General features: G+C 38.4%; 6 protein-coding genes across 11 annotated transcripts in view; 2 read left to right on the forward strand and 4 right to left on the reverse strand.

Moving 5' to 3' along the window:
- Positions 1-1,722: 1,722 nt before the first annotated feature.
- Positions 1,723-26,854, reverse strand: LOC139132181 (uncharacterized). The gene is made up of 18 exons (XM_070698571.1): positions 26,698-26,854; positions 17,579-17,655; positions 16,693-16,768; positions 15,400-15,711; positions 13,295-13,423; positions 11,563-11,701; positions 10,990-11,126; positions 10,431-10,556; positions 9,843-9,965; positions 9,164-9,327; positions 8,515-8,710; positions 5,182-5,292; positions 4,595-4,779; positions 4,138-4,343; positions 3,664-3,704; positions 3,297-3,393; positions 1,955-2,054; positions 1,723-1,833 (listed from the first exon to the last, which is right to left on the reverse strand). Exons 1-18 carry the CDS (start codon positions 26,813-26,815, stop codon positions 1,723-1,725), a joined length of 2,448 nt encoding a protein of 815 aa, XP_070554672.1. The 5' UTR covers positions 26,816-26,854.
- Positions 26,855-33,164: 6,310 nt separating this feature from the next.
- Positions 33,165-79,566, reverse strand: LOC139131257 (uncharacterized). 3 transcript variants are annotated; one of them, XR_011552089.1, is made up of 18 exons: positions 79,297-79,566; positions 61,309-61,385; positions 60,376-60,451; positions 59,118-59,429; positions 56,132-56,260; positions 55,572-55,710; positions 53,356-53,492; positions 52,820-52,945; positions 52,189-52,311; positions 51,529-51,692; positions 50,901-51,096; positions 48,358-48,468; positions 47,740-47,924; positions 43,654-43,862; positions 43,129-43,169; positions 42,751-42,847; positions 35,473-35,580; positions 33,165-35,352 (listed from the first exon to the last, which is right to left on the reverse strand). XR_011552089.1 is itself a non-coding variant. In XM_070697244.1 (18 exons), the coding sequence occupies exons 1-18, from the start codon at positions 79,412-79,414 to the stop codon at positions 35,314-35,316; spliced, it is 2,379 nt and encodes a 792-aa protein (XP_070553345.1). In that variant the 5' UTR covers positions 79,415-79,566; the 3' UTR covers positions 33,165-35,313. The 3 variants fall into 3 exon arrangements, 2 of the variants coding, with proteins under 2 accessions (XP_070553345.1, XP_070553346.1); XM_070697244.1 differs by having other exon boundaries at positions 35,473-35,572; XM_070697245.1 differs by lacking the exon at positions 79,297-79,566 and adding an exon at positions 78,760-78,908 and having other exon boundaries at positions 35,473-35,572.
- Positions 79,567-85,908: 6,342 nt separating this feature from the next.
- Positions 85,909-108,541, reverse strand: LOC139130467 (fibroblast growth factor receptor 1-A-like). 2 transcript variants are annotated; one of them, XM_070696251.1, is made up of 19 exons: positions 108,444-108,541; positions 107,009-107,150; positions 103,155-103,231; positions 102,345-102,420; positions 100,770-101,087; positions 95,963-96,091; positions 95,408-95,546; positions 94,882-95,018; positions 94,321-94,446; positions 93,699-93,821; positions 93,037-93,200; positions 92,475-92,670; positions 91,118-91,228; positions 90,507-90,691; positions 89,998-90,203; positions 89,500-89,540; positions 89,044-89,140; positions 87,812-87,911; positions 85,909-87,685 (listed from the first exon to the last, which is right to left on the reverse strand). In XM_070696251.1, exons 4-19 carry the CDS (start codon positions 102,370-102,372, stop codon positions 87,626-87,628), a joined length of 2,160 nt encoding a protein of 719 aa, XP_070552352.1. In that variant the 5' UTR covers positions 102,373-102,420; positions 103,155-103,231; positions 107,009-107,150; positions 108,444-108,541; the 3' UTR covers positions 85,909-87,625. The 2 variants fall into 2 exon arrangements, with proteins under 2 accessions (XP_070552352.1, XP_070552351.1); XM_070696250.1 differs by having other exon boundaries at positions 107,055-107,150; positions 108,444-108,524.
- Positions 108,542-120,246: 11,705 nt separating this feature from the next.
- LOC139131258 (cyclic AMP-dependent transcription factor ATF-3-like) lies at positions 120,247-126,105 on the forward strand. The gene is made up of 4 exons (XM_070697247.1): positions 120,247-120,451; positions 120,989-121,306; positions 123,621-123,728; positions 124,925-126,105. Exons 2-4 carry the CDS (start codon positions 121,031-121,033, stop codon positions 125,048-125,050), a joined length of 510 nt encoding a protein of 169 aa, XP_070553348.1. The 5' UTR covers positions 120,247-120,451; positions 120,989-121,030; the 3' UTR covers positions 125,051-126,105.
- Positions 126,106-131,421: 5,316 nt separating this feature from the next.
- On the forward strand, positions 131,422-132,429 carry LOC139132182 (allatostatin-A receptor-like). Its single transcript, XM_070698572.1, has one exon. It carries the CDS (start codon positions 131,422-131,424, stop codon positions 132,427-132,429), a length of 1,008 nt encoding a protein of 335 aa, XP_070554673.1.
- A 5,123-nt stretch (positions 132,430-137,552) lies between these two features.
- Positions 137,553-144,179, reverse strand: part of LOC139131259 (basic leucine zipper transcriptional factor ATF-like) — an 8,991-nt gene continuing 2,364 nt past the window's right edge. The window contains exons 1-4 of one of the 3 annotated variants that reach the window (XM_070697248.1): positions 143,846-144,017; positions 141,708-142,028; positions 140,272-140,379; positions 137,553-139,595 (exon numbers count right to left, since the gene is read on the reverse strand). In XM_070697248.1, coding sequence (XP_070553349.1) covers positions 139,428-139,595; positions 140,272-140,379; positions 141,708-141,989 — 558 coding nt within the window. In that variant the 5' untranslated portion in view covers positions 141,990-142,028; positions 143,846-144,017 and the 3' untranslated portion in view covers positions 137,553-139,427. Of the gene's footprint in view, positions 139,596-140,271; positions 140,380-141,707; positions 142,029-142,645; positions 142,763-143,845; positions 144,018-144,179 lie in introns of those variants that run through there. The other 2 variants (XM_070697250.1, XM_070697249.1) reach the window with 2 other exon arrangements.

Genomic DNA, 144,179 nt, shown 5'->3' on the forward strand with positions numbered 1-144,179 from the left:
TTATATAAAATCGGAGTCAAAGTAATTTCTGCAGGCTAGACAACACGGCACTTGGAATGGTTACTTTGTTAGTTTACATCAAAGGAAGCCATGATGGACCACACCAAACATGTCAAACCTGTATATCGTATTACTTGGGCCCTTATAACATAATATACAAATGAAATCCGCCTCCTAGATGAATTATCTTAACGAGGTAATTTTCTCGATTGTTCTGAAAGTAATAAGCGGGTGCTCGCTCAGAGTCCTTGACGGACAATCAGACAAATTAATTCATTGATTGGATAAGTGATTATGTCAAAATTAATACAACCGCAGAAGAAAAAACATATCATAGAATTCTATTTTGTAACTATTGGCCAAAGTCTTCAATAATAAGTAAGTGTTTACGTTGGTTATATGATTATGTCAAAATCGATACAACTGTAGAATAAAAAATTCATAGAATTCTGTTTTAATACTATTGGTTGAATTCTTGAATAATTGATATCAGTGTTTACATATGAATAACTGCACAGTATAATATATGTCCATTTTAAAAACATACAGATTATCGATTCGTTCAATATAAAAACAAATTATTGAAATATGGTCCAGAAATAATACTAGTAGTCTTTGCTAGATCTTACTGAGAGTTCATCGGGAGTTTTCGTCGGCAATTACTGTTGATACAGTCCTATGATATTCACGGATGGCTTCACTGAAGCGATGGATGGTGTACAAACCTCACTGCATCGACCTTCGTTGTATGGTGTCTTTTCCCGTGCGGCAGATAATATTGAACTCCATTTTCACTCGAAAGCATAACGATCAGCCTACAGTTTCGACGCTATTATACTAGCTAAGTTCACATTATACAGTTTGATAAACACATTTTCAATATCACATGAATCATTGTGTCGTATTCTGTTGTTATTTTCGCCGTTGTGGCAGGTTATTGGTCCTGCTTCTTTGTGACCTTGCTCAGTGCCACCCGGATTCCTCCACCATGATAAGCCTACATGGAGAGGGTTTTAATGATTTTCTTCTGTATCATTTCTTCTAATCTCAGCAGCTCAACTCGAGGATATTCAGATTGGCTGTGTGTAGAAATACCACGGGTATTTTCTCCGATTATTGGCTAGCAAAGACACCTGAGTCCGAAATCTTCTATAACCTTATCGACGTTATTTCTTGCAGACAGGCTTGCGTTCCAATTAACTTTTTTTCTTGTGTGGGACTTAATATACCATGTAATCGACACTAGCCTGACGTTTTCATTAATGATATCGCATTTGATGTCTTGTATTCAACGGTCGCTAATATATAGTAAGCTTATTGTGAAATATCTTTAAAGTCTTAAAGGAATGACTTGGCGCCGTAAAATTTTATTTGTAACTAGTCTAAATGGTTATGAAATGGAAGTTGTCAAAGGAAGAATGTCCGGGTAGTTTAAGGCTCATAAGTTATGCTTTTTCCACAAATGGTTGAAGCGGCTGTACTTTATGGCCGTTGCATATTTTCGCTGTTACGCAAACAAACCCAAGCACTACGTACTCAATAAGGCAAAACTTAGACCTTAACTCATCTCGAAGTCCTACACTAATGGACAACGAATTTAGCACAAGCTTCCATGCTAGTAATGCATCGTCTGTATAGGTTGTTTAATGGGAAAAACAATGCGCTGAAAATGTTTTTCAGTGACGAATCATCTACATTGCCTAGTTCGGTCAATTCTTCCTGCTACTCCTCGATATCTAACGTCAGTACAGGCATGGGATCAAGTATCATATGGGAGTCGTTGTGGACGCTGTTGGTGTTCGGATTAGCATTCATTGGTTCGGTGAAGAATCCCTGGAAAATTCAAATAAACTGCTTTGATTGTTTCTGGTAACAATTTGGGAACAAGTCTTTCTTGTTTTGAAAAGAAAATGAATATGTTTTTCATTACTAAAATAAGAGATGGAACACTGACCTTTTGCTGGCGTTTCAGAGTGATCAAACGTTGAACTAGGTCACCGGCACTTGGTCTGCTGTGCGTTTCGCTGTTCCAGCAGTCTTTCATAACTTCGTACCTGTAAGTTTGAAAAGACATTGTATAAGAACTAACTGGTTTAGTAGGGGAAAATAGGTAATTTTAGTGCCAACTTTCTCTAAATATATGACGCCAGAGGCTATTTTTCGAAGAACTATTTCCCCAGGAAAATAGTCTGTGCAAAATTACCCGGTCACATGACTATAACCGAGGTGTCGTCTGCACATTGACTTTCTGAACGATGGTGAGAGCGACAAGCGAGATTTTGAATCACAAGCACGCGCGTGAACAGCTAATTATACTCAAAAAGTCATTACGCTTTTTTGCGAAGAAACTGACACCACAATTGCCGCTGTGCCCGGTGAACTATGTTCGTTCGTGGGAATGTTCTGTGCGATGGTTTGGCTGAATAACGGACAGCTGTATTCTAGAAAGTAAATGATAACCTTACAGTATGTCCTACAAAGATACTCTAGTTTGTCGTCGACATACTTCTTGCAATGCTGGTGAAACTTAAAGCTGAGAGAAAAAGAGCGACTCAACACAAAGAACCAGTCTGTTGATCATTCAGCGTCAAGGAGAAAAGATGTCAATTGCAATGAGGGTAAAACGTATCAGCAACTAGGGTAAACTGAATCTTGGTAACATTTCATAATATTTTAATGCACAGAATCCATTAAAACACACAAAAAACAATAAGAACAGCATGAGCATGTAGAGTGCCGCAAAACACTCTTATACTGGTCTTAATTCGAGGCCATAGCACCCGTTTTATTTGCCCTCGTAGTCGTGCCTTCAGCCTAGGAGAATAGCTATGTATTTCTTGTTACACACGGGCCATTTGGGAAATAAATCCACGCTATAGCCCTCGTAATCAGGTAAGAGGAGTTTACTTAGAATCACCCTGCTGCTGTTGTTTTTTGATGATTATGATGATCATCCCCATCACCACTGACACTACCACCACCACCACCACCACCACCAGCACCACCACCACCGCCAGCACCACCACCACCACCACCACCACATCATCATCATCATCATCATCATCATCATCATCATCATCATCATCATTATCATCATCATCATCACAATCATCACAATCATCACCATGACTATCACCACAATTACCATCATCAAAATCTAATCTTCATCGTCATCACGACAGAAAATGAATCGTAAAGAGTTAAGAGACAAGAGAGATACATTTGCCATGATTGTGCTCCTCTTAAGTTCTAAAACGCCGTGAGATGATTTGCTTCTCATGTGAAGAGAAACTTACAAATCAGTAGGACAACCTTGGCATCTTGAAAGTCTTGTTCCATGTGTTATCATATCTACGATCTGATTATTTGCCAGATGCTCATATGGGCGTCGCCCTGTGGTAAAATAAAGTGACTGAATATAAGCTACACGTAAGTGTTTTTTAATGATCAACACATAATGTAATTAAAAGTTGCTAGCTTGAGAAGAATGGAACGTTATGAATGAAAGCAAATTGATGGACTTACGGTACTTCTCTCTCATTCTTCTCTCTCTCTCTCTCTCTCTCTCTCTCTCTCTCTCTCTCTCTCTCTCTCTCTCTCTCTCTCTCTCTCTCTCTCTCTCTCTCTCATACACACACACAGACTGATTGGGAAAACACTTACCTAGTGAACTGACTTCCCATAACAAAACCCCAAAGGACCATCTGTAATCAAAGATTAATATACATATATGGAGGATTAACATTACATTCGAGCATAATAGATCGAGAGAGTCGTTACCAAGAGGACTATAATGAAGTCACGATGAGAAGGCGACTTCGAGGACGAGGACGATGAAAACATAAAGCTTTTACTTTTCAAAAGAGTTTGACTTGAACAAAGGCCTTAACCATGGTGCAGAACGTTTATCGTTTTGGTTGACAAAAATGTTTGAAGAACTGCTGATATCCCTTGCCACAGAATTATTATACACTCTTTGTGATACGCTACAGAGAAATTAAGGTTATACTTTAAAAGTTTTGGAGCCGCAGAATTATACAACATTGAGTTACAACCAATATAAACAATTCTAATTGCATTGTTTTAATCCCACAGCTGGGATAAAGACATACATATATGCAGCACTCCAAGCCTTACATGTCACTTTCCGTGGAGTATCCGTAGTCACCTTCTAGTGTCCCTGGAGCCATCCATCGGAGAGGAAGTTTGACGTCATCGTTCTCGTTAATCGGTTTCTTGTATATGTAGGAATAGACATCTCTTGCAAGACCGAAATCACACAATTTTCCGACATTATCGCCGTAAATGACAACATTTCGGGCCGCTACGTCTCTGTGGATAATCTGATGTGGGAAAGGACCGTTAAGGATATAACTATTCATTTGAAATATGGGGGAGGGAGAGAGAGAGAGAGAGAGAGAGAGAGAGAGAGAGAGAGAGAGAGAGAGAGAGAGAGGTGGATAATCTGATGTGGGAAAGGACCGTTAAGGATATAACTATTCATTTGAAATATGGGGAGAGAGAGAGAGAGAGAGGAGAGAGAGAAGAGAGAGAGAGAGAGAGAGAGAGAGAGAGAGAGAGATGTGAAACTTACGTGTTTCTGGTGAAGATGAGCAAGTCCTGTGCATGTGTCTACAGTGATGTCCGTTATGAATGAGCCCTCATGCTGCAGGGAATCCATAAAGGTCGACGTTTTGTATTTCTGTTTTGACTGCATTTCCAATAAATACTCTAAGAGGTCGCCCTTTTCTGCGTATTCCACGACTATCTTCAGTGGTCCTTGTTGATTTGGAGAACAAACAGTGTTTTAGTGACTTATTTCGGTCGTAATTCACAATTTTTTACTGGGAGATTTTACTGCCCAGAACACTTCGTGACGTCCTGCATGTTTCAATATCCTTATCACACGGTGCGAGGGGGCATGAATTCTTAAGTTTTCGTCGCCGACTTCTTACTCAAACAGAAATTACTGAACGCCAGATATTGAAATATGCAGCCTTAAAGATATAATTACATTGGCAGCCTCAAAGATAGTATTTCAAGTACGTATAGAGGGCGCCCAAAGGGAAATTCAACCCAGAACAAGTAATGAGAGACTATATGTTTCACGCAACACGTTGTTAGACGAAATGGAACTTTAGAGATTTGTCGAATGCGATTGAATAAAAAAGCAGCGCTCACCATCATCCACTACGACGCCATGGATATTAACAATGTTTCGATGAATTCCCAGTCTTATATGATGATATGCCTCGGATAGTAGCGCCTTTTCTTCCTTGTTGGAAATGTCAGCTGTTGAAATAAGAATTGAGAAGTGTTCATGGTACGATACGAAAAAGGTGTAGTGATTTTATGCTAAATCATTTTACTAAGTGACAGACTTGCTTATCTGACACAACTAACAACCCGACGATATGACACTTTGTATGTATGTATGTATGTATGTATGTATGTATGTATGTATGTATGTATGTATGTATGTATGTATGTATGTATGTATGTATGTATGTATGTATGTATGTATGTATGTATGTATGTATGTATTTTTCTGTGAAAAATACATTTTATATATATTTGTGACTTTTGTGAAATTTTAGAATGGTTCAAGTGATGAACTTTAAAGGGTAATTCACGACCGCCAGCGATTGAATAATATAGAAATAACGGTCGACGAGCTGACCATTAACGTTTATTTATGGGCAAGGGCAAAAGGAAAGCCAAAAATTAACAGGCGAGGCTTGCCTAGCCTGTTAATTTGGCTTTATCTCTCGCCCGCACCCATAAATAAACGTTAATGGTGAGCGCGGAGTCTGTTATTTCAATTATATTATCAATGAACCCCGAAAAACCCTCAAAATTTACGAAAATTTTCCGTGCGAACGACAACGGGGCCCCAGAACCTGTCAGTGAGTAGTGCAAAAATTTTGCGGTAGACGTAAAACATAGGCCGGAGTGTGTAAAATGAGCGACGAAAACAAAAGAATTCATGCCCCCTCGCACCGTGTGATAAGGATATTGAAACATGCAGGACGTCACGAAGTGTTCTGGGCAGTAAAATCTCCCAGTAAAAAATTGTGAATTACGACCGAAATAAGTCACTAAAACACTGTTTGTTCTCCAAATCAACAAGGACCACTGAAGATAGTCGTGGAATACGCAGAAAAGGGCGACCTCTTAGAGTATTTATTGGAAATGCAGTCAAAACAGAAATACAAAACGTCGACCTTTATGGATTCCCTGCAGCATGAGGGCTCATTCCTAACGGACATCACTGTAGACACATGCACAGGACTTGCTTATCTTCACCAGAAACACGTAAGTTTCACATCTCTCTCTCTCTCTCTCTCTCTCTCTCTCTCTCTCTCTCTCTCTCTCTCTCTCCTTCTCTCTCTCCCCATATTTCAAATGAATAGTTATATCCTTAACGGTCCTTTCCCACATCAGATTATCCACAGAGACGTAGCGGCCCGAAATGTTGTCATTTACGGCGATAATGTCGGAAAATTGTGTGATTTCGGTCTTGCAAGAGATGTCTTTTCCTACATATACAAGAAACCGATTAACAAGAACGATGACGTCAACATAACCGCGCTGTACATGTACGGGCAATAAGATGAGAAACTGGCTAAAAGTGACAACAAAAAATATTTTCAGCCCACTGGTACAATAACCCTTGATCCACTGCTTTCCCTTGAGTAAGCCTGTACTGATCGATTGATTAGTGAGAATTACATCGTTGTTGTTTACCCCATTACAAAGCATCGTCCCAAACTTTCGGCATATCCTATATACAAAATTTTGATCGAACTGGCGAATACGTAACAATATGCACTAATTACTTGAAATCGCAGTTGTAAATGTAATTATGTTTGGACATTATCAAATGAAACTTAGCATTTCACTAGCCCTCAATCAGCCATTCCTAATTGAACTAGCTTCAAAGATGCATTATCAAATCACAGTTTGTTTTCCTGTGCCTGTTTCAAAAAATGATGTAGCTAAGGGAGCATTTGTTGTTTACAGAGAAGAAGGGGATGGGTTGGTGGAAATCAGGGAGGGGGTTGACTTTTACAAAGCCGTTTGTTTTTTGGGGGGGGGTCATATTTTACAGTCAATGATTTAGGACTCACTTTTATTCGCGCAAGCATTTGATTTTGGAATTTCACTGAAATTGTTGATTAACTATACATAGTAATCTACGAGAAAACTATGAACAATATTTTTCCAATACGAAACCAGCCAAATTTGTATATGTTTAGACACTTGATTATACTAGGATGGTTACTAGTGCATGTGTGTAGAAGAAATTTGATTTTGGAATTTCACAGAAATGTTGATTTACTATAGATTGTTGTCTATCAGGAAACTATGAATGTTTTTTCCATACAAAATTAGATAAATCTGTGTATCTATTGACACTTGATTATTGATATTAATGTACTTGATTACACTAGGAAGATTACAAGGGCAAGAAATTTGATTTAGAATTTCACAGAAATGTTGATTGTATTCTCTGAGGTAGCTATGAATAATGTTTTCGAATACAAAACCAGTTAACTCTGTGTATTTATAGACGCTTGATTATTTATATTAATTTACCTGTTGAGAATAGGGTGTTTGAAAGAGCAGATGTGAACAACAAATATGATATTGGAATTTCACCCACGTGATTATTTGTTGAGGTTAAAAACTATTCTTTGAAAGTTCAAGGTCAAATGAGAAGTTACATGTCAATTGAGATATTATTGATACGGACTGTGACACGCAGAGGGAGGGTCACTGTATTTTGTGCATGAAAATTGGGACGGGTCAATCTATTTCTTACAAACATTTTTGAAGGGTCATTATTTTTAACCCCGGGGCCTTAGGGTGCGAATTGTTAATCAATCAATTGAGATGAAAATTTTTGGGGGTTTCACATTTTGCAATTGATGATCGTGAATTTCGAATTGTAAAAATTTAATTTGGAGGGGGTCGCTCTTTTTTTCTATTGTAGCTTAAGTTCCACAAGACTCCCCTGCCCGTAAAAAAACGAATGCTCCCTAACCAAGAGTATTTACTCCAGCAGGGACTCCCTGGAAACAACTTAGGGAAACTATGCCCCTCTGTCCTAATCAGACCTTGCAGACCGGACAATGGTTTCCAAAAGGCATTTACAACACAATTAATGGCTTCGTTGTACAATCACACCTGTATCAAAAGAGGTGAATGTGACCAAAGCAGATTCACACAACGAAGGGACGCAACCAAACTTTATTCTTCAAAACCTTTCAGTGATTGGATAACGACAAAACTGTTTAACTTTGAACATGCACCTTAACATTTGCTCTATATTCATTGCTAATATCTGGGCAGAGGCAATGTTATCAACAACAAATTGCCCAATTGTAGAGGGGATCGACCCGATACCCCTCCCTTTAAACGATACAGAAACTATCCCCACAAAGCTACGTAAAGCTGTTGAGTTGTATCAATGAAAGGTTGGTACGAAGACCAGAATAAAATTTAATTTACATTTGCATGTTTTAACTGCCACGGTCATTTCCCCATGGTCCTCTTTGTGGTATTTGGCTTTGAATACAGTGCCAAACCCTCCTTGTCCAACAAGTTCTCCCATTTTGAGCTCAGATCCTTTGATGATCCACTTTGAGATATCAGCTACCATCACATTGCTTTCTTCGTCATTTCTAGTGTCCACCTCAGCTATGTTCTGAAGAGAAGAAAATTAGGTGTTCTGATATTAATCTGCGAATATTAAGGGTAGGCTTTCTTTGTTTTTCGTTGTGACCTCTTTATGAGAGAGAGAGAGAGAGAGAGAGAGAGAGAGAGAGAGAGAGAGAGAGAGAGAGAGAGAGAGAGAGAGAGAGAGAGAGAGAGAGAGAGAGAGAGAGAGATGCGCTGGTCGGCTTGTTTTTACCCCTTACGTTATATTGACTGCCAAAACCTTATTAAACTTTCAGTTGTGCGAGAGGACTTTTGTATTCTTGTAGCGATTGTATGGTATGTTGCAATAGTTACGGACATTAATACGATCACGAGTGATACGCTTAAAAATCCGTAAGCATAAATTAATTCACCGGTCCAGCAGTATAAATCCCTAAAAAGACATTTTAGATCCGCACCAGATATCAAGAATTAGAATTAAAAGACGTCGTTTACATACCTGCAGAAGTCTGATGCGATCTGCTGTTGACGTGTTGCGTTTCCTTATATTAAGAATTCGCCGCCAGATGGCGCAGGCTGTTATAACTATCAGTAACGCCCAAAACAAAACACACAATACCACCAAAATGACGAGGTTTTGAACTTGGAGACCAGGAATTGTCTCTGCAAAGTGAGTTTGGTACTGTTGAGAAGAGTTTGTAAACCCTACAAGGGTTCTCACGCTGATATAGTTTGGTACATTAGATTGAAATCGAATGCTGGGATAGATTTTACTCTTTCCTTGATTTGGTCTGCCATAAATAACACTAAGACTCCATTAAGAAAGAGACAGTAGGCGTTAAGGAGAGACAGCATGATTCTGTAAAGACCAACAAAATTTCTGCATCTCATTTAAGGATAATGTAAACATTTTGCAATAATTTTCAATCCTCTTGATGTCTTTATTTTCAATCCTCTTGATAAAAATATTGCAATTGATAATTGACAATTTTGGTTCTGTAACTGTATCTTTTCAGGATAAGACAGGCCAACGCGTATTGAACAAACATCAAAAAGTTCAATGGACAACGTCGATTTTGATACAAACTATATGTAATCAATGTAACAGACGCTGTAATGTCTCAAACAAAACCCACTAGTCCTGGTGCAGGGAAACCCGTGGAGTCAAGGATATGTACCTTCACAGTAAACTCCTTCCCATCCATCAATACACGTGCAATTTCCTGTCACATGATCACAGTCCCCATTTTGACAAAGACACTCTTCGCTACAGTTACGTCCATAAGAGTTGGTTGGGCAAACTGAAAGTTTCACGACATAGAGACGACAAGGAGATTACACGAGTACCAAAGAGGAATATGCATTTCAGGGAGACAGAAAGAAAACTGAAGTGCAAGCAATCTGATCGTTCTCGAAAGAAAAAAAAACTGAGAAGCAATGAAATATACTATTAAATAAAAAAAGGAATCAATGAAATCTATTTTCGTTACTTATCTCTTTCATTTATTTAAACTGATGTCAAAAATGTGCTTGTGATCCCACCCAAGTTGGGACTGTAGGACATATTTTTTTCTAGTGTGTTGTCGTTTGGGCAAAACAAACCCGAATTACATCATCAGTGTATTCACGTCCTTAGTGTTTGCTAGGACATTTCATAACCAATTTCATGGGAATTAATCAAATAGGAAATATGGAGGTGGTGACCCCATCCTTTAAAGACAGCCAAAGGAGCATAAGGAAGCTTCAACGAGAACGATTGCACTTACCTTGGTCACAGTTGTTTCCAGTCAATCCAGCAAAACACAGGCAGCCGGCAAATCTCTCACAGGTAGAATTAACGGGACATGCGCAATTCATATCACAAACTGTGCCGTACATTCCTGATGGACAGTCTGTTGAGACAGAAAATTACCTAGTCCGAGATATACTAACAACTCTTGTTGGGTGAATTTCTTGGACAGCCACTTTAGAATAGCAATGGCCTGAATAAGCAAGTGTATCAAAGAATAGAAACCGTAGCCTACAGTAGATCTGACCACAGTTCCTCTGGTGGAGAGACTGTGTTCGGTAAGAACTGTGATCTAAGAAAACATTTCGTTAACACCTTGATGTGTTTGCTGTAGTCATAAGTTCACTTTGCATGCTCCCTTATCCAAACTGCAACAAACAATTGATCATCTTAAACTTTCTGTCAGCATATTGCACTTTGCACCATTGTGTAGCCTGTTCATGCAAATAATTTGTCCATTACATGTTTGTTGAACTTTTGTCTTTAATATATAATAAATATATTTTTAAAGAGGATGGATATAAGAAGTCACTGACCATGAACTTGAAGATCGAGAACAGCTTCGTATTCCCCTCCTTCTGTTGATTTAACTACGCATTTGTAGTGACCAGTAGTTCTTTTATTGTCGTTGTAATTCACGTCACTAACAAAATCAATGCTGTGAATTTCATTCCTATAATTGACAACAATCATCCTTGAATGATTTCTGCCTTTCAAATTATAGCAATTAAAAGTGTCTTCAAAATGAATATTCTTGAAAGTATGTATGTATGTATGTATGTATGTATGTATGTATGTATGTATGTATGTATGTATGTATGTATGTATGTATGTATGTATGCATGCATGCATGTGTTTTTTGTAGGTGTGTATGAATAATATGACAGCACTCTCTAATGTACGATATTCATCCTACAATATTAGACTGTCTGAATTCTTTAATGCGTATTATTTATCAGTACTATGGTCTGTGTTACAGAAGCTGAAATTATTGTTGATAATTTATGTCTGGATTGAGATGATTGTTTAAAGTCATCAAATAACTAAAAAGAAGTCGATTGTATTCTATGGACGAATGAACTTTTCTGTTAAAGGTCATTGTCACCCACCAACTTTTGAACACGTTGTTGAAATACCAGGTTGTATTGGTCGCATTGAAGTGAAAGACGCCGCAGGTCAGGTTTAACTGCTCGCTAACGTACACTTCCTCTAGGTTTTTCGACGGAATTATCACCGCTTCTTGATAAACTGGCGGAATCGAACACAGATTGTAAGAAAAACTATTAACATTACATGTGAAATGAGAACGTTGAAGATATCAATTCTTTTATATGTAATGAAAGACAAGTTATTGCGTCTGTACGAATGTTTTGAGATAAACAATCGAAGTATATCTGATGTGTTTTTCTCCATATAAATTTCGACCCTTGTTTCGCTCTCTTTACAAGTACAGCGTGAAGGTCTATAATTGGTAAATAACTGGTAAATTAAAGCTGAAAGGAGCATAGGCATGGCCCAAACGGTTGCCATGGTTGACAGCAATTGCATCGATTACACTTTGTGCAAAAGTTGTGATTAAATGGTTTTTTTGTTCTCGTAAAGAAGACTTTTGAATGTCATCCAATGGTTATTGTAGATATTTGTGAAAACCAATGCGGCCGCCAAACCACGTGACTGATCCGTATGCCTTTCCCAAACTGGAGAGTACCCACACTAAAGATGATACGAGCAAAGTTTCAGCTTAAATGGCGCATCTGTTCTGGAGGAAAAAGATTTTTGAAAAATATTCGCTGGTTAACATAGTTTTTTGCAAAAACCAATATGGCCGCCAACCTATGTGACCAATGCATACGCCTTTTGCAAACTTGATAGAACTCGCTCAAGAGGTGACATGAGTGAAATTTCAGTTGAAAATGGCAAATTGGTTCTGAAGTTTAAGATTTTTATAGATTAATAGGATTTTATGAAAGATCTAATATGGCGGCCAAACAAAGTGACCAAACCAATTGCCTTTCGCAAACTTGTAAGTACTCACACAAGTAATGACATGAGTACAATTTCAGTTCAAATGGCGTTTTGGTTCTAGAGTTTAAGATCTTCGCAGATTTAATTTCAATTTCCAAAAAAATCCAATATGGGGACAAAACCGATCGGCTTATCCAAGTGCTTTCCGCAAGCTTGGTACTACCCACATTTGCTATTACATATGTAAAATTTCAATTACAATGGTCTGTTGGTTCTAGAGTTTAGATATACAAAAATTGAATTGGTATATTTTGAAAATCCAATATGGCGGCCAAGGTCACGTGACGGCTAGCGATTTCATTTGCATATTTTAAAGAACAGAGAACATGCTTGCTACACACCAAATTTCAAACTGACAAGACCTCTAGGTCACCAGGGAAAGCCACTTATAGGTTTTTATAGAATCCAATATAGCCGCCAAGTCATGTGACTAATTAAAAGGGTTAGGTGCTTCACCTCTCATTACCCCTGATCCCTGTGCCATGTTTGGGAAGTGTCCATGCATCGGTTTTAAGATTTAGGCTGGCAAAGAATTGACGAAAGAAGAAGGAAAGAGAAAGAAAGAAAGAGAGAAAGAAAGAAAAACCCCAACGAAACCAATAGGGGCCCAGCCGATAGGCCTGGGCCCCTAAGAAGTTCATGGTAACAATAAATTGTCCCACAGATTAAAAGTATATGGAAAGACTTGAAAAACCACTTAGCAAGAGATTACGTTGTGTCCCTGAATATCTGAACCGTTGACTCGCTAACCCACTTTATTTAAAGATAGTGCCAAAGTCCAGTCTAAATTGCATGTTGAAGAGAATTCAATCTCACCTTCCCCGCAGGTTTCACCTCGCCACCCTGGGGCACAATAACACGCCCCGTTGAAACTATGACAAGACGCATCGTTGTAACATGTGCAGTTTTCACTGCAGTCTGCGCCATACAAGCCCAGAGGGCAAGCTGTGAGAGAAACCACATGATGGTTATTCTGTTCAGTTCAGATTGTTGCAAACGTGCAATGACTGGTCATTTCAGTAATCACATTGCATCTGGCCACTGTCTTTGCCGCTATTATGACCTAAACATTGTCTGAAACAAACCCATTATAAACTTTAAGACGACTTCGTCTAAATGGCGTAAAATGCTTCGGTCAGTCATGACAAAAAGATCTTTGTTCTATAAATAATGACATACAACGTTTTGCAGTTGTTATCGATCAAACAAGATGTCTATTTCAATGACACTAGACCTTTGCCGTTCCGTGTATGTTGATGTCATGAACTAGCGTTAGAGTCAGACATCAGATGATAAATTATCGCAGAGCAGTAAAGGGCAAACATTCATCGAGCTTCTTTCCAGCATTATTGCCAATTCACATGATTGTTTAAAATCAACAGCGGGTGTTTTTAGCTCAGTATCTACCAGGGAAAGTTTTTACGAATCTAAAATTGATTTTGAAAGATAACCGACATATGCAGTGCATCATGCTCGTCTTATAAAAAGACTATTGAGGAATAGTGTGTTTGGCGAAGCCTTTACGTGAATATGTGGAAAAGGAATAACCTAAGCTTATTTTTAGAGTGAGCAATGTGCTATCTGCATTACGTGGATATCAAGGTTTGTGGAAGACACCTAGTTGACGTCAAGTTGCACTCGAGAAACCCAGTATTTTCTATCTCTACAGACGACCTGATTATTCATTCTTAGGCTCCTGTAAAACTGGCAGCCTGCCGAATGTTGTTTGTTGAAGTTAAAATTACCTATAATTGGTTCTCCGTAATGCTTACTCAAATCTTAAGGATATTGGTGATATAAGGGGCAATAAATTATACTAGTATTATCATTTAAGTCTATACAGAGTCTAGAATGGTGATAGATAAATGCCTAGCACACTGTTCACACTTAATCCAAATATTGACAAAGCTATGCTATGGGTTTCATCCAGGTGAGGGGGCGTCAGCTTTAATAAGATATGACCAAACAAATAATCAATCAATGGTTATAATATTACGATTACTGTTTTTTTACTGGAGGGAGCCTTGATTATGGTGAGAAGCCGAAAAATGACCGTCATGAGTGGTAGGGAATCTTTGCGTTTGCTGTACCGTAGAGTTTTCAGTCAAATCGGTTAGAAAACAGGGTCAAGAAATATGAAAGCAGATGGTAAGTATTTAAGGTCAGATGCGCCACCAACCGGTAATGCTTCACTGCACCATTACGTGGCAGTCATCCTGCACAGTTGGGTTTGACAATCTATTGAGTTGGTACTGCTTCTTCTTTTATGGCAACATGGGAAACGATCGAAAGAACGAATAAACAAAGGGAGGAGTTAAGACATATGGTTTTTAATGATAATGACGGTCTAAAATTTTGCTGTATATCAAATAGGATAAATGCTATTTATTGATGCAGGACTCGGCAGTATAGAGCCTGACCAAAGACAAGATAAAATATTCTTAGTAAAAGTAATTTATTACAAAGTCATTTCAAGTCATAAAATACCGATTGCCCATCATCAAAGGCGAAGAAGGGCAGGGCGGAAAAGGACGGTAAACGATTGAAAGTGGACTTTTATCAAACGCATGTCATCACTAAACTAGACCTATTCTGTTTGATGACTTAACTGTGTGTATTTATCGCCCCCAGTGTTCAAGGTTTGAGCTCAGTCTACCAAGTGCTTGTGAAACCACACTTGATCGGAAATAATACATCGATTACAAAATTGAGCACTGATTGGAGAAAATGATAACGATATAGACGGGATAGAATTAAACTGGAATTTTTGCCTGAATCGGACGGTTGTCAGTTCTATTAAAGTTTGAGTTTATTCACTTTTACAGTTTTTTATCTTTAATTATTTGTGTTAAATGCACTTTCAACACCGGAAAAAAGACGGGTTGAAATTTTCGGCTTTGCTGTCAAAGCCAAACTCTTACCTTGAATCTGTATATTATACACAAGTCTCACCGTCAATGGATATTGGCTTTGCTGTATTTCAAACATACATTCGAAGCTTGAGAGGCCCTTTGGCAGCCTAGCCTCTACCACTGCAAGAATAGACGTCGATAAGCCCCACTCGGGATTGATGATAGTCAAGTTCGGCCACTTTTCCATCGGAAAGTACATTTTATTAGTTGTTAGCGCTTTGTAATCCCGTCCTGTGACGTCTGTACACATCAATTTGGGTGACTGGATACTCTGTGGCGGCAAAAGGTTATCAGGTGCCGGTGCATATATGGTCATGCAACCTGAAATAGCGAAAACAAACATTTAAGAGCGATATTCTCTAAGTTGCTTGTACATGGTAACTGATAAAATTTCGTAGATGCTGCAAGGTTAAGAAGCGCTAAAGGGCATTTTTTTATCATCACGAAATGTTGTTCTCGTTTGGTCAGATGGGAGCAACTTCGGGAAAAGCCTAGATATATGATTCGGTTTCTTTCGGAAAGATCGGAAGGGAAACACTATGTGATGGGTCTAAACTTGGATTTTTGCAATTGAAGGCTTTGTGAGAAGAGGGCTGTAAAGTTGGAGAAAACTAGTGAACTGAGGAATAATTTTTCAAGTTATAGCGGGACGCCACTTGCGAATAGCGTACACTTTCAGCACCACTTATTTTTCATTGCTCATAGAGAAATATATTTGTAAAACACCCAGGGGGCCATATATAATATCAAGAATTCTTGAATGGCAAATATATATCTCGCTATAGGAACTTGCAAAAGAATTAAGAGAAAACAGGAATCAACAAGTGTTGAAACAAAATTAATATATTATACATTCAATCTCGGATAATATCACAATTTGTATGTTCATGTGAGCATATGGTATTATGTTTAAAACAGTGATCCTACGAATAAACAGTCGCCATTATCATAACCTTTGACTTTCGCTGGCGCTACAAGGTAAAACTTTAATACAAGGTCACACGTGTTCCCAGAACAAATGTTTTTTTTTTAACAATACTATCAAATTTAACGTTGGCTATTAGCTGAGCTTAAAATACGGTCAATGCATTTGAAAGGGGAGAGACCACGTTACACTCAATATATCACTAAAGGTATTTCTTTTAAATGGAATAACATATTTGTCCTATGATTAGCACGCAATATTAGATTGCCGTATGCAAGACGAGAAACATAAATGACAGCATTGATTTTAGAGATAAACAATTGCACATCAATTGATTGAAAGAAGAAGTACAACCGGTGTAACTGTTTACAACTTACAATTGTCGTGCACTTGATAGGGGAAAAACACTCCTGATGATCCAAGTGCCTTGGTATAATCGATGGAAACGAAGTCCTGAAACAGGAAAGATATCAAAATACAAATCAAGAATCAAGCTTGGTCACTAGTTCGTCTATCGATTGAACGGTGTCGTTTACAATCGTATCAGATAATCACAGCATTGAAAGATTAACAATGAAAAGGTATGGCAAAAGCCAAACTGACGTGAGTGCTAACGACTCGTAGTCCTGGGTCTCCTTCTCAGGTTTCAACCCGGAGACCTAATCTTTTTTAACGTACAACATGAATATTAGAAAGATCGCTGAATTATTCGCTCATGTCTATACTTTCATTTCTGTCTAAAAATATGTTCGTAAACGACGATGATCAACCGAACGCACTTCGGCTGTGATTATTTGCTTCAAATGACGCTACAAAACTAAAGTGTAGCAGAATCACGGAAATAGGTCACAGCAGGAACCTGTTCATATTTCTGAAATTCAAATCTATGACTTCCAAAGTGCAAGATTCAAACTAAAATGTTTCTTGAAAATAGCTAAAAGGAACTGGCCATTTTGAATTCGAAAGTGGAAACTCAAAAGAATAATCTCAAGGCGTGAAATGAAATTTGGGTAAGGTGTACGTAGCATGAACCAATATGTGTGTCGTCATCAATTAACGATAAATTATTATCTTTCATTTACCATATCGCAAAATAATCACCCTCCCTCGATTTCATGCCCCATCATTAGTCATTAATATGATCAATAATCGTTGTAAACAAATATTTCAACAGAGATTATTGGCTGTGATTCGTTGAATTTCACTGTTAATCTACACAGACGTTTCCAGGCAGCTGTTGCCAGAGAGACCGCTCTTACTTACCTCCACATCGTTGGTGGGTTCACGGAAACAGAAAGGGTCGAAGTTTTCTGATCGACGACCTTCATCCCAAAGGACGGCTAGAAAGGACATAAATGAGCCAAATTTAGAACAAGAACACAGTCGACGTCAACAGTGGGGGGGGGGGCGGAAGAGAAATATTTCGTCATCTATCTATCTATCTATCTATCTATCTATCTATCTATCTATCTATCTATCTATCTATCTATCTATCTATCTATCTATCTATCTATCTATCTATCTATCTATCTATCTAATTATCTATCTAATTCTACTGTAACAGTTCTCGATGTTTCCCAGAAATGTTAGATCAGCCAAATGTGTGTGATCATGTCATTAAGATTCTTCATAACCTTTTCCAACTTTGTTTACTTCTGGTAGAGTGCCCTCACAGTGGGGAAAGGCAGTAATCAAACCCATCCGAAACAGTTCTCTGTCTGACCCACGTGTCTTGTAACTTACAGGGAGTCAGTTTATTGCCTAACATTAGTAAGCTTTACTCTGGTATTTTAAACAATAGATTAACGAAATATCTTGATTTAGAAAAAAAATAATTGTTGATGAACAGAATGGTTTCAGAAAGGCAAGAACTTGTCTTGACCATATTCATGTACTGAAATCTGTCATAATAAAAAGAAAAGCTCAAAATTTACCAAATTTTTCTGTTTTTGTTGACGTGAAAAAGGTTTTCGATTGGGTTGATAGGGACTTACTGTTTTATAAATTGTTGCAAAATAATATTAATGGGCGGTTCTATGAGTCTATTAGAAGTATGTATTGTAACTCTTTATCATGTATTAATGTAAACGGAAACTTTACTTCTTTGTTTGCAACAACTTATGGGGTCAGACAAAGTGATGTCCTTTTCCCAATGCTTCTTTTCTATTTTTATCAATGATTTAGCGATTGAGCTTATAGATTTAGCTTTAGGTATCCCAGTTGGTAACTCATTAATTAATATCCTGTTGTGTGCCGATGATACTGTTATGCTTGCTGAAAATGAGACAAATTTACAAAAGATGATTTTATATCTTCAAGTTTGGTGTATAAGGTGGCGTATGATGATGAACAAGTCAAAAAACAAATTGTTCATTTTTGAAATATGGGACAAATGAAAACTGACTTCCTTTTTCAATTTGGCGGTACAAATCTTGACATAGTTTCTAATATTTGGGTTTAGTTTTGGACCAGTTTTTAAATTTTGAAGCGACTGCTGAAACTCTAGCAAATGCTGCAGGTAGAGCTTTGGGATCAGTTATTTCTAAGATACACATGTTTAAGGATTTTAGATATAACACTTTTACAACTCTATTTCATTCTTGTATTACTCCAATTTTAGATTACTGTTCTACTATTTTGGGCTACCGTTTTCTTCAAAATGTGAGTCAATTCAAAACAGAGCGATTAGATATTTCCTTGGCGTCCACAAATTTGCCCCCATATTTGCTATAAATGGAGATATGGGCTGGGACCCCTGTCTATTGAGGAGTAAATTGAATATCGTAAGACCCTGGAATAGATTAGCAGATATGCCTGATGACAGAATGATTAAGCAAGTTTTTACTTGGGATATCAGTATAAAATATAAAAACTGGGCTAGAGATATGTTTGATTTATTTTCTTAAATTGGTTTGCAGGAAAAAATTGGCAATTTAGAGGCTTGTAGTATCCTGTCATTAAGGATGCATTAAAAACGCTGTATATTAGTAACTGGACATACCAACCGACTGAAAAGCCCGAATTGCGCACATATTTGATGTTTAAGAGTGAATAGGGAATGGAGAAATATTTACAACTTCCCATTTCTAGATCAAAAAGATCACTTTTAGCACAATTGAGTGTTGGTATTTTACCTCTGAAAATTGAAACTGGGCGTTACACAAATGTGCCTAAACAGGAAAGACTACATGATTGTCAAAATGTAGTAGGAGATGAGTTCCATTTTATTTTTGACTGTACACTTTACAATGTTATTATGAATCAATTGTTCTGTAAAGCCAGAAACTTGTGCACTGTATTTCATTCATTTGATGTACAACGTAAATTGAAATTTGTAATGAGTTAGATGCCATCCCAATTGGCATTCCAAGTCTCTCATGCATTTTCAATAAGACGAGAAGCTTCTTATACTTAAATTACATTTCGAGCTATTCATATCTGTTCCTTTATTTACTGTTTTAGTGTCCTGTAAGCCCTTAGGGCTGGGTGTGGCAACCAAGCTGTTTAAGTCCTCACATGACACTTTAATAAATAAATATAATATAACATAACATAACGTAACTGTAATGGTAAAGTGGATGTTCTAACCGTTTGTATAACCCCTAATCCTATGTACTGGTCAGGTAGTAATGTCAAGAAAAGTTCGTGTTTTTCTGAAGTTTGAAAGTTGATTATCGTCCAGGATTGCACCAACCCTTCGATAAAGGGTATTGGCATTGGCAGCCAAGAGGATATCAAAATGGACAGGGGACGGCCATACTGGATTTCACACAAGCGGCAATGGTATGTGCTTTGTTCTGCGATTACTCATAATGAGTATGCTGTTGAGGTCGGGAGACGTTGAGAGTAATCAAGGTCCCAATCCAGGTGGTAAACAACCAAATGAGAGAAGATCAACACGACAAACTACCCTGACTGGTTCCTTTGCCGGAGCAGAAAATGAAAATTTTGAGCTGACGGATATAATGCGTGAATTACGTAATTTGAAAGCTGACTTGGGTAGGAAGATGGACAAGATGTCAGCCGATCTACATGGAAAAATCGACGACCTCGCTAGCGACATACACGACGTACAACAAGAAGTGCAGGAAACTAGAGAAGAGGCCGCTCGGCTTGCTGAAGAGAATAAACATCTAAATGATCAAGTAAAAGAACTCTCAAGTGAGGTTGATGCGTTAAAAGGGCAGATGAAGCGGGACAATTTAATCTTCAAAGGCATTGAGCAGGAAGAGAATGAAACTTGCGACCAATCAAAATCGAAGGTAAAAGAGTTTATATCTGACAAACTTGGTTTGGAAGGAGACAATGTTGAGTTCGACCGGGTACATCGTCTCACCAATGCACGTTCCCGTCCATAACCTATCATCGCTAAATTTTCTCGCTACCAACAAGGAAAACAAGTGTTCGAGGCCGCAAAGAAGCTCAAAGGCACCGATTTCAGAATATCTGAAGATTTTACGTGCAGAGTCAGAGACACTCGAAGACAACTCGGTCGTCATCTTGAAGCCGTGCGGGCGCAAGGAAAACGAGCATTTCTTTTGTTTGACAAGTTAAAAATAAACGGTAGTGCCTACGCCTATGACAGTGTACGCGACGATATTCGCCCCTTGTCAAGAGTGGAACCCAGTGACAGATGAGAATGCGGCCAAGGCCTTGGTAATTATAGTATAACGATTGATCAAACCAATGTGCTACATCTACAGAATGGTGACTCTAGTAATCAAGTTTTGCCTTTAAAACTACATTGTATCTTTTGGAATGTATATGGTCTTGCTTCTAAAATTAATGATTTGGATGTAATGTCTTACTTTGAAAGTTTTGATATTGTTTGTTTGTCAGAGACGTGGATTAGAGATGATTCATGTTACACTATGCATGGGTTTAAATCATTTCAAAAACCAGGTGTTAAGTGGTCAAAATATGGGAGGCATCCTGGTGGAATTAGCATATTTTACAAAGAGTCAATGCCTTTGAGTGTTAAATGCATGCAAAGTAATTCAGATAATATAGTGTGGTTGTTTTTCTATGCCGATTTTACAGAAAAATCCCCTCTTGTTATTTTTGCTGTCGTGTATAATTCTCCTCAAGATGAGGAAAGAATCGCTTATGAAAGCACATTTGACATTCTCGAATAAGAATTTGCAAATTATAGTGGTATGTTTCAAAACTCCCAATTCTATATCTGTGGAGACTCTAATGCACGCACTGCGAACGATGCTGATTACCTTGATAACAGTGTAGCAAAGTTTGTGTGTCATGATGTTACAAGACTATACAATACTAGTATTTTCCTTCCAGTGCGTCAGTCCAAAGATAAATAGTAATTGTAAATAGTGCTGGAAGAACTTTTCTTGAAATTTGTAAAAATACTGAATTAAGAATTGTAAACGGCAGATTATTTATTGAAGCAGGCAGTGGAAATTTTACTTTTGTAAGTGACACTGATTGCAGTGTAATTGATTACCTACTCACAAAGCCATGTAGTTATTCAAATATTTGTGATTTTTATGTCGATAACAGGGTTGAATCAGATCACCAACCGTTAGTTTTCGATCTTAGTCTTTCTCGCCATCGAGAAACCACAAATGCTGCCTCTGTTATTTCTGGTGTTGGTGAGCCAGAGACTTTTGACAAATTTATATGGAATGTCGGTAAAAGTCCAATGTTTTTTGCTTATTGGGAATCGCTACAAGCAAGACGTCGAATTAAAGAGTTTAACTTTTACATTGATAATTTGAATATTGACAGTGCCGCTGATTGTTTGTTATCTATGATAGGATCTGCTGCTGATGTGATGAAAACAACTTTTAATTATGGTGTAAAAATCACAGAGCCCACCGATACTTCATGGTATGATGGTGAATGCAGAAGGTTTAAACGCATTGTAAATTCAAAAGTTAACAATTTCAGAAATGATCGTTCCATTGTCAATTTGAATGAGTTGAAAAAACTCAAAAGAGATTATAAAAAATTGGTGGTTCAAAAAAAGAATGATTTTAAGCAGAGTAATTTAGAAAAGTTACTGTCAGCATCTAAGCAAAACGATTGTAAGCAATTTTGATCACTTGTAAAATGTAAATCGGTTCATGTTCCTGGAACTATTCAAAGTGATGTATGGTTTAATTATTTTTCTAAGCTGTTAAATACTCCTGGTACTGTTGGTGATAATTATATGCAGTTTTATGAAGAGATTAAGGATTTTGTCGACAATATTGAAAATGACGAATTGAATATTAACAATTTAGATGTTTTGAATTCACCTATTGAGATTGATGAGGTAGTTGAATCAATGAATAAGTTAAAAAGTGGTAAGGCACCTGGTTTAGATGGTGTAACCCCTGGTATCTTCAAAGAATGTCCATTGCTTGTAAGGGAATTGTTTTGTAAACTTTTGAACTCTGTTCTTGACTCGGGTAATTTTCCTGCTGCTTGGGCAGAAGGCTTTATCTCTCCAATTTACAAGAAAGGAGATCGTAATTGTGTAACTAATTACAGAGGTATAACACTGCTACCTATAATGGGTAAATTGTTTTGCAGTATTTTAGAATGTAGACTTCAAAAGTGGCTTAAAGATAACCATCCAATTGTTGATGAGCAGGTAGGATTTCGGAAATCATATTGTACATCTTACAACATATTTATTCTACATACTATTGTAAATAACTATCTAGCTCATAAAAAAGGTAGAGTTCATATCGCTTTCATTGATTGTGAGAAAGCCTTTGATCGAATTGATCATTATAGTATGTTTTATAAACTTTTGAAATGCGGAGTAAGATGTAAATTTTATGATGTTCTTCACTCAATGTATAGAAATGTCAAAGCCTGTGTGAGAACTCCAAAGGGAATTACAGAGTTGTTTGACTGTAGTTTCGGTGTACAACAAGGCTCAGTTTTATCATCTATTTTGTTTACAATTTTTGTTAACGATATTGGCCAATCCCTGAGCAGCACTCATCGATTTTCTGGTGTTGATGTTGGGATTCTAAAAATCATATATTTACTATTTGCATATGATCTTACCCTTATGAGTTCCTCTAGAATAGGTTTGCAACGTTTACTTAACCAGCTCTCTGAATATTGTCGTAAATTGAAACTCTCTGTGAACACTGGTAAAACCAAAATTATTGTTTTCAGAAGGGGTGGTGGTTTAAAATCTTATGAAAAGTGGTTCTATAATGGCAAGAGAGTGTCTGTTACATCTTATCAAAACTATCTCGGTGTTGTACTTTCATGGACGGGCCTTTGGTTTCAAGCCCAAAAAGCTTTAAGTGAACAAGCTAGTAGGGCCTTATTTTCTCTAAATAGTTCCATCTATAAGTTTGGAACCTTACCAATTGATATTGCCCTCAAAATATTTGACGCAAAAATACTTCCAATACTACATTATGAAGCTGAAATCTGGGGTTTCAATCCAGCCAAAGATGTAGAAAAGGTACATAGTAAAATGCTCAATATTAAAACTGTACAACAATACATCAACTAGCGCAATGAGGGGTGAATTAGGCCGGGTTTCTATGAGAGTATTCAGATATCGTAAAATTATTAAATATTGGCTCAGACTTTTAAAAATAGACAAAAATAGACTACTTTACAAATGCTATGAATTTCAAATATCAAAAATCCATGTATCTCATTACGATTTTTGGGCAAGGAATGTAAAGTGTTTGCTTCAAAATTATGGTTTTGCTAAAGTCTGGGAACAACAAGGTGTGGGAAACGAAGCTGTCTTTCTTCAAATTTTTAAGCAGAGATGTATTGACATCGATATTCAGCAACGGTCAGAATCTTTGAGTAATTCTGGAAGATTGTATACTTATTCAACCTTTAAAAAGGAATTACATGTAGAACCTTACTTATTGTACGTAGATAAACCAGTGTTTAGGCTTGCTCTGTGCAAACTTAGATTGTCAGCTCATACTTTGAAAATTGAAACAGGGCGTTGGAGCAAAACTCCATGGTGTAACAGACTGTGTGAGTTATGTCATCTGAACCAAGTCGAAGACGAATTTCACTTTTTGCTTATTTGCCCAAAATACGAAGATTTAAGAATCCAATTTATTCCACTGTACTATTTCAACCCACCTGTTATGTACAAGTTTAGTACTTTGCTATCATCTGAAAATGTAAAGACTCTGAGGAAACTTAGCAGATACATTTTTTATGCTATGCAACGTAGAGACATGATTTTAGGTAATAGGCAGACTGAAGCACTCTAGCGACGTATCAAATTATTGTTATATTTTGCTGTACTTTTTTGGCCGGTGGCCAACAGTACTGAAATAAAGAAGAATTGAAAATAACGTAACTGTAATGGTAAAGTGGATGTTCTAACCGTTTGTATAACCCCTAATCCTATGTACTGGTCAGGTAGTAATGTTACACATCCTGTTGCCAATAAATAACTTCTGCAGTTACACTACGACAAAGTGTCGTTTGAGACCCCGTGGCAAGCTGTCAATGAGCTGAGCATAATTTACAGAACAATGTACTGACTTCTGTCATGCGCTGTATTTGTTTGTGCAGTGGAGGTACCATAATGCTGGCTCTGTCGCTAAGACAAGTGTCTGGGAAATCCCCATGAAGTAATCGTTTTTCGACCGGTGGCGCAACCGCAATGGCCAATACTTATCTCGACCAGTTGCTCAGTAGTTAGGAAGAGTTTACAATTTCAGAGATACCCATCTTCCAGCATACACACGCCCCGATATGGAGGCGTGAGGGAAGCCCACAATACTGCTGTATCTCGTGAAATTGCGCGAGTATCAGTGACGCCAAATCAATAGAAAGTGTGGCTCGCTGTACAATAGTACCGTAGGACATTGCTCACCACAAGAAATCTGGGTATTTGCGGTTTCTTGCGTGGAAAAAATCACAATGACAGTGAAAGAGCGAATAATAAAGAGCGACTAGGAAGTTCGGATTTCTCACTGCACCATCTCTGTCGGTTTCAGAAGCACTAAACTTGATCGTTATAACTTTTGCTAACATCCTATATACCTCGTGGCTTATAATGCAGGCTCACCATGCAATTTAATTTCATAGTTAAAAATGATTTCAATTTTTTTTTTTCGAAAATGCTGCCGGCTAAAGGTATGGGAGATACCTTCTAACCTAAGAGCCAACCTTTGACTTTTCAGGTGTATTAGTGATATGGCAGAGAGGTAAAGTAAACTTATGAATATCAATAGACGTATTCAGTAGTGACTCTTGACTCTGAGAGTCACATCTGGCCAACTTTAAGTCTTTGATCTGTGTGGAGGAAAAGCTGCAACGGGTGTAACTGAATTGAAGTTGAAGTCAAACTACTGCACCATTATAACATTTCTGTTTAGGAATTTAAAATAAGGCCTTAGTTGAGTTTTCTAGTGTGCTAAAATGTGTTTTCTGATGAAATTTCAATTATTGACATAGTATGTCTTCAATCGCGTCGGGTGGTTTATAGCTGAGGTTTTTGCTGAGTAACGTTTTGCAGTCGACGCCTTTGTCAAGTACACTGATGAACGCACCATGAGTTACACAAGACTCACCGGCCGATCTACTAGACTAAGGTGACTACATACAAATAGGTCCACGCAGAGTGTGTCAGGCGATGTTTCACTCAGCAGGAAAAAGGAAATACCAAACATGAGACAAGGAGAAACCGTTTAAGCAATCATCAATTGCGTAAAATATAAGGTATGTTCACAACCTGCTTTGCATAATAATTCGTCTCAAACTTTGAAGGGAGAAGTGCTACCTGATTTCTATCAAAGGGGCAAAATGTTTAATCTTACGATATCAGCAAAGAAACTACTGAAGCACTGTTTCCGGGATCAGTATGACAGTAGGCACTAAAAAGTGTAACTGTCCTAGTACAGGCTTTGTCAAACAATTCTAAGGGAGTGACCAACTTGCTTGTCATGCATTTGATTCTTCGCATTTAAATTGATACCACTTATATCTATTAAACAAAGGAACAAATGAACGAATGACGATTTATTATATAAGTTTATGATTGTTAGAGTTTTGGATGTAATCTTCGTCTCTGGAAAAGAATTAAAAGGAATGGCAGTAGACTGAGTTTATTCAGTGAAAAAAATATGTTTGACTATTTTGTGATGACTCAGCAACATGTTGCCTGAACACTGCGCCAATCATAAGAAACAAAATAAAACAAAAGAATCTACTGTCACACTTCATTCATCGCCTACTATTGAAAGTTATTGGATATTGGAAAGATATGATAAAAATCGGTCGCATGCAAGACTATCTTTATCGGAAAGCAGATCCCCATTGTTGTTGTTTATGGGCAACAGCCTAGTCATTAAACAAGTGTATACGTACAATGTATGAATTACTAAACCAAGACAAAACACCTGTAAGAATAAGTAAGCACCTACCTGCAGACATGCTAGATTGAGCGGCACAAAGCAAAAACACAGCTAGACTGACAACATCAACGACGGCCATCCTTCTCCATATGTGTACATCAGTTACACACTGATGAATGAAAAGCATGAACGAGTAATTAGCTCGAGGCCTACAGACTTCACGAACCTTGAAACCGGACAACCGAGGTGACAAAATTGACAGCGATGATATAAAAGAGGCGTTTATAAGCGAAACGACCATGCGTAACTTTCTCTGGTAAATTTACCCTGTCGTCATTTTTTTTATTTTTAGAGTATGCAAAGTAATCATCGCTGACCGTGCTTTGATGGAATTTTGAAGGAGGGTCTTGAGAGAACAACAGACTGATGCTAAGACTAACTGACTGACAAAATGACTGATTGATTTCTCCATTCCATGCTGTCTTTCTCATTTTCTGGTATTCATCACTCCCATGTTTAAAAAAACTCTATTTCCGTCTTGGTCTGGAAACCAACTCTGTCTGGGATACGTATTATTTCACCTGAGGCAGTGCTATAATGAGAAGTTCCTCATTGTGCGCATGCTGCATTCGTGAAGAAACTATCCTGCACCTTTCATGAACTGCTGGGTCACGGTGCTGCTTGGACCGACAGAGACGTGTAAAAGCCCCTTATGTTACAGCACACAATATCGTTCTGAGAAGCGTGCCTTCGAATTTGCCTCTAGATTGACGAAATGAAAGACCAATCGAAAGGCCCGCATAGATGTTGAAAGTATAGTCCGCTATTGGTGTACATTGTAGAGTTAAAGTAGTTTAGTCGAAAACGTGATGGCCTGGTTCGTTTGGTCTTTGCCAATAAATCGCTCTTTTTCAAGCGACGCCCAGTGAACTTATCAAAGCCAGTGATATCGCAGCATAGTTTACATGAGTGTTTTATTCTTTTAGGTCTTTCAGAAGCAGCACCACTCACATACTCTATAAGTCAGCTGTGTAAACGGAGCACAGCCCCTGAGAAACAGACAATTCAAGATTACTTCTAAAGTCTACGGACTCGGAGGTGCCACTGTATTAGAGTCTGAAAAGTTGCCAGTAGCCATGGAAACAGGGATCAGTAAAACCAACCCCTAAATAGGCCTACATGTAATGAAAATGCACTTATAGAAGGTCTATTCCCTCAAGTCGCAGAACGTTATTGACAGAGACTGTAGGGAACAAATGTCATTTCCTGACTACCACTCGATCAACGTCAATTATGTCACTTCCAATCGTACAAGGTTGTGTCGCTTCAAAAGTTAATACTTTCTAGTTCAACATACGTTGAAGCGAAGCAAAACGCAAGCATGTTGCTTGTTTTCAAGGACATCACAAAAGTCCTAGCTTCTTCAACAATGGTTTAAGTGACACAGAACCACGTTATTCTGAAATATTTCTTGACAACATATTTAACAGGTCACATCACAAGGTCAGAGCACAGGGGCTTGTGAATGGTCTATTAAAATATAAGAAAGAATAAAGAATACTGATATTAACACTAGTTTTGTTTACGAGCCTTCTTCCCCTTGTTCTCTTATACTGCCCTATGTTTCCTCGTTCTGTGCATGAAGTCATGACAGTTCAGTGACCATTCGACACGCTGTACTATACCCTGAAAGCCTCAGGATTGGAGTCAACCGAATCCTGTACAAAAAAGTTCACCAAGGTTAGGCGTACTACATGCTGCATACATAATTACCAATACACCGTCATGACTCACATGCACAGAGCAAGGAAATATAGCGCCGAAAGGAGGGAACAACTAAAAGGCTCGTACACAAAACTAGGTTTAATAGTAGTATTCTTAATACTTTCTTTTATTTTGATGAGCCATTCACGAGTTCCTGTGGTCAGCGTTAAGTTGCACGCTTTATATGATCTATGAATAACCAATATCGAATCTTACAGTACTCACTTATCTATCAAGAGACGGGTGAACAAAACCACTCGCCTACATTCCACCTCTGTCAGGGTTACGTGTGTACCAATGGCGCGTGGGTAACTACACTTTTAAAAGAAAATCCACAGCTACTTAAAATGCATTAGTAAGAAGTCGTGAATTACCGATTCAAGTTGTGTTTGCTAAAACGCCACTCAATATCAGAAATATGTAAATATATCTTACAACATTTCAGAATATAGGACAGTCGGGTGAATTAATGGTTATTAGTTCTGTTGGGTACTCTCATTTCGGAAAGTCCCTTTGATTCTCTGCATTTTGTAACAATACTTTGTTGTATGACATCATTTGACTAATGCGCAGTCTCATGTATAGGCGTACCTATCCTTTTTCGTCGTGAAACTCTCTAAACGTGCAGGGACAGCAAATGGCCAAGAACATTTCATACATACGTTACCATCTCTCCCCTAATGGCTTACCGAGCAGCAGCTAAATGACACTCCAGCAATATGAATTACGCGGTATTTCAGGCGGTCACAAAACGTTCTCTCGCAATGGTCGTACTTCGGCGAACGTTGCGTATAGGACGATGCGTTTACTTATGAAAGCCAAATCTTTTGTTGCTCAGTTGAACCTCAGACGTCTTCAACACTTGTTCTAGGTTACATATACAACATATGGAATCCATTACAACTTGAACTCCGAACGCGGATACGACACTTCATGAAAAACGACTTTGCAAAATTGAGATGCGTGGACGCGGGTGATCCTCTTGGAAGCCACGAATCAGATAGAGACAGCCTGAGCCTGAGGCAAACAGTTGGCTTTACAGTGGTCTCAAAAAGCTGCAAATTTAGCATTATTTTTCCAATGTAAAATATTCCTATTTTCCCTGTAATATTTTGAATCATCCCCATTCAGCCAAATTACTTGCATTGACATCCGTTTTTCCTTCTATTGCGACGGGTTGTGTTGTGATTGGTTTTCTGAAATGGGCAGGGAAAAACCATGCGACCCTGAAGCAGACAGAATTTACTGAAAAGTAAACAGTTCAGTGTAACAGTTCAGTGTAAGCCGTCCATTTGCGAGCAGGTAAACCATACAGTATCTCTCCAATGCAGCATGTCAACAATTAATCCATTCGACTGTCATCGCTAAACTGGACTATGGCAACGCTTTGCTATACAGCTTACCTACAGCTCAACTTGATTTGTTGCAGAGAGCCCAAAATTGTACTGCTCGTCTCATTATACCCGCACAAGGAAGTCTGATCACATTACACCTGTACTACAAAACTTGCATTGGCTTCCAGTCACCTATACATAATCCAATTTAAAATTCTGCTGATCACTTGTGAAGCACTGCATGGATTGACTCCCGCCTACATTACAGATTTAATAAAACAAAGCGACACCAATAGAATTCTCCGTTCCAGCAACAAACAACAACTCAGTACTATACCTAAGACGAGATTGAAATCATATGGTGATCGTTCATAATCATATTCAGCGCCTCCACTGTGGAACAATCTTTCAAACGACATTCGAACAGCTCACAACATCGATACCTTCAAATCAATCCAGATTGAAAACCTATCTATTTCAACGGGCTTTTCTCTGAACTGCGAGCGTCGCTGGGCATCTTCTGATGGATATCAGGTGCTATTATAAACTAGTAAAAGGAAACTTGAAGTTGGTATTTACTAAACATTTTCTCACAGGATGGGGGATATTTGAGGCATGTAATGTCATATTAAAAGTAGTTTGACGTTGAAAAAACACTTGCTGAGCTTGAAATTTGTGTCCGGTAATGGCAATCACTGGAAAGGCTGCAGATAAGTTAAAATTTGATTCATCGACTCGTTTTTCGTCAGTCAGCAAGCCAGAACTAACTAAATCATGCCATACATCACGACTTCCACAATCATCCCTTTTACACTCAACAGAAATATCCTTAGTGATTGGCATCAGTTTGTATAAGCTTAGTGCGCTCTGACGAAGAAAAGCGATAATGTGACTAAAATGTGCCCTGTAAAAGTAAAATTTAACATTCTACATATCTGTTGAAATGTCGAGGTCGCTAAATAGAGAGAGTGCGCTTCTAAAAGCCATCGATGCCTGCTTTAATTTCAGTGCATTGCATTATTTCCTCTCTACTATCTGGTCGACGCCATTAAATCCTTCTGATGTCAGAAAGCCAAGGTTTAAGACCGTTTATCACATGAACTGGCCCGTATCTTAACCTGTGTGACGTACACCAGCACAGATAAGAGATCCATATTACCCCTGTTGTACGCCATCAACCGGCACTTTTTTCCTGCTTGGCACCATTCATACCTGCACGCTGCGACGGACACAGACCGATTTGTCGTGATCGATGCCGTGTTCTCATGATATTTTTACAAAAAGGTGCCCGGATAAATCCAGACATGGAAACATATATAAGGTATATCCAACGAAAGTTCGAGCTATTCCCGAGAATCGAATTGGAATACCGTCGATGGTAGAGTTGACTTTTCAGATCCTCAGATTCAGATCCTCAGATCCTCAGATTCAGATCTTCAGATCTCAGACCTCAGATCCTATAACTTCAGACGCAGATTCATAATTAAAATTTCACAATTTTCAAAGTTTGATGTAATATACTGATAAATAAAATATAATTTAGATTTGAAAAGGCTTTAGAAATTATTTTATTTCTATCTTGAATCTTGAACTTAAAATCTTCGATCTCAGAATCAGAACATCATCTGTCGAAGACAGGGTGCGCAATGATTCCACTTGTTATGTCATCAAGTGAACGTTCCCTCATAGAGATAAACACTCCCGCGCGCGATCGAACGATCAAGACCGCGACGATCATGTAAATGCTGGCTATCGACAGTTCGTATTTTACCATCGTTCGTAATATTTATGGTGAGGGAATATAACTAATCCATGTTGGTGGCCAGTGACCCCGGGCTAAATCAGAATTCAGGAGTCGGAAGAAGCAAGTTAGCTAATCTGTAATTGTAGACCCGTGTTCGTTGAAACTTGTTGAGCGAAAACGTTTATGTAGACTTTTTTTGTTTTCATAGCTGCCTTGCACATGTCATATTCAAATTATTATTTCAAATATTGCAATCATATTGTTAATACGGGTATTGTAAAAGGCTTGTAAATTAGAATCTGCATCTGAAGTTACAGGATCTGAAGTCTGAGATCTGAGGATCTGAATCTGAGGATCTGAGGATCTGAATCTGAGGATCTGAATAGTCAACTCTACCTACCGTCGATCGTGTTTTTTTATGGCTCAGTAACGTTGCGGCTAGGCTCAAGTCGAGTCGTAAGGCAAGGCTCAATGTGGACGTCGTACCTGGCAATCCCGGCCCGTTTGGCTATAAACTTGACATCTACACCACAACGTAAGTTCAACTGAATAAACGAGTACCACATAATCTTCGGGAAAGCAACATAGGAGGCAAAAGCATAACGTCATTCGACTAACAACGACAAAATGTCCTTCATCAAACAAAAAGTTCTGTAAATTCTCGCTCAGAATCAAACCTGCAGCGAAGGCTGTAGCGAAGACATAAGCTGTTGAGCTGTAGTCTTAACTCTGCAGTGCAGTGCAGCGCTGTGGAATCCAATGTATTTCGAAAGTTGACTCACGTAACAGAGTTTCCGGCAAATAACAAATTAAGGATGTATCTACGGGCAAGATATGTGTCACTGCAAACATCAAAGTCCGTTAGACGAAAACATTGACGACCGAGATCGGGATCCGAGTTGAGACCGGCGGAGGCCGGTCACGGCAGCATTTTGGTCACAAACATGCAATGTGGCCTACTATGTGTGTCATCGAACGGAATCTTTCGCGCTCGCCAAGGTTGAAAACTTGTGTGATATTTTAAAAAGCCATGGCATCTGTAAGAATGAGAATTACAGTTTCGATCGTGTCGTTGCATTTTACTTCATAAATCTATTTGTAAATATTCTAAAGAACTATGGCTATCCGTTGCTAGCATGGTGAAAGCTATGTCCGCCAATGGCCGACTTGCCTTAGCATCGACAGCGCGAGACAATGATTGACACGTTCAAGTGACCGAATCCGTATGTCTAATTGGTAGAGATACCGTTTGATGTATTAAAATTTCAGCTTAATGGGATTAATGAATGAAAGCATCTCCTGGGTGACGGGCCGCTTTATACATTCAACGAAAGTAATCCGTGTAAATAAAACACAAATCGCGACGAAATTCATGAAATTTGTTACAATTATTTTGATCCATCTTCGTCAAATGAAAAAGAAGAAAGCTGTTCATGCTGTAAATATATATAATCCCATGGATTTTTCTCTGTTTGACGTCATCGTATACGAGTGTTTTACTCGCGGACCCGTACAACTTCGAGCTGAAGGCGAGAAGTTGCGCGGCTCCGCGAAAAACACTCGTATACGATGACGTCAAACAGAGAAAAATTCCATGGGATTATATATATTTACAGCCTCATGTATCAGTTGACACTCCTGATGGATGGGGCTGGGGGCTTGTAGACGTAAGAATATAGGTAATATTACTCGTGTACGACGCGAGAAAATGTCAAGATTTCGGTATTTTATTTGCAGAAGACTATTTTCGAAAAAAAGCCAGTCTGATGCTTTAATGAGTGCATCTTCAAAAATATTAGATGTGAAATCGTCTCGGTAACACGAAGCTTGTCAATAATTTCAGAATCATAAACGGTCATCTTTTAATCAATGTAATCATATGAAATTTTCTTAAAATCTCGTAAACAGTTGCCTTTCCAAAAAGAAAGGAAATAAAAGGAGAATGTGCAAAATACTATTCCAATATTAAATCGATTGCTCAAAATAGTAACGATACAACAATTGTAACGATTTTTATGACGGTTCATACATGAAACGGGAGTCAAAGTAATTTACATAGAATTGGAGTCAAAGTTATTTCTGCAGGCAAGACCACACGGCACTTGGAATGGTTACTTTGTTGGTTTACATCAAAGGATGCCATAATCACTTCAACTGACGGACCACAGCAAACATGTCATACCTGTATTGGTTGCTGGGGACCTAATTACATAGTATAAAAATGAAATCCGCCTCCTTGATGAATTATCTAAACGATATAATTTTCTCGATTGTTCTGAAAGTAATAAGCGGTTGCTCGCCCAGAGTCCTTGACGGACAATCAGACAAATTAATCCATTGATTGGATAAGTGATTATGTACAAATAAATACAACTGCAGAAGGAAAAACAATCATAGAATTCTATTTTGTAACTATTGGCCGAAGTCTTGAATAATTAGTCAGTGTTTACATTGGTTATACGATTATGTCAGAATCAATACAACTCCAGAAGAAAAAATGCATAGAATTCTGTTTTGTTACTATTGGTTGAATTCTTGAATAATTGATATCAGTGTTTACATATGAATAACTGCGATAGCAATAATTAAAGTCCATTTCAAAAATATACAGATTATCGACTCGTTCAATAAAAAAACACATTAATGAAATATGGTCTAGAAATAACACTAGGTATTCTTTGCTAGATCTTATTGAGAGTTCGTCAGGAGTTTTCGTCAGCAACTACTGTTCGTACAGTCCTATGATATTCACGGATTTCTTCACTAAAACGGTGGATGGTGTACGTACCTCACAGCATTGGTCTTCATTGTGTGGTGTGTTGGTATCCTAAATGTCCCGTGCGGTTGGTGATATCGAACTCCGTTTCCACACGAAAGCATAACGACCAGTCTACAGTTCCTACACTATTACAGTAAAGCTCAGTTCAAATTATACAGTTTGCTAAACACATTTTCGATATAGGATGATTCTTTGTGTCATATTCAGTTATTATTTTCGTTATTGTGGCAGATTACCGGTCCTGCTTCTTTGTGGCCTTGCTCAGGCCGCCCGGATTCCTCCACCATGTCAAGACTACACGAAAATGGTTTTGATATGATTTTCTTCTGATTTCTTCTAATCTCGCTTCAGCTCGTCTCGAGGACATTCAGATTGGCTTTGCGTTGAGATATCACTGGTACTTTCTTTGATTATTGCTCGCAAAGACGCCCAAGTCTGCAACTTCATAGACGTTATTTCTTTGCAGATAAGCTTTCGTTCCAATTAACTTCTATTGTTGTGTGCGACTCAATATACCATGTAATTGACACTAGTATGACGTTTTCATTAATAACATCGCATTTGATGTCTCGTATTCAACGAACGCTAATATATAGTAAGCTTATTATAAAATACCTTTAAAGTCTTATAGGAGTGACTTGGCGCCGTAAAATGTTATTTGTAACTAGTCTAAATGGTTATGGAATGGAAGTTGTCAAATGGAGAACGTTTGGGAGGTTTAACGCTCGTAAGTTATGCTTTCTCCGCAAATGGTTGAAGGAGCTGTACTTTATGGCTGTTGGGTAGCTTTTTCTGTCTGCATGCAGTATTAAAGGAGAAAGTTGCATATTATTTTCACTGCTCCGCAAACAAGCACTATGTACTCATTACGGCAAAAATTACATTCCCTGTAATAATATACCAGTGTACAACACTTTTCCCCCATTCTCAGAACTTGACTCATCTCCAAGTCCCACACATCATCTACGTTGCCTAGTTTGGTCACTTATTCCTGCTACTCCTCGATGTCTAACCTCTGTGGAGGCATCCTATGAGAGTTGCTATGGACTCTGTTGCAGCTCAGATTAGCTCAAATTAACATTCATTGGTTCGGTGAAGAATCCCTGGAAAATTCAAATTGACTGTCATTAATTGTTTCTGGTAACAGTTTGAGAACAAATTTTCTTACTTCGAAAAGAACATGAATAGGTTGACATGAATGAAATACAATATGGAATACTGACCTTTTCCAGGCTTTTTAGAGTGCTCAAACGTTGTCGTAGGTCACTGGCACTTGGTCTGCTGTCGGCGTTGCTGTTCCAGCAGTCTTTCATGACTTCATACCTGTAAGTTTGCAAAGACATTGGATAAGGACTAACTGCTTTTGTGAGGGAAAATAGATACTTTGAGTGTTACGTCAGAAAAAAAAACAGTGAAGTCAGCGATTTTCTTTAAAATAAAATTTATTAAAAGAATAAAACTAATCTTTAAGTCAAGGGATAAAGTATGAACTGTAAAAGTTTACAGGCTAATTATCTCAGCTTGGACGGCACAAACCTCCAGAGTTGAGTCCGAGTTGGCTTTCAGGCTTGAGGTTGATCCGTGCAAAGTCCACAGAATAAATCCAGCGTGAGAGTGAAGATCTTGAAAAGTCTTGAAATTATCACTGCTGAAGTGTTCCCAAAGTCAGACTGAAAATCTGTACCGTCCAAGTATTTATACGTAAATGATTATATAATATCACAACGATCTAGAATTTTATTGATATGCTAATTGCTGTTCTAAAAATATCTTCAGTTGTAGTAAACATGAATTTCCAGAAAATTCTGAACACAACTAATTGAATGCAAGATCATGGAGGAGAATGACCTTAAATGACCTTCAGAATGTTCTTGACTAATGAAACTCAGGTCAGAAGTAGGGGAAAATGACCTACATAACACACCCCTCTTTGAAAAATCTCCTTTATACACAAGTAATATTAAAAGTGTCAACAATAATAAGCTCTAAATACGAGAGAGACAGTCTGCAATCAAATTGTCCTTCCCCTTGATATGTCTAATGTCAAGGTTAAACTCCTGTAACATTAACCTACATCTTAACAATCTCTGACTTTAAGCATTTTATTTTCTGCGGAAATACAAAAGGGTTGTCATCAATATAAACCACTATTGGCTGATTTCAAAAAGTAACATAAACTTCAAAATGCTCTAAAGTTAATTTCAAAGATAAACACTCTTTTTTAATTATATAGGAGTTTTTATGAGATTTGATTTATTTGCGTGAAAAGTAGCAAGAAGGATGATCTATCCCATGACTATCCTCTTGCAATACAACAGCACCAGCAGCCACATCACTATCATCTAAAGGTAATTTGAGTGGCAAACTGAAATCTTGTGTGGACAAGACTGGAGCACTTTGAAGTATGGCTTTAAGTGTATAAAATGCCTGTTGGCATTGTTCTGACTAAACAAACTTTACTTTCTTAAAGTAAGTTAGTCAAAGGCTCAGTAATGGTGAAGAAATTCGGACAGAATTTCCTGTAGTAACTAGCCATACCGAGAAAGTGCATCAGTTGTCTCTTGCAGTCTGGTTTTGGAAAACTTAAAATGGCACCGACTTTGGCATCAACAGGTTTTACATCACCCTGCCCTAAAGTATGTCCAAGGTAAGTCACCCTCGCCGAACTAAACTCAGATTTGGCGAGGTTGACAGTCAACATTGCTTTGTTCAGTGTCTCAAAAACTTCCACATGAGTTTGATGTGTCCCAATGTGTACAGGACAACAACGTCGACGTAAGCTTTACATCCTTTTAATCCAGGTATGATGTCGTTACCCATCTGTGTGAATGTTGCAGGCAAGTTCTTCATGCCAAATGGCATTAACTTGTACTTGAATAATCCGTCAGGTGTAACAAACGCGGATATTTCAGTGGCACGATCTATGAGAAGGACTTGCCAGAATCCCTTGAGTAGATTAAATTTTGTGACATACTTGTTTTTTTCCACTCGATCAATGCAGTCATCAATCCTCGGGATTGTGAAAGTGTCTGTCTTTGTGAGAGGTTTCACTTTTTGTAGTCAGAATACATAAGTACCTTCCATCGGGTTTTAGCACAAGTATGCATGGTAAACTCCAGTTACTGTTACCAGGTTCAATAAAGTCATTGTCGGGCAGATATTTGAGTTCTTCCTTGAGGTATTTCGCTTTTGTTGGATTCAGTCTGTGGAGATGTTCTTTCACAGGCTTACTGTCGCCGAAATCAACATCATGATGAATGATGTTCATCTTCGTTGGAACATCTCGGACCAAGTATTTGTATTCCTGGACCATTTCCTTCATCTGTCGTTGTTGTGGAGTCTGGAGATATGCCAACTTAGAGTGAAGATTCTCCAGGATTTCTGAATTCAGGAGTTTGACCGATCCCAGCTGTGAATTTAAAGTATTTTCACTCAAGGCAGTTTCACTATTACTACCTATATAATTGTTTGAACTGACTACACTGATAGGTTGTGTTACATTAGGATTATTCCTATCTAAATATTGCTTAAGGATATTTATGTGGCATAACTGTTATTGCTTACACCTGGCAGGAGTTATTAAGATGTAATTTAGATCGCTTAAATTCTTATTAATACGATAGGGACCAAAGTAATGGGCATGGAGTGGTTTGCCAGGAACCTAAAGAAGAACAGACACCTTTTGAACTGGTTTGAACTTCCGTTTTTAGGTGTTTTTATCGTATTTTACTTTTATTAACTGTTGAGATGACCCAAGATTTCCCCTGGCTAATTCACAAGCCTTTAAAAATCTGGAACGAAATTTTGATACATATTGCAAAGATTCAGACAATCATCGTTGTCTGATAGAAATTTATCTTTAAGGGCTTGAGTTGGCCACGGAATGTAAGTCCAAAAACAAGTTCAAATGGGCTAGAAACAAGAGACTCTCGAATTGACTCTCTAACAGCAAAGAGCAGAAAATGAATTCCTTCGTCCCACCATTTGTCTGTGTCAAAACAGTAGGCCCAGATCATATTTTTCAAAGTTTGATGAAATCGCTCGAGAACACCCTGACTTTCTGGATGGTAGGCGAACGATGTAGACCGTTTAAATTCTAGCTGATCCATGACTTATTGAAAAATTTCGGACACAAAGTTGGAGCCTTCATCGAACTTGACACATTGAGAGAGGCCAAATAAAGTTTTAAAAGTTGAATAATGCTTTCACTATAGTCTTTGCCTTATATTTCTCAGTGGTATGGCTTCTGGGAACCATGTAGATGTACACATTATTGTCAATATGAACTAATTTCCTGATCTAGTTTTCGGTAGGGGCCCAACAAAGTCTATAAGTATCCTACTAAATGGATTTTGAAATGCAGGATTTGGCTGTAAAGGGCCTTTAGAACAGTCTGATTTGGTTTTTACACCACTTTACACGTGTGACAAGTTTTACAGAAATGTGCAATATCCTGCGTGAGGCTAGGCCAATTAAAATGACTGAGATTTTTATGATAGGGCTTCCTGACTCCTAAATGACCAGCCATGCTTGACCTTGGTCAGAAGAATGTTTACTGGAGGTTCAAATCCACTAGGGATAAAGGAATGATCCGCATTCAACATTTGACTGAGAAAGGTGCCATTTAAGTCATCGTCTGTGACGTCTTTTTTGAGAATATTTTGATTCTGAGAAGTTTCCTTTGACATGGCTCGAGTAACAGCTTATGCAGGATACAAATCACATGTGGATTTCTAATGACCTTGTCCCCAGCAAGGTCGTTTCCAAGGAGAAGGTGAATCCATTCAAAAGGCAAAGAAAGGCATAATACCTCAAGTCACAGGTCAAGAAGGCAAATGAATATTATGGAAAGGAACAAGAATATAGTTCACCACAATTTATCTCTTAATAAGAACTTTAAAACCTGAAAATGACTTTTCAGAAAGCGGCAGGGTATCTGCAAACAAAAGAGGCTGGGAAGCCCCAGTATCTCTACAATTTTGACTGGGGTGGTGGAAGACAAACCACTCGATATTGATACTTAACCATCATGAATCAATGGTCCAAAAATACCCATAATGCTATCTTGAGAAAAATTGACCTTGACCTAATTGAGTGGGGATAAAAGGGGTTTTACCTCGGAAAATGTCTTGCACACATTATTAGACTCCAATAGAGATGATGAAGAAATAAAGCTAATCAACTTTGCCACTTAACTTTGACCATTTAACCCCCACTAGCTGTAACACGTGAAATTTTTGACCTCAAAATATCTTCCCATTCTTTTCTGATATATGGACTTTTACTGCATTAGGAACCATTCCTTAGTGAAACATTTGACTAGTATTTTAATTTTTGATTTCCTGCCAAACACTTGTTAATATTACAAAGGAAACAGGACATACAATGTCACAGTTAACAAAATTCACTCTATGCATTACATTTGACTACTCTGCGCAGTTTATGTGAAGATTTCAGTGCAGATACGCATAGTATCCACAGTTTCACATGGGGCTGCAATTTAATGTTTAGGCATACATTTAATCGAGCAGTGTACTGGTCATCTTGTTCAAAATTGCACATACAGTCCCAGGGTAGGAAATAATAAGTGTATACACACACCTAAATCAGTACATTTTCACAAACTTATTTTAGTTTGAAAGTAAAATAAAAAATGCTAAAGATGCAGCCAGTGGGGCTTTCAATGGTCGTCTTTCCTACAATAATGACAAGAAAGGGTACCAAATTGTTTGCCAGAAGGGTATTGAGACTTTGGATCTGATGGCGTAGGAGTGTTACTTGAAATCTGTGAACCGTTGTCACTTGATTTTCTTTTCTTCTTTAAGAAATTCTTTGATAAAAAGGAGGAGTTAAAGTTCCCTGCACTGTTTCGGTATGGAAAGGACTGGGAAGGTTTGCTGACAAACGTAGTTTTATGAATCAATGAATAATCATCGGCCAGTCATGCGGCTACCTCTGACGTATCTGCCTTTTGTTCATTGGTAAATCTCTTGATGTCATTGCGAATGCACTTTTGAAGAAATTCCTCAATCAAAATGAGCTGCCATAACTTTGCATGATCTTGACAAACTTTCATTGAAGAACACCAACCGTCAAACAGTTGTTCCTTTATCTGAGCAAATACAACATAAGTTTGATCTTTCACTTCCTCAGAATATCTAAATTTCTGATGATAAGCTTCAAGCATCATCTCATATCCCTTAATTCCTTCGCGGAATTATAATCGAAAGCCTGTTCTACTGACAACTGAATATAAATTTCTCTGGCTCTACCCTCCAAAGCACTCAACAAAACCATACACCAGAACTTCCTAGGCCAATCCAGACCCTGTGAATTTTTTCAAAATGGAGGAAATATTTGTCAACATCCTTTTCTTGGAAGGGGGAACTAACCTATGATGTTTAGTGATGTCAAATTTGTCTGAAATGGAGACTTTTCGTGTATGTCCAAGCTCTCAATGTTTCATTTCTAACTGTAGCCAATTCTCTTCTAATTGTCGTTCCCCTCTCTCTGTCTTTTATCCATTTGTAATTCTTTCTCTTTCATTTCCAATTCCAATTTCTTAAATTTGCCTGCATTTCTAATTCTAATTTTGTGAGCTGCATGGTGAATTCAGGCACATAATCTTTTAGGGCGGATCCATCTAACTTGTTTAAACTAACTAAATGTTTTACAATATCGTATTGGATTTCCATCTTGCGCATAGATCTTTTAAATTCTACTTTAAGAAAACTGGCCAACTTAATTAGAATTAATTAATTAATTAGAATTTAAAATGTTTTCAAATGACGGGACATGTTCAAATCCTGGACAACCCCAATTTCTCTTATGTAAAAAAACCCCGAATGAATTCAGCGATTATTTTTAAAATTTATTTAAAAAATTAAAATAATCACTAAGTCAAGGGATTTAGTACAAACTGTAAAAGTTTACAGGCCACTTATCTCAGCTGGGACGCACCAAGCTCCAGATTTGAGTCAAGCAGACTGATGAACGAGAAGTCCTTTGGCTTGCAAAACCCGCAGAATAAATCCAGCTTGAGAATGAAGGTCTTGAAAAGTTTTGAGATCAACACTGTTCAAAGGTGATCCCAAAATCTGACTGGTATAAATTATCAGAACAATCTAGAATTTCTATTCATATGCTAATTGCTGTTCTAAAAATACCATCACTTGTAGTTAACATGAATTTCCAGAAAGTTCTGAACATAACTAATTGAATTCAAGGTCATGGAGGAGAGTGACCTTAAATGACCCTCAGAATGTTCTGGACTTATTAAACTCATGCATGTATAGGGAATATGACCTACATAACACTAGTGCCAATGTTCTCTTAAAAATACGACATCAGACGTACATTTTGAAAGACTATATCCCTAAGGAAATAGTCTTTGCAACATTGCCTGGACATGTGACTATGACCGAGGTGTCCTCTGCATGGTGTCTTTTTGAACGATGGCGGGTAATAAGAGTGTCCAGCGTTTGGCCAATTTAGCCACATTTGGCATCCCAAATAGACAGAAGTTTGAACAGCTAATAAAAAAAGTTCAAGTGCAACCAAGAATATGATTTGATATACTAAGAAACTGACACCACAATTACCGCTGTTGAGAAATTGCCTGATGAACTATGTTCGTTCTTTGGAACATTCATTGCAATGGTCCGGCAGATTTACGCAGAACCTTATTCTAGAAAGTCAATAATAATAACTTTACGGTATGATCTACAAAGACACTTTGGTTTGTCGTCGACATGCTTTATACAATCCTGGTGAAACTAAAAAGCGGATGGAAAAAAGAGCGACTCATTTCATGGAACCAACAACAAAAAGAGGACATGACAAAATTATGCTGTCGTCTGCTGTTGATTATTCTGCATCACCTGAAAAAGCATGTACATTGTAATGAGCAACGTATTAGCAACTTGGGTAAATTGAATCATAGTTAAATTCCATGACATGTCAATACAAAGAATACATAAAAATACATAAAACAAGAATAATAAGATATGAGCATGTGGTGTGTTATAAAACACCCTTACCCTGGTCTTTATTTGCCCTCGTGGACGTGTGTTACCAGAAGTACACCTCTTATTCCTAGGCCTTCAGCCTCGGGGAATATAATGTATTTCTGGTAATACACGGCCCCTCGGGTAATAAATTGGCGCTATAGCCCTCAAGACCAGTATAAGGTATTTACTTAGAGTCATTCTGCTGCTGTTGTTTTTGATGATAAAGAAGATGATCATCCCAACCACCACCACCACCACCACCACCACCATCATCATCATAATCATCATCACAATCATCGCTACGTCTATCACCACAATTATCATCATCAATATCTTCATCGTCGTCATGACAGAAAATGAATCGTAAAGATTTAAGAGACAAGAGAGACACATTTTCCATGGCTGTGCTTCTCTTAAGTTTTAACAATGCGAACATAGTCAATGGAAGAGTATAAGTGCGATGATTTGCTTCTCAGATGAAGAGAAACTTACAAGTCAGTAGGACAACCTGGACATCTTGAAAGCCTTGTTCCATGTGTTATCATCTCTAAGATCTGATTATTTGCCAGATGCTCATATGGGCGTTGCCCTGTGATGAAATAAAATGACTGAATATCAATTACACGTAAGATTTTTCAATGATCAACACATAATGAGATTAAAAGCTCGTAGCTTGAGAAGAATAGAATGCTATGAATGAAATCAAATTGATGGACTTTCACTCCGCTCTCTCTCATTCATCTCTCTCTCATTTCTCTCTCGCGCTCTCTTAACGCCCTCTCTCACACTCTCTCCCTCCCTCGCTCCCTCTATTTCCTTTCTCACATACACACACGCACACAGACACACACAGATTGGGAAAACACTTACCAAGTGAACTGACTTCCCATAACAAAATCCCAAAGGACCATCTGTAATCAAATATTAATATACATGTATGAAGGATAAGCATTTGATTCAGACATAATAGATCGAGTAAATTCGTTACCAAGAAGACTATTGAAATCATGAAGAAAAGGCGACTTCGAGGACAAGGACGATGAAGATGTAATGAAAGAATTTGACTTGAAAAAAGGCGTTACCATGGTGCAGAACGTGTATCGTTTTGGTTGACAAAATGTTTGAAGAACTGCTGGCACTGCATGGTACCCCTTGCCACAGAATTATTGTACAATCTTTGTTATACGCTGCAAAAACGAAGAAAGCTAGTCATGAGACCTTCAAAAACAATTATAACTGCTAAAAGTTATTAGTTTGAAAGTGCTGGAGCCACAGAGTTTTACAACAAAGAGTTTTAATCAGTATAAGTAATTCTGATTGCATTGAATATATTTCTTTTTCATTCGTGCATAGGTTAGATGAAGACATACATATATGCAACACCAAAAGTCTTACATGTCACTTCTCGTGGAGTATCCGTAGTCGCCTTCGAGTGTCTCAGGTGCCATCCATCGCAGAGGAAGTTTGACGTCATCGTTCTCGATTATCGGCTTCTTGTAAATACAGGAATAGATATCTCTTGCGAGACCGAAATCACATAATTTTCCGACATTTTTGTTGCCGTAAATGACGACATTTCGGGCTGCTACGTCTCTGTGGATAATCTGAAGTAAGCAGGGACATATATATATATATATATATATATATATATATATATATATATATATATATATATATATATATATATATATTATATATATATACATTGCATGTCATTAATGGCGATTTCAAACATTAGACACTCAAGAAAACTAATGTCAGCAATAACCAGAATGTTACATGTTCATCACGCTACGACAAAACGATAGATTTATGCTACACAAATATTGCTCGCGCATATACATCTCGCCAATTAGCTCCACTTGGTCGTTCAGATCACAATCTCATTCACCTGGTCCCGAAATACCGTCCAATCGTGCAACGGGAACCAGTAAAGACCACAACGACATTTCAGTGGACACCTGACGCGATTATCACACTTCAAGGAGCGTTGGAATGTACCGACTGGGACATGTTTGTGAATTACACCTTTTACATAGATGAACTGGTTGAGACAAATGGCGGCTACATAAATTTCTGTGTCGAATCCACCGTGCCGAAGAAAACTACCAAAATATTTCCCAATAATAAACCATGGATAACAAAGAGAGTATAAAGGAAATTATCAACAAAAAGAAGCTCGTGTATGCAAGGAAAGACAGGGATCAGTTAAAAACTATACAGAAAGAACTTAAGCGTGTAATCAGAATAGAGAGAGAGAATTATAAGCGTAGAATAGAGAAATATTTCACCATTACTAATAATATGAAAAACGTTTGGGCTAGCATGAAGCTCATTAGTGGCTACACCTGTAAAAATAAAAGCGTCTCATCTTTTCCCGAACCGACATTGGATTATGCAGAAAATTTGAATACATTTTACAACAGGTTTAAGGTTCCAAGACAAGAAATTGACCTTTTTAAGCTAACAATTCTCTAGTGGTTAATAAGCTCAGAACCTCCATAAATTATATATTTTCGGAAAGTCTAGATATAGGGGAACATTTTGCTAACCACAGTGTCACCGTTGTTTACATAACTATCACGTGAAAAAATCAGTTTTCCCTATGTTTTGTTTCAGTGCTTTGAGATATGTGGCTGAAATTTGTGGGAGTGCAAGCTGTTCTAAGGATCTTTCGAAGTGTGTCTCAGAATTTTTTAAACCGTCTTAAACAATTTTTATGCCTGAAAAACTTACAGAGCGGTGAATTTAACCCTATTTGATTTCTTTAAAATTGTGCTCCAAGAAAACTAAGCAAGATATAAAAAAATCTGAGACACACTTTGGAAGAGCGTTGTAACAGCTTGCATTACACCAAGTTTGAGTCAGATATTTTGAAGTATTGAGACAAAACATAGGGAAAACCAATTTTTGAAAGGTTATGCAAATTATCTGTCATGTGATAGTTATGTAAACAATTGTGACACTATTGTTACAAAAATGTTACCCTATATCCAGGCTTTCAGGGGGTTCTGAGCTTATTAACCACCAGAGGATTGTTAGATTACAAAACTTAGGACAATTTCTTGTCTTGGAACCTTAATCGCCATGATTTTAGTGTTGAGCTTGACAGTGCAGAAGACCAATCGAAAGTTGTCCCTGAATATCAAGAGCAAACATTTTCAACAACCGAAGATCAAGTTTTCTTTTCACCAAAGTAAACCCAAACAAAGCAGTTGATCTTGATGCAGTCTCACAACGCATCCTCAAATTATGCTCCGACCAATTGGCAAGAATCGTTTCTGTTATTTTTAATATGTGTTTTACCAGTCAATAAATCCCAACTGTTTGGAAGAAATCTTGTATCGTCCCAATCCCTAAAAAGAATGTCATTACTTGTATGAATGATCTACGTCCAGTGGCATTATCGTCCGCTGTCATAAAAGTTTGTGAATGTATTGTTCTGCATCATCTGAAAAAACTTGTCGTCAAATTCACTGATCCTTTCAAATTTGCCTATCAACAAAACAGAAGTACTGACGATGCAATTCTGACAGTGTTACATAAGATTTATTCACATCAAGATAAAACTGGCAATTCAGTTCGACTAATGTTCTTTGATTTTTAAAATAAGTTATTGTATTGTCTGTTGGTGTTGTAACATCTCAAAGCAAGAAAAAGCTAGGCTTGATAAAATCATGAAAAGGTGGAAACAGTCGGAAATTCAAAGCGACAAGTTGATCTTATCTACCATGATCGACTTGATAACAACGTAACCCTTATTCTGACCGACAAGACTCATCCTCTACACCACGACTTGGTCTACAAACACATTGTTAGAAGTGGCAGACCGGTAGCCCGTACCCAGCGCTACGCAAACTCTTTTATTCCACAAGCTGTTAGTCTTTTTAACGCAAATTTTAATCGTGGAAATTAACAGCCATATTCATTTTTGTTTTGGTTTCCCTTTTATTGCCCTGTGCTTTTTGTGCATTTTGACTTTTGAATCGTTTTTTTATCGTTTGTCAAGCAGGCATTCAAATTGCCCTTTTAGGGATTTAAGGTTCCAAGACAAGAAATTGACCTTTTTAGGCCAACAATTTTCTAGAGGTTAATAAGCTCAGAACCCCCGTAAATTATGTATTTTCGGAAAGCCTAGATATAGGGGAACATTTTGGTTAATATACTGTCACCATTGTTTACATAAACTATCACGTGACAGGTAATTTGCATAACCTTCGAAAAATCGGTTTTCCGAATGTTTTGTTACAATGCTTTGAGATATGTGGCTGAAATTTGTGTGAGTGCATGGTGTCCTAAGGATCTTCCAAAGTGTGTCTCAGATTTTAAAAAAATCTTCTTAAACATTTTTTATGCCTGAAAAACATCCAGAGCGGTGAATTTAACCCTAGTTGATTTCTTTAAAATTGTGGTCAAATAAAAACTAATCAAGATATAAAAAATCGGAGACACACTTTTGAAGAGCGTTGTGACAGCTTGCATTCAAGCAAGTTTGAGTCAGATATTTTGAAGTATTGAGACAAACATAGGGAAAACTGATTTTTGAAAGGTTATGCAAATTACCTGTCACGTGATAGCTATGTAAACAATGGTGACACTGTGATTGCCAAAATCTTTTCCTGCGTCTAGGCTTTCAGAAAATGTATTATCTACGGGGGTTCTGAGCTTGTTAACCACCAGAGAAGTGTTAGATTAAAGAGGTCAATTTCTTGTCTATGAGAATGAGAATTACTGTTTGGATCGTGTCGTTGCATTTACTTCATAAATCTATTTGTAAATATTCTAAATAACTCTGAATACTATTGCTATCCGTCGCTAGCACGGTGAAAGCTATATCCGCCGATGGCCGACTTGCCTTGGCATCGGTACAGCGCGAGACAATGATTGACACGTTCACGTGACCGAGTCCGTATGTCTGATTGGTGGAGATACCATTCGATGTATCAGAATTTTAAATTGATGGGATTTATGAATGAAAGTGTCTCCTGGATGACGGGACGCTTTACTCATTAAATAAAAGTAATCCGCGTAAGTAAACGATTCGCGACCAAATTCATGCAATATGGTGCGATAATTTTGATCCATCCACGTCAAAAAAAAATTAAAATACTGTTCATGTGATAAATATATACTACAATGGTATTTTTCTCTGTTCGACGTCATCGTATACGAGCGTTATTCACGGAGCCGCAAAACTTCTCGCCTACGGCTCGAAGTTGTACGGCTCCGCGAAAAACACATACGATGACGTCAAACAGAGAACACAACCATGGGATATATATATATATATATATATATATATATATATATATAGAGAGAGAGAGAGAGAGAGAGAGAGAGAGAGAGAGAGAGAGAGAGAGAGAGAGAGAGAGAGAGAGAGAGAGAGAGAGAGATGGCACATTAGTGCACATTGTCAAATTTTTGTAAAACTTATTGAATACTAACCGATTCAAGTGGTCTAAAAATAGTTGTGAAACTTACGTGATTCTGATGTAGATAAGCAAGTCCTGTGCATGCGTCTACAGTGATTTTTGTGAGGAATGAGCCCTCATGCTGCAGCGATTCCAGAAAGGTCGACGTTTTGTATTTCTGTTTTGACTGTAGTTCCATTAGATACTCGAAGAGGGCGCCTTTTTCTGCGTATTCCACGACTATCTTCAGTGGTCCTGGTGGATATAGAGAACAAACAGTGTTTTAGTAACTTATCTCGGTCGTAACTCACAATTATTGTGGTAGATGTCACTCCCCAGAACTCTTCGTGACTTCCTCCACATTTCATTTAAAGATCCTTATCACACGGTGTGGGGCATGAATTCTTTTGTTTTCGTCGCCGAATTCTCACTCAAATAGAAATAATTACTCAACGCCAGATTTTGCAATACGTATCCTTAAAGATAGAATTTCATTAGCAGCCTTGAAGAGAAAATTGCATTATTTAATAATTTCAAGTACGCATAGAGGGTGCTCAGAGGATAAATCAACCCAGATTTTAAAATTCCTTAAAAAGTAATGAGATGTTTTGCACGCAGCACGGTGTTAGACAAAATGGAACTTCGGAGATTGGTCGAATAAGATTGAATAAAAAAGAGCAGCGCTCACCATCATCCACTACGACGCCATGGATATTAACAATGTTTGGATGAATTGCCAGTCTTATCTGATGATATGCTTCTGACAGTAGCGCCTTTTCTTCCTGATTGGAAATGTCAGCTGTTAAAGTTAAGATTGAGAAGTGTTCATGGCACGATACGAAAAAAGTGTAGTGATCGTATTTTAGTATTAAAATCATTTTAATGATAGATTCGCTCATCTGACACAACTAACGAACCGACGATATAACACTAATTATCTCTGTCTGTCTGTCTGTCTGTCTGTCTGTCTGTCTGTCTGTCTGTCTGTATGTATGTATGTATGTATGTATGTATGTATGTATGTATGTATGTATGTATGTATGTATGTATGTATGTATGTATGTATGTATGTATGCATGCATGCATGTATGTATGTATGTATGTATGTATGTATGTATGTATGTATGTATGTATGTATGTATGTATGTATGTATGTATGTGTGCCACGCGCGCGCGCGCGAGCACGCATGCATGCATGCATGCATGCATGTATGTATGTATGTATGTGTATGTATGTATGTATGTATGTATGTATGTATGTATGTATGTATGTATGTATGTATGTATGTATGTATGTAGGTAGGTAGGTAGGTAGGTAGGTAGGTAGGTAGGTAGGTATGTAATCTCTCCTTTTGACAAGAAACCATATTTATGTTTTGAAAGTCAACAGCACTAAAATGTTTTTCCGGCGCACTTCAAGAGCGAGAAAAACAAAACGTAGACAAGCAAGCAAACAAACAAATAAACTAAAAACTGTGAAGGGTAGGGGTCTTTACGTCAGCGTGTGAACCAGGCAAGACAATCAAATTGCAAACTGATAATGCAACACTATGCAGACAGACTTGACGAAGATATAAGAAGTATCAGCCCTCTGTTGGCTACACTGGCAGTCAGGCTCGCATTATCTAACGATTGTACTGGTCAGACGGGTACCAGCAGTAGAAACGGCAATGTATATTTCTGATTCACTTGAACTTCAAGTTGGACGTGTTCCAATATGTTTTCTGTGAGGTTTCATTTCGCTTAGTTCTGTAAGTTTTAATTTTGCATGTATGCCGACTTCAGTGGACGACTCGTAGACAGAAACACATCTTTGGAAGCCCATGTTGCTATTTGTTTGAGCTACAAAACAATAATTTTTCTTGGATCGTTAAACAACATGGGAAGTGCCCTCGAGTATGACGATCTTGACTCTCCGGTAGTTAGCATTGGTAACTTCTTTATAATATCTGAACTTGTTACAGACATCCAAGCTGTCATTTCCGACAAAGTTTATCGTTGCGTGCTAATGAAAGAATGTTTAGTTGCAGAGCGTTCAAACTTTATTGACAAAATAAAGCCGCCGATGGCTCTTCCGATAACTGACTTGAATTTGGTAGGACATGCCTCATTTCCATTCTCTGTATATCAATAATATGGGTGCATCTGTACGTCACCAACTTTCTAGTCACAGAACATGCCTAGAAGTCGATCCCTCTGCATCCCCTAACATAAATCTCTCTCGATGATAAGGTGGAAGCCCTTTAAAAAGGGTAAATCAGGAAGATTTGTCCCGAGCACTCCACTAGCAAGACAATACTTGGTCTTGACGCAAGTGTTCTGAACAAGCTGCTGTACATATTGTTTTGAAAATCCTATAAAACAGTCGACCCACTGCTTCATTATAACGTACAAAAAAAACCCGGAACTTTCAGATTTGACCATAGATTGCGCCAGGAAGCTCTATTGGCTGTTGTGAGTATCAAGTCTGGAATTAGGGGAGAATCATTTGATTTCGGGGGGTGGGGCTGGAGGAAGTGGGTATGGCAGCAAATGTTTTCCCACCACTGTGGCAGCAAATGATTTTTTCTATTGTCTGTCCTGCATCGATTTTTTCTAATGTTGAAGCAATGCAAATTTTCATTCGTGATTATGTGTTTCTTGAGTCAATTACATGTCACTGGTTTACAGCTGCACATCTAAAAAAACGGGTAGTATTCTACGTGAGCATTATAATAGAGGGAAAGTGGGTTCACATATCAAACATCTTTTCTTGTATGTGCTTTAATGCATTTTGTCTATGTTGCGTTTTGCATGTTAGTGTGAAAATCTGAAAATTAACAAATGGTATTAACTTTATTAATTTATAATAAACCATGGCGAGACATGGGCGTAGTCGAGCGTCTGAGTCATCCTTGAAACTTTGACCTAACGTTAACTTTTGAAACAATTCATTTTTTCCTTAGTCGCTTGTAGATATATAAGTATACCTAGCATACAATAAAAGCCTTTTGTGGAATGCATTTTGACGTAACTTTTGTTGTTTGTTTATATCGCGAATACTGGCAAAAGGACATTGGACTTCCTAATGTATTTTGAAAATGTTAGCACTCTGAAGGCGGCACACCTCAAGAGAATGAGAGAATGAGAGAGTATAAGGTTTCCCTTTAAACGATACAGAAACTATCACTACAACAGCTACGTAAAGCTGTCGTGTTGTATCAATGAAGACCATAATAAAATAAAATTTACATTTGCATGTTTTAACTGCCACAGTCAGTTCAACATGGTCCTCTTTGCGGTATTTAGCTTTAAATACAGTGCCAAACCCTCCTTGTCCAACAAGTTTTCCAACTTTGAGCTCAGATCCTTTGATGATCCACTTTGAGATATCAGCTACCATCACAATGCTTTCTCCGTCATTTCTAGTGTTCACCTCAGCTATGTTCTGAAGAGAAAAAAAGTGCTCTAATATTAATCTGCGAATATTAAGGGTAGACTTTCTTTGTTTTTCGTCGTGATCTCTTTATTAGATAAAATGATTTGAGAGAGAGAGAGAGAGAGAGAGAGAGAGAGAGAGAGAGAGGGAGAGAGGGAGAGAGAGAGAGAGATGGGCTGGTCGGCTTGTCTTTTTTTACCCCTAACTTTATGTTGACTGTCAATACCTTAAACTTTCAGTTGTGCAAGAAGACTTGTATATTCTTATATTCTTGTTCGGTAAGTTGTAATAGTTACGGACATTAATACCATAGAGAGTGATGCGTTACAAAATCCCTAAGCATAAATAATTTCACCGGTTCAGCAGTTGAAAGCCCTAAAGAGACATTTCACTTCCGCACCAGATATCAAGAATCGCGATTAAAAGACGTCGTTTACATACCTGCAGAAGTCTGATGCGATCTGCTGTTGACGTGTCGCGTTTCCATATATTACGAATTCGTCGCCAGATGGCGCAGGCTGTCATAAATATCAGTAACGCCCCAAACAAGACACACAGTACCACTAAAATGACGAGGTTTTGAACGGGGAGACCAGGAATTTTCTCTGCAAAGTGAGTTTAGTATTGTTGAAAAGAGTTTGTACATAACACAACATTCTGATATTGTTTGGTTTATCGGATTGAAATCAGATACTGGGACAGATTTACTCTTCCCTTGATTTGGTCTGCCGTAAATTAGTGATAGATTCCATTAAGAAGAGACAGCAGGCATGAAGGAGAGACAGCATGATTCTGTAAAGATCGACAAAATTCCTGCATCTCTTTTAAAGATAAACTAAACATTTTTAAACAAACAATTTTTTTTTCATTCTCTTGATGTCTTTAAATGTTGCCATTGATAATTGACAATTATGGTTCTATAACTGTATCTTTTTCAGACCTACGCATATTGAACAAATATCCAAAAGTTCAATGGACAACGTCGATCTTGATACGAACTGTATGTAATCAATATGTAATCCATTTAACAGACGCTGTATTGTCTCAAACAAAACGCACTACTCATGGTACAGGGAAACCCGTGGAGTCAAGGATACGTACCTTCACAGTAAACTCCTTCCCATCCATCAATACACGTGCAATTTCCTGTCACATGATCACAGTCTCCATTTTGACAGAGACACTCCTCGCTACAATTACGTCCATAAGAGTTGGTGGGACAAGCTGAATGTTTTAGGACATAAAGACGAACGGGAGATTACACCGGTACCGAACAGGAAGGTGCACTTAAAGAACATAGACAGAAAACAAGTGCTCGTACAAGCAATCTGATCGTTCTCGAAAGAAAAAAACCAAGATCAGAAATGAAATATAATAACAAATAAAAAAATACCGGCAGTGGAGATATAATCACCTTCTAATGACATTTATTTTCGTTACTTATCTTTTTAATTTATTTTTATTGATGTCAAAAATATGATTCTGATCTCACCCAACTTGCGATTGTAGGAAAATAAGCTTCCCATTGTGTTATCTATTTATTAAAAAACCGCATTACATCACCGGTATATTAACGTCCTTAGTGTTCACTAGACATTTCACGACCAACTTCAGGGGAATTAAACAAATAGGAAATATAAGTTAGGAGTTTCATCTTGGAGAGGGGGTGACCCCATCCTTTAAAGACAGCCACAGTAAAAGGGGAGCTTAAAGGAGAATGATAAACACATACCTTGATCACAGTTGTTGCCAGTTAATCCGGCAAAACACAGGCAGCCGGCGAATCTCTCACAGGTAGAATTAACGGGACAGGTGCAGCTGATATCACAAACCGTGCCGTACATCCCTAGTGGACAGTCTGTTGAGACAAATAATTTGTACGATGTGTACTTGTTCGTAAATGTTGATGGTGGGAGAAGTCCTTAGACAGCCACATTGAATAGCAATGGCCTGAATAAGCTACTGTATCAAAGAATAGGAACCATAGCCAGCAGTAGATCTTACAACAGATCCTCTGGTGGAAAGACTGTGTTTGGTAAAGACTGTGATCTAAAAACCCCTTTTTGTTAACACCTTGTACGTCTTTGCTGGTGTCATAAGTTCACTTTGCATGCTCCCTTACCCCAATAGCAGCCAAAGATCTATATTTGGACGTTTCCCATCAGCATATTGCACTTGAAACCAATGTGTAGCCTGTTTGTCCTTTACACGTTTAACTTTGTCTTTAATATACAATACATTATATTTTTAATGAGGCTGGATACTGACCATGAACTTTAAGATCGAAAACAGCTTCGTATTCCTCTCCTTCTGTTGATTCAACTACGCATGTGTAGATACCAGTAGTTTTTGTCTTGTCTTTGTCATTCACATCACTAACAAAATCAATACTGTGAACTGCATCCCTGTAATTGACCATAAGTATCCTTCAATGATTTCTGTCTTTCAGATAGGGACTGGTCAGTTTCTTCGGCCTGGGGGAGGCCGGTGGATTATTTTTACCGACGTCAAAAAGTGGCTGACCCCCATACCAAATTTTGAAAACAGGATGACCCCTACTCCAGATTTTGAAAACAGAGTGACCCCCCCCCCGCGCGACAACGGTAAAACAAGAGGTGGAATATGAATTATATATATATATATATATATATATATATATATATATATATATATATATATATATATATATATCTTTGTGTATATATATATATATTGTTATATTTTATATATATATATTTATGTTTTAAGAAGTCATTCTGTGTTTTAATGAAATTGTTGACATGTCAGTTGTAAGATAGGAATTTCAAAGTGTCAATTTTAAAGTTTGAATACAGTGTTTTGAATGAGCTGGGAATGTCTTTCACACTTTCTATACATAAACAGATGTAATGAACTGTTGTACAGAAATGGATGGCAATCATAATATCAAAGAGGAAAAACAGTAAATCAAAAACTTTGATGGGTGTTAAGACTTGCCAACCATCCAATTAAATCTCCTGAGAAGCCATAGAGAACTATTGTAGCGAAATTTGATGTGTGTAGTGTCTGAGATGACCTTTCCTTTTAACATTGATGCATTTTAGGCAAGTATGAGCCCGTATCGAAATTCAAAAACACACACTGACCTTCCCCTATTGGGCATTTCAAAAACATGGTGACCCGCCCCTATCACCAAAGTAAAAAACAGGATGACCCCCATGAATCCACCGGTCCCCCACCAGGCCGAAGAAACTAACCAGTCCCTTAAAGCAACTGAAAATGTCTTCAAAATGAATATTTTATATGTATGTATGTATGTATGTATGTATGTATGTATGTATGTATGTATGTATGTATGTATGTATGTATGTATGTATGTATGTATGTATGTATGTATGTATGTATGTATGTATGCACTTCACACAGGCCATTAAAACGCCACTGAAACGGCTCTATTCCAGTAGAGGCATAAAAAGTTAAGTGTGGACGCTCCCAAGTGGCTCTGAAATGTTTAAAAATTTGAGACGGTCTGGCCAGCCAGACTTGAGTTGTTTTAAGGATTAACTCTATCCGCAACATGATTTGTGAACGGACTGAGGCGCTTCAGAGCCATTTTAAACGCTCCCGTGCGACAGATATTTGTAACATATAACAACTACAACCACGGTCCCTCCTTTGGTGGAGGAACCGTGCTACAACCAATATTCAATTTCCTTTCGTCATTGCTGCTAAACAGAGCACTGTCTACATCTCGTGCCAATAATTGATCTGACTATGAGATCATTCTGCTTATCTCAGTCTTGGCGGACTAGCACTTATGTGGCCGGTGCAAAGTACAATCCATGGGAAATACACGTTCCCGCAATAGGCAGTTCTGAGCGTATCAAACCGATGGGCTATATCGGTAAACGATTGCATTTGGTTTGCATTCAGGTCATAAAGGCGACGGCGACTCCCTCTGTAAAGCGTATGTAGCAGGTTAAAAACAGAGGACAAGCCAGTACGACATCATTCATTTTAGTCATCTTGTTTAAATGATGCATAGCCATATACACATTTCGAACTCGAGAGGCCGCATTAAGCCGGCTTCAACACCAAAACAAAGACTTAATTTTGTGTGGACATAATCGGACTCAAACTATTAATCCCCTTTGTTTGCAAATCACAAATAGTGTAACAGAAATGTTTCAGTTTTTTCCGATCTGAACGCAGTGTATGTATGTATGTATGTATGTATGTATGTATGTATGTATGTAATGCCAAATATATGAAAGAACTCTCTATTATAAGACATTCATCATACAATTAGACTGTCTGAATTCTTTTATGCAGATTTATACAGATTTTATATGTACTACGGTCGGTGTTACAGAAGCTGAAGTTATTTGTTGATAATTATTGTCTGGATTGATAAATGATTGTTTGAAAACATCCAGTAATTTCAAAGAAGTTGTATGTATTCTATGGACGAATGAACGTTTACATTGAAGGTGTTTGTAACCCACCAATCTTGGAACACGCCATTGAAATACCAGGATGTATTGGTCGCATTGAAGTGGAAACCTTCGCAGGTCAGGTTTAACTGCTCGCTAACATACACTTCCTCTAGGTTTTTCGACGGCATTATCACCGCTTCCGGATAAACTGGAATCGAAGAGAAATTGTAAGAAAAAGATTTGACATATATGTGAAATGAGAACGTTGAACATATCATCCTTATATGTAATGAACGACTTAAATTATGGCCTCTGTATGAAAGTTTTTAGATAAACATGCCATCGAAGTAAATCTTATGTGCTTTTTCGCCATATAAATTTCGATCCTTATTTCGCTCCATTTACACGTAGAGCGTGAAGGTCTATTTGAAGACACCTTAAAAATAATCGGTAACAAGTTCATGGTGACAATGAAGTGTCCAACAGATTAAAAGAATCTGCAAAAAACACTTAAATAAACCGCCTAGCAAAATATTACATTGTGTCCATGAATATCTGACTCGCTAACACGCTTTATTTAAAGATGGTGCCGTTGTCTAAATTGCATGTTGAAGAGAATTTAATCTCACCTTGCTCGCAATTTTTACCTCGCCACCCAGGGGCACAGTTACACGCCCCGTTGAAACTATGACAGGATGCACCGTTATAACATGAGCAGTTTTTACTGCAGTTTGCACCGTACAATCCTGGAGGACAAGCTGTGAGAGAAACCACACGATGGTAATGATGTTCAGTTCAGATTATATTTGGCATGTCTTCGCCGCAATTATGATCTATTATCATACATGCTATGCCTGTATCGCCATTGTCCTATTGTTTAAACGGTACTGATATGAACCCATATTTTTAGCTCGCGTGTTCACACACGTGAGCTAATGTCATAGCGATGTCTGTCTGTCTGTCCGTGTGTGTGTGTGTGTGTGTGTGTCTGTCTGTCTGTCTGTTTACACGACAACTCAAAGACTCCAGAACAGATTCAAGTCAGATTTGGTAGACAGGTACCATATGCTTTTTGCAAGAACTGATTAGATTTTGATTAGTGAGGCTTGCATATTAATGAAGTTATGACATATCATTTTTTCTTCACATAATGATTCCCTATGGAGACAGTAATGACATTGTCGACATACATCAAGAAATCCTGCACAAAATCTCATGAAACTTTTCATAGATGACAACCTCAGAACATTATGATGATACTGTGAGTTTTATATCAATAACCCGATCATTTGCATATTTAATGATTGTAATTAGCGATAGAATTCCTGCACCAAATGTGATGATACATGCAACAGATATTGATCTCATATATCTAATTTTACTTAGAAGCATTGGGAAGTGTCAAGTTAATAAATAACTCATTTGCATATGTTATGAAGTTTTGTAATTAGTCACGTAACTCCAATACAGCTGCACCAAATTTAATGAAATCTGCTGCAGATACTGATTCAACATTACTGACATATGTCTGACTGTGTTGAAAAGCATTTAGTTGTGTGAAGGTATTTAAGGATTTATTTGCATAATTAATGACCTTTGAAAATAAGTGATATAACTCTGAAGTTATTGCAATAAATTTGGTTAAACCAGTTACAGATATTGATCTTATCAATATGTAATTGTCGCATGAAGAAGCACTGTGCGGTGTCAAATTAATAAATAGCTCATTAGTATATTTAATGAAATTTTGTAATAAGTCATATAACTCTGTAATGCCTGGACTAAATTAAGTGAAATCGGCTGCAGATACTCATCCGACAGATATCTGACTGTGTTGTGAAGCATTTAGCATTGTGAACTTAATTAAGGGTCCATTTGCATGTTTAATGAACTTGTAAATTTCTAACTGTCGTGTGAAGCACTGTGCAGTGTCAAGTTAACTAGGGGTTCATTTGCATATTTAATGAAGTTTATGACAGATATGTAATTGTTGATATAACTCCGTAATTATAGTATTAAATTTGATGAAACGTGCTACAGATGTTGATTTGATACATATCTAATTGTCCTATGAAGATATTGAGCAGTGTCAAGTCAATAAACAGCTCATTTGCATATTAAATGAAGTTTTGTAATTAGTCATTTAACTCCGAGAGTACTGTGCGAAAGTTGATGAAACCTGCTACATATTTAATGAAGTTTATGACAGATATCTGATTGTTCTGTGAAGTGTACTACTATGTAATGAGCCTGTTGTAAACCACGTGAGCTCATTCGAAAGCTACGTGATTTCTTTATAATGTGGAATATTATGGTTTGCGGAAGACAACATTTTGACGGTCAAGTTGGGCGCGACAAACCCAGCAGAACGACTGGTTTATTCATTCTCATGCTCCTGTAAAACTACCACTCTCGTCGAATGTTATGTGGCAATGTTAAAATTACGTAAAAGATAGACATTGGTGATTTTAAGGGGCAATAAGTTATACTATTATTTCCATTAAGGTCTATACAGAGTCTAGAGTGGTGACAGATGAATACCTGGCAGTGCCACATTAATCGAAATATTGACAAAGCTATGCTATGGGTTTCACCCAGGTGAGGGGAGCGTCAGTTTTAACAAGATATGAGCAAACAAATAATCAATCAGTGGTTATAATATTACTATTACTGTTTTTTGCTGAAAAAAGCCTTGATTATGGTAGAAAGTCGAGACTGGGCCGTCATGATTGGTAGGGAATCTTTGCATTTGCAGTATCACAGAGTTTTCAGTCAGTTTGGTTAGAAACAGAGTCAAGAAATGTCAAAGCATATAAAACGTATTTTAGGTAAGGTTAGGAATTCAGCGCCACCAACCGGTAATGCTCCACTGCACCATCCTGTGACAGTCATCCTGCACAGTTTGGTTGGACATTCTATTAAGTTGGTAATGCTTCTTCTTTTATGACAACAGGGAAACGATCGAAAGAACGGACAACCGAAGGAAGTGAGGAGTTAAGACATATGGTTTTTAATGATAATGACGGTCTAAATAGGATTTGGCTGTATATCAAATCTGATAAATGCTATTAGTGACGCAAGACTTGGCAGCACAGGGCCTTGCCGAAGACAAGATAAAATATTTTTTGTAAAAGTAAATGATCGCAAAGTCATTTCAAACCATAAAATACCGGTCGACCATTGTCAAAGGCAAAAAAGAAGGGCATGACGGAAAAAGGCGGTAAACGATTGAAGGTGGACTTTTACCAAACGCATGTCATCACTAAATCAGACCTATTCTGTGTGACGATTTAGTGGTGTGTATTTATCGTCCACAGCGTTCAAGGTTTGAGTCTACTAAGTGCTTGTGGAACCACACTTGATCATGTTATTGTACATCGAAATAATATATCGATTACAAAACTGAACACTGATTGGAGAAAAATGATAACGATATAGACAGGATGGAATTAAGCTGGAACTTTGCGTCAACGGAAAAATTGTCAGCTACATTAAAATTTGCGTTTTTTCGCTTTTGCAGTTTTTATCTTTCATTATTTACGATAAATGCACTTTCCAAACCGAAAAAAGACGGGTTGAAATTTACAGCCTTTGCTTTCAAAGCCAGACTCTCACCTCGAATCTGTATATTATACACAAGTCTTCCCTTCAATGGATATAGACTATACTGTATGTCAAACATACATTCGAAGCTTGAGAGGCCCTTCGGCAACCTAAAGTTCACCTCTGCAAGAATAGACGTCAATGAGCCCCACTCGGGATTAATGATAGTCAAGTTCGGCCACTTTTCCATCGGAAAGTATGCAATGGTAGTTGTTAGAGCTCTGTAATCCCGTCCAATGATGTCTGTACACATAATCGTGGATGACTGGAAAGTCTGTGGCGGCAGCTGGTTGTCAGGTACCGGTGCATATACGGTCATACCACCTAAAAGAACGAAAACAAACATTTAAGAGCGATATTCTAAGTGGCTTGTACGTGGTAACTAATATTATTTCGCAGATGCTGCATGGTCAAGAAGCGCTAACAGGCATTTTTATCATCATCACGGATAAATGTTGTTCTCTTTTGGTCAGATGGCAGCAACGTGGGAAAAAGCGTAGATATATGATTCGGTTTCCTTCGGGTACGGGTGCAGATCGGAACGTCAAAGTCATGAGACAGGACTTGGATTTTTGCAATTGAAGGCTTTAGTAGTGAGAAGAGGGCTTTAAATATTGAGAAAACTAGTGGACTGAAGGAATAATGTTTCAAGTTGTAGAGGGACGCCAGTTGAGAATAGCTTACATTTTCAGCACCACTTATTTTTTATTACTCGTAGAGAAATATATTAACTTGTAAAACACACAGAAGGCCAGATACAATTTCCAGAATTCTTAAATGGCTAATGTATATCTCATCATACGAACTTTTAAAAGAATTAAGAGAAAACAGGAATCAACAAATGTCGAAACAAAATTAATGTATTAGATATTATTTAATCTAGGATCATATGTTTTTCGATCCTACGAACAGTTACCATATCAAAACATTTTGACACTCGCTGGCGCTACAAGTTAAAACTTTAATACAAGGTCACGGAACAAATGTGTATTTAACAATGCTATCAAATTTAATGTTTGCTATTAGTTAAGCTAAAAATACAATCAGTGCATTTGAATGGGGGAGAGACAACGTCGTTGTAACGCTCTATATATCACTAAAGGTATTTCTTTTTAATTGAATGACATATTAGTCCTATGATTAGCCTACAATATTAAATTGTCATATAAAAGACGAGAAACAGAAATAACAGCATTGATTTTAGAGATAAACAATCGCACAACCATTGATTGAAAAGGAAGTACAACCGGTGTAACTGTTTACAACTTACAATCCTCATGTGGTTGATAGGAAAATATCATTCGTGATGTTGTAAGAGGCTTGGCATAATCGATATTCACGAAGTCCTGAAACAGGAAAGATATCAGAATACAAATCAAGGTCAAACTTGGTCACTTGCTCGTCTTTGGAGTACATTGAGTCATAACAACCGGATCGGTGTATCTTGATAATGACTGCATTGGAAAAGGTATAACAAAAGCCAAACTGGCGTGAGTGTTAAGGACACGTACTCTAGGGTTTCCTGCTGAGCAGGATACGAACCAGAGACCTGATCTTTTTTAACTTACATCTTGTTCAACATGAATATTAGAAAGACAATCTGAGATATTCACTCATCCCTATGCTTTTATTTCCGACTAAAATATCTTTGGCTAAAACGTTATCGTAAGATGATCAACGCACTTTGCCTGTAATTATTCGTTTCCGATGACGTCACACAACTTAAATGTAGCAGAGTCACGGATATTGGTCACAGCAAGAACCCGTTCATTTTTCTGAAATTCAAATCTATGTCTTCCAAAGTACAAGATTCAAATTAAAATTGTTCTTGAAAGTAGCTAAAAGGAACTGACTAATATCATTTTGAATTCGAAAGTGGAAACTCAGAAGAATGATTTCAAGGCGTGACATCTAATTTGAGAAAGGCGTATGTAGCATGAAGTAAGATGTGTGTCGTCCACAATTAACGATAAGTTATGTGTCATTTTCGAAAAATAATCACCCTCCCTGGACTTCATGCCCTACCTTTAGTCATTATTGTGATCAATGGTATTAAATTTGCAAACATTTACTTCGTGTTGAAAGAAATCGATGTAAACAAGTATTTCAACAGAATGTTATCCTCTGTGATTCGTTGAACTTCATTTTTAATCTACTCAGACGTGTCCAGGCAGCGGTTGTCAGAGAAACTGCTCTTGCTTACCGTCACATCATTGGTAGGTTCATGGAAACAGAAAGGGTCAAAGTTTTCTGGTCGACGACCTTCATCCTGAAGGACGGCTAGAAAGGACATAAATGAGCCAAATTTAGAAAAAGAACACACTCGACGTCAACGATGGGAGGGGGCGGAGAAGAAATATTCTATCATTTGTTTCCGCCGCCCTAATCTATCTATCTATCTATCTATCTATCTATCTATCTATCTATCTATCTATCTATCTATCTATCTATCTATCTATCTATCTATCTATCTATCTATCTATCTATCTATCTATCTATCTATCTATCTATCTATCTATCTATCTGACTTGACACACATTGAGAGGATGAGTTAACAATGGCTATGCACCTTTACTTGAACCAACTGCTAATACCGTATTCCTCCGATTCTACAACCCCCTTTTCAGAACCAAAGGTGACGGAAAAGATGTGGGGGGCTAATAAACGGGTGTCACCGCGAATCGAATAAACGGCTGTCATTTATGCTAATTAATGCAATGTTATGCAAATTTTATGCCATTGTTTTTTTATTCACGCGAGCGCTGCAAACAACTCATACTTTGTGATATCGACTCGTGGCCATGCTGCGTCGATACTGGCAGTCGAAACTGTACAGTATAAATTAATTGAGATCTACAAGTTTTGACATTTAGCGTATTTGCCATACCCTCTTTTGCCAAACAATACGATAGCAATAAATGTTCTTATTTCGTGTATAGATAATAACCACGATACTTCGTTGCGCTCCCCATCAGCAGCTAGCTCCCCATAGCATGGCCGTAAAGGTCAGAAATGAGTAAAGGGAAAGCCCCTAAAGTTCCGCTGGCTGTGATTGGTCAATTCACGCAATTGGTCAAAGGTGTCAGTGCATGAGGTCAGGGTAAAGTTCTGTTCAGCACATGCATGTGGTGGTGTCCGTCCGATGTTTTCTATTTACGATTTTCAATTAGCGTACTCCTTAAAATAAACGATCAATTACACGTTGTGAGTTTATTGTTTTGCTCCTACGGTAGTTTCAAAAAGTCTAACCGTATCTCGAAACGAAGTGTGATCTTACAAACAGGCAGACGCTAGGCTCGAACTGATTAAGTGTTGAAACATCGGCAGGCCATGGCCGAGACGAAAGATTGCTACGCCAATCTGCTTACGATTTGATGAATTGAATTTTTGCAATAAATCTTTGAAGTTTTTTATTATTTGTATCGATGGACGAAATGTCTCTTAATGTGGAATTCAGTTATCTATGATCAACTGTTCGGAATATGGTACAAACATGCACGTTTTTGTTCTAACTGTAAGTGTATTGTGCCGTTTATGAAGTTGGGTATTTTTCCCTAGCAAGACTTCGAAAGCATGCATAATCTTGAAAATCTGTTACACTATCGCCTACTCATTGCTGAGACTAGTTCAGGAAACGGACACACACAAGCAAAAAATGCCGTTCAAACAATAAATACATTTATTACATGAGGAAAACAATGTGCAAAATTGATAAAACATTAACAAAAGAAATTCAAAAAATTTTCAGTTCACGGGCGGAAGAAACTTCGGATGTCGCGTTTGTCGATACAATTGCCCTCTTCATCGAAGTCAAACCCGTCGAAAACTAACTAATGGTATTAACTCGACGTTGTATACCTTTTAATTGCCCGTGGGAGCCTTTCATGATTAATGAATATAAACTTATTCCTTAGAATAATGCTGAATTGTAATGCAACATAGCATAAATCCAGGGTGCTTTAGTCCTGCCTTTAACTCTGTAACGTGCAAGTACCTATTAGTGTTTGTTAACCTAGAGAAGCCCAAGCCGATATTGTTGTCAGCAAGCCATGAAAGCTTTACGTGCTTCTGTATGGTAAGGTAAGTCCTCTCGATTAATTTGGAATCATATTACTGTAAATGACAAATTCCAAAAGAGATGTACTGTGCCATTTTAAATTTTCCTCACAAAGAAACTGGCCTGGTTGGGATTAAGACACCTCGATGTTTCCCACAAATGTTAGATCAGCCCAATGCCTTTGACACCTTTTCTCAAAACATTTACCCGTACGTACAGGTGATCCTACCGTGAAGTTGCTGTTGTAACCAGTTGGTGTTCTCTCCTAACTTAGAGATCTATGTATTATGCGCACTCGCAGTATTGTTTGACCCTTTGACCCTCTGCTGCGCGTGCGTAGAGCAGGAAGTTGTTCGTACCTAGATGCCAGAGGTCGGAGCTATCTACGGTCGCGCGAAGTTTTCTGCAAAGGACTGTGTGTACTCCTTCAGCTTCTGCTGCATACGGGAAGCTTGCCGAATCAGGTCGCAGTTACAATAGATCAGTCATCAACGGAATATATATCTTTTCACAGTGATCCGATGACAAATTTGTGGAACAAGCGCTTCATTATAACTTTCCTAGGAGAACAGCGCAATCCCTAGCTCTGCGTGAAAGGGCTGTGTGTTACCGGCGTTTAGGCCGTACAAGTACTACAACGCCGGTAACACATGCTGCCCTGCCACGCAGAACTATGCAATGCCCAGCCAAATGACTCGTGTTTCATATTTGCATGCACGGCAGTTGTATTTCGTTTAGTGCTTAACTTCGCCATTGAACATAAACTGTTTGTTTGCCCTTCCCTATCGTTATGATATCATTTCGAATATATTGCCATGGGGCTGTGTATGGCTTATAAATATGATGATGCATGGATGTAAAAACTCCTTCCGCCATCGCCATGGTGAAAGTTGATGCTCCCATCAGGGAGGTAGTAGGAGTACTTCAAAGCTCCCATGGACGTACCGCAAAGGTACGTCCAAGGTGCTCCTAAATGGCAGTCATTGTCAAAACCTAATCTTCCGCAATGACCCTCGAGGGCCCACCCTTACCAAATCTGCAGATCTGCATTGAGCTGCTCCAGCTCTGATTTCAGTCTGCCACAGCTCTGTGCAGCTCAACTGCAGATCTGTTTTGGTTCTCTTGAGCTGTAGTTTGTTGGCAGCAGACAAAACTGATAATTTGAGCTGCCTACTAAGTCAATGCAGACCACCGTCAGCTCTGTGCAGACCAAATTCAGCTCTCCCTAAGAACTTTGTTTACATTTGTATAAATGGATCATTCTGAAGACTGCTTGCAGCTCAAAGAAGGATGCCATGTCAAATTGTAATGTATATCACTGTTGGCCAACAATGCATAGCAGTCACGACCAATGTGATGTGCATGCCATCACAATGTTTTGGTGTTATATGGTGCTTGCTGGTCTGATTCATATGCACTGTACAGTTCTACTAATGAAAATTCAACAGAAAACCATATATGCAGATATCCGAGATTCAATTTTAGACATTTACTTTCTGTTTGACATATCTGTACATAATTGAGACACGCTCAAGTATCATGGAGTATCTACAAATTTATTTAGATTTGGAAAGTGACGTACAAAACACTGACCTTGAACATGTGAAACCTGCATACTGGTACAAATGCACTTTCCAGCATTTGAAAATTTAGTCCCCTTTTTTGACATTTGGAAAGTGATCTACAAAACACTGACCTTGAACATTGTTTGTAAATGATAATTTTCAAAAAAGCCATGACGAATTTCAGGAAAAGAAACTACAATTTTTTTTTTGTTTGGTTTACAAGTCATACCACTGAATAGCTGCAATGTAGCCCATGGGCCCTGTTCAAGGTTTTTCTGTGTTGTCGTGTAGCACCGTGCACTAAATATATAAGGCCATTACCTCAGTCATGTGTCGATCAGAAAGTGAGTCCTACGTTGACACATGCAAACACATTTAGAAAGGTAATTGGCTTAAAATCTGACTACTCACGATCGTTACTTGCATAATCATACATATCGGAAGGCCATAGAGGTACACTGACTGATTTATAGTGTATAAATGTTGGCGTAAAAGTAATATACTCTCCCATTCTCACAAAACTAATGTTTGAAAGGCAGTGGCACCAGCCAGGAGGTCACAGGTCAAACAGATCATCATATATTCGAACTTTGACCTTACAACATCACATGTTGTAAAACAAGACTTTTGGTGGGCCAATTTGCCAAGGCTGCCATTTTGAATTCCAGTGTGGAATATGTGAGTCCGCAGTATCATTCACTCCACTAAGCCACGGTTTTTGGGAGTAATCGTCGATTACTTCTCTCAGTGGACGATGAAGGGAACACAGAAGAGGTTTAGGAGAACAACAGTAATGTTTGAAGGACGTTGCCTGCGGTAGACACTTAGAGTTTATGTAAGTTAAACTTTGATCAGTGGATGTCCGTTATTTACAGTGTAATGGCCGTGGACATGTGAATTTTCCAGCCTTTTAGTGAGGTTTCAACTGAGAGTTGCTACTTCGACACTTTCCACACCGTAGGGGACTATTTCAAACCAACCACTGTTCTTTGAGAAGTTGAGAAAATATGGCGACAAGAAGTGATCTCTGTTCATTTCGATCATTATGGATTAGTACTTATGATAGCAACTCTACTGCATGCAGTGCATAGGAATAACATAGTATAAATCGGACATGATACAGTTTTATTCTCGTCTCAGTTGCCGATCATTCGATGTCTTAATGATGGAAGAAATGTTTTCGGACTTGATACAACTACTCTCTCCAAGTAGTGCCGGTGGTGGCTTGGTTGTACTGTGATTCACTTCTTTTGCAAGTTTTATTGTTCATTATCGCTCTTATCATGAAGGACACCACAGACTCAGCCTTAATCCTGATTTTTACATGTAGCAATTGAACATTGTTTTACCATGATACCTTGTTTATTTTGGCTGAAACTCAACATCTAATGAAAAAACATTAAATCAAAGTTCTCATTTTTTCCATGCACACTTCATTTTAAGGAAAGGAATTTTGAAATATATAAAGTGAATTTTATTTGTCAACAAAGTACATGTAACAAAAGTTACAATGTTTTTGAATAAGTTTTTCAGGGTTAAATTTCTTTATATATATGTGAATTTAACATAACATTTTTAACTGACCAGTTTCTATTTGATACACATTTTAAATATTGTGATCTGTTGATGTTACCGTGGGTCTTTCAAAGGGCAGATTTTACCATTTTTTGTGTATTCCATTATCAGATTGTTCAGAAACCAAGTCATTCAAAAACAAAGCTTCAGAACAATAATTGCTATGGCCAATTTCATATCATTCAGCAATTAAAAAAAAAGAAATATTTTTGCATATACATCTGCATGAATATTGAGATAGATGCTTCCTTACTTCACTATAATAATTTTTGTCAAAAATTTTCCTGCAGTATAGCACCTCATGTAATTTTTCAATAGAAATTTTAATTCAGAGACGATGATTAAGTATACTGATAATTATTAACTGAACTTTAGATTTTTGCTCTGAACTATTGCAGTAGACTTTATTGTCCTTTAGGGAAACATGTTTTGATGTTTTGATATTAAATATAGTTTGTGTTCAAATGTGTTTAATCCCGTAGTAGCTTGTTGCTGAAAATATGCTAATTTTCTATAGATGAAATTTATACTGATTTTTCTACTTTTCAGTGATTTTCATACATGATAGGATTTATATAGTGAAAGGCATAGAAATTCAGTTCTCACCTTTGTGAGATTTATAGTTAAGATGCAACTGATTTGCATGCACCTACTTTGATATTGTTTAAAGGGAAAGGTTATAATAAGAATAATAAGAAATAAGCAATAAGAAATCTATAACAAACTGGTGCGAAATCTGTTTTTGTTATTAATTTTCATTTACTGATAGCACGATGGCATCCATTTGAAAACCTTTAGTTATAGGTGGAAGTGACGTAAGAGCCTACGACTGCACTGACACTTGTGGGGCTTCCTCGGCTGAAGACTACGGGGAAGCCCTATAAGTGCCAGTGCAGTCCTAGGCTCTTACGTCACTTCTACCTATAACCTATGGTTTTCAAATGGGTGCCATCGCGCCATTGGTAAGTGAAAGTTGATAACAAAGACAGGTGTCGCACCATTTTTTCATAGATTTTGTATTGCTGAACATACAATCGCTGGGTAACCTTCCCCTTTAAGATAATAATAGTAAAGATGGTTACTGTTAGGATAATTAGTGTAACGTGTTATATAGACTTCAAAGTTACAAAGTTGCTTAGTACAAAGAGTACTTGGATAAATTTTCATCATAAGTCCTGTATAACCAGGTATGTTTCATAAAAAAGGTCCACAGATTGTGTCTATTGCAAAGCGATTGGAGCTTCTGATCACACCATAATTACACCCCTGTCGAAATTTGGTACTTCAATTTTAATACTTTTGAGGACATGGTTATGTTAAGAAAGAAGAAATGGTAATATTGAGTACACTCTAATGGATTACCACATCTTTCCGTCATAAAGTCTAAGTTACAAACCACATTACATTTTTTGCAACATAGTACTTGACGAAATATTTACATTTTTCACCAGAGAAATTTCAACTACTGTCTTTCATTCATGTCAACAAAATCAAGAGATACATTGCATTATTTATGACATTTTCAACATTTTACCCAACTGTACCGTTTTCCTATTTATTATGCCAACTTGTTCTTTCAATTTTGCCATTCATATTGTCCACAGTACAGCCTCATTAAATATTCATTGCCTTTAGGTACATTTAAGAAGGACTTCTCAGTTGAAAGATATATTTTTAAAATTATTTTATTCTTTAATCATAATGTAGTACTTGCATTTAATAATTTTGTACTGTAAAAGTTAATAGCAGTAACATATTTTTGTATTGCAATATTTGAAATGACAGTAATATTTTATTAATACATACTTTGTTTAAAATTTATATAGCTCTCAACTTGTTTTATTTGTGTATGAAGGTGTTGTCTGCTGATTTTACCACTCTTGTATTGCTTCTTTCACCACTGTAGAGGTCAAACTGTACCAGAGAGAATATGGACTTTGATCAAATCACTGGATAAAAAAGTCAAGGTACATTTTATCAAAGGCTGAATGCACTGGATTATTTTATGTATGCTGAATCTTAAAAGTACAAATATGAAATCCATTGCATCAGCTTTATCAGTTAAGAAAATGGCCCAATAAAATTGCATTTCCCAATGCACCATTGTTGGAGCCTCTTTGTAGGGCATTATACATATGCCACCACACAAAGCCAACAAATTGTTGTTAGCTGCAGTGGGTGTACACTTATTTGCCGTATAGCCATGTTTAATCCCATCTAGCTAACTACTTGTGACCTCATTGTCATGAGCTCGGCCTGTTAGTTTCCTTGACCTTTGATGTCTACCCCTTCCCCAAAGCTGCAGGTTGTCTGTGAGAGGTCTGTCTCAGAGCTGCAAGATGTCTGTAAGAGGTCTGTCCGAGAGCTGCAAGATGTCTGCAAGAGGTCTGTCCCAGAGCTGCAAGAGGTCTGTCCCAGAGCTGTGGGTTGTCTGCAAGTGGTCTGTCTCAGATCTGCGATAACTAATTATATATTCACAGAATCAGCTTATTGCAGCTCTGTCCAGAAAGCTGCAGTGAGTCTGTTTGTGCAAATCTGCCACAGCTCTTGATCAGCTCTTTGCAGATCTGCAGGTTTGGTAAGGGTATGGCTTCCGTAACTGACGTCAATGTCGGTTTCTAGATCTATGTATCATTTCCCTTCGCCTCTTTTGCTACACACCAACGATACCAACGGAGTCTCGCCATAAAGAGGTTGGGAGAATCTGGACTTATGGAAGGAAACCAATTGAAGAGGAATTTTTGTCAGACGTACGACACCAAGAGGATAAAATTTGCCTAAATAAAATTTGCTATATGTGCATTATACAGTTTATGTAGTCAAACTTATAGGCTGATTTTCAGGTTGTTTTGATCTTGTTCTTGTTTTAGGGCAAAATATTTCCTCCAAAAACCTAGTTTGTACGAGTGTTTTTCTTTTTTATTTGTTCTTGTTTTAGCATCATTATTATATTTTGTGCACAGTGCAATGAAAGCATTTGTTCTCAGGTTCATATCAAAGACACAGCATACCAGCAGCATATCACTGATAGACTTTAGTTACTCAACAGGACTGTCCATGCAGCGCTATAAAGTACTACAAAAACACATGACAGAGAAACATTTATTAAGGGCCAAAGCCTTGCGGCTAGGGGGTAAGCCTAATTTTAGCACGTGCCGCGAGCCAAAGTTCACTATATATGCACGATTAGCATGTTAAGCTAGAAATAGGTGCATTTTAACTCCAATTTAATTCATTGATTCATTTCCATGGATACATCAATATTCGGGCTTCAATGCCGCAATCTAAATGCAAAAACTGGTGACCAGCGAATGTGTGTTTACGAATTCTACATCAAGGGACATATGCAGAAAGGGACTCAAGAAATGTTATAGGGAGGGAGGGCCTGTATTTTTTTAAATCACACTGCGCGTAAAATTTTAACATTAAAAATTGATCAATGAAAATTCTGTACTTTAATTCTGTACACCATATTGTAAGGTTGCTTTATTTCAAATATCTAGGTCTTACGTCATGATAATATTAAGAAGATGTTTACAATATTGTTTTTGAGAATTGATGAGCTTTGACCTGACCTATCCCCTCTCTGCAACTAAGCTGTGGCTATATCTTATCCTACGTAAGAGTCAAAGACGGCTGGTGCCTATTGAACTATGACTGGTATGGGAAATCAACCTTTGGCACTCAAATCATCCTGTACCTCACTAATTATGCACATCTATAAATTATAGGCTAGCTAATAGAGGTAGAGGTCTGACGTTCAGTGGACGGAGATGATTATGTTAACTAAGATTTCTGCTAAAATGTCAAGCCACCAGGATGACATTTGACCTCGATTTAACGAATATTCCGATAAATCAGTAACTAAAAGTTCTACACCTTCGATATTTATGGACATGAAGCAACCAATGGAGCAAAGTCCTGTTTCTTATCAATTATGAACATGTCTAATTCACGGCTGGCCAATATGGCTACAGGTCTGATAGTTGCTAGATGGCGATCATGGGAGGAAAGTGTAGAGCAAAAATATCAAGTAACAAGGATGACCTTTGACCTGAATTTAACTTATTTGCCAGTATATTAGTGCAACAGCCTTCATATTTGGTGGGATGAGGCGTCACATTATGAATTAGTAAATATTTGTCGAATAAAATATTATTGATGTTGACTATAGCACGTACGGGGACGGCATAACAATTGGGGAGAGTCAATTTTCTCAGCATCATTTTGAAAAATTCGCCCTCCCTCCCTATAAATTTTCTTCAGTCCCAGCCAGCACATGTTGAATTCGTGAACACACATATCGCAGGTCACCATTTCATGCACATACAAGGCATCTATTAAATGTGATTTAACAGTGAAGATGAATCGATAAAGTGAATTAGAGTGAAAATGCACCTATTTCTTGCTTAACATGCTAATTGTGCGTCATGAACTTTGGCTCGCAGCATGCGGCTTGTGGCTCTTGAGTTAGGCTTACCTGCAGCTAGGGCCCCTATTGGTTTTACTAGAGTTTTATATTCTCAGGAGCCCAAGCCAACCGGCTTGCTAGAGTTCTACATCTTCTTCCTCTTCTTCTTCTTCTGCCGTTTCTTTGTCGAACTAGATTTCTTAAACGGTTGAATGCAAACTTCTCAAACTCGCGGCGCTAATAGGTTTCAATTAGTACTCGTGTACCTGCCCCTTGAAATTTCGATTAGTCACGTTACCTGGCGGCCATATTTGATTTTCCAAAAACCTAAAAATGGTTTCTCCGGAAGACCTAGGGTTCTAGTCGATTTGAATTTTTTGTATAGTACAGCAAGTAGTCACGTTACCTTGGCCACCCATACCCGCTTCATATTTGGTATGATGGGAGACCCTATGATGACACATCCTGTACCTCATTGATTATGCATATATCTAAGTCTTGGCTGATGAATAGAGACAGAGGTCTAATTGTTGGTACATAGGGATAACTATGGAATACAATTTATTTTTGACAAAATGTCACATGACCCCATGACCTTTGACCTTAAATACACATATATGTCCATAACAATGAAACTAAAAGTGCTAAACCCTTCATATTTGGAATGATGGGGACCATATGACGAAATATCCCGTACCTCATTTAATATGCGCATATCTAACTCTGGACCAAATAATAGAGATTGGGGTCTGATTTTCGGTACATAGGGGCTACTATGGTATACAATGTTTTTGATGATGGCATCAGTGACATTGAACCTTAGTTGGTGACCACTACCTTTTTGACTTACAGATTGATATATGGCGGGTGCCTCATGTGGGGCAGTATACTCTTACTATTTTCGGAACACCTGACATGACTTCTTGGCCTTTTTCCCAGAGGTCCATGTATGTTTCTTTCATGAATTTGACATTGTTGTGTGTACCGATGATTTACTGTCTGTTCTGTGCTGTTTTGAGTCTATGTATATAACTAGTGTATTACGAATTTTGACCTAGTGTTATGGATTACAGATAGGTATGAATGCAATTATTTGACAAATTGTCATGTGATCTTGATGACCTTTGACCTTAAATATACATATATTTCCATAACTCTGTGAGCAAAATTGTTACGCCCTTCATATTTGGTATTATGGAGACCTCATGACGGCACATTCTGTATCTGATTAATTATGCAAATATCTAATCCTGAGCTAGCTAATAGAAATGGAGATCTGATTTCTGGTACATAGGGATAACTGTGGAAGACAATTTTTTATAAAATGTTTCATGACCCCAATGACCTTTGACCTCAAATATACATGTATCTCCATAAGTCAGTAGACGAAAGTCCTACACCTTTCATATTTTGCATGACGGGAGACCTTATAAAGCATATCCTGTATCTCATTAATTATGCACATATCTAATTCTGAGCTCACAAATAGAAATAGTTTTGAAAAAATGGTACATAGGGATAAGTGTGGGACAATTTTTTGGACAAAATGTTACCTGACATCAATGACCTTTGACCTCAAATATACATATATCGCCATAAGTCAGTAGACAAAAGTACTACACCCTTCATATTTGATATGATTGGAGCCCATATGCTGCCACATTCTGTTCCTCATTAATTATGCACATATTTTGTTTTTTGGTCAACAGGGAAATCTTAGGAGGACAGTTTGTTGAGAAAGTGTAACAGTGACCTCGGTGACTGTTGACCTCTTGTATGCATACATGCCTATAAATAAGTAATAATAAGTGCTATACCCCTCATATATGGTATGATGCTGGACCTCATTGCTCAACATCTACAACCTCATTAATTATGTCAGACATAATTTTGGCTAGCCTATAAAGCTAGAAGTCTTATTTTTGGTATAGATGGGTAACTATAGAAACAAAGCTTTTTGACAACATGTTACATGACCAGCTACCTCCTGTACCTCATTAATTCTTGGCTTGCTTATAGAGCTATAGGTCTGAGTTTTGATACTCTGGGATAACTATCAGAGCAAAGTTTTCTGACAGAATTTCAAGTGATCTGAATGACCTTTGACGTCAAATATACATATATGTCCATAACTCGGTAATCACAAGGGCGACACACTTCATATTTGGTATGGTGGGAGACCTAATTGTGCCACATCAGCCAATACCCTAGATGTCTGATTTATGGTGCACAGGGATATATGGAAAAAATCTTATAGCCAAAATATCATCTGATGATGATATATATATATATATATATTTTTACTATAACCCAAACGGGATTCGAACCCCCACACACTCACGGCAACATCGCCTAGCTGCTAGGCCTCACACAAAACCAGTCGGCTACTGTTTCCAACCCAAAAGAGTTGGTCAAAGTGTTACGTGCAGAGAAAACAAACAAAAGGGTGAACTCAGCAGTTTCCCTTTAAACAAAATTTATTACAAAAATAAAACTAATTGCTAAGTCAGGGATAGAGTACAAGCTTTAAAAGTTTACAGACTACTTATCTCAGCTGGGACGACAAAGCTCCAGTCTCAGAGTTGTAACAGTCTGTCGGATGAATGAACAGTCCTTTGGCTTGCAGGCTTGAAGTTGCACAAAGTCCACAGTATGAATCCAGCGTTGGCAGTGAAGGTCTTGAAAAGTCTTGAGAATGACTACTGCTGAAGTTTCCAAAGACTTGAAGTAACACATAAGAGACACAATCCAAAAAATCTGACTGGAAGCTGTGCACGTCCCTTTTTATACACATGTGCTTACATAAGGGCATATAAGAACAATCTAGAACTTTTATTGACATGCTAATTACTGTTCAAAAATTATCTCTCTTACACAGCTAATTAAATTTCCAGAACATTCCAAACATGACTAATTGAATTCAAGGTTGTGAAGTCATTAAGGGCAGTGACCTTGAGAATGTTCTAGACTAATTGAACTCAGGTCATGATGAGTGTGGGGGAAAATGACCTACATAACACACCCCCTCTTCAAAAAAAGAAAATTTTTCAAAGAAAAAATTTTCGTTAACAAATGTGATATTAAAGTGTGAACAACAATAAACTCTAAATAAGAGAGAGACAGTCTGCAATTAAATTATCTCTGCCTTTGATATGTCTAATGTCAATTAAACTCCTGTAACATTAAACTCCATCTTAGCAATCTCTGATTTTTGCCTTTAAATTTTTGCAGAAAAACAAGAGGGTCGTGATCAATATAAACTACTATTGGCTGATTTGAAGAAGTAACATTAACTTCAAAATGTTGTAAAGCTAATATCAAAGATAAACACTCTTTTTCAATTGTAGAGTAGTTTCTCTGGGATTTGTTAAATTTGCGCGAAAAATAGCAGACAGGATGATCTATCCCATGACTATCCTCTATCCTCTATAAGGCTTGGCCCCTATTTTAGTTACTCAGGATCACTTCTTCTTCTTCTGCAAATTCATTGCAAAGTTAGATCTCTAAAACCGTTGTGTGCAGCCTTTTCAGACTTGCAGAGCTTATTAGGCATACTGAGTACTGGTGCACCTGACAATTCATATTTGGATTGGTCACATGACCTGGCTGTTGTTATTAATTAAAATTTTTAATTCCATCTAATTTGCATAAAAAATGAAAAATCAAAAATCTCTCAAGAAACTTTTTAGACTATACTTCCCAGATTCCACGTACCAAATTTCAAGGTTATTGACCCCGCCATTTTTGAGAGGAAGATTTTTAAAGTAATGTTTTTCTGATTTCTCAAAGACCTTTGACCTCCCCTATACCTACTTACTGCAGCTAAGCTGTGGCAATGACTTATTCGGGCCTATGTAAGGGTCCAAGAGGGCCAGTGACAACTGAACAATGACCAACAGAGGACCAAATTGTACATAAAAGTTTTGAGGATGAACTTGACCTTTGACCCTGCAATGTTCCTGCACCTTATCAATTATGCACATATCTAATTTCAGCCTTCAAAATAGACCTAGCGTTCTGATTTTTGATACACAAGGACAAGTATCTGTGCAAGGGTTTTTAACAAAAAGTCACATGACAAGCACATCCTATACCTCATTTATTATGCACATATCTAATTCTGGGCGAGTCAATAGAACTAGAGTTCAGGTTTTTTGATACATAGGGATAACTATGCGAACAAAGATTTATGACAAAATGCCACGTGACCTCAATGACCTTTTGACCTCAAATATACTTCTTTGCTATAAATCAGTTGCCACAACGGCTATAAATTTCATATTTGGCAGCATGGTAGACCCTATGGTGCCATATTATATGCCTCATTAATTATGCACATATCTAATTCTAGGCTAGCAAACAGAGCTAGAGGTCTAATTTTTGGTACATGGGAATAACTATGGGAACAAAGATTCATGACAAAAGGTCACCATATTGAATTCAACGAAAATCGCAATTTAATCTTTAAAGATCTTCTTCTCCAGAACCAAAACACCAATTTAACTGAAATTCAAGTGTGCAAGAGGCATTTGGATCAGTTATGTGGTTTGGTCGCCATATTGGATTTTTCTAAAACATATTTAGTTAGGCCGCTATATTGGATTTGGCATAAAACATACGATTACAAGAAAAACCTACAATAACTATGAGATGATGTTCAAAATCCTTCTTTAAAAGAACCAAAAGACTCTTCCAATCTCAAATTTCTCACATAATATCATCAGTACAAGAACTTGAAACCATGGTAACCACATGGGCCCCGCCAACGCTGCATGCAGTTTTAATTCTTCTTAGTACGTATACAAAGCTAAAACGTCGGAATTTTCCAAAATAGAAGTAGGCCATCATGTATGAAACGAAATGTCGAGTGTCCCCCATGGCGCAACAGCCATAAAATGCTGGCCTTTGTGTCCACCAATTGTTCATCGACAGTATTGTGCCAAAAATACATTGCACGATAGATTTGAATATAGCTGAATGAAATCATGGATATTCTGACAGAAACATCATGGCGGAAACCGTGAGAGGACCGCTGAAATTATTGCAAAAAATCTACCGGAATTTCGAACTTTCCACCCTCGCTTGTAGCCACAACGTTGACGGAAAGTCCTGGCTTCTTCTGCTTCCGAGCTTGACCCGAATATGACTCTCCATAGACTTACACAAGAGCCGAAAGTACTTAGTGTGGGATGCGTGGGCTGAGAAAAATCCATTTTCGTGTTCATTGGGCCGCTTATGCAAAGATGAATGTGTGCATGCGTGGTGTGCGCAGAATACATCTCTAAATTAGGTGAGAACACGAACTGGTAACCATTTTTATTACCCCTAGACCTATGTAATAGTCAGGTAGTAATGTTACACATCTTGTTGCCAATAAATAACTTCTAATCTGCAAAAAAGCAGTTACATTACGACAAAGTTTCATTCGAAACGCCGTGGCAAGCCCCGGGGGCACTTGTTCAGAGTAGTGGTAGGGGTGTGTGGCCGCACGTAAAAAAACCCAGTGCCCATTTTAGAACTAAAATTTCATCATTGTAGGACCCCATTTTAGACCTCTATGACCTTTGACTCAGGTCAAAGGCTATAAAACATTATAGGGTAATGCAAGCATGTAAAAGCAAGCATTTACATGACCGTCTTACCGGCAAAGCCTTCCACTATACCACATTTTTTGGGCTATATGTTGTTGCTGGCCAAGCATAATTTCTGAAAAACAATTCTTGAAATACTACAAAATTTGAGTTAAAGAAAATATCTTTCTTTTTATTACCCCTAGACCTATGTAATAGTCAGGTAGTAATGTACACATCTTGTTGCCAATAAATAACTTCTAATCTGCAAAAAGCAGTTACATTACGACAAAGTTTCATTCGAAACGCCGTGGCAAGCCCCGGGGGCACTTGTTCAGAGTAGTGGTAGGGGTGTGTGGCCGCACGTAAAAAAACCCAGTGCCCATTTTAGAACTAAAATTTCATCATTGTAGGACCCCATTTTAGACCTCTATGACCTTTGACTCAGGTCAAAGGCTATAAAACATTATAGGGTAATGCAAGCATGTAAAAGCAAGCATTTACATGACCGTCTTACCGGCAAAGCCTTCCACTATACCACATTTTTTGGGCTATATGTTGTTGCTGGCCAAGCAATGATTTCTGAAAAACAATTCTTGAAATACTACAAAATTTGAGTTAAAGAAAATATCTTTCACCCTCACCTAGTTTTGGTCCAGTTTCTGAAAATAATCAGTTATCTGCATTTACAGTCTGACTGGTCATCGTCCATAAAGCACTACCAGTTCATTTGGCCATGGTCGACCTGTCGGACCTTGTCAAGTATGCTGCCACAGAAGTACCTAGAGGGTTGTTGCATTATTGTTAAGGGGTGGCCGATAGTTCTGAGGGGCTGAATACGCATGTTAATGGAAGGGTCGGACTAGCAGTGGGTGTTTTAATTGTATATCTCTTTTGGAGGATTGAAAAAAGTCATCAGACAATTTTGTTTCTTTCCAATTAGTTACTGTAAGAATACCACCATCGCTAAAGGCTAATGACCATCTACTGATAAATTTGCCATATTCATTCTGAAGATGTGAAAAACATATTCATTCCATGCAAATTGTATGGTCTTGTAATGTCTTTTGTCATTTTGACACTCCACTGCACACATTGTACAACGACCTTTTTAGTCTAGCAGAACCCCGTTTTACCAGGAATAATACCCATTCGTTTTGGCGCCTTCTTTACACATATTACAGCAGCTCTTCTCAGTGTAGTTTAACTTAGTTGAGTTATTACACATTACGTAGAACAATGTACATGAACACAAGAAAGTTCTAACGACTTTAAATAACCCGTTCCCATGTAGGATTTATTGATCTAGTACGTTGTTGAACTTAGTTAAGGTAGCTAAATACCTTTTAGCCACTTTCAGATTTTATTTTTTTCTCGATTAAACACGTCCCAAACCCAAATAAAGTATACATTTTCTAAAAGCCCTGATATAGAGCTATCCGACCGAGCACAGTACACGGTCATTATTTTCATAAGAGTCACGTGACAAGCGTTTTGCTGAACCTTCCAAAAACAGGTTTTTCCCGCCTTACGCAAACACGCTGCAAGATTTCCGGTTGAAATTTCATCATTGACAAGCCTTGACAATATCCTTCAAAAACGTGTCTGCGATTTTTCCCGGAGGCTCCATTCAAATTATATGGCGTGATAATTAAAATTCCTTGAAAAGCACCTTCATCTAACACCTTTAAGAGCGCATTTAAAGAAAACAAAGGCATATAAAAAAAATCCCAGACACGGTTTTGAAGGATATTGTCAAGGCTTGTCAATGAAGAAATTCCAACAGGAAATCTTGCAGCGTGTTTGGCATAAGGCGGGAAAAACCCGTTTTTAGTAAAACGCTTGTCACGTGACTCTTATGCAAATAATGACCGTGTACAGTGCTTGGTCGGATAGCTCTATATCAGGGCTTTCAGAAAATGTATACTTTATTGGGGTTTGGGACGTGTTCAATTGAGAAAAAAATAAAAATCTGAAAGTGTCTAAAAGGTATATAGCTACCTTAAGACGTTCAGAAGACAGAACATATGACTTATTAAAGTAGGCAAACGTGTGGTCACACGGCTATATTCAGCCACTCACCCCTTTTGGGCACCCTAAAAATAATGGTATAGTCCGCTAGGTACTTCCGTGCAGCATACTTGACAAGGTCCGACCTGTCATGATAATCACTAGGAGTAGTAGAACCACTTTGTTTGGATATTTTCTATGTATGGAGTTCTGACCAATCAGTGACGTTGTTTTAAAACCAAGTCGATATTTACTTTGGCTAAAGCCAGGGGCCTCTTTAATGGTTGCCCTACCACAGAGAAAGATATTGATGCTTATTGTGTGCAGCTCAAATTCCTGCGAGCTAGACGGGAACTGACAGTTGTAATTCGTTCTTGTGTGGCACTCAAAAATTGAACCCATTTTAGATCTTATTTTGCAGTTGAATCGATTTGCCCATTTTAGACCAAGTGGCTGAAATACCTACCCCATTGGGCGGCACGTATACATATTGGTCCCCGGCGGCAAGCTCACCTATGAGCTGAGCAAAATTTACACAACAATGTGCTGACTTCTGTCATGCGCTGTATTTGTTTGTGCAGTGGAGGTACCACAATACTGGCTCTATCGCTAAGACGAGTGTCTGGGAAATCCCCTTGAAGTAATCGTTTTTCGACCGCAGACTGAGCTTATTCAGCGAAGAAAATCTGTTGGACTATTTTGTGATGACCCAGCAACATGTTGCCTGAATACTGCGCCAATCATAAGAAACAAAATAAAACAAAAGAATCTACTGTAACACTACATTCATAGCTTATATTGAAGGTTATTTGAAAGATGTGACAAAAATCGGTCTCACCGTCTGTATCGGAAAGCAGCACCCCAATGTTGTTGTTTATGGGCAACAGCCTAGTCACTAAACTAGTATATAGATTAAATGTATGAAATACCACGGACGTATAAAATAGATCCATGGAAATACTAAACCAAGATAAAACACCTGTAAGAATAAGTAAGCACCTACCTGCAGACATACTACGTTGGGCTGCACAAAGCAAAAACACAGCTAGAGTGACAACATCAACGACGGCCATCCTTCTCCATATGTGTACATGAGTCACACACTGGTGAATAAAAAGCATAACGAGTAATAAGCGCGAGGCCTACAGACTATACACAAACCTTCAAGCTGGACTACCAGAGTGACAAAATTGACTGCGATGATATAGAAGACGAAGTTATAAGCGAAATGACTGTGCGTCACTTTCTCTGGTAAATTTACCATGATGTCATTATTTATTTTTAGAGTATGCAAAATAATCATCGTTGACCATCATGCTGTGGTGGAATTTTGAAAGAGGGTCTTGATAGACCGACAGACGGACGCTACGACTATCTGACTGAAAAAATGACAGGTTGATTTCTACATTCCATGCTGTCTTTCACATTGTCTGATATTCATAACTCCCATATTCATAAAAACTCTATTTCCGTCTTGGTCTGGAAACCGACTCTGTCTGGGTGTACTTGTTATTTCACCTGAGGCATTACTATCCTGAGAAGTTCCTCATTGTGTGCATACTGCAGTCATGAAGAAACCATCCTGCACATTTCCTGAACTGCTAGGTGATTCATGTATATCTGTTTCTTTGCCCTCAAGAAGCCTCTGTGGGTCACGGTGCTGCTTAGACCGACAGAGAGGTGTAAAAGCCCCTTATAGTACAACACATAATATCGTTCTGAGAGGCGCGTGTCTTGGAATTTGCCCCCAGATTGACGAAATGAAAGACCAATTGAACGGCCGCATAGATATTGAAAGTATACTCCGCTATTGATGTACATTGTATATAGTAGATTAGTCGAAAACGTGATGGCCTGGTTCGTTTGGTCTTTGCCAATAAATCCCTCGTTTTCAAGCGATGCCCAGTGAACTTGAACTTATCAAAGCCAGTGATATCGCAGCATAGTCTACATGAGTGTTTTATTCTTTTAAGTCTCTCAGGTGCAGCACCACTCACATACTCTATAAGTCAGCAGTAAAAACGGAGCACAGTCCCTGAAGAAACAGACAATACAAGATTACTTCTATAGTCTATGGACTCGGAAGTGCTAACGGTATCAGAATCTGAAAATTTGCCAGTCGCCTTGGAAACAGGAATTAATAAAACAAGCGCCAAAATAGGCCTACATGCAATGAAAATTGCATGTCGATTCCCTCAAGTCGTAGAACATTATTGATACAAGCGCTTTAACCGTGGATCATGAGGTGTGGCTTAACATGGAAAAATAGAAATAAAAAGAAAGAATACAGCAACTGTATGACTTTAATCACATCAAGCTAGTGTTTCATAACTTAAGTAGTGCTAACTCGATAATCATGAGTGACAATCCTTACACCTTATTCTCATGCCCAGTCGTATGAAAGGATGGGCTGATATGTACGGTGAGGGATGGATCTTTATATCGGGAAAAAAGGGTAAAAACCAGGGGAAATGTTTCATTGTGAATATCGCTATTTCAGACGCTTCAGAAAAGGTATCCACAATTCGCATTGCATGTTAGAAATAGACTAAAGGGGAACAAATGTCATTTCCTGACTACCACTTGATCAGTGTCAATTATATCACTTCTAATCGTATAAGGTTGTGTTGCTTTTCTATTTCAACATACGTTAAAGCGAAGAAAAAAGCAAGCATATTGCTTGTTTTCAAGGACATCACAAAGTCCTCGTTTCCTCAACAATGGTTTAAGTGACATAGAACCACGTCATTCTGACAATATTTGCTAACAACACATTTAACAGGTCACACTACAAGGTCAGAGCACAGGGGCTTGTAAATAGCCCATTAAAATATAAGAGAGAATAAAGAATACAAGCTTTGTTTACGAGCCTTTGTCCCTTGTTCTCTTATATTGCCCTGTGTTTCCTCGCTCTGTGCATGAAGTCGCGACGGTTCAGTGACCATTTACCATGACGCTATACATACCCTGAAAGCCTTAGTATTGGAGTCAACACATAAATCCTATACAAAAGTTCACGAAGGGAAGGCGCACTACATACTGCATACATAATTACCACTACACCGTCATGACTCACATGTACAGAGCGAGGAAATATAGGGGCGAGAGGAGGAAACAAAATAATTCTCAAACACAAAACTAGGTTTAATAGCAGTATTCTTTATACTTTCTTTTTTTTGATGAGCAATTCACAAGTCCCTGTGGTCAGCGTTAACTTGCACGCTATGATCTATGAACAACCCGAATCGAATCTTACAGTACTTACTAATCTATCAAAGAGATGGGTGAACAAAACCACTCGCCTACATTCCACCTCTACCAGGGTTACATGTGTACCAATGGCGCGTTGGTAACTGCCCTTTTAAAAGAAAATCCACAGCTACTTAAAATGCATTAGTAAGAAGTCATCAATTACCGATTCAAGTTGTGTTTGCTAAAACGCTACTCAATATCAGATGTATGTGAAGATATCTGACAGCATTTCAGAATATAGGACAGTCGGGTGAATTAATTATTATTAGTTCTGCTGGGTACTCTCATTTCGGAAAGTCCCTTTGATTCTCTGCATTTTGTAACAATACTTTGTTGTATGACATCATTTGACTAATGCGCAGTCTCATGTATAGGCGTACCTATCCTTTTTTGTCGTGAAACTCTCTAAACGTGCAGGGACAGCAAATGGCCAAGAACATTTCATACATACGTTACCATCTCTCCCCTAATTGCTTACCGAGCAGCAGCTAAATGACACTACAATAATATGAATTACGCGGTATTTCAAGCGGTCACAAAACGTTCTCTCGCAATGGTCGCACTTCGGCGAACGTCTTGTATAGGACGATGCGTTTACAAAAAGCCAAATCTTTTGTTGCTCAGTTGAACCTCAGACGACTTCAACACTTGTTCTAGGTTACATATACAACATATGGAATCCATTTCAACTTGAACTCCGAACGCGGATACGACACTTCATGAAAAACGACTTCGCAAAATGGAGATGCGTGGACGCGGGTGATCCTCTTGGAAGCCACGAATCAGATAGAGACAGCCTGAGCCTGAGGCAAACAGTTGGCTTTACAGTGGTCCCAAAAAGCTGCAACTTTAGCATTATTTTTCCATTGTAAAATATTCCTATTTTCCCTGTAATATTTTGAATCATCCCCATTCAGCCAAATTACTTGCATTGACATCCGTTTTTCCTTCTATTGCGACGGGTTGTGTTGTGATTGGTTTTCTGAAATGGGCAGGGAAAAACCATGCGACCCTGAAGCAGACAAGTAAACAGTTCAGTGTAACAGTTCAGTGTAAGCCGTCCATTTGCGAGCAGGTAAACCATACAGTATCTCTCCAATGCAGCATGTCAACAATTAATCCATTCGACTGTCATTGCTAAACTGGACTATGGCAACGCTTTGCTATACAGCTTACCTACAGCTCAACTTGATTTGTTGCAGAGAGCCCAAAATTGTACTGCTCGTCTCATTATACCCGCACAAGGAAGTCTGATCACATTACACCTGTACTACAAAACTTGCATTGGCTTCCAGTCACCTATACATAATCAAATTTAAAATTCTGCTGATCACTTGTGAAGCACTCCATGGATTGACTCCAGCCTACATTACAGATTTAATAAAACAAAGCGACACCAATAGAATTCTCCGTTCCAGCAACAAACAACAACTCAGTACTATACCTAAGACGAGATTGAAATCATATGGTGATCGTTCATATTCATATTCATATTCAGCGCCGCCACTGTGGACCAATCTTTCAAACGACATTCGAACAGCTCACAACATCGATACCTTCAAATCAATCCAGATTGAAAACCTATCTATTTCAACGGGCTTTTCTGTGAACTGCGAGCGTCGCTGGGCATCTTCTGATGGATATCAGGTGCTATTATAAACTAGTAAAAGGAAACTTGAAGTTGGTATTTACTAAACATTTTCTCACCGGATGGGGGATATTTGAGGCATGTAATGTCATATTAAAAGTAGTTTGACGTTGAAAAAACACTTGCTGAGCTTGAAATTTGTGTCCGGTAATGGCAATCACTGGAAAGGCTGCAGATAAGTTAAAATTTGATTCATCGACTCGTTTTTCGTCAGTCAGCAAGCCGGAACTAACTAAATCATGCCTTACATCACGACTTCCAGAATCATCCCTTTTACACTCAACAGAAATATTCTTAGTGATTGGCATCAGTTTCTATAAGCTTAGTGCGCTCTGACGAAGAAAAGCGATAATGTGACTATAATGTGCCCTGTAAAAGTAAAATTTAACATTCTACATATCTGTTGAAATGTCGAGGTCGCTAAATAGAGAGAGTGCGCTTCTAAAAGCCATCGATGCCTGCTTTAATTTCAGTGCATTGCATTATTTCCTCTCTACTATCTGGTCGACGCCATTAAATCCTTCTGATGTCAGAAAGCCAAGGTTTAAGACCGTTTATCACATGAACTGGCCCGTATCTTAACCTGTGTGACGTACACCAGCACAGATAAGAGATCCATATTACCCCTGTTGTACGCCATCAACCGGCACTTTTTTCCTGCATGGTACCATTCATACCTGCACGCTGCGACGGACACAGACCGATTTGTCGTGATCGATGCCGTGTTCTCATGATATTTTTACAAAAAGGTGCCCGGATAAATCCAGACATGGAAACATATATAAGGTATGTCCAACGAAAGTTCGAGCTATTCCCGAGAATCGAATGGGGATACCGTCGATCGTGTTTTTTTAATGGCGCAATAACGTTGCGGCTAGGCTCCAGTAGAGTCGTAAGGCAAGGCTCAATGTGGACGTCGTACCTGGCAATCCCGGCCTGTTTGGCTATAAACTTGACATCTACACCACAACGTAAGTTCAACTGAATAAACGAGTACCGCATAATCTTCGGGAAAGCGACATAGGAGGCAAAAGCATAACGTCATTCGACTAACAACAATAAAATGTCCTTCATCACACAAAAAAGTTCCGTAAATTCTCGCTCAGAATCAAACCTGCAGCGAAGGCTGTAGCGAAGACATAAGCTGTCGAGCTGTAGTCTTTACACTGCAGTTCAGTGCAGCGCTGTGGAATCCAATGTATTTCGAAAGTTGACTCACATAACACAGTTTCCGTCAAATAACAAATTAAGGATGTATCAACGGGCAAGATATGTGTCACTGCAAACATCAAAGTCCGTTAGACGAAAACATTGACGACCGAGATCGGGATCCGAGTTGACACCGGCGGAGGCCGGTCACGGCAGCGTTTTGGTCACAAACATGCAATGTGGCCTACTATGTGTGTCATCGAACGGAAGCTTTCGCGCTCGCCAAGGTTGAAAACTTGTGTGATATTTTAAAAAGCCATGGCATCTGTAAGAATGAGAATTACAGTTTCGATCGTGTCGTTGCATTTTACTTCATAAATCTATTTGTAAATATTCTAAAGAACTATGGCTATCCGTCGCTAGCATGGTGAAAGCTATGTCCGCCGATGGCCAACTTGCCTTAGCATCGACAGAGCGAGACAATGATTGACACGTTCAAGTGACCGAATCCGTATGTCTAATTGGTAGAGATACCGTTTGATGTATTAAAATTTCAGCTTAATGGGATTTATGAATGAAAGCATCTCCTGGGTGACGGGCCGCTTTATCCATTCAACGAAAGTAATCCGCGTAAATAAAACACAAATCGCGACGGAATTCATGAAATTTGTTACAATTAGTTTGATCCATCTACGTCAAATGAAAAATAAGAAGACTGTTCATGTGATAAATATATAATCCCATAGATTTTTTCTCTGTTTGACGTCATCGTTTACGAGTGTTTTACTCGCGGATCGGTACAACTTCGAGCCGAAGGCGAGAAGTTGTGCGGCTCCGCGAAAAACACTCGTATACGATGACGTCAAACAGAGAAAAATTCCATGGGACGATATATATTTACAGCCTCATGTATCAGTTGACACTCCTGATGGGTGGGGCTTGGGGCTTGTAGACGTAAGAATATATGTAATATTACTCGTGTACGACGCGAGAAAATGTCAAGATTTCGGTATTTTATTTGCAAAAGACTATTTTCGAAAAAAAGCCAGTCTGATGCTTTAATGAGTGCATCTTCAAAAATATTAGATATGAAATCGTCTCGGTAACGCGAAGCTTGTCAATAATTTCGGAATCATAAACGGTCACCTTTTAATCAATGTAATCACATGAAATTTTCTTAAAATCTCGTAAACAGTTGCCTTTTCAAAAAGAAAGGAAATAAAAGGAGAATGTGCAAAGTACTATTCCAATATTAAATCGATTGCTCAAAATAGTAACGATACAACAATTGTAACGATTTTTATGACGGTTCATACATGAAACGGGAGTCAAAGTAATTTACATAAAATTGGAGTCAAAGTTATTACTGCAGGCAAGACCACACGGCACTTGGAATGGTTACTTTGTTGGTTTACATCAAAGGATGCCATAATCACTTCAACTGACGGACCACAGCAAACATGTCATACCTGTATTGGTTGCTGGGGACCTAATTACATAGTATAAAAATGAAATCCGCCTCCTTGATGAATTATCTAAACGATATAATTTTCTCGATTGTTCTGAACGTAATAAGCGGTTGCTCGCTCAGAGTCCTTGACGGACAATCAGGCAAATTAATTCATTGATTGGATATGTGATTATGTCAAAATTAATACAACTGCAGAAGAAAAAACATATCATAAAATTCTATTTTGTAACTATTGGCCAAAGTCTTCAATAATAAGTAAGTGTTTACGTTGGTTATATGATTATGTCAAAATCAAAACAACTGCAGAAGATAAACGGTCATAGAATTCTGTTTTGTTACTATCGGTTGAATTCTTGAATAATTAATATCAGTGTTTACATTGGTTATATGATTATGTCAAAATCAATACAACTCCAGAAGAAAAAATTGCATAGAATTCTGTTTTGTTACTTTGGTTGAATTCTTGAATAATTGATATCAGTGTTTACATATGAATAACTGCGATAGCAATAATTAAAGTCCATTTCAAAAATATACAGATTATCGACTCGTTCAATATAAAAACACATTAATGAAATATGGTCTAGAAATAACACTAGGTATTGATCTTATTTAGAGTTCGTCGGGAGTTGTTGTCGGCAATTACTGTTGATACTCACGGATGGCTTCACTGAAGCGGTAGATGGCGTACGCACCTAACTGCATCGATCTTCGTTGTCTGGTGTCTTTGTACCCTAAATGTCCCGTGCGGCAGATGATATTGAACTCCGTTTCAACTCGAAAGCTAACGATCATCCTACAGTTTCTGCACTATTATACTAGTTTAGTTCACATTATACAGTTTGATAAACACATTTTCAATACCACATGAATCATTGTGTCATATTCAGTAGTTATTTTCATCATTGTGGCAGGTTACCGGTTCTGCTTCTTTGTGGCTTTGCTCAGTGCCACCCGGATTCCTCCACCATGTTAAGTCTACATGGAAAGGGTTTTGATGATTTCTTCTGTATCATTTCTTCTAATCTCATTTCAGCTCCTCTCGAGGACATTCAGATTGGCTTTGTGTAGAAAAATCACTGGTACGTTTTCCGATTATTGGCTCGCAAACGTAGACACTCCTGAGTCCGAAATCTTCTGTAACCTCATCGACGTTATTTCTTTGCAGACAGGCTTGAGTTCCATTTAACTTTTATTTTTGTGCGACTCAATATACAATGTAATTGACACTAGTCTGACGTTTACATTTATATTAAGGCATTTGATGTCTCATTTTCGACGACTGCTAATATATAGTAAGCTTATTGCGAAATATCTTTAAAGTCTTAAAGAAATGACTTGTCTCCGTAAAATTCTATTTGTAACTAGTCTAAATGGTTATGGAATAGGAGTTGTCAAAGGAAGAACGTCCGGGGAGTTTAACACTCATAAGTTATGCTTTGTCCACAAATGGTTGAAGCGGCTGTACTTTATGGCTGTTGGGCAGCTTGTTCTGCATGCATTTATAACACTGCGCGCAGTATTAAAGGAGAAAATTGCATATCATTTTCGCTGCTACGCAAACAAACCCAAGAACTACGTACTCTATAAGGCAAAACTTAGACCTTGACTCATCTCGAAGTCCTACACTGATTGACCGCGAATTTATCGCCAGCTTTGCAAATAATGCGTCTTCTATCCAGGTTGTTTAACAGCAAAAACAATCCGTTGAAAATGTTTTTCAGAGATGCATCATCTACATTGCCTAGTTTGGTCAATTCTTCCTGCTTCTCCTCGATGTCTAACGTCAGTGGAGGTAGATGAGCAGGCATCCTAAGAGAGTTGTTTTGGACTGCGTTGGTGTTTAGCCGTAATTGGCTCGGTGAAGAATCCCTGGAAAATTTGAATGAACTATCAATATTTGTATTTGGTAACAGTTTGAGAACGAGTTTTGCTTATTTTGAAACGAAAATGTATAGATTTCACTCAAGTTACTGAAATATGAGATGAAAAACTGACCTTTCGTTGGTGTTTCAATGTGATCAAACGTTGTACTAGGTCACTGGCACTTGGTCTTCTCTCGGCTTTGCTGTTCCAGCAGTCTTTCATAACTTCATACCTGTAACTTTGCAAAGGCATTGTATAAGAACTTACTGTTTTTGTGAGGGGAAAAATAGATACTTCTAGTGCCAACATTCTCTAAAAATATGACGTCAGAGGGTATTTTTCGAAAGACTATTTCCCCAGGAAAATAGTCTTTGCAACATTGCCCGGTCATGTGACTGTGACCGAGGTGTCGTCTGTATGGTGACTTTTTGAACAATGGTGGGTGGTCAGAGCGCCAAGCTTTTAGAAAAATGAGCGACATTTTGCACCCTTCCTGACAGGAGCTTGAAAAGCTAATAAAAAAAAAGTTCAAATTCAACAAGGATGTCATTTTGTATACTAAGGAAGTTTTCGCTTTTTCCCGAAGCTGAATCAGATTGGAAAAGAGCGACTCAACACAAAGAACCAACAAGAAAAGAGGACATGACAAAATTATGCTGTCGTCTGCTGTTGATTGTTCTGCGTCATGAGGAAAAGCATATAAATTGTAATTAGCGGGAAACGTTTCAGCAACTTGGGTAAACTCAATCATTGTAAAAATTTCATGACATGCTGATGCACAGAATATATTAAAGCACATAAATAGAATAATAATAAGAGCATGAACATATGGGCGTTAAAAAACACCCTTACCCTGGTCTTAATTCGGGCTACAGCGCCCGTTTTATTTTCCCTCGTGGCCGTGCGTTACTAGAAAAACACCTCTATACCTTAGGCCTTCAGCCCCAGGGAATAGCAATGTATTTCTAGTAACGCACGGCCCCTTGGGGTAATAAGCGAGTGCTTTAGCCTTCATAACCAGGTAAAAGGAGTTTACTTAGAGTCATTCCCGTTATAGCTGCTGTTGTTGTTGTTCGTGATAATGATGATCATCCCAACCGCCACCATCACCTACATCATCATCATCATCATCATCATCATCATCATCATTATCATCATCATCATCATAACCATCGCCAAAGTAATTACCAAATATTATCATCATCAAGATCTCTATCGTGGTCATGACAGGAAATGACACGTAAAGAGGTAAAAAAAGAAAGAGACTCATTTTCCCCGTGCTTGCCTTAAGTTCTAAAAAATGCAATCATCGCCATTGAAAGAGTATTAGCGCGATGATGTGCTTCTTAAATGAAGAAACTTACAAATCAGCAGGGCAACCTTGACATCTTGGAAGTCTTGTTCCATTTGTTATCATGTCTAAGATCTGATTATTTGGCAGATTCTCATATGGGCGTTGCCCTGGTGATAAAATAAAGCGACGAAATGGCTGAATGTAAAGAACTCTTAAGGTTTTCAATGATCAACACGTGAAAAGATTATAGTTTTAGAAGAATAAAATACTATGAAATCAAATTGATGGACTTTCAGTACTTCTCTGTCTCATTCCCCTATCCCTATCCATATTTCTCTGTCTCTCCCTGTCTCTCTCTCATTCATTTCTTTCTCGCTGTCTTGTCGCTGTCTCTCATTTCTTTCTCGAGCTCTAATCGTTCCCTCTCTCTCTCTCTCTCTCTCTCTCTCTCTCTCTCTCTCTCTCTCTTTCTGTCTCTGCCTCTGTCTCTGTGTCTCTCATACACATAGTTTTGGGAAACACTTACCAAGTGAACTGACTTCCCATAACAAAACACCAAAGGACCATCTGTAATCAAAGATTGATATACATAAATAGAGGGTAATAGATCGAGTAGACTCGTTACTGAAATGACTGTATCGAAGTCATGAAGAAAAGGCGACTACGAGGACTATGACATAAAGACGTATAATTTGCACTTTTCAAAAGAACTGGAGTTGAACAAGGGCCTTTACCACGGAGCAGAACGTTTATCGTTTGGGTTGACAAAAATGTTTGAAGAACTACAGCACAGTATGGTACTCCTTGCCGCAGAATTGCATTGTCATACGCTACAAAGCAAGCAAGTCATGAGCTCTTCAAAAACATTTGTAACTCCTATAGGTTATTATTGTGAAAGTGTTGAGCTTCGAGCTTTAGAATTATACAACAAAAAATTATAAGCGGTATAAGTAATTCTAATTGCATTTTTATCCCTGCACAGCTGAGATGAAGACATACATATATCCAGCACTCCAAGCCTTACATGTCACTTTCAGTGGAGTATCCGTAGTCACCTTCTAGTGTCTCAGGTGCCATCCATCGGAGAGGAAGTTTGACGTGATCGTTCTCGTTGATCGGCTTCTTGTAAATGTAGGAATAGACATCTCTTGCAAGACCGAAATCACACAATTTTCCGACATTGTCGCCATAAATGACCACATTTCGGGCTGCTATATCTCTGTGGATAATCTGAAGTGAGAAAGGACCCTTAAAGATAAAACTATTCATTTGATATATGGAGAGAGAGAGAGAGAGAGAGAGAGAGAGAGAGAGAGAGAGAGAGAGAGAGAGAGAGAGAGAGGAGAGGAGGAGAGAGAAGCAGAGAGACACAAGAGAGACACAATATTGCTGTTCGTTATTCTGTCAGACGGTAATACATGTGTTTATACGTACAACCCGCCATGGCATATAGTGTAAAATATCGAATTTTTGTAAAACGTATTGAAAAGTAAGACAGATTCCAGTGGTCTAAAATAGAGTTGTGAAACTTACATGTTTCTGATGTAGATAAGCAAGTCCTCTACATGCGTCTATAGAGGCGTCGGTGAGGAATGAGCCCTCAAGCGGCAGGGAATCCAGAAAGGTTAACTTTTTGTATTTCTGTTTTGACTGCAGATCCATTACATCATCCAAGAGGTCGCCCTTTTCTGCGTATTCCACGACTATCTTCAGTGGTCCTTGTGGATATGGAGAACAAAGAGTGGTGGCTTATGTCAATCATAATTCGCAATATATCTGGAAGATTTAACTGCACAGACACTTCGTGACTTTCTGCGCATTTTATTTAATGATCCTTGTTACACGGTGTAGGGGATGAATTCTTTAGTTTTCGTCGCTCAATTCTTAGTATACTAAAATAGAAATCATCACTGAACGCCAAATTTTGAAATATGATCTCTTAACAGCCTTAATTATAGAATTACATTATGCAATAGTTTCAAGTACATATAGGAGGTGCTCAAAAGGAAAAATCAACCCGGTTTTTAAAATTTGTGAATTAGTAATCAGAGACTAAAATAATATTTGCACGCAACACATTGGTAGATAAAATGGAACTTTGGAGAGTGGTCGAATACGATTAAATTAAAAAGAGCAGGACTCACCATCATCCACAACGACGCCGTGAATATTCACAATGTTTCGATGAATTCCCAGTCTTATATGATGATATGCCTCGGACAGTAGCGCCTTTTCTTCCTTATCGGAAATGTCAGCTGTTAAAATAAAAATAGAAAAATAGGGAAAAGTGTAATGATCGCATTTTAGTATTATAAAACATTTTTAGTGACAGATTTGCTTATCTGACACAGCTAACCAACCGACGATATGACACTATGTATGTATGTATGTATGTATGTATGTATGTATGTATGTATGTATGTATGTATGTATGTATGTATGTATGTATGTATGTATGTATGTATGTACGTACCTACCTACGTACCTACGTACGTACCTACGTACGTACCTACGTATGTATGTATGTATGTATGTATGTATGTATGTATGTATGTATGTATGTATGTATGTATGTATGTATGTATGTATGTATGTATGTATGTATGTATGTATGTATGTGTCGAGTATCATATTGTTTGCATTTATACATGGTCCATGTATAAGTTACATATACTTAGCCATAACTTGAACCACAGCATGCCGAGAACCTAGCATTGCCGCTCTGCTTGTAAAAGCTGTAGTAAGACAAGCCTGTAAAGACTTGCCACGACAAGAAGTCAATGAGACAGAGAACACATGTATTTGTCTTCAAACTAAAGTGTTCTAACTTCAGAGACTGACACGGAGAATAAGCTTTATTTCCCAAAATGTTTTATACACATTTGTAAATGCAATCATGTATTGGACAATTTTAAATGAAAGTAGCATTTTACTCGCCCTCACTTAGCCATGGTTTACTAATCTAGCTTCAGTGATGCATTGTCAAATCACAGTTGGTTTTTTCCGTGCCTGTTTCAAAATGACGTCGCTGACCAAGGGTGTTTATTTCAGCAGGGACCCTCCCTCGAAACAACCTAGGGAGACTATGCCACTCTGACGACATGAAACCTTGCAGATCAGGTAATGATTTCAAAAATGCATTTACAACACAATTAATGGCTTGGTTGTACAATCATACCTGTATCAAAAGTGGTTAATGTGACCAAAGCAGCTTCGCACAACGAAGAGATGCAACCAAACTTTATTCGGCAAATTCTTTCAATGATTGGAAAGTGACAAAACTAGTAAACTATAAACGTGTATCATACACTGAATTTGCTTCATATTTCCTTGACATTCATTGCTCATTTCTGAGTCGAGGCAATATATTATCAACAAGAAAATCGCACAAACACAGAAATGTCGACCCCTCCCTTTAAAAGAGACTTTACAACAGGTACGTAAAGATGTAGAGTTGTGTCAATGAAAGGTTTGTACGAAGGCCAGATTAGTGATATTTACATTTGCATGTTTTAACAGCCACAGTCATTTCACCTGCGTCCTCTTTGCGGTATTTGGCTTTGAAAACGGTGCCAAACCCCCCTTGTCCAACAGCTTGTCCCATTTTGAGCTCAGATCCTTTGATGATCCACTTTGAGATATCGGTTACCATCACACTGCCTTCTCCGTCATTTGCAGTGTCCACCTTAGCTATGTCCTGAAGAAGAAAGGTTGAGAGAGAGAGAGAGAGAGAGAGAGAGAGAGAGAGAGAGAGAGAGAGAGAGAGAGAGAGAGAGAGAGAGAGAGAGAGAGAGAGAGAGAGAGAGAGAGATACACGGGCCGGCTTATTCATAATTTTTACCCGTAACTTTATGTTGACTACCAATACCTTGAACTTTCAGTTTTGTGAATTTTCAAGTAGTAATTGTACGGTATATTGTAATAATTACGGCCATTAATACCATCAACAATGATGCGTTACAAAATCCTTCAGCATAAATGTTGTCACCAGTCCTGCAGCGTTTTACACATTACATTCGCCTAAACTATCAAGAACAGCGATTTAAAGACGTCGTTCACATACCTTCAGAACTCTGATGCGATCTGCTGTTGACTTGTCACGTTTCCGTATATTAAGAATTCGCCGCCAGATGGCGTAGGCCGTCATAAATGTCATTAACGCCCCAAACAAAACACATACAACCACCAAAATGATGACGTTTTGAATGGGGAGACCAGGAATTTTCTCTGCAAAGGTGAGTTTACTATTATTTGGAAGAGTTTATACGCCACGCAGATAACAAAGGCTCTCATCCTGATGTTGTTTGGTTTATCGGATTGAAATCAGATGCTCGGATAGCTTTTACTCTTTCCTTGATTTGGTCTGCCGTAAATAGGATCTCACACTTCATTAAGACGAGACGCAAGCGTTAAGGAGAGAACATGATTCTATAAAGACCGACAAAATTTCTTCATCTCATTCAAGGATAAACTAAGCATCATTTAAACATATCATATCTTTCAATACTCTTGATGTTTTCATTGATAATTGACAATTATGATTCTATAAGTGTACCTTTTTGGGATAAGATAGACCTACGCATATTTAACAAGCATCCAAAAGTTCAATCGACAACATCGATTTTCTTACGAACTTTATGTTATCTCTGTAACAGACGACGTAATGCCTCAAACAAAACGCACAAGTCATAGTGTAGGGAAACCCGTGGAGTCAAGTAGACTTACCTTCACAATAAACTCCTTCCCATCCGTCAATACACGTGCAATTTCCTGTCACGTGATCACAATCCCCATTTTGACAAAGACACTCTTCGCTACAGTTCCGTCCATAATAGTTGCTGGGGCAAACTGAACGTTTCACGATATAAAGACGACAAGAACATTACACGATTACCAAAGAGGAATATGCATTTAAGGGAGACAGAAAGAAAACCAAAGTGCTCCTACAAGCAATGTGAGCGTTCTCATAAGAAATAAAACAAGATAAGATATGAAATACACCAACAAATAAAAAAGTGCCGGCAGAAGGGATATAATGACCTTCTAATGAAATTTATTGTCGTTTCTATCTGTTCAATTAGTTTTACTAATGTCAAAATATGTTTGTGATCTTACCTAACTAGAGACTGTAGGACATAAATTTTTCGAGTGTTGTATATATTTGGCAAAGATCGAATCACATCATCGGCGTATTCATGTCCTTAGTATTCGCTAAGACATAACCAACTTCATGGGAATTAAACAAATAGGAAATATAAGTGAGCTATTTCATCTTCTAGAGGTGGTGACCCCATCCTGTAAAGGTAGCCAAAGTAACAGAAGCTTCAACCAGAACGATTGAACTTACCTTGATCACAGTTGTTTCCAGTTAAACCAGCAAAACACAGGCAGCCGGCAAATCTCTCACAGGTAGAATTAACGGGACAGGTGCAGCTGATATCACAAACCGTGCCGTACATTTCTGGTGGACAGTCTGTTGAGAGAAAGAATTACCTAGTCCGAGATATACTAACAACTCTTGTTGGGTGAATTCCCTGGACTGTCATTTTAGAATAGCAATGGCCCGAATAAGCTACTGTATTAATGAATAAAAACCATAGCCTACAGTAGGTCTGACCACGGTTCACCTGGTGGAGAGACTGTGTTTGGTAAGGACTGTGATCTAAGAAAACAATTCGTTAACACCTTGCATGTGTTTGCTGTTGTCATAAGGTCACTTTGCATGTTCCCTTTTCGCAATCGCAGCGAACATTCTATCATGTGAAGTTTCCCGTCGGCATATTGCACTTTGCACCAACGTGTAGCCTGTTCATGAAAATAATTTGTCCATTTCAGGTTTGCTTAACTTTTGTCTATAATAGGTTAAACATTATATTTCTAATGAAGCTGTACATAAGAAGTCACTGACCTTGAACTTGAAGATCGAAAACTGCTTCGTATACTCCTTGTTCTGTTGATATAACTACGCATTTGTAGTGACCAGTAGTTTTTTTCTTGTCTTTGTAATTCACATCACTAACGAAATCAATACTGAGAACTTCATCCCTGTAATTGACCACAATCATCCTTAAATGATGTCTTTGAAATTATAAGCATTTGAAAATGTTATTCTTGAAAATGTATGTATGTATGTATGTATGTATGTATGTATGTATGTATGTATGTATGTATGTATGTATGTATGTATGTATGTATGTATGTATGTATGTATGTATGTATGTATGTATGTATGTATGTATGCACTAAATATATGAAAGCACTCTCCATTATACGACATTCCTCATAAATTGAGATTGTGTAAATTCTTTTATGCGTACAGATACTATATAGGGTCGTTGGCGGAATTGATAGATGATTACAGTCATAAAGTCATTTAAAAGAAATGCGTTTCTATGGAAGAATAAAGTTTTATATTAAAGACCTTTGTCACCTACCGATTTTGGACCACGCTGTTGAAGTACCAGGTTGTATTGGTCGCATTGAAGTGAAAGACTCCGCAGGTGAGGTTTAACTGCTCGCTAACGTACACATCCTCTAGGTCTCTAGATGGAACTATCACCGCTTCTGGATAAACTGGAATCGAACAGAGATTATAAAAAAATTATTGACATGAAATATGAAATGAGAACGCTGAACGTATCAATTCTTTATGGATTCTGTATGAACGTTTTGATAGGCTTATAAATAATCGAAGTTAATCTAATGTGCTTTTTTTTTTCCATGTAAATTTCAATCCTTGTTTTGCACAAGTATAGTGTGAAGGTCTATAGGTCTATTTGAAGATACCTTAAAATAATAGGTAAATAAGTTCATGGCAAGAATGAAATGTCCTGCAGATTAAAAGTGTCTGCAAACACTTCATTAAACCGCTTAGCAAAAGACTACTATGTGTGCTTGGATATCTAAACCGTTGACTCGCTAACGGACTCTATTCAAAGATGGTGCCAAAGTCCAATTTAAATCGCATTTTAAAGAGAATTTCATCTCACCTTGCTCGCAAGTTTGACCTCGCCACCCAGGGGCACAGTAACACGCCCCGTTGAAACTATGACAAGATGCACCATTGTAACATTTGCAGTTTTCACTGCAATTAGCACCGTAAAAGCCTGGAGGGCAAGCTGTGAGGGAAACCACACGATGGTTATTTGGTTGAGTTCAGATTGTTTGTGATAGACTGACCATTTCAGTGGTGACTTTGTATTTTGCCATGTCTTCGTGGCTATGATCTAGTATTAAACGAATATAAAATTTCTCAAACAAATGCTTTAACTTTAAGACGATTTTGAAAAAATAGCGTAGAATGGCTCCTTCAGTCTTGACAAAAATGATGTTTGTTTTATAATTACTGACACAAAACTTTTTTTTTAGTTTCAGAACCTGTCTATGCCATCCATCAAACATGACTTTTTATTTCCACGACACTGGGCTTTTGCAGTTCTGTGCCCGTTGATGTCATAAACTAGCGTCGGAGTCAGGCATCCGCTCATAAATTATCGCAGAGATGTAAAGTACAAAATTTCATGGAGCTTCTTTACAGTCAATGTTGTCAATTCAGACGTAAGTCTTAAATAAGCAGCGAGTGTTTTTTAGCAAAATCCACTAGGTAATTTTTACGAATCGAAAAATGATGTTGAAATATAAGCGATATATGCGGCGCTGCATGAGGCACGTCCTACAGAACGACAATTGGAGAACACTGTGTTAGGGCACAGACAAGCCTATGGCTAGAGTAAAGTCTTCGCGTACATATATAAAAAGTGGAATAAGCTTAATTTTTATAGAGAGCAATCTGATATCTTCATTACGTAGAATATCAAGGTTTGCGGAAGACCCCATGTTGTCGGTCAAGTTGCACACGAAAAAGCAAATATGAACTGAATATGCTCACGTGTTTTACAACAGGTTCATTAATAGTAGTACGCTTCACAGAACAATGAGATATATGTTATCACTATGTGTAGCAGGTTTTTTTAAACTTCGCACAGTACTCTCAGAGTTTAATCACTAATTACAAAACTTTATTTAATATGCGAATGAGCTGTCAATTAACTTGACACTGCTCAATGCTTTATGGGACAATTAGATATCCATCAGATCAACATTTGTAGCTCGTTTTATTTAATTTAATGCTGTAATTTTAGAGTAATGTCACTAATTACAAAGTTCATTAAATATGCAAATAAACCCTACATTAAATTGACACTGTTCAATGATTCATAGCACAATTAATATTTATCAAGTCAATATCTGTAGCACGTTGCACCAAATTTTAGTGCCGAAATTTCAGAGTTATTACCTAATTACAAAGTTTATTAAATATGCAAATGAACCCTTAATTAACTTTATACCACTAAATGCTTTACAACACAGTTAGATATCTGTCGTATCAGTATGTGCAGCAGTGTTCATCACATTTGATGCAGTTATTTCGGAGTTATATGACTAATTATAAGACTTCATGGAATATGCAAATGAGCTAATCATTAACTTGACACTGCTTAATGCTTCTCAGTACAATTGAATATTTATCAGATCAACATCTGTAGCAAGTTTCATCAAATGTAATACTTTAATTATGGAGTAATATCACTAATTACAAAGTTCATTAAATATGCAAATGAACCCTTAATTAACTTCACACAACTAAATGCTCTACACCACAATTAGATATTTGTCGGATCAGTATCTGCAGCAGATTTCATCACATTTGGTGCAGTTATTTTGGAGTTATATCACTAATTACTAAACTTCATAAAATATGCAAATGACCTATTTGTTAATTTGACACTGCCAAATGCTTCTCAGTACAATTAGATATTTATCAAAACAATATCTGTACCAAATTTCACTGACTTGGGTGCTGTAATTTCAGAGTTATATACCAAATTACAAAGTTCATTAAATATGCAAATGAACCCTTAATTATTTCACACTACTAAATGCGTTACACTACAGTTAGATATCAGTCGGATCAGTATCTGCAGCAGATTTCATCACATTTGGTGAAGTTATTTCGGAGTTATATGACTAATTACAAACCTTCATAAAATATGCAAATGAGCTATTTATTAACTTGACACTGCCTAATGCTTCTAACTATAATTAGATATATATTAGATCAATATTTGTTGCAAGTATCATCAAGTTTGGTGCAGGAATTTCAGAGTTATCTCACTAATAACAAAAGTTCATTAAATATGCAAATGAGAAGATAATTGACATGACACTCACAGTATCATCATTATGTTCTTAGATTGTCATCAGTGAAAAGTTTCATGAAATTTGGTGCAGTATTTCTTGATATATGTCTACACTGTCATTACCGTCTCCATAGGGAAACCATTGTAGGAAAAAAACAATATTGCATAACTTCATTAATATGCAAGCCACACTAACCAAAATCTAATCAGTTCTTGCAAGTAGCACATGGTACCGGTGTACCAAATCTGACTTGAATCCGTTCAGGCGTTTTGAGTTATCGTGTAAACAGACAGACAGACAGACACACACACACACACACTAACACACACACACACACACACGGACAGACAGACAGACATCGCTATGACAATAGCCCACGTGTTTACACACGAAAAAGAAACATTTCGTTTCTCTTTACAGGACAACCGGATAGTTCTTTCTCGGGTTCATATAAAAATGGCGCCCTCATCGAAATGCTATATGGAGGTGTTAAAAATTACGTATAATGAGATCTCCCCGAAATGCGTACCCAAATCTTAAAGATTTACATCAGTGATTTACTGGGCAATAAACTATACTGTTATCATTATTAAGTCTATACATAGTCTAGAATGGTGACAGATGATTACCCAGCACACCATGGCACCTTTAATCCAAATATTGACAACGCTAAGCTTTGGGTTTCACAAGGGTTAGGGGCGCCAGCTTTTACGAGACAAGAGCAAACAAATATTCAACCAGTGGTCATAACATTACGATGACTGATTTTCTAAAGAACGCGTACTCTCACAAATGGCCGTCATGAGAGGTAGGGATTTTTTGGCGTTTGCAGTATCAAAGAGTTTTTAGTCTGCCCAGTCACGGTTAAGAAATATCAAAGCAGATGATATATATTTAAGGTCAGGTTAGTAATTCAGCACCACAACAAGTAATGTTCCAGTGCACCATCCTGTGACAGTCAACCTTGACAGTTGGGTTTGTCATTCTATTAAGTTGGCAACGCACCTTCTTTTAAGAAGACAGAGGAAAGATCGGACGAATGGATAAATGGAGGAAGATACATTATTTACATTATTTTATACATTATTTTATTATGATTTCTAATTCTAACCTTTAATTTAGGTCGATGTCAAAAAGAAACATGTTATTTATTAACGCGAGTCTGGGCAGCATAAAGCATTTTTCAACGATGAGATAAGAGACTAGTGAAAATAAATCATTACACAGCCTTTCAAACCATACAAGCTGATCGTCCTCTGTTTAGAGCAAAAAAGGGCTTTACGGAAAAGGACAGTAAATGATTGAAGGTGGACTTTTATCAAAGGCATGTCATCGCTAAACCAGAACTATTCTATGTGGCGACATAACTATGTGTATTTATCGCCCAAAGCGTTCAAGGTTTGAGCTCCTTTAGTGCTTGTGGAACCACACACTTCATCACATTTTATGGATTACCTGCATCCAACATCACATTATTATAAAGAGAGTACAAGACTCTGCTGCACGTTTACTTGTACAGGTAAATAAACTAGAACACATAGCTCCTATTCTGGTGAAATTCCACAGGCTACCAGTCATTTATAGAATTAAATTTAAGATTTTATTCGTCACCTACAAGGCTCTGAACGGTTCTAGGCCTGAATACCTGACTGCACTCATCGAACGCAGTAATTAACCTTTCCAGATCTCTCCGTGTAGCAGATGGATTGTCTCTCTCAATTCCACGGACACGACAAGAAAAGATCTTTTTAGAAGAGTAATTATCATATCAATAGAAATTCTAGAATTCTCCAGTGTTGTCTGCATTAATATAAGCTCCTTTTAGTATAAATATGGGACGGTACAGATTTTCAGCTACGCTGTTAGGGTTCACTTCTGCTTCAAAACTTTTGGGACGTTTCAAGACCTTCACACTCACGCTGGACTTGCTTTCTGAACGTCGGCACGGTTTGGACAACCTTAAGCTGCAAGTAAAAGGACTTCCTCACTTATCAGTGTGTTTATTATAAACTCCCAGGAGACTGATTTAGGGCTTTGTGCTCTGCATTGTAATTTGTATTGGATTTACACCCTTAATCAAGTTCTTAGTTGTGATAAATATGATGTAAAGAAAATCTCTGACTTCACGGCCTATTTTCTGTCGTAACAATCGTTCATTTTCATATGCTGCCGATATAGGCTGCCTAGTCATATTCATTCTGCATCATGTACTGAAGTTTTCAAATCCAGACTAAAGATCAATTTTTTTGAAAAAGCGTACCCATGTGACACTGTGTAAAGTGCCAGTGAACATGTTGATGGATACTAGGCACTATATAAATATCTTATCATATCATATCGTATCTTGTCGAAATAAAAAGAATTAACGATTAAAAAACTAAGCACTGATTGGAGAAAAATGATAAAAATACGGACAGGATAAATTGGATAGATTTACACTGGAATTTTGCTTAAACGGAAAAGTTGTTAGCTTTATTAAAATTTAAATTTATTAGCTTTTGTAGATTTTTATATTTCAAATATTTGTGTTATGTGCACTTTCAAAACGGAAAAAACCGACATCTTGAAATCTTGCTTTCAAAGCCAAAGTCTCACCTTGTATGTTTATATTATATCTAAGTCTTCCCATCAATGGATATTCGCTAGTCTGCACGGCATACAGACATTCGAGCGTTGTGACGCCCTTCGGTACCCGAAACTCTACCTCACCAAGAATAGACGTCCAATTCATGAAGCTCCACTGGGGATCGATGACAGCCGACTTCGGCCAGTTTCCCGCCGGAAAGTATGCATTGACAGTTGGTAGCGCTTTGTAACCCCGTTCTGTGACGTCTGTACAGGTAATCATAGCTGACTGGAGATTCTTTGGCGGCAAATTGTTGTCAGGTACCGGTGCATATAGTGTCATGCGACCTTACCGAACGAAAATAGCGATATTCTAAGTTGCATATACGTGGTAACTGGTATAATTTAGTAAATGCTGCATGGTTACGAAGCCCGAACGGGCAGTTTTTATGATCAAGAAGTGGAGACATTTTGTTCTCTTTTGGTCCAGAGGGCAAAAAGCCTATACATATGAGCCGGTTTCATTCGGGGTGCAGATCGTTAGGGCAAAGTCATGTGACGGGCCTTGGAATTGGAATTGAAGGATTTCATAGTGAGAAGACGGTTTCTAGTGGTGGGGAAACTAGTGGATTTAACCCTTTTCCTCCCAGACAGTATCACTTCTTTTCTCCATCAGCCAAGTCAGTAAAAGGCGGTATTGAAACAAACAATGACGTATTTTCACCCACTTGGTTTGGTCTGTTATAGCATCTTTAGTAAATAAAATCAAGGATACAGCATTAATGTTTTCAACACCCTTCAAATATACAGTATTATGTTAAAATACACCATATGGAATATGTTGTGTTTCGTTAATTTTAACCATCTTGACCTGCTGATGAAATATGGACTTGGCAGGAAAAGGGTTACGGATAAATTTTTCGAGTTGCGAACAGCTTCCACTTTCACCACCGTATATTTTTATTGCTCTTAGAGAAATATCTTATTAGTAACATGTAAAACACCTAGGAGGCAAGTTACAATTTCCAGAATTCGGCTTGTTGGCTACCCTTGGATACCTGTAAAAATCCTGCATTGTTCTTGAAAGGCAATTGTATATCTCATTATAAGGGCCAGTGAAAGAATTAAAAGAAACAGGAATTAACAGATATCGAAACAAACTTGATATATGAGATATGATTTAATTAAGAAAAATGTCAAAAAAGTGATTGTATGGTATTTTGGTTAAAAAGCACTCACCCTGCGAAATTAAATAAACAACAGCTTGCCATACCATAACATTTTGGACTTTAGCTGGCCCTACATGTTAGAACTTTAATGAATGGTGTTCTTCGAATAAATGTGCGTATACGAGTAAAATTAAATTTCACGTTAGCCATTATCTAAGCTTAAAATACGGTCAGTGCATATAAAAAAGGGGAAGAGGCAACATAACGCTCAATATAGCAGAAACGATATTCATTCTTTTCTCGACAAACAGAAAACAAAATTGTCGACCTTTTTCATGGAATAAAAAAGCATTGATTTTAAGGAAAGACAATCAGTCATCAATTGCTTTAACTGATTGAAAAAGAAGTACAACCGGTTGTCCAAATTACAACTTACAGTCCTCCTCTGGTTGGTAGGAAAACATCAATGGTTGGCTTTCGACTGGTTTGGGATAAGTGATGGAAACGAACTCCTGAAACAGGAAAGATATCGGTGTACAAATCTGGGTCACTGTAATGTCTATCGGTTGCATAATGTCGTTGACATGTACCTCAGAAAAGAATGGCATTAGAGGAAAACACTGAAAAGGTATAACGAAAGCCAAACTAACATGGGTGTCATTGAAATTCCTACCGACTCTTACCTTTGAGTTTCCTTCTTGGCGTTAGAACTATAGAGCTCGTATTTTTAAAACTTACATCGTGTTCAGCATGAATTTCAGAAAGGTTTCTGTTTTTATTTCTTTCTGAAAATGTTTTTGGTTCAAAACGTTATCGTAAGATCATACAACGTTAGTGTAGCAGAGTATCTGAAATAGGTCACAACGGCGATCTGTTCATTTTACTGAAATTTAACTCTATGCCTTCAAAAAAGTGCTAGATTCAAATAAAATAGTTCCTTGAAAGTAGCTGAAAGGAACTGACTTTTGTGAATTCGAAAGCGCAGGCTCAAAAGATTAATCTAAATAATATGAGGAAGAGGTACGTAACATGAACCGATGTTTGTGTCGTCCACAATATTTTGTCGGCATTTCTCCTTTACGTGGTCGATAATATTTAATTTGCTTAATTCTACTTCGCGTTTAAAGTAATTGATGTAAACAAATATTTCATCAGAAGGTTATGTTCTGTGATTCGTTGAATTTCACTTTTAATTTACACAGGCGTTTCCAGGCTATCAATTGTCAGAGATACTGCTTTTACTGACCTTCACATCATCGTTATGTTCATGGAAACAGAAAGGGTCGAAGTTTTCTGGTCGACGACCTCCATCCTGAAGGACGGCTAGAAAGAACACAAACGAGTCGACTTTAGAAAAAGAACACAATTGACGGCGGGCGGGGTGGAAGAGAAATGTTTCGTCATTGGTTTTCGCCACCCAAATCTATTTATCTGTCTATCTGTCTATCTGTCTGTCTACTATCTATCTATCTATCTATCTATCTATCTATCTATCTATCTATCTATCTATCTATCTATCTATCTATCTATCTATCTATCTATCTATCTATCTATCTGTCTGTCTGTCTATTGTATCTATCTATCTATCCGACTTGATACAAACTTAAAATGAGCTAATAACGGCAATACACGTTTACTGAAACCAACTTCCAATAACTTAAGTAATATATATGTCGTGAACTGGTCAAAATCTCGTGGTATACCGTCGCTTGGTGTGCTTTATTGCTTAAGTATTAACTCGACGTTGTTGAAAAATATTCTGAAATAAATTGACGTTCATATGAATGTCATGGTAGTATGTCTCACTGCTAAATTTGATTGAAATTGATCAAGTCAAATCAGAATACTGCTCCAGACCGGCGGAAATTGAAACAAAATGGCCACTAATAGCTTAATCTGTACCATGTTGCAAAGGAAATTAAAAAGGCATATATAAGTCATAGGCTACTAACTTTGTGCCATCTTTTAGTGAAAGATGGCACACGGACAGACACAAAGTGGCCCCCTTGCTGCCATATTTGATCGGATGACAAAATAAGTCAACTGTATGTGCATGTCATGGAGACAAATCAGTCCAGTCATGTCCGATAAGGGACAGGACAGAAATTAGAGGGGAGGGGAGGGGTTGTGTTTTTCAAAATGACGCTGCGCGAAAAATATTGACCCTTCAAAAGTGTTTGCAAGAAAAAAGGTGACCCTTCAAATGTCAAATGTCTATAAATGCACAGATTTAGCTAGTTTTGTATGGGGAAAAAATTATTAATAGTTTCCTCATAGGCTTACATGTATAGCGTAATTCCAAATTCAAATGTATCGTACCCATAGGTACTTGTAACAACCTATTCTTACCAAGTACATTTTATCGATTATCAAACGTCTATAAATACACAAATATTACTAGTTTTATGTTAGAAAAAATGTTCGTAGTTTCTTATATTCTACCATGTATAGTGTAAATCGACATTTTTCATGGATCCAAGAATCAAAGTTCGTGTACACACATGTACTTGTTACCTCCCACTTCAAGCAAAGTACATTTACATAAATTATTAAATATATGTTAATGTACAGATATAGCTTGTTTTGTAAGGGGAAATTGTTATTAGTTTGCCCAATAGATTCCAATGTATTATGATTTGATACTTTTGGGAGAAGCACTGTATCGGCAACATCTTGTCTTCTTATAGTTGCAATAGCTGAGCAAACAATAATGACTCAGTGCGGGATAACAATCCCTATGCGTGAAATTTCAAGACCCTTCAAAAATGCTTGCGCGGAAAATAGTGCCCCACCCTCAGAAAAACACCGGCCCGCCCCCTACAATTTCTGTCCCGTCCCTAAACAGCCCTGGGCAGACCGATGTACTGACGGACAGAACCCAATCTATAAGTCACCGTTCCGGACTTCGGCCAGTGGGTACTAATAATGACGGAAAGGGTACTCAATGTACCAAAGATTATGGCCAACTTAACAAAAAACATCGTAATGTTTTAGTTCAGGAATTTGATAGAAGGTCTTTATTGAATTTTCTAGTGTGCTAAAATCGATTTTGTTTTGATAAACTTTTGTTCTGAATTGTTATGATTCAGTGGATTTTCGATCTGATTCGAACTCACTACGCATGGCACCAGTCACCTAGCAAAGAAATCACAGTCAAAACTGCTCCGCAAAATCCTTACTTATATCCTTAAATCCGAGCTACGTTGTTACAATAATTCTGACAGCGCGATTTTATCTTGTATCTTCAATAGCACCGGGCTATTTAAAACTATGGTATTTGCTAAGTAGCATTTTGCAATCAAAGACTTTGTCAAGTATACTGATTAGCATACCGTGACTTACAGACGTTCAGTAATAAAATTTACGGCCCTGATACGGCTTAGCTTAATTTGCATGCTCACACTTATAATTCTTTTAATTGTTTTAAAAATGTGTCTATTCCCCCCATGCAAAACTCATCAGGCGATCTACAAGGTTAAGATGACAACATGCAAATTAGGTCCATACACAGTTTGTCATGGGAGGTTTCACTCAACAGGAAGAAGGAAATACCCAATAGGTGAAAAAGAGGAAACGGTTTAGTTATCATCAATTTGCGTAAAATATCAGAAATCTTCCCAACCAGCATTTTATTACAATTTTCCTCACACTTTGAAGGGGGAGTGCTGCCTGATTTCTATGAAAGGGACGACCGTTTCATCTTCCGACATCAACCAATGAAAAGTTTAAAACTAAAGGTGTTTGCTGAGTAACATTTTGCGGTCAAAGACTTTGTCAAGTATACTGATAAGCGTAGCGTGACTAACAGACGTTCAATAATACATTTAACAGAGCGTTAAGCTGCTACAGTTGATTCCAAATTCACTATTATGCAGATTTCAAGGAATATAAATAAGTGACCTTTTCCTAATCGAATAACACAGTGACTGGTGACCTTTTTGATTTTCAAACATCGGTAAAATTGAGTCATTCGTTTAATGTTCGGACATTCGCATAATCACTCTACAGATTTTTGTCCACGAAAAGTAAGAAAAGTTCAAAGTGTCTTTGTAGTCAAAAGCTGAAGAATGGTTTCTTATGGTAAAAACAATGTGTGGACACGCACTGACCATTACCACATCTTTCTCTTCAACTGTGTGTTCAACTTCTCATTGGTATCACAGCTTAATTTGCATGTTAACACTTATGATTTTTTTAATTGTTTTAGAAACGTGTCTGTTTCCCATGCCAGACTCATCAGGTGATCTACAAGATTAATTTAAGGTGACAGCATGCAAATAGGTCCACACGCATTTGTCAGGAGAGGTTTCACTCAACAGGAAGATGGAAATACTCAATAGGAGAAAAAGAGGAAACGATTTAGCTATCATCAATTTGCATAAAATATCAGATTTCTTCCCAACCAGCATTTTATTATAATTTTCTCAAATTTTGAAGGGGAAGTGCTACCTGATTTCTATCAAAGGGACAACCGTTTCATCTTACGACATCAACCAAAGAAAGGTTTGAAGCATGATATCGTTTCCTCGATCAGTTTCGGGTTAAGCACTACAAGTGTAACAGTCCAATAACTGGCTTTGTCGGGAAAAAATTAAGGGGCGTGACCAACTTGCTTGTCTTGCTATTGATTGCTTGCGATTAAATTATTACCACTCATCAAATAAAGGAACAGATGAATGAATGAAGATTTGTAACAGAAGTTTATGGTTGTTAGAGTTTTCGATGTAATTTCCGCCTGTAAAAAAGACTGAAGAGGAATGCCCGTAGACTGAGCTTATTCAGTGAAGAAAATTTGTTGGACAACTTTGACTCAGCAAAGTGTTGCCTGAAGACTGTGCCAATCATAAAAAATTAAACTAGGCAATATACTGTGACACTTTGTTCATCGCTTACTATATTCGAAAGTTATGATATAAAAAATTGGTTGCATGCAAATCTACATGTATCAGCAAGCAACATCACAACATTGTTGTTTATTGGTGAAGGGTGTGATTTGGTACCCGAATGTCTTTTAAGACTACCGGACACACATGCACAAATATTGATTACACGACACTCCGTATTGGCGACGAAAAAGGCAACAGCCCAGTCAGTAATTACTAGTAAAGTAGGTGAAACACCTGTGTTAGAATAAGTCAGTTCCTACCTGCAGACATGCTACGTTGGGTCTCAGAAAGCAAAACCACAGTAAGACCGAAAAGGTAGACGACGTCCATACTTCTCCGTATGTTTGCATTACCCACTGTTGAATGGAAAGAATGAAAATATAATGAGAGCGAAATCTACAGACTACACGAAACTTCAAGTTTGACGACTTAAGGAATAAAATTGACTGCGATGACATGGAAGTGGTATAGGCGATCCGACCGGGCGTCACCTTCTTTGGTGAATTTTCCATGACGTCTACTTTTATTTTTAGCCGAGAGTATGTAAAATAACCATCGCTGATCATGCAAATGATGGGAGTTTGACGGAGAGTTGAGAGAACGACAGACTGGCACTATGATTGGCTGACCAACTGACTGACGTTGCCAGTCGCCGTGGACATAGGGGGCCACTAAAACAAACGTCCAAATAGGTCTACATGTGTAAATGAAGGTTTACCTTCGATTATGTCAAGTCACAGAAGGTAACCATGGATCTTTTTAGGTGTGGAAAAGATAGACAGCAAAAGAAAGAATACAACAAAATTGTACGACTTAATCATATCCAGCTAAAGTTTTCACGTCAAGAAAAGATGAAAAATTAAGTACAGTTAACTCTACAAACAGGAGTGACCATCCTCAATCTGGATCATTGATAAAAGTATCTTTATCTCGGGAAAGAGTGAGTCAAAACCAGGAAAAAGGGCCATTGGAAATATTGCTATTTCAGAAGCTTCTGAAAAGGCATTCACAATTCACAAGAAAGGTCACACACTAAACAGATCGAACCCTAATAAATCGACTTCAGCCTGTCGCTTACATTCTAGTTGTTTTACGGTGATACGACTTTTTCAAACCGTGGACAGTCAACGAGTTGAACAACTACTGATGATATTTTGAGAAGAGTAAAATTCAACTGTTGACGTCCTCTTTTATCAAATCATTGCACACTAGTTATCCCCATTAATATATAAACTATTTACAGTTCGGTTAAAGTCTAAACAAATAGATATCTTTGCCATAATCCAGTAATACATGCATTGAATTCGAACTCCCAACATGCAGTACCAATTCCACAGGGCAAAAGGATTCGCCAATATAAAAAAAAATTTTCCACCTCAACAAAACGTAGTTGAAAGACGAGCTATGAGGTTCTATTTCTTAGAGTAACTTCGTATATCGCGGACGACACAAAGACTTAGATACATTGCATGCACAACACACAAATTCATTCAAAGTCGCTTAAACCGTGTTCACATGGGCTTCAAAAGTGTGGGTGTTGTCAAAATTGTTGTCAACCTCCGGAACTATCCGTCGAAGGCTGGGAATTCCGCAACATTTCTATAAGATGTGAATAATCAAAATCGCATCCTACAATACCTGCTACTAACCTTTCAGAGAGACGGTGTACGAAGCCATTCGCCTACATCCCACGTCCACCAGAGTTTCGATGTGTACAAACGACGCGCGGGTAACTACAAAGTGAAATGAAGTCGAGAACTACGAGAAGTCTATATCAAGTCGGTAGGAAATTGTCAATAAGTTACAGATTAAGGCTATATTTACTAAAAAATGCCACTCAATATCAGATGTATGTTAAGATATCTGATAATATTTCAGAAAATATGACAGTCCGGTGAATTTATGGTTATTAGTTTTGCTGGGCACTCCTTTCGGAAAATCCCTCGGATTCCCCGTATTTTGTAACAATACTTTGATATATGACATAATTTGACTAATGCGCAGGCTCATGTGTAGGGGCACCTGTCCTTTTTTGCAGTGAAACTCTTCAAACGTGACATCACATAGCCATGAATGTTTGGCAGAGACGCTATCAACTCTCCTCTGATTGGTTACCAAGCAGCAGGGAAAAAGCACTCCAACAACTTGAATTACACCTGGTTACACGGTATTTCAAGCGGTTACCCCTCGCAATCGGCTCACTTCAGCGACCGACGCGCAGACGATGCGGTTATCATTGAAAGCCAAATCTTTGGTTGATCAGCTACATCTCAGACCACTTCCACAGCCGTCCTAGGGTTACAAAATCAGCATATGGCATTCATTTCACACTTCGAACGCAGACACGATATGTACATTTCACGGTATTACAAGTGTTCATGAAAAGACCTTCGCCAATGAGAGACTCGTGAAGCGCAGACGCGGCGCGGCGCCCTTGAAAGCCACGTACTGCGAATCAGATAAAGACAGCCTGATCCCGAGGCAAACAAGTAGTTTTAAAGTTGTCCCCAAAAGCCGCGAGTGTAGCGTTTTTTCCGTGGTAAAATATTCCTATCTTCTCTGTTATATTTTAAATTACCCCATTATTCCATATTTCCTGCACTGACACCCACATGCCTCCTATTCGCGACGGATTGTGTTGCGATTGGTTTTCTGAAACGGGCAGGGCAAAAGCAATCGTGAATTGATAATGCAACACTGAGGCAGACAGAATTTACTAAAATGTAAATAGTTCAGTGTAAGCTGTCTACTTGCGAGCAGGTAAATCATACCAGGAGGTTTTAAACCAAATAACTAGCAATAACGACCAGTAAAGACCAGTAACGTACAGAAATCATTTATAACGAGCTAGACTCTAGATAGAACGAGCCAATAACGAGCAATAACTAGCAAAAAACATGATGTGCCCATAAATTACACTCTACAGCCACGGTTCCCGCCAGTCCCGAAAATCAAGCCCTTTATAACATGTTTTGTTTATACATATTTACTAGAAACCTTAGCAACAGTACTCATAGAGTGAGCAATAACGAGCTAGAACTAGATAGAACGGGCCAATAACGTGCATTAACACTACATTACATTAAACCACAACCGCTTTGTTTTTGAAAAAGATAAATTTATTTCCACATAGTCAGAAATAAAACAAATCTACATAACCGTGAATGCATTCAAATTACAATGCATCTTGTCTGAAAACAAAAAAAACCCAAATAATTAGCTGTTTAATTACAAAGATTATCATATGAATGCATTCAGGACACATTTTTCTCCTTCAAGTCTTGTTTACAAGGCTTGAAAAATTCGTGATAAAATCCTCAGTTTTATTCATCATCTTATAAGTAAAATACAATTTATTCATCCATGAGGAGAGATAACATTTCAATTGCATGACACAGGATTGAAGGGAAACTTTAATCCCATCAAGAGTAACCGAATTTCGAATATTCCAAACTGTATATTTTACAAAGGAAGTAATACAGTAAATAATGTCAGATGTTGCATTATTATCATTTTCGATTCTTGCAATTGCTAATCTTTTGATATTGATATTATTATCGAAGTTGTGTTTTCTGACAAAGAAAGAAATACATTTCTGCCAGATTTCTTTAACATATTTACACTCTAATAAGATGTGTTCCAGTGTTTCTTCTTGGCCACAAATATGGCATTTCCCATCACTTAAATTGAAAGTTTTAGCCAAGCTTCCTGTGACTAGGCCTCGATGGAAAATCTTCCAATTTAAACCATTTACTGAATTGCTGACAATTCCTGTTGAATTAAGACGGCTGAATAGAGTAGCTTTGTAACTGTCAGTGAGGCCTAGATTCTCAGCTCATTTTTGACCAATCTGACCTTTGACTGCATGCCATTTCTTATCAACTAATTTCCAATAGAGTGACTTGGTTTTGACATCACTTTTTGTCAGACCATAATTCTCTAAGTCTAAGATATCATAGTTTCTTCATTTTGGATGTTTGAAGAGATGATTTGTTTCCAGGAATCTGGAATAGCATTGAGGAGTGTTTCAAAGTCTGTCTTGATTTCCTCTTGTACATGTCTATTTGTACCTCCTCTAATTTTTGCAATTATTTCCCATGGTTAAAGCCAGTCATTTCTGACATCATTCCAGATGTCCTTAAGCCTAAAATTCCACTCTTGACCATTTTTTGCTCACGTGTGAACACGTGAGCATATGTCGCAGCGATGTCTGTCTGTCTGTGTGTCTGTCTGTCTGTCTGTTGGTCCATTTTCTCAAAAACGGCTGAACGTATTTCAGTCAATTTGGTAGACATCTTCAGAATTCAAATGGCTAGAACTGAAAAGGTTTTGGTGGGCGTGGCTTGGATATTAATGAAGTTATGAAAGTTTTAATTTTTCTGTTACGCCGCGTATGACAAGTGAAAACAATCGACTGTTTGAGGGCGCTGTGAAATGTGCTTGTCCAGGTTGGCTACAGCTGGATAGCACTGGTTTCAACCACGGTCCCTCCGTGTTTCAACCTCGTATTGAACATTAAAAATATGATATTTTATTACTCATTCAACTCACTATTCAAGATAAAATATCGTTTAGCAAATTAGCTTTATCCTTGGTAATTGATTGTTTCCCTCGCTGCTCGATCGCCAGAAATGAGTACATACGTTCTTAGCCCTGCGTACGATGCTGTGTGTTCCGCTACAGCTAATAGCCCCGCTCACCACAGCCCTGCAAAGACCCGTACGTAGAGTTGGTGACTTCAAATCCATTTTTGGACTTGACGTAAAAAGCCAAATTACTGCCGAAATTCAGCGTTCTTGGGCCCAAGTCGTATCCCTGCCTACCTCAGCTACTCGATCGCTTCCAAAAATGCCAGTTTTTATTCTTTTTTCGTAAATAACCGTCGATGTCGGCAACTCTCTCGCTAGCCCTGCGTACGTACGCAGTGTACGCTGTGCATTCCCTGTGTGCGTTCCTAACACACAGCGTACACTGCGTACGTACGCAGGGCTAGCGAGAGAGTTGCCGACATCGACGGTTATTTACGAAAAAAGAATAAAAGACTGGCATTTTGGAAGCGATCGAGTAGCTGAGGTAGGCAGGGATACGACTTGGGCCCAAGAACGCTGAATTTCGGCAGTAATTTGGCTTTTTACGTCAAGTCAAAAAATGGATTTGAAGTCACCAACTCTACGTACGGGTCTTTGCAGGGCTGTGGTGAGCGGGGCTATTAGCTGCAGCGGAACACACAGCATCGTACGCAGGGCTAATACGTTCTCTACCTAGCCTCATGGCATGGAAGTGCTGATGAATAATAACTTTGGATCAAAGGTATTGAAGTGTCCAATCAGGTTCGTGCACAGAGTCCAAGGCCATAACCTACTTCATGTACTTCTGCACTGTTTTGATTTTGCTTCGCCAAGAAACGTATTCGTCATTGTCCATAGAAGTATGTTTGCTCTCCTTTGAGGTTGTTTGTGAAACAAATTCCGGGATAGGCCTTGGAATGCATACGATCGGCATCGCGGCAGTGCATGTAGCTAGCCCTACGAGTATGGCGAGAGTGTCCGGCTTTGGCTACGCCGCCTCCCACCTCCGGTAGGCGGCGTAGCCCCCGGCGTAGCCAAAGCCGGACACTGTCGCCATACTCGTAGGGCTATGCATGTAGCGTACCATGCTTGTGTAACTGCCGAGCTCAACGTGCATTCACGGTTGATACTCGTGTACAATCATGATGTGTTCAATTCTGATGAAGATTCATAAGTCTTATTTTTGCAGTCTTTTTTCCGTACGATAATCCCGACAATACGTGTTACTGTTAGACGAGGTGGCCATTTTATGATAAGTTTCAATACTGCACAGCTACATAGCGTCACTATCGTGTGATCGAGGTACAGCGTTGTTGAACGGGATACAGAAACTCTGCAGAGGGAGAAACGATCGTTGACATGAACAGTCAATGTACTTCAGCACGTAGTCCGCAGATAGCGGATCGAGAAAATAAACGTGTCCCAGTAAATAACGGAATATTTATGTACATTAACTCGATATTAATCAAATTTCCAGCTCATCGCAAAAAAATGTATTGCAAAGATTAATTTGTCACTGACAAATACTGCACTGTATGGAAAAACAGTCTGTAGAATTCTTGACCGCGGACATCCGGGAACTGGCGGATTTTTACGTCATTTTTGCGTCACACTGCCGAGAGAACAAAATATTGAAGTGTGGATTTTTCAACATTTACAGCAGTATTCAAAGTTTCAACATCATGTCAATGATAAACACTAAGTTCTGTACTTTGTCACATAATTTCTGCATTGTTCATTGTCCTGTGAAGTCAAATCCCATTTCACCTCACTCGCGTGCGTGAGGTGAAAGTGACGTCACTCCGCGGTCAAGAATAGTTCAACTTCAAGTGGTATTACCTGAGACAAACACTTGTGTTGTCAATTTTGATTTCATTTCATAAACTTCATACTTCATCGAGTATCGTGTATTTCAGCCTTTGTGAAGCCATTTTATTGATATTTTCAATTTTTGTCTTGGCTTTGTTGTGGAACATGTTGAATCGTCTCCGTGGATATGTAGGCAAAAGTGTGACGGGGTCGAAGTGACTTGGGTACCTGGGGCCGCCAAAACCAGTGTGAATTACTGGGGTCAAAGCGGACAGCGGCCGGGATGACGTGTTCCCCAGCGAGCTACCTTCAGAAGTCTGTTTCATCGCAAAAAACGTCAACTTTTAAAACCCGTCATTTATTTACTGATGTTATTCTCAGCATCACAAACATATACGCCTCTGCTATGTATCACAGCAAATAGTTATATTTGAGCGCCCCGTAAATGGGATCCTCGTTTTTTTGCGAACCCGGAAGTGTGTCTTGCTCAATTCATTTCCTACCCATAGCGAGGGAAACTGCCCGCGTTCCCATGCTCCCATGCACCCTTTTTCAATGCCAGTGCAACGCCATCTGTGCAAAATTTGTGGTGGTATGCTCCCGTGTGATGGAAAACCTCTCTTATTCTAACAATGACGTAGTTGACTTTGGACTTCGATTTCGTAAATGTGATGTCCATGCAGTGAGTTTGGGTTGGCGCGCTTATAATGCAATCTTCGCCCGCCTGCGGTCCGAATCCCGCATTTATTAGCGATATTTATCTGTTTTGACTTGACCAAAGTTGGCAAAACTTGCTATGTACATTAAAGATACTATGATACAAGATTATTGAAAGTCATTTGACATTTTTTTCAGCCAATTCCCAATATGCATATTTAATGAACCTTCCAAATTAGGGATATATACTGGCATTTACTTGATAAAATTTGGCGAAACATGCTGTGTACATTGATCATTATACCAGGTTATAACAGTATTGAAAGTCATTTTGCATTTTCATGTCAGCTAATTCATATTTGCATAAATAGCTAACAAGCTTTCACGGTTTGGCATATAGAGCTTGAAGGACTTGACCAAAGGTATTACACATGCTATATTGTGATACAATGACAGTACTCAAAGAAATTAATTATTTTTATTTCAGCTAATTACATATTTGAATACTTAATGACCTTTAGAATTGATCTGTGGTGAAATTCATTGTGTTGATCATAACACTTTAAATGTAGCAAAGCATGTAGCAAAGGTTCAAACTTGCACATAAATGCAATATTATGAAACACGTGAGCATTTTCAGTTCATATCTGGTTAATAAAAGAGGACACTTCCTTCATTCTTAATATTTTCATTATACCACAGAACTTCTCTAAGAAGATTCTGTTTTGATATCGATGTCGGTATTCACTCTTGTAAGTCTACGTGACTTCCAGGTATTTAACATATCCCCATACACCATTGGGGTTCGTTTGTTGTTCACTTTGAAATTGAGATGGAGGTAGTGATAATCACTATTCACTAAACCACAACCGCAGTTCCGGCCAATCTGGGGATCACGCCCTCTACGACATATAGTTACTGAGAATGTCTGCAACAGCGCACATAGAGTCACACAGGCGCTCGCAGCGTTGCTTGGATAGTCCATCGAAGGCCCGGAATCGAAGTATGAGGCCGAAGTAAATGTTGAAAGTAAAATTGACAGGATAGCCACTTCCCAGGGAGCTTCAAATCTCGCGTATGCGTGGCAATCATTTTGCGATCATGAAAGAACACTTGTCTGAACTCTCCCCTGCCCTTGATCTTACTTAGTAAGGAATGGAAAGAAATTACAGGGTGAGGGCCACCATTTTTTGTGCAACTATTTTGGAATTTCGCCCAAAAATATCAAATTACAGCGCATGGCAGTCTGTTTGGCCAACCATTGATAATTTTCCCATACAGAACAAGCTATATCTGTACATTTATATCTGTTTGATAACTGTTGTACTCTCACTGGAAGCGGGAGCTTAGAAGATTTGTGTACATGGAATTTGACTTTTTTGAATTTCACCGAAACTGTTGATTCACTATTTATTGCAGTCTATAAGAAAACCATGAACTGTCAGGCCTGCATAAAATCCTGGGGCGGGAGAATTTCGGTACCAGGCCAAGGGACTAAAATGACGTGTGGAATTAACGACCTGATGTTTATTAGGGAACGCTCGTTGGTGGCGATGTAGAGGAGTATTCAGGCCTGATTGAGAACACCGCGATAGGTAGTGTCCGCGACGTTGCTCACGTCCGGTCGTGAGGCATAGATTGACACCTCATTGGATTAGCAAATAGTAGGAACCACAGGCTCTAGAGTCAATGCAGGCGAACCGCTAGCCGTCACTGATACAATAAAAATCAAAAAGGTGAGCAACAGCGGAAGCCATGCACGGAGACCGAGTAAATTTCAACAGACGGTTTCGCCCTCTTTTATCTCAAACACAACTTGTTTATTGGGATCGATCGATGCCCAGTTCATCAACTTCATGAATAATCACACCAATATCCAAAATCTCTCTGTTAAGTCCATGAAAAAGCTGTGTTTTCGGAGTAGTGTCAGCTAGGAAACGCTATAATCATACACGACCCGTACTGACGGTACCTATCACGAAATGTTCTGATTGGTTGTTACTTTTAAGGGAATACGTCATCCGTTTCAGGGGGTGCTACACTCGAGAGATTTAGTTACACGTAATTACGTTCGATCAGTATCCGTAACGTCTTTGTCATGCAGTGTGCGAAACTCATGCAAATCTCTACTGGCCAAGCGGGCAAGCAACTTTAAAAAATCACTGGCCCTGAAGGAAATCAACTGGTTCGTTATCAGGTCAAATCCAAATATAGTGAAGATTTTTTACCCGCGCTCAGTATAGGGGCCAAGAACATGGGATTGAAAAATAAATAAAAGACACCACTTCAAAATCCTAACATCAAACTGGTTTTTTTATGCCTTTTAATTCTTTTATTCTTTTTTAATTCTTCAAATGAAGATGACTATCAAAACCGAAAGTTGGGGCAACTGATCTCAGTGTTAAAAAAACATAAAATCAGTGAAAGGTTAAGCACTAACACATAAACGTTTTCATTTCCTAAAATAGCCTTTCACGACAAATATTTCTAACATTGAGAAAAAGAGCACAAGCGTGGGCTTGAAACACGTCCCAACACGGAAATGCTAAGCATCCAGAACTCCGATCAGGGATGGGTAAGTTTTGGCAGCATAAACACCGTATCACACACAAATTGAGTCAATATAACACATGACTCTTCAAAAAACGATTCTGACTTCTACCTTTTGAGGGACTCATCATCAAATTCAATGAAGGGAATACAAAAAATAGGGTAACTGATAAGAGAAATAATACTGAAATGTCTAAACCCACGTTAAAAGACAAATCACAAATTTAATGATGTGAGCGTAATTTTAACAGTGACCAAGGCAAATGGCCATCAAGTCAATGAAGACGGTACTTTGCACGATGTTTAAATATCGTATATTACTTTCTAGTATTGAAGTTTGACGTCCGACATATATCCGTCATCGTAACGATCTATATATCTGGTCTAAAATCGATACTAGACAATACAACAATGGCTTGCCTCTTGTCGCTGCACGACGGGTTTGAGGAATTGCCCATATTTTACCCCAGGCCGATACATATCTTTATAGTAAACGATACTAGGCAATTCTGGAATGACTTGCCTTGCGTCTCGACACGCTGGATCTGCGAAATCACAGATATTTACTCGATATTTATCGGCGATTGGGACCCCAATATCGTCACCAGAATGACTCACCTCGTGTCTCGGGCACGTGTGGTCTATGTAAAATCACCGATGTTTATCGGCGATTTCGGGACAAACGTCCGATATGTCGGAGATTTGCCACCTCACAGATCTTGCCAAGCCCGACTTCATCATTCGGCTCTAACTTCGATACTATACTTGTTAAATATGGGGTAAATAATCGATGTATATCTTGGAGATCAAAACCTTTCAGATTTTGCCCCGCGGTCTAGCCAAGCCCGATTTCAGTAGTCCGACTTTAACTTAAATTATACGATACTAGACTTGTCTAAAAGGTGGGTAAATATCCAATATATATGGGGGTTTCACCATCTTACAAATCTGACCATATTTTTGTCAAGGGTCTATGATCAGACCACTAATTTCGATACTGTGTTGTCCAGTAGCTGCAAATATCCGATATCATATAAAAGTCCAATGTTGAAGTGTCATCGAAATCCAGTTTACCTCGACACATGCAACTCGAACGATACGCTAAACTATTATTCTTTAATAATCACGACGAGATCTCCACCCTAACACATGTAAGGTCTTTCGCTCTGATGCAGTACCATATCTTTGAATAATTTTGTCAGGTAATTAGCTTAGCAAAACATTCTGGTAAACTTTTGGACACTAGGAAAGGAACAGCACCGGGACATCTTTCAATAGTTACTGGTACGTCGGGCATGGAAACTGTTGGTCTCCGGCCATCGGGTTAGCGTGAATTCCCCACGCTGTTTTCATGTGATAACCAGACGTTGCGTGCGTGTGGAGCAGTAGTTTGTAACGTCGAATGACACTTTTACACGTAGTCATAATTACTAATAGTATTTTTTCAGATTTTCTAATGATTTCCGCGAATTGTGACAAGCAATCTCGTAGAGTATCACTGTAAATTGACAATTATCTTTGAGGCCAAAAAAAAGAGAAAAGGAATTGTGCTGTTCAGATAACATGGTTTTCAAAAATAGGGTAGGTAGATAGGTCGGCAGGATTTTTTTTTCTTTTTACAAAATATTTTTATTTAAATATGCATTGTACAGGGGTTCAGGGCGCTCAAACACTGGCCATAACATTTCCAGATAAAATGTACCATATAGGCATATAAAGGAAAAAACATGAGACGTCCTCTTTCAAGCAAAAATCAAAATGCCAAGTAACAAACGTGTGATTTCACGGATTTGTCTTTCTTTTCTTTTTAGTTCCTTGTTTACGTAGCTCTAAATAAAAATAGGGTCGACAGATAAAAAATAGAGTAGGTCGGGTTATCGGAACAGCACAATATTTTTTGTTTGACCTAAGAATACTTCGTATTTGCAACAGTACAAGAAATACTTGCTATGATTTCCTGATACGAACGAAATGTAGTATTCCACATTATATGTGACGCCGTCACAAAGATTTCTGTAACCATGTAAATAATTTTATCTAAGAGAATAAACTAGTCCTCGCGTAGAGAAGATAATGTTTCTTTAGAGCTTGCACGAATTTCGCTAAAGCTTGTTTCACTTATGTACTACACATGATCAAAACGAAAACAAAATACTATAGCAGGAGCCTGTACAATATGTGCTTCCACTCCCACTTGCACTAGGTGCAAACCCCCTGTTAGGTACGGCAACAAGTGAGGAATGTTGAAGAAAATTTTATTCAAAGTAAGATAAGAAGTGAGAACATTGATGAGGAAAACTGTAAATCTTACTTACCAGTATGAATACGCTGCCATAGCGAAGCTTGTGGTGCGGACAAGTGAAAGTTAACCGATATTTTGAATTTACGTTCGTAAAGCCGTTATCCAATCACAAGCTTCCCCTTGTGGGTCATGACCATTGACCCCAGTCAGTGCGGGTCATGTATGATTATAGCGTTTCCTAGCTGACACTGCTCCGAAAACACAGCTTTTTCATGGACTTAACAGAGAGATTTTGGATATTGGTGTGAGTATTCATGAAGTTGATGAACTGGAGCATCGATCGACCCAATAAACAATTTGTGTTTGAGATAAAAGAGGGCGAAACCGTCTGTTGAAATTTACTCGGTCTCCGTGCATGGCTTCCGCTGTTGCTCACCTTTTTGATTTTTATTGTATCAGTGACAGCTAGCGGTTCGCATGCATTGACTCTAGAGCAAATAGTAGGAACTGAATCGGATTTCACTAGGGAGAATACTCTTCTAAAATATATATCCTAAGTTTGCGGTTTCACTGATCAATTCCTTTTTCACATTAAAAAATGTTGAATGAATTCTTCTTGACCAATAAATGTTGATATGACATCAGACAGGGCTTTCTGTTGTTTTGGTTAGCAGTGTCGCAACAAATTCAGTTGTTAATGACACGGAGCTACTCTTTTGGTAGCTCCATGATAATGACTATGGCATTGTTTAATTCTTTAGTTGACATCTAGGTAAGTAGACCTGGGGTACTATGGTCTGTCTTTACGACCTTCTGGAATATTCATCCTAAATCGTCAGCAGGGGGCGTCATGCCCGGGCGGGCGGGCAGCGTAGCGGACATCCAATCCAAAGGTTTGTCAGTTCAAGACCCGGGTGTGGCGGATTTGCCATCAGAGGACAGTGATGAGTCACGAGACTAGCACGGCGTTGTGCCCTTCATCAACATGAAGGCACTTTACCCCTCATCGCTCGATTGTTTTGTGCTTTGTCAAGCCACAATGATATAGTGACAGATATGTCGAGCTGTACAGCATACCTAAAATTTACATGCCTTAGCCAACCATTGTAGCTTTTGTCCACTCCGAAAAGACACAATACAGTACCATATTTAGCACAGGCGGGTGGCGTCTGGAAACCCCCTTAGAAGTCACAGGACCCTGTAATTTAGAATTATGTAAACACTGTCCCAAGTCGCTTTTTTCATCGTCATTACTCAAAATTTACTGATTAAAGATATCACAAACAAGTCCCCTGGATGGTGCGGCCATAAATTTGGCATTGATTATCCCCTCGCGACGCAAAAAATGAGAAAAATTTTAAGAAAATTTCAATTATCATCTAATGCACGCTCACTTGAAGGCCGGCTTGTAAGTACGTGATGTTATTCAGTGTTTGGTCCGATGTCAATTCTGAAACCAACCAACGAACCAATCAGCCGGTTCGATGATTTGTAGCCGCCCAGTTCACCACCATATACGGTATGTAAGATAACGACAGACAATGATTAAGCATTTACATGAACTGTTCACATGTGTACCGCGTGGAGGGGAATCCCCTGAAGTGCGTTGTGGAACCAAACCAAAACAAAACATGAGTATCCAGTTCACTAATTTACATGCTACCCGAAACACCTGTCTATATTTCCTTCCGTTCCTCTGTTATGGTAGGAAACATCACGAATACTCTGCGTTGGGTACTTGCATTGCACTGTCGGCGATTATACTTTATGTAACGAAACTCTCAACACCTTCTGCAGCACCGGACAGAGTACTTTGGACCCGGAGACAGCGGTAAGTACGACGACCTTGTTGTTTTAAAAGAACCGCTCACCCATATGCGATTTTTTTGATACGATCATCGTCGGAAAGATAATTTCACTGATTATTCAGTTTTCCCATTTTACCTTACGACGCGCATCTCCCCCATATGTCAAACAGAACGCCGATATTCCTCACTTTAAGTGCGAGACGAGGACCTCAAGTGTGTGACACGCGCTTTTCATGGACTACCGCAGAACAAGTCCCCAGTGTATGCCATATTGCCGCTGTCTTCTGTATATTCTACGAATCAATTTCCCGAATAAAGTTATGGGAATGCAAAAATTTACCTAAGTGCTAAGCTGAAAGACTGTTAAATCTTATCTGCTGATGCTGTTTCGTATAATTACATAGCGCAGATAGAAAAATGCTTTCATCGATATAATTCGTCCCAAAATTATTCTTCCAGTCATGTTTCTAACTTTAAAAGTAATGGGTAGACGAGCATAAGATTTTTGAAAGTTTGATAGTTGCTGTAGCATGATAACGTCTTGGATCGTCGGTTTTCAGCTCTTTTTCGACACATTTGTCCGTCAATTGGTCGTCACTACCATGGCAACTGGCCTGCTTATCACGCCCGGTCAGTGGAACTTACCGCAGCACCAGCAGGCAACAGCGACTGCGTCGAACTTCTTGGCAGAAATATTCGGCCAGGACGGCGACTTTGAATTACAAGACTGCAGCACCACCGTGGAATGTCTCGACGATCTTGATATTTCTATATCGTCCTTGGTCAAGGAAGAATTGAAACATTCCATAAAGTCCAGGAGATCCTCGAAGGGGTTGCCAGAGCTGACGACTGGAGAGGAAGAGCCTAAAAGTTATCAGGTATGCGTGAAAAACTTTTTCTGTTTGATGTAAAATCATATGACTTAACCGATTTTGCAGCGATGGATTTGCTCGTAGATATGCATTTCATATTGAACTAACAGAGCGTATCTTGACGCGGGACGCAAAAATGATTTGTTTTTATTCACGAGCAAATATCGATTGCAATCTTCAAAACAGTATCTATTTCTGATTTCTTTTCCTGTGGACCACATACTTGATAAACTGTTGCCAGAAGTTGGGAAAAAACACATTGAATTTCACTGAATCCGGTACAGCCTTATCTGATTCTCCACTTGGTGTAAAATTATTCTTAATAATTTCGGGATAAAGAGTAACATATTCAACCTACAATTAAGAACAAATCTTTTGCCAATATAACAGTTTCCTGAGGCCCAATTTCAAAATAATGTTAATTCCTTGGAGTTTTAAGATGATATTTAGTCAAACCAGCTTTCAGGACCGAGAAGGACGAAATTTTAGTCCAGACTTTCCCAAGAGGTCTTGCCTTTGACGACCTGCGCCCACTCCTTTTTGACACGGGTTGGTCCAGCGTGCTCTCTTAGGTTCCGTTTCAAGTTAAAGTTCCCAATTGATGATCGCTACTTGATCGGGACAAACAGTGAGGCCAATAATTTGGGGTGACAGTGGTTCGGCGCGCTTGTCGTGTTGATAGACAAATCATAAGGGGATGACTTTAAGAGAGACAAGGAGACACTCTCAGTCATTCGAAATACAATTATCACCCGGATGATAACGGGTCGATGAATATATGTAGGGTATCAGAAAACACCGTGAGCTAGGAGTGTTATCGTGGCATTCAGCGATGCTGTTTATTCTTCTGACTCTCCCATTCGACGAAGAAAAATCCCTCGCATACCATACGATTGGGAGTACTAAGATCTATCGGCTGTATCACCATGTCAATGAAAACCAATTCTCTCACCATCAGTGTCTTTTTCTGAACTTGCATTTGGGTTCAAATTTGCCGTTGTCGACTTTATTACACTCGCAACGAATTCCGATCACCATACGAGGATGTCTCATCGCCAGACACGAGAGAAGCTCTTTGAGTTGCTGGTTTTATTTCCCCGGACTATTTTGCGCAAGAACTATTTCCTGATTAACATGGTATGCAGTAACTGTCAAATGAGTGAGAAAGCGCCCTTAGTACTAGGTACCACCGATAAAATATCGACCATCGACAAAAGCGGAACCTGACTGCTTAAATTTATTAGTAAACCATAAAGATCCGCTCTGAGCTTGCACCAATCAATATAATTGTAATTCGTTTGTCATTTTGCCTCATGACCAAGCTGTAAACAATCCTGTCGTTGATAGAATTAGCAGCTTAAGTCAACAGAAGCTATACTTCCTCCATTGATCAGTATACGAACAATACCATTTCGTGTTAATCAAACCTATTATAGAATCGGGGGTTTTCTTTTAGGGACGTGGCTTTGTTTACAATCATCACGCCAACGAATACATCAGCAAAATATTTGGTTTACTGGTCTACTGTGTGAGGTGATGAAATCGTATAGCAACCCCTTTTCTTTGTTCTTCTGGCGTGGTATGAAACTTGGACCGGTTCCAAATCAAAGTGCGCCTCTGTCCACATAGCCGAGATAATGACCCTTCATAAAGCGGGAAGAAACAGCATGGGAGGTTACGGACTTCAAAGGATATTGAAATACGACAGGGGAGATTCCCCCAAGATGAAAACGAAACACGAAACAATCTGAAGTATGTTGAAGAAGTTTTTGGATCGGTGCAACTCTAGCTTGTGGGCATAGAAAGTAAAAATGCTTGACTTTGTACGATGTGGTGAAGTTTCAGTGATATACAGACGACCTTTATCAAGGCCCAGGGCGAAGACAAAATATAAAAAAATGTTTGTAAAAAATAAAAAAAAATAAAAATTCCAATTTTAAATAATATTAAATGAAAGATTTAAAAATTGAGAAGTATCATAGATACACCAGAACAGACCAAAGTATAAAGTGATTCCAAGTAGCAAATTTCATGAGACAAATTAATCAGAGAGAAAACACTCTGACGAGAATGCAATCTGTGACTGTGTTGTTCAAAATTCTCCGTTAAGTTTACCTAGCGTTTTGTTCATATTTCAAATTATGAAGGATTTACACAGTTCCCTTGATATGAAGAACCCATAGTTTAGTAGGGGGTGTGATGTGTTGATTGCAACAATGTAAAACAATTCAAAACAATGTAAAGAGACACAGTACGGCTTTAAAAAGTACAAAATGCCCGGCCTGGCTACTGACGCGCACTTCAACATTTCAATCCCCAGATGACAGAGGAAGAGATCGAGAGGCGGAGACTCCGACGGGAGAGAAACAAAGTGGCCGCCGAGAAGTGTCGAAAGAAAAGGAAGATTCACGAAGAGAGGGTAATTGAGGTGAGTGTGTAGTTCTGTAGCTTAGAAGCTCAACTCATCGGCGTGACCGATAAACAAACAATTTTGCATTTTAATAGCGTACGGATTCTTGGAATCCTGACCAAGATTAACTGACCTATGCGCCACCGGATTCATGAGCTGGGACGATTTATTGTGCAAGTTCTGACAGCCAAGTGGTCCTTTGTACAATAACAGCTTATACATCTTCAAATTACCTCACAAATGAAACGGTTCCCGAAACGATCGATGACATTCGTCTTGTAGCGTCGCTGATGGCGCTGTAACTCGCGACGTTCTCACATATGGCAACGATAAAACATAGTGGTGACTCAAAGCATATTTTTTACATGTCAGTGTAGGGTATTTGGACATTCCAGCTTATCGTTACACCTTTGTTTTTTCTCACATTTTTTCTTCGCCTGTTTCAAACAGGATGTAGACTTTTCCCGACAAGTTTGAAAGTCGTGTGCTACACGAGTACACACGTCCGGGACACGCCGTAAGATGGCCGCAAGTTTCTCGTCATAATTCACTCCGAAAACAAACAAAATCAAGCTAGCGCGATTGCGAGATCCAGTATCAGTTGAAATATGAAAAACAAACCAATGCATTCGCCCGGGCAATACGACGTAAAATATCAGCTGGTGATCTTCTTGTCAATGTCAACATTCTCTACAGTATATGGTTTGAATACGAAAAATGGCACTTGGCAAGCCTATCACTGTTCTGTGAGACTTTGAAATTTCATTCGGAAAATGAAGTATGTACACAGCGAGTTAGGTTCGCAATCAGCTCGACCCAAAACCAACCCATTCAACACCAACTTGGTCATTTTTGACTGAGTACAAACCCAACTCGGCAAAATTTCATTTTGAAAGATGAAGAGACTCGGCCAGTCAATAATTTCATTACCGTGGAAACACTGACTACATGATCCTGAACGTTACAGTCGTGTAGCTGCCTACATGTCACTTTATTTTGCGCTGAATGACTGTTAGCTAGTACATGTACGAGAGAATGACGTAAGCTCTTTTTCAAGTGTCATTCGGTCTGAGTTTTGTGTCATCATCTATACGTATATCCATTCATTCTGTCAGAGTATCCAGACAAACCGCCTACGTTGTGCGCTAACTTCCTGCTTGGGTAACGGTGCTTTAATATAGTTATCACATTTTTTGTTTCGTGTATTTTGGCAGGAATACAAAACTCAGTCAGAACTGAATACCAAACTGCGAGAGGAGATTAAAAAACTGAAGAAAGAAGAAGAAGAACTAAGAATGCTGTTGAAATATCACGCCACCGTCTGCACTCTCGCGGTATAGCACGGAATCTGTGGCAACTCCATTCATTGGTTGCCCTCTTACCAGAAGCCTACCACAGTAAAGAAGTCATGCAAATCATGGGAACGGAAATGCAAACTTTATTGGAACTCGAACTTAAGAGTAATTTTAATGGACGTCTTAATGCTCGTTAGAAACACACTGGGTTAAGCCAATAAAACAATAGAATGTGACCGAGCCATAAAACCATGTGACGGATTCATTCAAACATGGCCGTGCTGTCAAAATTCGATGACGTCATCAAATGCCCATGAGGCACTGCAATCGAGTCCAGCCAGAAAAACGCCACATAGCCGCATGTTGTGTTCCTATAGAAATACGTCATCTTAGGACGCTGATAGGACAGCATTACTGCTCCTCTGAATGTCCTCATATCATTAGTATTACAACATTAAGTCGTTTTAAGATGTAGGTAAGATGAAGTATCGTCATTTTGAAGAGTATTTGCCACACTTCGGCAAAATACTGGTAAATGACGATATAATTCAAAGTTAAAACACAACATGGATGCTTTTCAATAATTGTAATATGTATAATTCTTATTTAAATATTCCTGAAAACCATCACATATTTATCGGGGAACCAGGAATCGTGAATTCCTCGGTATTTTTTCCAGTTTTCTTTAACAGATGTACATATTTATACTACACAAATACATACATACATGCATTCATTCTCTCATTGAATCATGCATGCATGCACACACTCCCCCACCTACCTACCTACCTACCTACCTACCTACCTACCTACCTACTACCTACCTACCTACCTACCTACCTACCTACCTACCTACCTACCTACCTACCTACCTACCTACCTACCTACCGACCTACATACCTACCTACCTACGTACCTACATACATACATACATACATACATACATACATACATACATACATACATACATACATACATACATACATACATACATACACACATACATACATACATTTACATTCAAAATTTTTTATATTAATTATTAGGCATGTTATCTATTCTGGTACTACTTAGAAAAATTAAAATTGGCAAGGAATGACAACTTTTGTGATCATGTCAGTCAAGAGGCTGCTTCAATATCATTATTGTGTGATCCAGTGTATAATTGGATACAGCTATCTGATTATTCACAAGGCCATGAAAAAGAACTGTCGGTAGATTTTTTCCGCCTGGAGGTAAAAAAACTGACTTTACGACACCAAGCAAGCGTTGGTCGTGTAGGAATTTTCTGAGGGTTCGAGAGAGCTGGCTTAGGAATACTATGGCTCTCTAGTGAATACAGTTTGTGTCTAAGGCCCGACAAAATCTACCGGCCACGCTTAGCATTCAAATAAGAGCGAGATATTCTCCATGTACCACAATGTGGAGATGTCAATGAGGCCCTGAGAATTAATTACTTTTCTTTGGCGCATTATGGGATCAAAAAAGTATTGTGAGGGTGTTATTTACAGGACATGGCTGACTTATCAAATACAAATAACATATAAAGCAACGTACGAAAGTGATAAAATTCTACTGATCACGACAGTTACACCATTAAACTTAGAGTAAAACAGTATTTATTTTTCAAGATGGCTCATGCGCTCAATTGTGACATCAAGTGGGGCTGAGGGCTTCAGTGGAGTTCGAACGCACAGTCGGGGCCCTTGTAATGTGCAGCCTTTATTCGAACAATCGGTAAAAGACAACTCCAGAACAATGTTTACTGAAATTCCAATGTATTGGCGTCCCGGTAGTAAAACCACCGGAACGGGTCAAAGCAGCCGGTCAGTTTTGAAGAGCTCACATCATCATAAAGGGGGGGAGGCAATCAATATCACCTATCAAATGCTTTTATATGGTCACGGTCCGTAATATGGTGAACTGATCGAAATGCCATCTTCTGGGATGGTCTTTCGCCTAATCGTTTCAGCTCTGTCCAAAACAGGAACATTGGCTGTATCTTTACCTTGAACAGGTATATCCCTATCCACTGATAACTCTGGGGGCTATCAATACTTCTCTTCGTCAACGTACAAAGAAATCCGTCCAAAAATATCCACCGCGCGATTAAACCATAACGACAAAGATTGAATCAAATACGAAAAGACGCCCAGGGAAGAGAGAGAAGGCATTACTTGTAAAGTAACGAAACGCAAAATCAAAACAAAAAAGTTAAGTCAAGTTAAGAAGTAAATTAACGCCACAAACATGAAAGTAAATCGAAACACCAACAGCTACCTCATTTCCTTTCCAAATTGTCTTTTGACTCCGGTGTATAAGTCGAAGACAACTCCGTATAGCTTCGACCAAATGTACGTGTTGATGGGTTTAAGGTAATATGCGCCTCGAAAGTGAAAGACTTAAACTTTTCCTCAAACTTCCCTGAATGAAAATAAAAATCAGGGGTCAGCGTGCAAAGTTTAGAAGTAGCAATATAAATTACTCAACATTCTGCAATATTTGGAATTCAAAATGGCCGCCATCCCCGTGTTAACGGAGTAAAAATGAAATTCGCAATTTACAAAAAAACTAAGACGGTGAAAGTTTTTCTTTCTCAAAGAGCTTTAAAGTGATTCCCAACAAGTGGTAGATCAGAAAATAATTGTCGATATTTGACTGGAGAGTCTGAATATCTGTCCCCGAGGTGCGTTCCACCTTAATTATCATGATCGAACCATTGCAACGAACCATGACAAACGAGCATATCATAAGAAAGCAAAAATATGCGATTGTCAGTTCAATTGTATGGGTAACATAATTAATGGACGTTACAATGTGATGCGGGCAAATCCCTCAGATGGCCTTATTCGGTCCCGTACACCCACTGAGACCGAGAAATGCACTGGACTGTCATACTGTATGCATACGTACTGCCGATTCGTAAGCCTGTATGGCCGGACATTTTGATCATTCTCTTGAAAGACAGCCTAAAAGGGGCGGGGGTTCTTGAAACCATTTCTAACAACGAAATTACCTGGCTTTTGTCCAATTTAGCACTTACGTATTAGTTGCAGGAAAACTACCAATGCATTTAATCATCATGGTGAATGTTGTCTTTCTTCATAGATTTCATTGTCTAATTGTTTAGCGAACACTAAGCAAACCTGCGGCTGACAAGAAAAAAAACAGACATCACTTTTACGGGTTTGACATCACTCTCACAATCATTAAAATTGCATATGATGACGGAGAGATTCAACTCAGAATAAACTCGAAATTGTCAGGATCACTCGGCAAGATAGACTGCACGCAACATACTCCACTTGAGTGCAACGACTGACGGCAGCGCAGTACCATCCCGTAATTAGAACGATAATTCACCGTGAAATTTTGCCGCAGTCTGTTAAAGATGAAAAATAGGTTTAATAATACCGTGAGGGAGTCCTATTCAGTTTCACATGCGAGTCATAACCTAACGATTCTCATAAATATCGCCATTAAGTTGAATAATAGCAATCATCATATTTCATTAATTTCGTTCTACGAAAAAACTGCTCGTAACAATGCAGAATATCTATTCCTCGTCCAGAGTGTATTGAATTGCTTTTTGGAGAATAAGTCTCGCCAAAACAAGGTATTGTGAACAATACGCTAGGTTTACGTCTGGAAAAAAAATAATTCTAGGTCCGACTTGAATTAGGCTCTCAACAGTAACGTCAGGCACTACACACAGAAGCTGTGTCGACAAGGGTTAAACTTGGCATTTCGACGTGACTTGAACAATAAACTGGGTTGCAGGTGGTCGAAGAGAAATACTGGAAGATATATAATAAAAATTACAGCTGATGTAGCAACAAGACGATGTTCAAGTTGGCATTTGAAGTTATCATCTATGCACCAGGCTACAAGAGTCAGCGTCGACAAGAGTGCCATAAGCGACAGCTTTCTAAATGCCTTAGGGAGCGTTCACTTATTACGGCCGGGGGGTAGGCCGGCAAAATCAAGGGGAGTTCACCTAAATTTTGAAAACTGCAGGAGGAGGGGGGAGGGTCATGTAATTATTAAACAGCACGGGAGGGGTAAGTCACTTGATTTTCATATGTATCCATTAAAAAGCAGTTTCCGCGTTCAAAAACACTCTGGGAAGTAAAAATAATTCGCTGCATGATTCCATCATCTGAAATCATTCAACTGTATAAATCTGAATGAAAGTGTGTATTATCTGTCACGTGACCATCTTGCCTTGACAACTCTATATACAGGCTTGTCTTCTTGTAAATTGGGCAGGGGCAGTTCCTACCTGCCTTTGGCCGGGTTTTTAGGTGAATCACACATTGAAAGGTTCCCATTGTGCTGTTGCATAGCACTACTATGATATCTGACCAGTTTTCAGGGAAAATATGTACAAAACTTATCTGGATAAATATACACAAAGGAAGGAATATTAATGAAAGTTAAAAATGTGGGTGAATATTACAGAGTTTTCAATCCACCTGGTAGACGTACCGGGTGTGGTCCAAGAAGGGATCACGGAAATGGCCATGTACAGTATAGGTATTGGTTAAATGCCTGTTGAGAAGTACAAGACATGAATATTATATGTACAAGAACTGGTTAGGGTTAGGGGATTTACTAATTTTGACTTATGCACAGTAAGAATTTGCCGGCCCATCCCCAGCCGTAATAACTGAACGCTCCCTTATGGGAGGAACGTATCTGTAGCGATATTATGAAACCAGAAGCCATTATCGTTATTGTCAGATTCACATTGTCATATTCCTATCCGATAGCGCTGTCTATGAAAAATGAACTGTGTATTATACGAGGTGATATTATTGTACAGTACAGTACAGTACAGTACAGTACAGCACATCACATCACATCGCAGTACAGTGCAGTACAGTATAAAACACAGTGCTGTAACAGTAGAGCATACGGTGCAACGACAGCGTGCGGATGGATATTCAAATCATGATGTTCCGGTTGACTGACAAACTCGCTTCGCTTATGCGTGGTGCGGCAGCGCGGTATCTCACCCTTAAAGTCGCGGGACTTGCGGCACTAGGAGCAAATTATGAAACCCACGGAGTGCATGTTACCATAGATACATCAAACGGGGTCATCCCGTATCTTCACGATTGGAACCTGTCTTTCTGCAAGCCCAGGTTGAACACATTTGACATTCTGTATCGATATTATTATTCCATTTTGGGGTTTTCATGACCTTATAATTTATCAAAATTTTTCATGGAAATACGATTTATGGCGAATGCGGAGTACTGTGTCTTGTTTAGTATGATATAAGACAGGAATGTGATTAGTTAAAAGGAATTCGTTCGACATACAGCTGAAATTCGTCCATGTGTTCGAAAGATTGCAATTGGTCAATAGTAATCGAAGAGAGAGAGAGAGAGAGAGAGAGAGAGAGAGAGAGAGAGAGAGAGAGAGAGAGAGAGAGAGAGAGAGAGAGAGAGAGAGAGAGATCTTGAGCAATTGAAAAATAAATAAAATAAAAGCAGATAGTCGATAATTGGGTAAAGGTCATGGTTACTGAGAAAGTGATGGCAATACAGAAGACAAGACTGACGGGACCACTCAGTATTACTTTGCTATTTTACAGAGTCCATGAAGATCATGCGCGTATTTTGCGTGTTCCTTGCCGTAGATTATCATTAGCAACATGTGAAGTGTAAACAAGGATACGAACATAGACCGGTTTAGTCAAGTGTCCGATTAAGAGAATAACTGTTTATATTCAAGATTCTGTCGGGTCATCAAGAATGTCCATTCAATGTGCAATCATAACCCAAACCCAAGAATGTTGACATTTAATAATAATTCATTCTCCTGTCAACTGAATACAAATTATGGCGAAGAAAACACGGCCATATCATACAAAATTTCACGGGTGAAAAAACACTGAAAAATAGTTGCCATATGCACTAATCGATTTCTGTTATACTCAGAAATATATTATTTATAAAGTTGTCTATGTATATGATTCAGAATATATACATTTATCTCCTTGTTGATAGTGTAATATTGCAGTCCTGAACTCTTCTTTGGTAAAAGTACATGACAACATGGTATATATCTGTGAATATATAATTAGTTTTTTTTTGAAAAGCGTTGAAGGATTTTGATGTGTCACAGTGGCTAACAAAAGTAAATTTTGTGCTGGGTTGTCATGGTTCTCGCTTCTTACATAGTATTTGAAAAACAGTGGCGAAGCCATCAGGTGACTAATATAAGAAGTATATATTAATTTATCTTTACCCGATCTGAGGCCAACCGCTCTGCATCACGTGATGCCTTTTCGCTGCCTTTCTTGGCAAGCCAAATTGTGACCAATAGGATCAGTCGACTGTAATAGTATCGTATTCTTTGAACGAACCGTCGCCCGACGATTCAGTCTCCCCAAAACACGAGGAAAGATGGATCGCAACGCGTCTAACGATACCATCGGCAGTGAAGCAGCGGTAGACCAAGATACAGGTCCGGAATGGAGCTACGTGCAGACTACAGAAATGATCATTGCAACTATCGGCATTGTAAGCAATTTCGTAGTAATCCTGGCGGTGTTAGGAACATCTTCCCTTCGCGCCAAGCTCACGTACAAGTTGACCGTTTGCTTGGCTGTTGCTGACTTCATATCCTGCGTATTTCTGATTCCACGTTCACTGCGGGGATTCTTCCCGGTGCCGAATGGAATCGGCGGGGAAATCTACTGTCGAACTTCCAAAGCAACAGTTCTATGGGTCAGTCTGGTGGCTTCGACGTACAGCCTTTTGGCCATCACAGGGGAGCGCTTCTTTGCAATAGTTTATCCCATCGCGTACAGCGCCAGGAAAGATAATGTCCCTGCATGGCTGATCGTCGGCGCTGTCTGGCTTCTTGCCTTCATCATGCAGAGCTTCAACGTGTACAACAATTCGTACGACGCGGCACAACAAAATTGCAAGTATCAGTGGCCGTTCGGTGAAGGCTACCAGACGTTTGCAGGTATCGGACTTTTCTTCTCCACATACTTTATCCCACTGGTATTTTTATCAGCGGCGTACTACAAGATGTTGAAAGTGCTTAGGCAAAATCAGCGAAGAGTTGGAAGCGAAACTACTAGCAGCCAGCCAGGGGCAACAAAACTCCGCGCTCGGAAGAGGGTTGTCAAGATGTTCCTTGTTGTGTTTTTAGCATTCGCCATATTTTGGGCCCCGAACCAGTTTCTGTTCCTGATACAAAACTTTGGATTTCGTCTGTCAAGCAACAGTGCCACGTACAACTTCACTCGGATTTTCGCCGGCTGTAATTCCTGCGTCAACCCGTTCATTTATGCTGTGTGGAGTAGACCGTTTCGAGACGGCATACGCTCCATTTTCTGCCGAAACCATTCAGGGGGCGATGGATCCGACACACAGACCACCAGCAACGTCGGTCAAGCATAGCTGGAAAAGTCATTAATGAAATTTCTATGAAACTTAATCAATTACAATGTCGATACAAAACACTGGAAAAACAAAAGAAATAATGTTGGCGGTGTTGTGACAACGGTGGACTGCATATCGTTCAATTAGAGCGAAATATTTCAAAATAATTTAGATTCCTAATTGTGTAAATGCGTACCGTGACAATTAATAATTTCGACTTGATAGCGAATGCCTGTTGTCCAATGTCTATTTTTAATTTGGACTGTACAAAATTACAGAAACGTGTCGCATGGAATCTTCCAGAGATGTAAACAAGGCAGCATGAACAGTTTATATATCAAGCAATAATAGACGTACATGTATACTGTCACCCCTGTATTTTGTACTTGTTTACGAGAAACCTATACAAACATGGTGTTATATGCTTTACCACTATGTACCATGCAGCCGCACTTTCATTCACAATACTCAGTGCATGCAGCAAAATTAGAATGCACAGAAATCTATTTTTTAACTTTAAATGTACATTATTCACAAAATGTTTTGTAATATCGAGTAATGATTTCGTTCAATGTTGACCAACTTGTCGGTTTTTGCAGTCGTTCCGTTCAAGGAATCAGTCATTTTAAGGTTTCATTTTCCATTCTTTTGCACAGCCGCGGCTTATTTTCAACATGATGTTATACATTAAGAGAGGGCGACAAGAGTTTGATAATCAGTAGATAGATCTTGGAGACATTGAAAATCATTGAAGACGACTTTTAATAGATTGAATTCTTCTTGGTTACGTTGCATGATTTTACTATTCTCTTCGCTATGTTTTTGTTTGTGTGTTTTCCTTGTCGTAACTCGATGTTTTGTGTTTTAGTTGCTAATTTGTCTCTTGATGTACTTCTTAGTATTTTCGATAATTTTTCATCTACATTGTATTTCTTGGTGTATTTTCGCAATTGTTAATATTTTGGATTGTCAGCGCTATTGGCGAACAAGTTATCCACTTTAAATAAATGTATTAATATTATCATCATCATGCAAATGAGGGATTCTGCGCCAAACATTAATGACACACTTCAATCGCCATACTTTTGGAGTAGCAACTGTCGTCATCAAGTTCAAGGGATGTCGAGGCAATTTAAGCTGGCACTAACATTTCAAACCATCGTTACTTTTTACGCCAGATTAAACGTGTGTTCAACAGCGAGGGAAAATTCGCGACACAGTGACGTAAGAGGTGTATGACACAAAAAAGATTAGTCTTGAAAACACAGAATAGCAGGACTGTAAGCTTATGGATTTTCATGTTTAAAGATTCATATTGTTTTAAGAGCAAACATCCGAACCCTGATGTAGATTACATGTTTGAACTTGAAATACAAGACCGTCATAACCTACCGTCAATAGAGCCATTCGGTATGGCCATATCGTATGCAAAGATGCTAGGGCAGTCACTCTCTGTCATACGGACGTGTGTGCACTGTGTACAATACGGCATGAATTATGTGCCGATATAATGTGCCCGTGTTGATATAAATACTTCAAACGGACACTGTTTAGGGCATTTGTAGACAGTATCTAGGGCAAGTGCGTCGTTTCCCATGTACAGGCTGAAGAAACGACATATTTTGTTGCTGAGTAATATTGAAGCGCGAACGGACTTGAATTTTCGAGGCGACAACTTTTGAGCAGTCAAAAGCATGAAATGTATATTTGGTGATAAAACAGCTCCACGTTCGTATTCATCGGCCACTTTGATTGGCGGTACTGACGTTTCCACACTGACGCAGTTTCCTTACAATTGCATGGCGTTGATACGGTTTTTTGGTTCTCTCCAAAATCACAAAAACATGAAAATTCATGTGAGGGCTAATTTTGAAGCTTAAGGGGTAAATGAAATTTTCTCGGGCTTCTGAGTTTTGAGAAAATAGGGAATTTGACTTTCTCCCATGGAGACAACGTAGGGATGGCGGCCATTTTGAATACCAAATATCGGTAAATATCGGGTAATTTGTTTCTTTTGTACCAAAATTTCCATCGGGTCCACGCTGATCCCTGAGTTTTATTCTTGATTTTGAAAAAGAGAGATGAAGTAGAGCGTTTGCCTAAAGAAGGTTTGAGCAAAAAATTAAGTATTTCAATTTCGAGGCGCGGACTAGCTTAAATTGCTCTAGTGTCCCTTGAACTAGAATAAATGCAAAAACATTGCATCGTCTGTTGTCTCCCAGTGCACGTTATACTTAACATGTACGCGCCATTGAAGCTACGGCAGTGTTTTTTTTTCTTTTCCTAATTTAAAGAGTACCTCCAGCAGCACACCAAATTTTCACCATCCTTACAAAGTTGTGATCAAGTCCTTTGAAAGTAACTTTTGCACGGCCTTATGCATATTTTAAAGGCACGCCAGGAAATAGTAATTTGTCACTATGACGTCACACGGTACCCGATTATGGGCAACAAGAGTGAATACACCGTACTGTATGAAAATTGGAGGAAAGAAGAATCAACAACCACACAGGTAACGTTGTGAAAATGCTCACTAATTGGAAATAGTACGCTCTCTAATAATGGTCTCACATTTTGTACACTTAGTGCTTCACCCGTGATCCTAGCATTAACCAAAAAATAAACATTACACACATGTCCATCGCTGGGCAAGTATCTCTGATATTGAACTTGTCGGACCAAACGTTTACCTTCCAGGGTCAACCGGTTATGTCCTACCCTGCGTTTCCATGGAAACAGCTGATCAATCATGATTTTTTCCTTGACGAATGCCATTAATCAAATTTAAATTATTAAGCGTATCGCACATTTACACACTTCCATCTAATTTTTTTCAACCGCCTACCTGAAATGATACTGAGCAATAAACAATAGATTCAGGGATTGGAGAGGAGGCGTCAAGAGTATGTGTATCATTGTTGTCTCTCTCATACAATTGTTTGATTTTATTAAACGTCACAATAGTTTGAAACTCTCAATTAATTTAGATGGAAACCGACAACAGCTGACCGTTCAAAATCGCTAGATTTATGAGAAAAAATTACAACAACAAAGGGACTAATCATATTTTCGTCCGTTCAAGGTCTATTCATTGTGCTTCTTTTTTAAATTAATTATTTATGGCCTCCCCCGACTGTTAGCTTTCAAATTTCCTGTACATGCAAAATTAATTGTAAGCGGCATTTCGAATTGGTGAATGGAAGATTTATTCATGGTCGGCTGGTCTGCAAGCGAATGTTAACAAGGCTAACTGTGAAATAATGCCATTATGTGGAAGAACGGTTAGGGGCTCAAAAACACTTATGGTAAATTCGCGCCTCGAAATTAAAAACTTTTCACCTTCAACTCAAACTTCCTGTATTAAAGGACGCTTTAAACCATTTCCTTCTTAGAAATCAAAATTAAAAATTAGAGGTCACCAAGCAAAATTCGGTGCTAGAAACTTTTAAAGCAAATGACCCAAAATTTAACGGCTCTGGAAATTATTGGAAATGACCTGGTGCTATCGTTGTGTTAACTAAACAGTATGGAGAAAAATTAAATTTTCAGTATTCACAAGTATAAGCCGGCCAAATAAATTTCGAAATGAGCCCCATATGTGGATAGACGAAAAAGTTCTGTAAAAGTTTGAGATTCCGGAAATGTGTATGTTTACAGACATCGCATTGGTTTGAACTTACACTGGCCGCTGCTCTTTAGCAAAAGATGGGGAAGTTCTGCATTCATATAGTATAGTGCATATCATGTTTCTTGTGAAGATGGCCATAGACGATACAGAAAGCTAGCCAATCGGTAGTGAAATTCCGGCATGTTCTATTACGGGAGAATTTACGGTTGATTGTCGCAAATATTAACATTTGCATAATGCGTGTGGGGAAAACGAGAATGATCAGTGATTTGTTTCATCCATAGTTCATTGCGGCCATGGTAAAGCCACTTTACAGGTTAACTAGTTTTCGGGGCCGTGTCTGTCCAAGCACGAGGACATTTGTTCCTGCATAGTGCGTTAACGATACTCTCAATAGGCCAAACCCGGAATTCGAATCGACCACGGTACAAACAAAGCCATGTGCGCAAACGCGCATACACGTACGTGTATTTCCATACGCGCTAGTACACATGTGGGTTTGTTTGTACCGGCATCACGTGATTATTTGGGCGTACTGAGTCTGTAGAACGCATCGCGTCCTTTTTATTCCGGAGTATATAAATTTAAATCTCGAACGCGCGCGCATAGAATCAGAGCGCTTAATCGCAGTCCCTCAAAACACCGGTTGGGAAACACCTGGGTCCCTATTTTTGTTACGATGCGCCTTATGGTTTGATAAGATGTCTGTGTTTGTATTTGTAGGGCTTCATTTCGGTTGGAATACAATCCACCCTACACCAAAATACTGTAAACACCACATTTCATGTGATACCTGTCCTAAAAGTGTACTATCAGGCAATTGGCAAAGTGAGAAAACGCCGTTTACTGCATTGCAATGCAGGCGAGCTACCGTAACCGCTTTTTTTTTACGGAAATCAAAACAACAAAACCAAATGACCGATCTCTCCAAAACCTAATGGATTGTTCATTTTTTGAAATGGTTGATAATGTGACGCAAGCTTCACATATTAAAGTAAATATCAGTGGTTCTGGGTAACACATGTTCGAAAGAAAAACGCGAAGAAAATGGGTATGAAATACGGATGCCAAACCGTAATCCGCATAAGCTTATTACAATTCCTAATCCGGATACTTCACATGTTAAAAAAATAGACGTTTCCCAACCGGTGTGTGTGTGTGTGGGGGGGGGGAAGACTGTGGTTCAATGAATGGCGAATACCGGGCAAATGTGCACTCTACAATCAGTAATTATTGTCGTCTAAATTTGACATTTAGCAGGTTCTTCGACCGGCCCATTGAAGTAACAAACTGAAGATACTGGTGACTGTATTCACTTAGTTATTTCATGGCCGATTTTGTGTTTTGTGTTCGATGTGGCTCGTGTGGTGGTGAGAGACTGTGGTGTGGGACAAAATATCCCCAACTCGTGTGACAAATCTGATCGCAGACCTGATCCGTTGGGTTATGAGATTCTATTTTTCTCCTCCCTATATGCACAGGCACGAATTCATTGTACTGCCGACAAACAAGATAGGGTGTCACTTTCTTTTATTGCATTTCTTGGAAATGTCGTGATAGTAAGTACCTCACAAGTATATGGAAATGTCATGATTGTAAGTACATCATATATCGTTACATTTCTGCAAAGAAAGCGACTTATCTGTATACACAAAAAAGGGACAAAATTTTATGTAGAGACATAGATTTGGCACATATTTTATAACGTCATATCCGACAAAAGGTTAGTTTAAACATGAGTTTAAACGTGAAATACCATTAATATCAAAGTGGCAAAAAAGTAGTAAGTACGATAGTGGTTACTGCATCTAAATATCGTTATTAACGTTTCAAAGTTTGAATTTTCAGTCTTTAAGGTAGTATGCGCCTCGAGCTTTCCTCAGTGAAACTTTCACCCCTTCTCTTACCCAATCGAGAATAAAATCAGGGGCCGCGAAGCAAAGTTTGGTACTAGTGAAACACATTATCTAACATTCACTTTACCAGTATTTGAAATTCAAAATGGCCGTCATCGCTATGTTAACTCTATAGGGAAAAATACAATTTCCAAATTTCGAAAAACTGAGACGGCAATTTGTTTTTTTTCTTCCGCCGATCGAGGGCTTTAAAATAAGCCTCCACAAGTGGTAGATCAGAAAACCATTGTACAAGTTTTAGAGACAAAATATCTGTCCCCGAGACTCATTCTACCTTAATTCTGAAACATCTACATATCTGTGAGAACTAAAGATTGAAAACAAAAATAATGTTATCCAAAAATCATAATATCTACGGATGACTAAGATACCGGGTTAAAATATACATATCAAAATGATAAAAATTAATCATGTTTAAAGAGTTCCTTTGTGTCAATTGTCCAACAAGGACACCATACCTGTAGGCATATCTGCCAACTTGGATGATGAACCGTACGATGTAAAGATCTTCCTTAACGCATAAAATGGTTTTTATAGACCAACAATGATCAAGAACGAGCAAAAAAAAAAATCACGAGGGAATGGCTTTTCTCAGAAAAAAACAACTTTTCAAAATATTGTTTTCGATCACACCAACTTTCCCTGATACACTTCAGGTCGTACACTTTTGACTTTTCAATGACTTTGCTATTTTTCTGGTTTTTGAAGCTCAGCCAACGAAGATCTCTCTTTGTGTAGCCATGACACAGAAAAACACATCTTTTTGGTTTCCTCTATCGTGTCGACCGGGTAGAACTATCAGTAATTTTGTGTGATGTAATTAATATTTAAAGCTGTTCCATGAGGAAATCTTCTCTCGAATGACTTATACGTTCTTATTTACATTGAATTGTAGATTTTGTAAAATAGAAAAAAATTACAAAAATATAACAGTGGATCAAACAAACAATAGAACTAGTTAATTAATAATTCGATGTGAGATATCCAGATTGACATTGCAAGTCCGTTGCTGTACAAGTCTTAGAGACACGTAGTCCATTGAACGGTCAAAATAAATATATATAATAATATAATTTTCCTGTGCCCACGTTTGAGACATGGAGATATGTATATTGTGCATCGCTGGGAAATTGTCAAAAATGTAGATGTGATCTATCCCACTCGTTCATTAAAAGCTAGAGTACTTGCATAGACGAGTCGCAATAATTATGAGCAACTTCAGGGATTCATAAGGATCGAATACAGCGCTGGAGGTTCCTAGGAAAACCGCTTTACTGCGTATCGAAGGCTTTTTGTCCAATTATATCACTCGGACCCATCGATAAGTTTATCGAACAGAGATAGATCTTCATGGTATTTTCTAAAGTTGCGAGTCACGAAATATGCAAAGTGAAAAATAAATATACATTATATCTCTGATAAAGGACAATAAACTATAAATTAATAAATTCATATGCAAATTAACGATCTTGTCATCTGGAAGCCTGGTACGTGTGTCCTCCGTTTGGAAGCATTAAGTCGGTACGTGTGCAAGCTTTCTCATGTCTCGACAAAAGTGCAGTCAGATAATCACGTTCCCTTTTCAACGTCTCCACCTCTTGTAGCAGTTGCTTATTGAGAGCTTCCTGGGAATGGTGCTCCTGTAATAAATTACAATTGTTTGAAAAATAGATTAATTGGGATTTTTCGCTGATTTGGGGTAAATACTCCCATGAGGACAGTCTGTAAAATCAAGTTACTGGCATTGTTTTTCTCAGAGTACTCGGTGCGATTTAGTTCACGTGCACACTTGACGGAGGACTTGCCGAAAATAGCGCCCTCTTGTGGCAAATTTAGAAGCTTTCACGTTTTTCACTCTGTATACTCGTTTGCTCCACAATGAAGGGACTGTGTTCAGTCGAATCGTGAATGTTTTCAGCATGGTATACGATAGTATCTGCGAAACTTGTGCAAAACAGTCCAATACAAACGAATGTGTGTTACTTTTATATACAGTAACGAGTTCCAAATTGTGATATTATAAATGCTTTAAATCCTACGAAAACAACACAGTTGCATTACAATGCAAATCGAAAGCGTGACACAGAAGGGAAATCCCCGGCGGGTACTGGGGAATTTTCCACGTGTCCTTTAACCCTTTCGAGATGGCGTTCTACGCCGACAATACTTACAAGTATCATAGCCCTTGCCTGTAGCTTTACGTTTATAAACAGGCACTTTAAACAGTACATTACAATGGATAGCTTTGTTTGGGTTACTGAGAATTGTCATCGGTAGAAAATTTCTCAGAATAACTTGCATAACAATAGCGCTTACCGTGACAATGCGATGTTCTTTCTCTTTCCTTTTCTTTCGACATTTTTCGGCGGCTTTCTTATTCCGTTCGCGTCTTATTCGACGTCTCTCTTTGTCGTCTTCAGTCAGCTAACCATGGAACAATAAAACGAAAATGCTTAATTTTATTCATTTATTTCCAACAATGCCACTCTTCTTTTACACAATGAGTATTCTTGATCAACTGTATGTTATCAAAAGCAACGTTATGAAGTCCAAACAGATCAACACTGATCCCCTCTTCTCTTGATTTAGAATTCTCGGGTCCGTCTGGGTTTTGTTTATATTTGTTTATCGCGTGATCTGTTGGATACTGGCTTCGTGCCAAGTATAATGAGCCGACGGCCCGGATTGGTTATTGCTATAATGTGACAATACCTCGCATCTCAGACCACCATTTCAATAACCACTGATTTCAATAACCACTGTCACATTTCGATGAATCATGCAAAATCCCCTTTACTAAAATTAGTTCGAGGAATTATCAAAGCAACTGAATTGGGTATGCACCGGCATTTCTGTCGTGAGCACCACGTGACTATGTAACCACTCGCCTCGTTTGCCCTAGGTTAGAGTTTAATATTTGGAACCGATGCATACAAAGAGTCGCCTTCCGAAACTGATCTCTTGCCCTTTTTAAGTATTTTTTTCAAATGACCCAAAGTAAGTCAAATCCGAGAAAAGATACAACTTTGTAAAAATCTTATTTTAATATGCGATACGACAAAAAAGACACGTGACAAAGAAATCAGAACACGTTTCAATATATTTAATGCCAAGTTCAGTACCTATTCAGATTTCAATGTATACTCTCTGTTTAAGTTGCTCCGACAATGCAGAAAATATTCCTCTCTGCTAACGAATAATTGTCATTTTTACAGGTGTTGAAATAATTTTGCAAAAACAAATAAATAAATAAATAAATAAATAAATAAATAAATAAAGTTTGCAATGGCGGACTTTGGACGTGGAAGTAATGCAATGCTGCATTTGCTATGCGTGGACATCGGAAACATTTCAACCATTGCACCCTAGATTTCTACGCGGGATTCTTACGCGGGAGTGCGTCTGTATATACTAATTGAAAATCTCCAAGCTCCACAACAAACGTGTTTCCTGGACTAACAGGAACCATAGACAGTGGAGGGGGGGAAGACCCCTCCACTGTCTATGCAGGAACGTAGCTCATTAAAAGAAGCGGATACGAGACCAAGTTATTGACTTCGACAGCAGTGCAGGTTTACGCAAACTCAAAACGAAACGGGAAACAAGGTTATATGGGTTTTAGACGTGATAATCCTACGTGACTTGCACATTTTACATACTAACAGTTCATCAGGAAAGCAACTGGAAACAGACCGTTTAAGGTTTACTGGTTCAAATATATTATTGTGGAATGAACGGTGTTGAATACCTACTTCGTCGTGTTCTTGCGCAGCGAAATCAGGGGTGACATCAGGCAGCCCTTTCGACTGTCTTCTCGCTTTGATCGCCATTCGCAATTCATCTTTCACCAAAGTGGAGTACGATATCTCAATATCGTCCAGATCTTCCAGGCATTCGCCTTTCAAGTTGTCATCCAGCGGAACCAAGTGAATATTGTTGTTGTTGAAGTCGAAGTTCTCGTCAAAGCAAGCCGTGGCTCCATCGCTTGGAAACTGCCACGGTAGGCCAGCGTCGGCCGACGGCTCTGTTACCATGGCATCCAATTCAGATAAATCGAAATCGGGCACCTGTGTCTGAAAGTGAAAGAGCGAAAGTAGAGTGAGAAACTGTGAGAAACTACTTCAATATTTAATCTTACCTTCTTTTGTCTGTAGTTTTTAGAAAGAATATATATATACATATATATACATATATATATATAATTATATATATAATATATGAGATAACTAAGAGAGAGAGAGAGAGAGAGAGAGAGAGAGAGAGAGAGAGAGAGAGAGAGAGAGAGAGAGAGAGAGAGAGAGAGAGAGAGAGAGAGAGAGAGAGAGAGAGAGAGAGAGAGAGAGCTTTACTCCTGGTGTTCGGTTGCATTCTTTCACAAAATGTGGAAATATCAGCAATTGCCGTAGTAAAAATACGAAATAAAAGTCCTGCTTATTTATGAAAAATATGCTATGATGCATTTAAAAACAACTAGATTGGTATCAATACTAAGATTTATGGATCACCGATTCCTAAAATTTTGATTAAAAAGAGATAGGAAAAATGTTTAGTCCATGGCAATCAGAAATTCCCAAAAGGAAATTAAGAGATTAACAAGTGAAGACGTTAAAATTTGGTTGTTTTAGTAGGTCTTGTGAAAAATATGAATACTGTGGGACTTCCTGCAGCATTATTATAAGGGCGGACCTACCTCACACATCGTTGGTCTCTGACTACAAAATTCCAAGGGTATCAGTACTTTATAGCTTTGGGGCGAAGATACTTTGCATATCAGGGAGGGGGTTTTCCATTCAACTCGCGACTTCCTAAAGACATTGAATTTGCAACGGGGTTAGCCGCAGGGTAGGATATTGTGATCATTTGATCTGAAAAAATATAATTTACGAGAGTTTTTATGATTCAATCTGAGTTGAGTAAAAAATATTTGAAAATTTCGCCAAACATCCGGTAAAAGGACCATGGTTGATGATGTTAACATCACATTTGTCCAGAGCATTTGCGACGCTTGGTCCGATATGCGGGTCCTGATAAAGACGTCTGCGAGATTTCGTTCAATTCCCGTAAATCCCATCATCTAGCACAATACCCAATGAAAGCCATTTTCAAGGAAGATTGCAGTCGAGAAACGCGTTACAATTGTATGAATAAGTAGGCGCACAGTCGACGTTTAAATTTGTTTACATGTCTCGTCAATCGAGTACTTATACAGCGTGGACTAATTAACAACTGAGCAGCAAATGTGGTCGCAAGTTTTTATTTTTCAAATAGAATATTGGTAAATGGACTGACATTAAGCAATGAATCTAGAAGATCCCATTCAATTACTGCCGTGACAGGTGGATTTTGCAAACTTCGCAAAACAGAAACTGACAAGGTGGGCCATTGTATTGCGTTCCCGCTGTCTTCAACCCTCGTGACGAGGACGCCTATCACGGCTGCCACGTCAGATCGACTGAGCAGCCCATGGCGGCTGTATTGTGTACAATCACGAAAACTGGAACTGAATTCACACCGGCTCGTTTTTTTTCAATCTTACACTGTAAAATACCTCGTTTACAGTGCAACGACAGAGTGCACGTTTGCAGACCTGTCATTGCAATGCGTGGGGACATAATTTTGAGGAAGAAGTAGTTGACTCATTGAGACCCTGTTTTGAAGAAGTGTCTTTGCAGAGTGGGCTTAAAATAACATCCAGTTATAGAACTTCATGTGGTACAACAAAGGCATGCCGTGCTAAAATTGCATGAGCAGCGCAGTAATCGCACGGAAAATCAATCTATGTTCTATATTTGCATTGGCTATGTAAAAGGTCATGTCATGGACCAGATCTGGCAACGTGTTCCTAAAGACACGGCCAAACTAGGAAGGTACATCAAATAACCTACCGTACCTGAGACAGAAATGTTCCCAGTCGACAAAAGGGAATTCTGTGACGATAGATTGTGAATCTCACGCCGATAAAATGTCACAGTCGGCGCTCGGAAGACTTGCGGACATCCTAAGCCAGCTATGGCAGTTGTCTGCGTGTACAGGGTATTCCCCTTGAATGGGGATCTCCCGTTCAGGTAGTTTCGGTAATTTAAATGTCTGGTCGCCAGCGATTGGATAAGCCCGTACCGTTTGATTACCCACGGGTTTAATGCTCCGACATGTTTTGATAGAAAGTAAATAAAAGTTTGTTGCACGCTAGTTCTATTATAATTGTCATACAAACAATCTTTTAG

The sequence above is a fragment of the Ptychodera flava genome, chromosome 4, assembly GCF_041260155.1.
Source record: "Ptychodera flava strain L36383 chromosome 4, AS_Pfla_20210202, whole genome shotgun sequence".
Lineage (NCBI taxonomy): Eukaryota > Metazoa > Hemichordata > Enteropneusta > Ptychoderidae > Ptychodera > Ptychodera flava.

Excerpts from the sequence above, each read along its gene's own strand:
- LOC139132181 (XM_070698571.1), bottom strand. The coding sequence starts at position 26,815 with ATGCTTTTCATTCATCAGTGTGTAACTGATGTACACATATGGAGAAGG. Across the intron at positions 17,656-26,697 it reads TCAATCTAGCATGTCTGCAG|CCGTCCTTTGGGATGAAGGT; the intron begins GTAGGTGCTTAC and ends TGTCCTTTCTAG. Across the intron at positions 8,711-9,163 it reads ATCGCATCAGACTTCTGCAG|AACATAGCTGAGGTGGACAC; the intron begins GTATGTAAACGA and ends TCTTCTCTTCAG.
- LOC139131257 (XM_070697244.1), bottom strand. The coding sequence starts at position 79,414 with ATGCTTTTTATTCACCAGTGTGTGACTCATGTACACATATGGAGAAGG. Across the intron at positions 59,430-60,375 it reads CTATCAACCACATGAGGATT|GTGGTATGACCGTATATGCA; the intron begins GTAAGTTGTAAA and ends TCGTTCTTTTAG. Across the intron at positions 35,353-35,472 it reads CTCTAAAAAGCCTGGAAAAG|GGATTCTTCACCGAACCAAT; the intron begins GTCAGTATTCCA and ends TGAATTTTCCAG.
- LOC139130467 (XM_070696250.1), bottom strand. The coding sequence starts at position 108,471 with ATGGCTTCGTACACCGTCTCTCTGAAAG. Across the intron at positions 96,092-100,769 it reads ATATAATATAAACATACAAG|CTTGCCCTCCAGGCTTTTAC; the intron begins GTGAGACTTTGG and ends TTTCCCTCACAG. Across the intron at positions 90,692-91,117 it reads CGGCGTCGTTGTGGATGATG|GACCACTGAAGATAGTCGTG; the intron begins GTGAGTCCTGCT and ends CATATCCACAAG.
- LOC139131258 (XM_070697247.1), top strand. The coding sequence starts at position 121,031 with ATGGCAACTGGCCTGCTTATCACGCCCGGTCAGTGGAACTTACCGCAG. Across the intron at positions 121,307-123,620 it reads AAGAGCCTAAAAGTTATCAG|ATGACAGAGGAAGAGATCGA; the intron begins GTATGCGTGAAA and ends TTCAATCCCCAG. Across the intron at positions 123,729-124,924 it reads ACGAAGAGAGGGTAATTGAG|GAATACAAAACTCAGTCAGA; the intron begins GTGAGTGTGTAG and ends GTATTTTGGCAG.
- LOC139132182 (XM_070698572.1), top strand. The coding sequence starts at position 131,422 with ATGGATCGCAACGCGTCTAACGATACCATCGGCAGTGAAGCAGCGGTA.